A 144,179-nucleotide genomic window follows, 5' to 3' on the forward strand; every position below is an offset into this window, starting at 1 on the left:
CTGTTATAATTTCCATTCTTTTGCATTGGCTGAGGAGTGTTTTACTTCCAATTATGTGGTCAATTTTAGAATAAGTATGATGTGGTGCTGAGAAGAATGTGTATTTTGTTGATTTGTAGTGGAGCATTCTCTAGATGTCTATAAGGTCTGCTCGGTCCAGAGATGAGTTCAAGTCCTGAACATCCTTGTTAATTTTCTGTCTCATTGACCTGTCTAGTATTGACAGTGGGGTGTTAAAGTCTCCCACTATTATTGTGTAGGAATCTAAGTCTCTTTGTAGGTCTTTAAGAACTTGCTTTATGAATCTGGGTGCTCCTTCATTGAGTGCATATATATTTAGGATAGTTAGCTCTTCTTGTTGTGTTGATCCCTTTACCATTACATAATGTCCTTCTTTGTCTTTTTTTTTTTAATCTTTGTTGGTTGAAAGTCTGTTTTATCGGAAACTAGGATTACAACCCCTGCTTTTTCTGGCTTTCCATTTGCTTGGTAAATATTTATCCATCCCTTCATCTTGAGCCTATGTGTATCTTTGCATGTGAGATAGGTCTCCTGAATACAGCACACTGATGGGTCTTGACTATCCAATTTGCCAGTCTGTGTCTTTTAATTGAGACATTTAGCCCATTTACAGTTAGGGTTAATATTGTTACATGTGAATTTGATCCTGTCATTATGATGCTAGCTGGTTATTTTGCCTGTTAGTTGATGCAGTTTCTTCATAGTGTCGATGGTCTTTACAACTTAGTATGTTTTTGCAGTGGCTGGTACCTGTTTTTCCTTTCCATGTTTAGTGCTTCTTTCAGGAGCTCTTGTAAGGCAGGCCTGGCAGTGACAAAATCTCTCAGCATACGCTTGTCTGTAAAGGACTTTGTTTTTCCTTCGCTTATGAAGCTTAGTTTGACTGAGTATAAAATTCTAAGTTGAAAACTCTTTTCTTTAAGAATGTTGAATATTGGCCCCCCACTCTATTCTGGCTTGTAGGGTTTCTGCAGAGAGATCTGCTATTAGTCTGATGGATTTCCCTTTGTGGGTAACCTGACCTTTCTCTCTGGCTGCCCTTAACATTTTTTCCTTCATTTCAACCTTTGTGAATCTGATGAGTATGCGTCTTGGGGTTGCTCTTCTCAAAGAGTATCTTTGTGATGTTCTCTGTATTTTCTGAATTTGAATGTTGGCCTGTCTTGCTAGGTTGGGGACGTTCTCCTGGATAGTATCCTGAAGTGTGTCTTCCAACTTGGTTCCATTCTCCCTGTCACTTTCAGGTACACCAATCAAAAGTAGGTTTGGTCTTTTCACATAGTCCCATGTTTATTGGAGACTTTGTTCATTCCTTTTCATTCTTTTTTCTGTAATCTTGTCTTCACACTTTATTTCATTTAGCTGACCTTCAATCTCTGATATCCTTTCTTCTGCTTGATCGATTCAGCTATTGATAGTTGTGTATGCTTCACAAAGTTCTCATGCTTTGTTTTTCAGCATCATCAGGTCATTTATGTTCTTCTCTAAACTGGTTTTTCTAGTTAGCAATTCCTCTAACCTTTTTTCAAGGTTCTTAGCTTCCTTGCATTGGGTTAGAACATGTTCCTTTAGCTCAGAGGAGTTTGTTATTACCCACCTTCTGAAGCCTACTTCTGTCAATTTGTCAAACTCATTCTCCCCCAGTTTGTCCCCTTGCTGGTGAGTAGTCGTGATACTTCACAGGAAAAGAGGCATTCTGGTTTTTGAATTTTCAGTCGTTTCACAGTTTTTTCCTCATCTTCATGGATTTATCTACCTTTGATCTTTGATGTTGATGATCTTTGGATGGGATTTTGGTGTGGACGTCCTTTTTGTTGATATTGATGCTATTCCTTTCTGTTTGTTAGTTTTCCTTCTAATAGTCAGTCCCCTCTGCTTCGGGTCTGCTGGAGTTTGCTGGAGGTCCATTCCAGATCCTGTTTGCCTGGGTATCACCAGCGGAGGCTGCAGAACAGCAAAGATTGCTGCCTGTTACTTCCTCTGGAAGCTTCGTCCCAGAGGGGCACCCGCCAGATGCCAGCTGGAGTGTCTGTCAACCCCTGCTGGGAGGTATCTCCCAGTCAGGAGGCATGGGGGTCAGGGACCCACTTGAGGAAGCAGTCTGTCCCTTAGCAGACCTCAAGAGCTGTGCCGGGAGATCTGCTGCTCTCTTCAGAGTCAGCAGGTAGGTGTGTTTAATTCTGCTGAAACTGCACCCACAGCCACCCCTTCCCCCAGGTGCTGTGTCCCAGCAAGATGGGAATTTTATCTATAAGCCCCTGACTGGGGCTGCTGCCTATTTTTCAGAGACGCCCTGCCCAGAGAGGAGAAATCTAGAGAGGCAGTCTGGCTACAGTGACTTTGCTGAACTGCGGTGGGCTCTGCCATTCCAACTTCCCCGCAGCTTTGTTTACACCGTGAGGGGAAAACTGCCTACTCAAGCCTCAGTAATGGTAGATGCCCATCTTCTCACCAAGCTCGAGTGTCCCAAGTCGACATCAGACTGCTCTGCTGGCAGCAAGAACTTCAAGCCAGTGGACCTTAGCTTGCTGGGCTCTGTGGGGGTGGGATCTGCTGAGCTAGACCACTTGGCTCCCTGGTTTCAGCCCCCTTTCCAGGGGAGTGAACAGCTCTGTCTCGCTGGCATTCCAGGAGCCACTGGGGTATGAAAAAATAAACACCTGCAGCTTGCTCAGTGTCTGCCCAAATGGCTGCCCAGTTTTGTGCTTGAAACCCAGGGCTCTGATGGTGTAGGCACCCAAGGGAATCTCCTGGTCTGCAGGTTGTGAAGATCATGGGAAAAGCACAGTATCTGGGCTGGAATGCACTGTTCCTCATGGTATGGTCCCCCATGTCTTGCCTTGGCTAGGAGAGGGAATTCCCCAACCCCTTGCACTTCCCATGTGAGACGCCCCGCCCTGCTTCAGCTCACCTTCTATGGGCTGCACTCACTGTCTAACCAGTCCCAATGAGATAAGCCAAGTACCTCAGTTGAAAATGCAGAAATCACCTGCCTTCTGTGTTGATCTTGGTGGAAGCTGCAGACAGGAACTCTTTGTCTTCAGCCATTTTGCCAGCCACAATGCTAGTATGCTTTTATAACATGTTCCTCATTGTCCTCCATATCCACTTATCTAATTTGATTATATAAGTATCCAACATTTTCATAGTCTAATTATGCAAACATGTTCATAACTGAACCTTATAGTATTCTTTAATTAAATTACTTTTCTTTTTTTCCCCCTTCCCTTCCCTTCCCTTCCCTTTCTGCTTTTCCTTGGAGTGACTAATTACCAATTTAAAAAAATTGTTTAAATTTCTATAGAATTGGCCGGGCACGATAGCTCACTCCTGTAATCCCAGCACTTTGGGTGGCCAAGGCCGGTGGATCACCTGAGGTCAGGAGTTCGAGACCAGCCTGGCCAACATAGGGAAACCCTGTCTCTACTAAAAATACACAAATTAGCTGGGTGTGGTGGCGCATGCCTGTAATCCCAACTACTGAGGAGGCTGAGGCAGGAAAATCCCTTGAACCCAGAAGGTGGAAGCTGCAGTGAGCTGAGATCGCACCACAGCACTCCAGGCTGGGCAACAAGAGCAAAACTCCATCTAAATATATATAATTATTCTCAGACTCACTTTCCTATGTATAAATCTCAGACACATTCAGTTCTTCCTCTCGGAGCCTTCTGATTCACTCCAATAGGAAGTGGCTGATCTCTCGGCCTGCTGCAGAGCTGTGACCTTGGTATTTCTGTCCACTATCTCTCTGGGATTCTTGTCTTCTCTTTTAACAAGCTCCTGTTCCTTGGATCCTATGTTTTCTTGAATTGCTCCCTCAGATTGAGAGAATATCTATTCTATTACTTTTCTGAAAAGTTTTGCAAAGTAATGTTTTTGAAACCTTGCTTGTCTAAAAATAATTTCCTTCTACCCACACCCTTAATTGGCTAGGTATGAAATTTAAACCTGGGAAGAATTTCTCTTAGTATTTAGAAACTGTTAACTCCATTTTGTTCCTAAAGCTTGGTATTGCTGTTGCATGAAATCTGTTTTCTCACTCGTTTGGAAGTGTTCTTTTCTTTGTGGTCAGAATTCTGAAACTTTATAATGATTTCTCAATAATTGCTTCAATTATTTAATGACTATTTCATCCATGTACCCTCAATATTCTATATCTCTTGTTTAGACTTTTATTATTTGGATGTTGGCCTTATATTGTGTTTTTATCTATATATTTCATATATTTTTTTCCATTTCTGATTTCTTGTATTTTTATTTAATTTTCTTTTTAAAATAAATTTTACTTAGTTATTGATGGATTATTATGTAAATCTCTTATTGAGTTTTTCATTTTTTTATTCTCCAAATTAGCTTTTTAACATCAGTAAGTATTTCTTCTCTTCTCTCCCTGAAAATATCAAACATTTTTGAAGTTTTCTTCTCCTTGTGAAATCTTTGTTTCTTCTAAGTTACTGTTTTGCCTGTTGGCTTTGTCTTCTAACCTTCAGATTCGTGGCTGAAGGTCAGAAGAAAATCTGGCAGCCCTTAGCTGCCTCTTCATATTTGACTATGGAGCACCAGAAACCTTTCTCAGAAGCTGTGCAGCAAAAATTCACTCTGATGTGATCTGGCTGAGTTGTTTTGTTGATGAAAACCAAAGGTAATTCAGATCTTTTCTCTTGGGAAGATGATCATAGAAGAACATGGTGGGAGACCTTTTAATCTCCTTTCTGATATTTAATTACACAGCTGCCAGAAATCTGAAATTCAAGTAAGGAAATGTGGCTGAGAGTCTCAACATTCAGTAGGTACATTTTACTCAATTCTCCTTGTTTTACTATGCCACCCCTCCCTTCAAGTGACTCTTTGTCTCTTTATTCTGTTTTATTTTCCTTCTAAGCTCTCTGCACTGCATGACCCACTATATTTTCATCTCTTATTCTGTTTATTTTTGTCTTCAATTAGAATGTAAAGTCAATGAAAACAAATTTTATTTTTGTTCACTGTTGTATCCCCAATGTCTGACAACTATGCTTTGCACATAGTAGCTGCTCAATAAAAATGTATGTTATGATTTAGGTTAAATAATATGAAATTTCTGCTATTCATCTGGTTTTGACCTTCAAAATGGAAATCTCATACATTTCAAACTAAATAAAAGAGGATCTGAATGGATAAGGATTATCACCATTTTCCTTGTGATATGAAACTCATCATAGGAGGTATTAATATATTTTATAGTTTATTATATATAATTAATTTAAAAAATAGTAAGTGGAGAAATGCAAACTCAGAGAAGTTAAATATCTCGCTGACTTGCCTAAGATTACACAATATTAGGCAGTACTGGAGTAGAACCAGGACCAGAATTTTGTATGTACCACACACTGTTAGAGATTCTGGGGATAAAACAGTGACTATAATCTACTTCTGGGTATTTCTAGGAGTAAGACAGAAAGAAAAGAAGCAAGTAGCTATAACAGGGTATTGAATGAAATTGTTCTTACTGTCCTGAAACTTTAAAGGCCCCAAACTGAGGACAATATGCAATATGGAACCTCATAAACTAAAGAGAGCAACATGGAGTTGCCAAACACCCCTTGAGGGCCAGACAGATTCTTTAATTTTCATCCCCTACAACTGCATCCAACCTGTATACACAGAAAACTGAAATTCACAGGGATAACGGCACTGATTCACAGTAAGGGGTAGGCCTGGAAGTCAACAATACTGTTGCTTTATTCCAGATCTCTTCATATTCAGGGTAGGGATATGAAGACTTTGGATTGTAAGTGCCTAACCTGTCTGCTTGGACTACATGGTGCAACTATTGCTTCAGAGAGACTTGATGTGGGGGAATTATGAGAAGACATGTAAAGCAAATTCACAAGCAAAACAATAGAAGAAAGCACATGTAATTCCTATTTTCCCTGTAGAGAAGCTATGAGTAAACTTGAGGTGCTGTCTTAGGGATTCACCTGTTTATGATATAACTCAAATTGGAGAGCTCCCAACCATGTATACCTAAACGAAGCCAAGTTAATATCCACAATACACTCACTCACACTTCCAATTCCGGGTACCTATCTTTATATTTAAAGTAAATGAAGAACATCCGTTAGCAGATGGCGGTCTACATAAGGGCCCATGAAATACACCTGTGTCTTGTAGGCCCCAGTTACAAAGGAAACAGCTGTTGACCTGGACCAGCATGTGTTAGTTTTCCATTAGCTCATAGTGTTCATCAGGCCATCTGTAGCATGGAGCTAAGTAAATGGAGTCACTTTTCCATGTTGGCTCATTTCCATAGCTCATTATGTCGGAAGGCTGATAAAGCATTATTGCGCCAAAGCATTAAAAAAAACTCAGGTTCTGGAAAAGTTTCCAGAAAGGTCATCATTAACAGGGCTAGTCAATAAGTTCTCCACCTCCTGTAGATACTGTACTAATCCTGTGATAGCCCATTGGGGAGGAAAGCTCTACTTGAATTGCTGTCAACTGTTGATGAGGAATGGGGCAGAGGCTTAGCATATTCACATTTATTTTCTGAGAGCACACTTCCTGCCCTCTCTACCTTTCTTCCTTTCTTCTTCCAGAAACATTTATTGTCACTGACATGGAGATGAAGTATTTTATAAGGTGTCTGGACCCTCAAGGTGTAAAATTATACTTTCCTTTCATTATCTTCTATTAGGAAGCTCTGTGTCTCTTTCACTCACTGGACTATAAATCACAGGAAAGAAGGAACCATTCTGAGTGTTGGGTTCTCGTTATCTATCATACCATCCAACACATAGTAGGTATTCAATAAATACCCATTGGTTGAAAGTATGAAAATGGAATTTTGATCATGAGCCTAGACAACCAGTCCATACTGGTCTTTAAAAGCACTCCAGATTTATAGGCTGAAATGGGATTAAAACAAGACAAACAGAAGAAAAAAACCTTAAACACAGCAGGATTTATGATCATTACAGAGCTAAAAGTACATTGTATTCTAATACTAAGGCAGTATACCAGGCTGCCTTTGTTATCATTCATATAAACTCCTCTAGCTCACTTTCTGATTTTTTCCTTCCAGTAATTTGCCCTTGATTAACTTTCTTTTTTAAAACTAACATTTATTAAGTACTAATATTGTGCAGAAATGCTGTGCATTTGTTTTCTTCTGTAAATTACATGAAGCAACGATCACCCCAATTTTGGAAATGGGAAAAATTGAAGCTCTCAGAGTTTAAGTTCTTACAGGTAGTAAATAGAATGGCTAGGATTGGAACCCAGGTTTGTGGGCTGCTACAATGCAGTTTGTTAAATATCAAGTGGCTTCTTCAGTGTTCCTTGGCTATACCTCACCCTTTTAAATTCCATTTTGGAAAAAAATTCCTGAGAGCTCTGTTCTTCATTCCTTTATTTGTTTTTCTTTTGCCCATAAATCTGATGACATATAAGTTATACCCATGACCTTCAGTATTTTGCCAGACCTTGGCCAGGGGTGGCTCTTCTAGCCAATGGATATCATGGTGGCTGAACTCAGAAGGCATGAGAACCTGCAGGAGGAGGACTTTGGAAATTTGGAACCCACTGGCCCAGGGAAAGAGCTGAATATTTCTAGGGAGGCCAGACCCACCAGGGACTGCTGCATTGGTCATAAACATAATACCAATGTTACACCTTGAGGGTCCAGACACCTTAGAAAATACTTCATCTCCATGTCAGTGACAATAAATGTTTCTGGAAGAAGAAAGGAAGAAAGGTAGAGAGGGCAGGAAGTGTGCTCTCAGAAAATAAATGTGAATATGCTAAGCCTCTGCCCCATTCCTCATCAACAGTTGACAGCAATTCAAGTAGAGCTTTCCTCCCCAATGGTCTATCACAGGATTAGTACAGTATCTACAGGAGGTTGAGAACTTACCATGGGACTTAGGCAGAGAACAAGTAAGTCTGATCCCAGAGCTGAGGAGTAGCCAGGGGGTTATGGCTATTTCCAGATTGAAATACTGTCCCTGTCTCTACAAAAGCAATACATCTTTCTAGGGGTCCCCACACACCTTCCTGCGAATCCTGCCAAATTTCTGCCTTTCCTAAGGCTGCACCTTGGGAACCACTGTCTTATTTCCTTCATCTTCTGTAACCCTCTTTCCTGGCTTTGTGGATATTTTCAGCAGGAGCCACCATCAATGCTGACTGAAGAGGACATCTTTTGCATCATCATCTAGGAAGATTGGCTCCTGGGTGTCTCTTTCATCAATTTTTACTTAACCCAATGAAAAAGAACTTCACAGATGATAGCACAATGTCCAGGTGCATCTAGGAAAGGACATTACTAATTAGGATATATTAACATCCTCTCTTGAACTGGTTCTCCAATGTTTTTTTTTGTTTGTTTTTTTTTGTTTTTTTTTTTTTTTTTTTTTTGCTTTCTTTCTAATGAAAGAATCCTTAGCGTCTACTTGAATTCAGGCATGCATATTTTTCTGCTATAATACTTTCTCTTCATTTGACAGGCAGGATTGTCTTACAGGGAAAAGCTGAACACTCTGACAGCTGATTACGTTACATGCCTTTTTTATTCTGCTCCACAAGGAGAACTGGATGACAGTGATGATGACCTATGAAAAGCAATTAAGGCCTCAGGATCATTTCTACTTGTGGGCTGGAGATTAGATGACAGAGGGCACCAAGGGATTGTTTATAATGGATAATAGGTTCTTTGTGTAAGGTGCAGGGTAGGACATGAACTATCTTAGATTCTGTAGCAATGTGTTATTTTTCTTTGCCAAAATAGGTAGACAAACCCAACAGAACTCTTTAGTGCTGGTAGATCAACTTAATCTTTTCTGCTGTTGCCAACAATATTTCACAGAGGATGTGTCCATTTGTCTTTTTCAGGAACAGCCAGTTTTCCTGTCACTGAGTAGGACTTTCAGAAAATTGCTTCCTATTCTGGATGCATTGCAGCCCTGTGGACATTTCCATAGGGAATAAAAGCAGCTATCCCTTCAAAGACAGACTTGTGAATAAGTTAACATGTAACAATAGAATCATAATGCTTACACTACCTAAGCAATTTTGTCATCTCTGAGGCTGGTTGTGCCGGACGTGGAGCATTTAATTTCTTTTTTTCTTTTCTTTATTTTTATTTTTATTTTTTTTGTTTCTAAGACAGGGTCTCAATGTGTTGCCCAGACTGGACTGCAGTGGCACAATCACAGCTCATTGCAGCCTCGAGCTCCTGGGGCTCAAGCAATCCTCCCAGCTCAGTCTCCAAAGTAGCTGGGACTACAGGTCCACACCACTATGCCTGGTAAAGTTTTGGTATTTTTTGTAGAGACGGGATCTCACTTATCTACTTGAATTCATTGTTTTTGCTGAAAGACTTGATGTTTTGCCTGTTCTGATTGTGGGCAGCAGTATTTAGTGTTCAGTTTAGCATGTGGAGTTGGTATAAAACATGTGTAAAAACACTAAGATTTGGCACCTTATGTAGAAAACCTGCTACACTTCAAAGTAGAATAATTGCCAGCTACTCAGATACACTTGATGGGGAAAAGATGAGTTTCCATAACACCAAAGCAATGTCTGCCTGAACCATATGTTTTCGAATCCAAACACAGGTTTTGGGATTCAAAACGTTCTCCCTCTTTCTTTATTTTCTTCTTGGTAATATGACAAGTAGAAAAACAGCAGGAAACATTTAGGACCACATAATAGAGGGCCATTTCCAGAAAACAAACAAATTCATTGGGATATTCCAGAAAGAAAACCTTGATATGCCCATGAATATTTGCTCTATTCTGGAACTTCTGACATAAAGGAGATGTAATGGAAAGCCTCCTGGACTGAAATAATTTCTGATTTCCACTCTTCAAGCTCAAGGTGTGAAAGGTAAGGATGACAAACAAGGAGAATACTGTACTACGCACTAGACTCTCTGCGTCAATCTGCACATTCAAGTGCCGATGGGTACAGTAATTATTTGTGTCTGCTCAACATCTTTTGAAAATGCTCTCGTATGTCTTGTAGTTTTCCATCTTTTGAGTTCTGTCTCATCAAAGTATGCTGCAAAAACTGAATCAGAATCTTTTGCTACTTAAGGTACAAGCATGTGACCTAGGTTTCCTCATTCAGATGCACCCCTACCAAAGACCGATGAGAAAGAGACTAGTGTTAGGATGTGGCCACGGAGAGATAGATTTTCTGGTAGTTGTGGTGGAAGAAATGTTCCGGTTCTTCTGGGGTTGTGGCGCTGGAGTTTCTGGCACTCAATCTCGGGTATGATCAGTGCTGAGCAGTGGGTGGTGGTAGCAGGGCTGTTTTCACTAATACAGTTCCCCTCGGGTAGAAGATGGGCATTGTTCCTATATTTCTAGCTACTTAGCATTTTAAGTCCAATTCTCTGACTCTTTGAGATTCTGACACTTTCTCATATATTCAATAAGTCTCATTTTGCTTAAATTAGTTAGAAATCATCCTGTGATTTTCAACCAAGTGTCTTGACCTGAATAATGGATATAAGAAATAGTAACGGAGGGGCAGTTTAACCTCAGTTATGATAGCTAGAAGAGGTGTTGGAAATGGAATATTGGATGTGACCATAGAATAAAAGAATCTGATAGAGATTTTCAGGTGTCTTCAAATATGGAAGTTGTTTTCTTGCTTAAATAAAGGAATGTTTTTTCAACTTCCCCTATAGCTGTACAAGAAATAGCATTAAGGGAAAAAATCTTGAGCATTTTTAAGAGTTTGTTAAATAGCATGAAGAAAATAAGTCCTGAATCATCATCTGGGATAATTTGTTATTTGCTTTTTGGTGTATTTTGTTTTATTTTTTTACTATGCACATGCATTTACTCTTATGAGTTACTATACAGTATAGCTTCATTAAAGACAAATTAAAAATATAAAAAGCACAAAACCAAAGGAAAAGTCTCCTGTGGTGATTAATTTATGTGTCAACTGGCCAGGCTATATAGTTCCTAAAGTGATTTAATAAAACCTAACTTAGGTGTTACTGTGAAGATATTTTGGCAATGTGGTTAACATCTACAATCAGTCGACTTTAAGTAAAGGAGATTACCCTGTATAATGTGGGTTGGCCTTACCCAAGCAGTTGAAGGCCTTGTAAGCAAAAACTGAAGGTTGCCACAGAATAAGAAATTCTGCCTCAAAACAGTATTATAGAAATACTGCCTATGTTTCTAGCCTACTGGCCTATCCTTTGAGTTTTAAACTTGCCAGCCCTCACAATCCTATAAACTAATTACTTAAAATAACTCTTTCTCTCTCTATATATATATATGAGATATATTTATATATATAAAATATATGATATATATGTGTGTGTGTGTGTGTATATATATATCTCCTATTAATTCTGTTTCCTGGAGAACCCTGACTGATACTTCACCCATAAGACCATCACCCTCTAATATCACATGCTAATATCATGGTATCTTTACTCAATTTTTTCTTTTCTTTTCTTTTCTTTCTTTTCTCAGACCTCTCAGGGTGAATTCATATTTTCTCTATATACATATATACAGTCATATAATGCATAACATTTCAGCCAGTAATGGACCACATATACAATAGTGGTCCCATAAGATTAAAATGGAGTTGAAAAATTCCTATTGTACAACAATGTTGTAACTATCCTAATATAGCACAATGCATTGCTGATGTGTTCGTGGTGATGCTAATTAAAGAAAACTACTGTGCTTCCGGTTGTATAAAAGTATAGCACACATAATTATATACAGTACATAATGTTAGATAATGATAATAAAAAACTATGTTACTAGTTTATATATTTACCATACTATAGTTTAAAAAAATTATTTTCATTTATTTTTTATTTTTTCAGACAGAGTCTCACTCTGTCACCCAGGCTGGAGTGCAGTGGTGCAATCTCAGCTTACTACAACCTCTACCTCCTGGGTTCAAGTGATTCTCCTGCCTCAGCCTCCTGAATAGCTGAGAGTATAGGCATGCACCACCATGCCTGGTTAATTTTTATATGCTTACTGGAGACAGAGTTTCACCATGTGGGCCAGGTCGGTCTTGAACTCTTGACCTCAAGTGATCTGCCTGCCTGGCCTCCCGAAGTGCTGGGATTGCAGAAGTTTGCCACCATACCCAGCCCCATACTATACTTTCAATCATTATTTTATAGTGTACTTCTACATATATATAAAAAGAGTTAACTGTAAAACAGCCTCAGGTAGGTCCTTCAGGAGGTATTCCAGAAGAATTTATTATGAGAGGTGACAGCTCCATAAGTGTTACTGCTCCTAAAGTCCTTCCAGTGGGATAAGATGTGGAGGTGGAAGACAGTGATATTAATAATGCTGACTCTGTGTAGGCCTAGGCTGTGTGTGTTTGTGTGTTATTTCTTAACAAGAAAAGTAAAAAGTAAAGCAAAATAAATAAAATAGATAAAAATCTTATAGAATAAGGATACAAAGGAAGAATATATTTTTGTACTGCTGTACAATGTGTGTTTTAAGCCAACTTATTACAAATGAGCCAAATAAAAAAGTCAAACTTTGATTTTTTTAATTAAAATTTTATTTTTTAATTTTTTTAAAAAATTAAATTTATAAAGGAAAAGTCTACAAAAAGCTAAGTTTAATTTATTATAAAAGAAATAAAAATATCTATTTATGAATTTAGTGTAGGCTATTTGTACAGTGTTTATAAAGTCTACAGCAGTGTACAGTAATGTCTTAGGCCCTCACATTCAATCACCACTTGCTCATTCACCCACAGTAACTTCCAGTCCTGAAAGCGCTTTTCATGGTTAGATATACGGGCAAATCATTTTTTTCTCTTTTATACTGCATTTTAACTGTACCTTTTCTATATTTAGATATGTCTAGATATACAAATACTTACCATTGTGTTACAATTCCCTACGGTGTTCAGTATAGTAACATATTCTACAACTTTGTAGCCTAGGAGCAACAGGCTGTACCAGGTAGCCTAGATGTGTAATAGGCTATACCTTCTAGGCTTATGTCAATATACTTCATAATGTTCACACAATGATGAAATTGCCTAACAACATATTTCTTAGACTGTATTCCCATTGTTAAGTGATACATGACTGAATATTTGTACAACTATTTACCCATTTATTTACAAAATAGGATAATACCATTCACACTGTATGTTAGGATGCTTTCTTCCGCCACTCAACAGTGTACCTTGAATACATTTCCAAATCAATGAATGTACTTTTAAAAACATAATTTTTAATTTATTGCTGCATTATTGATAATAATCAAGATCTGTAAACAACTTAAATATTCATCAAACAATGAATGGATAAAGAAAAAAATGTGGTGTATATATATACAATGGAATGTTCTTTAGCCTTAACAAAGAAGGCTATCCTGCCACCTCTGACAATACGGATGAACCTGGGGGACATTATGCTGCGTGAAATAAACCAGACACACAAACACAAATACTGCATGACTTCATTTATATGTGGAATCTAAAATAGTCAAACTTATAGAAGCAGAGAGTGGAATGGTGTTTGCCAGGGAATGGGAAGGGGGAAAGTGGGAAGGAGACATTGGAAGATGTTAGTCAGAAGATATAAAGTTTCAGTTATACAAAATGAATGAATTCTGGAGATCTAATGTACAGTGTGGTGACTACAGTTAACAAATACTGTATCGTATACTTTACATTTTTTAAGCAGATAGATCTTAAATGTTCTCACTGCACCAAAAAAGAGAAAAAAGAAAATAAGAATGGTAAGTACGTGGGGTGATAGATATGTTAATTGGCTTGATTGGGATGATTATTTTACAGTGTATATGTATATCAAAACATCAAGTTGTGCACTTAAATATATAGTTTTTATTTCTCAATTATACCTTGATAAAGCTGAAAATTGTTTGCCAGTTTTATAAGCAAAAAACTAAAGAAACAAATTCATAAACCCCATCATTTTTAGTGCCAGTTTATTATCCCACTGTGTGAATAGTACAATTTCTGAAAATAGCTCTAAAGATATCCTTTAAAAGTCCTAGAATTAGAACTTCTGGATGAATAAAATTCATATTTTTAAAACTTTTGGTACATACTGCCAAACTGCTCTAAAGAAAAAGAATACCAACTTATACTCTTATTTATGAGTGTCCTTTCACCGTACTTTAACCAATTCATTTTATTATCATTCAAATTATTTTCTAGTTTAGAACTTTAAAAAGTTAACATATATTATTTAAAAATTTTATGCTGGTGTATATGTATTTTTGCCTAATTGAGATTAGTGTATGTATATATGTAAGTAAATATATGTATTCTACTTTTAAAAATAGTTATTACAAATAATTTCTTATATTATAAAACTTTCTAATTCATTTTTAGTGACCTAATAATGTTCCACTTCACAGATGTGCCATAATTGATTTATGCATTCTGCAATTAGTTATACGCTCTCATTTTTGCCAAAATTTCTATTTCCTTAGGATATTTTCTCAGAATGGGATTATAGGATCAAAAATTAGGAATGTTTATGAGCTTTCGATACCAGTGAATGTTCTCATTAGTAGAATAAGTCTGTTTCACCATATTCATCGATTTTGAATATTGGCTTAAAAAGTGAGAAAAACGTTATGAATATGGTATGTAAGAGTGAAGCAGGTATTGCATTAAAAATACTAATTTTTAGTATTTTAGGGTTAATTTAGTATTTAGGGTTAATTTTGGCCCTCATCTAGATTCATTTGCTATTTCTCTTTCTTGTTTTATAAATGAGAATGAGGGACTTGAAACAAGTATTTAGTGAATCCATTCACATTGGGAAAACGTTTCCCAGATTTCTACATTAGTATTAACTTACACTGTAGCATAGGAAAAATAGCTAGGGCAACAAAAGTGAAGCTGATGAAGTATATAAATTGTAAATATAAATTTTGATAAATTACAGATATGCACATAATAACATTTTATAATTGCCTGTCTTTCAGGGCCAGAGGATCTACCACCACAGAACCATTCGAGATGTGAGTTCCCAGTGTGAAAGGACTGGGAGTTAACAGAAGAGCCACAGTGAGGTAGAGTTTGCTGTGTTTATATTTGCATTGAAGTTATTTTTAAAATATTATGTTCTCTTTCCTGCACACAACATTTTTGATTCTATAGCATACATAGAATCTATAGGTTTGATTCTATAGCATACATAGAATCTTTATGTTTGATTTGATAGCATAAGTTCATTTCTTCTCAATCAGCCTTTTTGGCCATTTTGTTAAAGATCAGAGGTGTAGCCGCATTAAGGAAAAGCATTCAAATCTGGGTTAGCCCTATCCGTGGTGACAGTTATTACCTGAGTGCCAGCGCCAGGATTGGATAGAGGGGGTATACAGCAGCCTGTCCTGAATGGTGTCTGAACAGGACCATTTCTGGTTCAATGTAGCCTTCCTTGGTTTTAACCTGTATCGCATGGGCTTGCCTAAAAGGAACAATATCCATTAATATTGAAAATTCTCTAACACAGCTATTCTTAAATTATTGTCCACACAACCCCGGGAATCCTGATATCTTTTCAGGGTGTCTGCAAAGCCAGCATGATTTTCGTGATAATCCTGACATAATTTGGCTTTTTCACTTTGTTGATATTTAGATTGATGGTACAAAAGCTATTGGTGGTACCTTAGTTACACCAAACTGTACTAGAAGTCATTTTATGCTTCACCCTTACATACTCATAATTTTTTTAAAAATTCCAGATGCAATTAAAAATACTCTTGGTGAAGCAGTAAAAACTAAATATAGACCCTTGAATATATGCCTTTTATGTTAGCTGATGAAATGTGAAGTTTATATAAAGCACTTTACTGCATGCCAAATTATCAGGCTTTTCTTGAAGAAAAACATTTGTGTAATTGAGTTGCAAACTGAACTAGTTGCTTTTTTCATCGAACATCATTTTTACTTGGAAAAAAGAAAGACTTATGCTTTTTTTAAAAAAAAAACTGTGCTTATTCTGACCTGAGTATTTGGCAGAAATGTTCTTGAAAATGAATAAAATGAGCTTGTCACTTCAAGGAAAACAGCTGATAGTCTTCACTGCTGGTGATGAAGTTTGAGCTTTCAAGTAAAATTAAAGTTTCAGAACACTTGTATCTACTATCATGAGGTTGACGGCTTCTTAATATTTAGAGATTTTATTATGAAATTAGGAATATTAATTAATGTGATTTTTAAAAATATTATATGATTAAATGTGTCAAAATTTGGAACATTTGCTAACACAGTGAATCAATATTGTCCAAATAGCAATGCTTGGGGTTACAAAATTATGCATGGATAAAAACTCTATTCAAAGTTCAAGATAGACCAATGTATTTTAATTTAAGAGAGCCCGAAAAGTTTATTGGTATAGTTTCAGAGTCTACATTGTGTCTTTTAAAAAACAACTTGTTGAATCTTGGTGCAGTATCACAGGAGAATATCCACAACTATGTTCCTTCCTTTTTCAGCTGTATCTTTGTGAAGCTACCTTTTCTGCATATACTTCAACCAAATTTTGTATTGCAGCAGGTTGAATGCTGAAGTAGGTAGCAGAATCCAGCATTCTTCTATTAAGCCAGACACTAAAGAGATTTGCAAAAATATAAAACAATGCAATTCTTCTCATTAACATTATGTTTTGGAAATATAATTATTTTTTCATAAAAATATGTTAATATATAGTGGGTTTAAATATGTTATTTATGTTAATATACAGTGGGTTTATTACTGTAATTTTAGAATTAACTAGTAAGTAGATATTTAATTTTTTCCATTTTTAAATACAGAAAGTTTCAATAGATACAACCCACATAAACAAAAACCTTTTGGGGTCCTCAATAATGTTGAGTGTGAATGGTGTATGAGTCCAAAAACTTTAAGAACTGCTATCGGGCGTGCACCCAAGATGGCCGAATAGGAACAGCTCCAGCCTCCAGCTCCCAGCGTGAGCGGCACAGAAGATGGGTGATTTCTGCGTTTTCAACTGAGGTACTGGGTTCATCTCACTGGGGCATGTCAGACAGTTGGCGCTGGTCCACGGGTGCAGCCTGAACAGCGAGAGCTGAAGCAGGGTGAGGCATCGCCTCACCTGGGAAGCACAAGGGGGAAGGAAATTCCTTTTCCTAGCCAAAGGAAATTGAGACATACAACACCTGGAAAATCAGGTAACTCCCACCCTAATACTGCGCTTTACCAAGGGTCTTAGCAAACAGCACACCAGGAGATTATATATCCCACACCTGGCCCAGGGGTCCCACGCCCACAGAGCCTCCCTCATTGCTAGCACAGCAGTCTGAGATCTAACTGCAAAGCGGCAGCGAGACTGGGGGAGGGGCGCCCGCTATTGCTGAGGCTTAAGTAGGTAAACAAAGCCTCCAGGAAGCTCGAATTGGGTGGAACCCACCACAGCTCAAAGAGGCCGGCCTGCTTCTGTAGACTCCTCCTCTGGGGACAGGGCATAGCTAAACAAAAAGCAGCAGAAACCTCAGCAGAGGTAAATGCCCCTGTCTGACAGCTTTGAAGAGAGCAGTGGATCTCCCAGCACGGAGGTTGAGATCTGAGAACGGACAGACTGCCTGCTTAAGTGGGTTCCTGACCCCTGAGGAGCCTAACTGGGAGACATCCCCCACTAGGTCCAGACTGACACCTCACACCTCACACGGCAGAGTACACCCCTGAGACGAAACTTCCAGAGCAAGAATCAGACAGCAACACTTTCAGTTCAGCAATATTCTATCTTCTGCAGCCTCCTCTGCTGATACCCAGGCAAACAGGGTCTGGAGTGGACCTCAAGCAAACTCCAACAGACCTGCAGCTGAGGATCCTGACTGTTAGAAGGAAAACTAACAAACAGAAAAGACATCCACACCAAAACCCCATCAGTACGTCACCATCATCAAAGACCAAAGGCAGATAAAACCACAAAGATGAGAAAAAGCAGTGCAGAAAAGCTGGAAATCCAAAAAATCAGAGCGCCTCTCCCCCTCCAAAGGAACCCAGTTCATCGCCAGCAATGGAACAAAGCGGAATGGAGAATGACTTTGACGGGTTGAGGGAAGAAGGCTTCAGTCGATCAAACTTCTCAGAGCTAAAGGAGGAGCTATGTAGCCAGCACAAAGAAACTAAAAACCTTGAAAGAAGAATGGATGAATGGATAACTAGAATAATCAATGCAGAGAAGACCTTAAAATAACTGATAGAGATGAAAACCATAACACGAGAACTACGTGACAAATGCACAAGCTTCAGTAACTGACTCGATCAACTGGAAGAAAAAGTATCAGCGATTGAAGATCAAAGGAATGAAATGAAGCAAGAAGAGAAGTGTAGAGAAAAAAAGAATAAAAAGAAATGAACAAAGCCTCCAAGAAATATGGGATTATGTGAAAAGACCAAATCTACGTCTGATTGGTGTGCTTGAAAATGACGGGGAAAATGGAACCAAGTTGGAAAACACTCTGCAGGATATCATCCAGGAGAACTTCTCCAACCTAGTAAGGCAGGCCAACATTCAAATTCAGGAAATACAGAGAACACCACAAAGATACTCCTCGAGAGGAGCAACTCCAAGACACATAATTATCAGATTCACCAAAGTTGAAATGAAGGAAAAAATGTTAAGGGCAGCCAGAGAGAAAGGTTGGGTTACACACAAAGGGAAGCCCATCAGACTAACAGCAGATCTCTCAGCAGAAACTCTCCAAGCCAGAAGAGAGTGGGGGCCAATATTCAACATTCTTAAAGAAAAGAATTTTCAACCCAGAATTTCATATCCAGCCAAACTAAGTTTCATAAGTGAAGGAGAAATAAAATCCTTTACAGACAAGCAAATGCTTAGAGATTTTGTCACCACCAGACCTGCCCTACAAGAGATCCTGAAGGAAGCACTAAACATGGAAGGAACAACAGGTACCAGCCATTGCAAAAACATGTCAAAATGTAAAGTCCATTGATGCTAGGAAAATACTGCATCAACTAGCGAGCAAAATAACCAGCTAATATCATAATGACAGGATCAAGTTCACACATAACAATGTTAACCTTAAATGTAAATGGACTAAATGGTCCAATTAAAAGACACAGAGTGGCAAATTGGAAAAAGAGTCAAGACCCATCAGTTTGCTGTGTTCAGGAGACCCATCTCACATGCAGAGACACACATAGGCTCAAAATAAAGGGATGGAGGAAGATCTCCCAAGCAAATGGAAAACAAACAAACAAAAAAAAGCAGGGGTTGCAATCCTAATCTCTGAAAAAACAGACTTTAAACCATCAAAGATCAAAAGAGACAAAGAAGGTCATTACATAATGGTAAAGGGATCAATTCATCAGGAAGAGCTAACTATCCTAAATATATATGCACCCAATGCAGGAGCACCCAGATTCATAAAGCAAGTCCTTAGAGACTTACAAAGAGGGACTTAGACTCCCATACAATAATAATGGGAGACTTTAACACCCCACTGTCAACATTAGACAGATCAACGAGACAGAAAGTTAACAAAGATATCCAGGAATTGGACTCAACTCTGCACCAAGCAGACCTGATAGACATCTACAGAACTCTCAACCCCAAATCAACAGAATGTACATTCTTCTCAGCACCACATCACACTTATTCCAAAATTGACCACATAGTTGGAAGTAAAGCACTCCTCAGCAAATGTAAAATAACAGAAATTATAACAAACTGTCTCTCAGACTACAGTGCAATCAAACTAGAACTCAGGACTAAGAAACTCAATCAAAACTGCTCAACTACATGGAAACTGAACAACCTGCTCCTGAATGACTACTGGGGACATAACGAAATGAAGGCAGAAATAAGGATGTTCTTTGAAACCAATGAGAACAAAGATACAACATACCAGAATCTCTGGGACACATTTAAAGCAGTGTGTAGAGGGAAATTTATGGCACTAAATGCCCACAAGAGAAAGCAGGAAAGATCTAAAATTGACACTCTAGCATCACAATTAAAAGAACTAGAGAAGCAAGAGCAAACACATTCAAAAGCTAACAGAAGGCAAGAAATAACTAAGATCAGAGCAGAACTGAAGGAGATAGAGACACAAAAAACCCTCCAAAATATCAATGAATCCAGGAGCTGATTTTTTAAAAAGATCAACAAAATTGATAGACCTCTAGCAAGACTAATAAAGAAGAAAAGAGAGAAGAATCAAATAGATGCAATAAAAAATGATAAAGGGGATATCACCACCGACCCCACAGAAATACAAACTACCATCAGAGAATACTATAAACACCTCTACGCAAATAAACTAGAAAGCCTAGAAGAAATGGATAATTTCCTGGACACTTACACTGTCCCAGGACTAAACCAGTAAGAACTTGAATCCATGAATAGACCAATAGCAAACTCTGAAATTGAGGCAATAATTAATAGCAAACCAAAAAAAGTCCAGGACCAGATGGATTCACAACCTAATTCTACCAGAGGAACAAGGAGGAGCTGGTACCATTCCTTCTGAAACTATTCCAATCAGTAGAAAAAGAGGGACTCCTCCCTAACTCGTTTTATGAAGCCAACATCATCCTGATACCAAAGCCTGACAGAGATACAACAAAAAAAGAGAATTTTAGACCAATATCCCTGATGAACATTGATACAAAATTCCTCAATAAAATACTGGCAAACCAAATCTAGCAGCACATCAAAAAGCTTATCCACCATGATCAAGTGGGCTTCATCCCTGGGATGCAAGGCTGGTTCAACATTCGCAAATCAGTAAACATAATCCAGCATGTAAACAGAACCAAAGACAAAAACCACATGATTATCTCAATAGATGCAGAACAGGCCTTTGACACAATTCAACAGCCCTTCATGCTAAAAACTCTCAATAAATTTGGTATTGATGGAACGTGTCTCAAAATAATAAGAGCTATTTATGACAAACCCACAGCCAATATCATACTGAATGGGCAAAAACTGGAAGCATTCCCTTTGAAAACTGGCACAAGGCAGGGATGCCCTCTCTCACCACTCCTATTCAACATAGTGTTGGAAGTTCTGGCTAGGGCAATCAGGCAAGAGAAAGAAATCAAGGGTATTCAGTTAGGAAAAGAAGAAGCCCAATTGTCCCTGTTTGCAGATGACATGATTGTATATTTAGAAAACACCATTGTCTCAGCCCAAAATCTTGTTAAACTGATAAGCAACTTCAGCAAAGTCTCAGGATACAAAATCAGTGTGCAAAAATCACAAGCATTCTTATACACCAGTAACAGACAAACAGAGCCAAATCATGAATGAACTCCCATTCACAATAGCTTCAAAGACAATAAAATACCTAGGAATCTAACTTACAAGGGATGTAAAGGACCTCTTCAAGGAGAACTACAAACCACTGCTCAGTGAAATAAAAGAGGACACAAACAAATGGAAGAACATACCATGCTCAAGGATAGGAAGAATCAATATTGTGAAAATGGCCATAGTGCCCAAGGTAATTTATAGATTAAATGCCATCCTCATTAAGCTCCCAATGACTTTCTTCACAGAATTTGAAAAAACTGCTTTAAAGTTCATATGGAACCAAAAAAGAGCCTGCATTGCCAAGACAATCCTAAGCCAAAAGAACAAAGCTGGAGGCATCACACTACCTGACTTCAAACCATACTACAAGGCTACAGTAACCAAAACAGTATGGTACTGGTACCAAAACAGAGATATAGACCAATGGAACAGAACAGAGCCCTCAGAAATAATACCACACATCTACAGCCATCTGATCTTTGACAAACCTGACAAAAACAAGAAATGGGGAAAGGATTCCCTATGTAATAAATGGTGCTGGGAAAATTGGCTAGCCATAAGTAGAAAGCTGAAACTGGATCCTTTCCTTACTCCTTATACGAAATTAATGCAAGATGGATTAGAGACTTATCTGTTAGACCTAAAACCATAAAAACCCTAGAAGAAAACCTAGGTAATACCATTCAGGACATAGGCATGGGCAAGGACTTCATGTCTAAAACACCAAAAGCAACAGCAACAAAAGCCAAAATTGACAAATGGGATCTAATTAAACTAAAGAGCTTCTGCACAGCAAAATAAACTACCATTAGAGTGAACAGGCAACCTACAGAATGGGAGAAAATTTTTGCAATCTACTCATCTGACAAAGGGCTAATATCCAGAACCTATAAAGAACTCAATCAAATTTACAAGAAAAAAACAAACAACCCCATCAAAAAGTGGGCAAAGGATATGAACATACACTTCTCAAAAGAAGACATTCATACAGCCAACAGACACATGAAAAAATGCTCATCATCACTGGCCATCAGAGAAATGCAAATCAAAACCACAATGAGATACCATCTCACACCAGTTAGATGGCAATCATTAAAAAATCAGGAAACAACAGGTGCTGGAGAGGATATGGAGAAATAGGAACACTTTTACACTGTTGGTGGGACTGTAAACTAGTTTAACCATTGTGGAAAACAGTGTGGTTATTCCTCAAGGATCTAGAACTAGAAATACCATTTGACCCAGCCACCCCACTACTAGGGATATACCCAAAGGATTGTAAGTCATGCTGCTATAAAGACACATGCACACGTATGTTTATTGAGGCACTATTCACAATAGCAAAGACTTGGAATCAACCCAAATGTCCATCAGTGACAGACTGGATTAAGAAAATGTGGCACATATACACCATGGAATACTAGGCAGCCATAAAAAAGGATGAGTTTGTGTCCTTTGTAGGGACGTGGATGCAGCTGGAAACCATCATTCTCAGCAAACTATTGCAAGAACAGAAAACCAAATACCGCATGTTCTCACTCATAGGTGGGAATTGAACAATGAGATCACCTGGACACAGGAAGGGGATCATCAGACACCGGGTCCTATTGTGGGGAGGGGAGAGGGGGAGGGGGAGAGAGGGAGGGATAGCATTAGGAGATACACCTAATGTAAATGACGAGTTAATGGGTGCAGCACACCAACATGGCACATGTATACATATGTAACAAACCTGCACGTTGTGCACATGTACCCTAGAACTTAAAGTATATTCAAAAAAAAAAAAAAGAAGAAGAAGAAGAAGAAAAAGGAAATAAAAAAATTTTAAAAAAAACCTGCTGTCTTCATAAATTATTCTTGGATAATTTTGCATGTGAATATCATGAGGCTCTCCCAAGCAAGGTAATGTGCTCAGCAATAGATTAGGATGACCTCCTGATTTGAATGTAAAATTGGGTGTTATGGTCAATAACAGTCACACAAATAATTAATTAAGAGATGTCAAAAAGAAAAACACAGCTTTCAAAAGCCTCTTGAGTATTTCGCTCATGTGTGCCTGACAGTTGGACGTGGTTACTGAGGTGTGCTGGTGAGTGCAGCTCTTGGTCTCCTAAGGGAGCTGTTTGCTTTGCCTTGTCACACACATGCTCTTTTGATCTCAGATACTAGTCTCTGTCTGGCTTCCTTGTGGTTAATACATCTGACATATGGCTTGTTTCTTTGTCTAGCTTTTATTGTGTTATTTCATCAGGCTACTTTGAAATCAGTATATGCAATAATCGGCAGACTACAATTCAGTTTTAAGTGCATTTTCTTATCAAGATACATAGAGTTATATGGCATTCTTATGATCCAGTGCTTCAACTGATGGCATATAATGTAGCGTTAAATAAAACTATACAGCCTGACATAGTTAAGTGTATTATTACCTGACATCGAACATAAAAACAGAAGAGTGAAAAAGGTGTATGAGGTCTTCATAGATAACTAAGCAGCTGAATGAAAATACAGAAAGACATTTCCCTGCTGCTTTTCTAATATCGCTACTTCACTTTCTCTAAGCTTTGGATTTCTCTCCTCATTTCCTCTTTCTGTAGGATTCTGTTCTCAGCAAGTGTTTGATACCACCTAAGGGTTCTCTCTTAGTGCTCACGCAGTTTATCACACATCTTCACCACGTATTAGCTAAGCGACCTTGATCAGGTGAATTCAGCTGTTTGTGTTACTATTGTATTTCCCTCTCTGTAAAGTGGGGGATGATAATAAGTGTATCCACATCACTGAATGAAGAATAAGTGAAACCATCCATGTACTGGGCTCAGCATCCTGACTACCACCCCCAGTGGATCCTCCCTGGGTATCAGCTATTATTCTTCTCTACTTTTACTCATTGGCACTTTCATCTCATTTGCACAAAGAACTATATTAATTAATTCAACAAACACATATTTAATAGCTATTGCATACCAGGCATTGTGCTAGGATGAGGGATACACGATGAATAAAAACAGTGCCCATGAGAGCAGAGGGCATGTCCACATAGTATTTAACACATTATGCTATTTCTGGCCTCTATCACAGTGTCTGACAGAGAGTAGGTGTTTCATCCATATAAGCAAATAACCAACCCTAAGAGTTAAGTGAAATTTTTATTCCTCTTTTACAGATGAATAAACTGAGACTTAGAAAGGAAGAGTAATCCATTCAGTGACACCCAGGTAGCTAGTCACAAAATCCCTCCCGAGGGATCTAGGAAGAAAATGCTTAACACTGCCAATTCATGCTGCTTGAGAAGGGTTAATCTGACTTCCCAATTTCTAATTTCCAAAGCACATCACGGACCTGCAGATAAACTAAATTCTCAACAACACTTTCCATAAGTACTCATTGATGTCCACCTTGTGGTACAAGACACTGTGCCAATCTTTGGGATATTGCAAGTTAACCTGAGAGACATTAGAGGAGCTTACATTCCATTTGAGGAGACAGTTATGAAACAACAGATTATGTGTGTGGTTGCCTTGTGATAAACACTATGTAGACACATATATCAGACGTTCTGACTTAAGCTGGTATGATGGTCAGAAAGGCTTCCCTGAGGATAGGATTTGTAAACTAAGCTCTGAAAGGTAAGTAGGAAAGAAGTAACTAGAAAAGAAGTGCAGGAAAAGCATTTCTAGCAGAATAGCGTGTTCAAGAACTTGGAGCAGTAGCATACTGGAGGAAGGCCAGTGTGCTATACCCAGAGACTGAGTGGGGCAGGGAGATGACATGGAGCTATGGAAACAGGTTAGGGACAAATTCCCCAGGGCTTCAGACCCATGCTAAGCATTTTGATTTTGTTTTGTTTTGTTTTTAAGATGGAGTCTCACTCTGTCGCCAGGCTGGAGTGCAATGGCACAATCTCGGTTGCCTGCAACTTTCACCTCCCGGGTTCAAGCAATTCTCTGCCTCAGCCTCCTGAGTAGTTGGGACTACAGGCACAGGCCACCACGCCCAGCTAATTTTTTTTGTATTTTTAGTAGAGACGAGATTTCACCATGTTGGCCAGGATGGTCTTGATCTCCTGACCTCGTGATCTGCCTGCCTTGGCCTCCCAAAGTGCTGGGATTACAGGTGTGCATTTTGGTTTTATCCTAAGTACTCTTCAGTGAGTTTTCAAGAAGAGTGATGTGATAAGATACACAATTTAGAAACATCACAGTATGAATGGAGACCAGGGAGCACTCTGTTGCACTAGCGATGTGAAAGAAGATGGCATTGTGGACCAGGATGGTAACACTGAGGACAAGTGGGCAGGCTTGAGAGATACTCAAGATGTTGAGTTCATAGACTTGTGACTTAGATGAGGGAGATAAGCAGGAGGCAGATCTGAGCTTTATGGGGTCTGAAGCTCATGGAACTGGAGAGCTCTTTCAGAAATGGATACTGTATATGGGAAGGTCCTAGGATGACCATCAAGGTCCTAGGCATTTCATACGGGTACAGTGAGATATGTACAAAGAAGAGGAGGTTTCTCTTCTCTGCATCTCTTTTTATTAAGAAGCAGCACTTTTCTCAGAATCCTCTCCAGCATTCCTTTCACGCGTAGGAAATTGGGTAGAAAAATAGGTAATTCTTTCCAATTCTGAGACTCAGTGATTGTGGTGGGAACAAAACATTTTAGGAAGTACAATTTCTCATCAGCAAGCTGAGAAGACAATTCACATATGTGCTCTAGCGACAAGATATAATTATTGTTCAATAAGATACTTTTGATATAATTATGCTGGGACAACAGGGATAAGCGAAAGCTGTCCTTGACAAACTGGAACAATGACCACTCTATCTGTTATGGACATACGTGACTGGGTGAGCTCCCTCTCTTCTTCCCACCTCTGAGCAGTCTTCCCTGCCTGTGTGTCCCTGCTGCTGGGCTATGACTCATCTTCCTCACTGACCACAGTTGGCACCTGTTTTCTGTCAGCTGACTGGCACTGCAGCATTTTCCACTGGGGCAAGGAGAAGGCATGAGCTGTAAGCTCTCAGAAATAATCAGGAGTATGGGGATTGTTAGCCTTGCTTCTGACGGAACCCAGACTCAAGCTAGGAAATTATTGACGGGATGTAGTTGGCTGGGAGATAGTGTCTTTCCAAGTGAGCCGAGAGAACACTGGTCCCTGAATATGCTCCAGGAGAAACAGATTCTGTCTGGACAAATGCTGAAAAATGCACTCCTAAAGAGTCTTAGTGCACATTAGTATATTTAAAAGACTATTGAGAAGTCCTACAGTGAAAAAAATGCAAAAATCAGATTTTGTCCACAACTATGCAAGACCGGGGCATCCTTTCTAAACATACGCACCCCACACCACTGATAAATATCCTGAAGAATAGACTTGAAGAAACTTGTTAAAAAGAAGACACATTAACATCAAGGCAGGAAGGCCAAGGAATGGAGAGACAAATAGAATGGCCCAACATACTAGAATACTCCTAGAGTCAATGTGCTGGTTATTAATATATCTTAGCATCCCTGGGGCTGAGCTACACATGAGTTCATGGGATTAATTCTTCATCCAAATGTTGCTTGAGTTATTGGATTGGTCTGTTGCCTCCTAAGAATTTCGGTTCATTTCAAAATAGGTCAAGGAGTGATGATTGACAAGGACAACTTCTCTCACATTTAAATTTATTGGGGTTTCTAAAATTTGAAGTAAAGAAGTGGTATAAACTCTATCTAAGTGTTCCTGGAAGCAGGAGATTGCTTATTAAGGCACCAGTTTGCAAAATTTGGAAGTAAAGCTAAAAAGTGAAACAGAGTAAAAGAGCAAAAAGATGGGGTTGGATAAACCAGTTTTAAAATTGTGGCTTCACTGTACAACCTTTGGCAAATGATTTAACCTTTCCAAATCTCAGTTTCCATATATGTAAAAATACTTCACTTGTAGGATAATGCAAGCATTAGAAATAACATGTCTTATTCATGAATTATCATTGTGAAAATATAGAAAATGTGTGCTTAATGCAAAGAAAATGTTCAGTTAACAAAAGCTATTCCTATTATTTCAAATAACAGAAAAGAATCTACAGTAGATTCCTATGGTTCAGGAAAGCATACTCTGTTCATGGAGCAGAAGGGGCAGAGTGGATAATTCAAAGTGACATGTATATTAATGCTATTGCCTTGCAAATTACAAGGCAGTTAGGACAACTTCATCTTCCTTCTCATGAGTTTAAATTTGTATTTAAGAACAAACATTTATTCCGTGCTATAAATATCTTCTAAAGTGTCATGTCACCCTTTTTGTCTTGCTAATATGAGGCATAGCTTGGATGCTGGAATTATTGCCAGGTTAAAATCTCAGCTCTACTCCTTGCTATCTGTATGACCTTAAGCAAGCAAATGAAACACATTATCCCTCAGTGCCTCACTTTTCCCATGTTCAAAATAAGGACAATAATATTATTTATCTCAGATTTGTTTTACAATTCTTGTGAGAATTTAATTAAACAATGCACTGTGCTGTGAATATAGTTAAGCAAGAAGCTGTTTTATATTGTTATTATTGGCATCTCTATGCTTTAGAATTTTTTTTGTTTGAAAATTGTTACTCCAATTTCTTTCTGGATGTTAGGAGAAATCCTTACCAACTGGATGTAAGACAAAATTAAACAATGATTTTCTTTATTCAATATCTTCTTTTCCCTCACTTGTTGCCTCTGGCTTTCCTTAGTCCTGGGGAACCGTCTTTTGAGTCTCACTGTCACTTCAAGGACTCCTCGTTGCAGTTCAGTCTACACTGGTGATGATTAACCCATTTCCAATGTGGCTTTAGTAAAGGAAGGTTCACATTGGAATGACAATTCACGAGGCCACATGATCTTAACCAGAGACATTTAACAGTATTTTCATCTTCTTCATAAATTCTTACATTTTCTCCTTTATTAGATTTGCAGATAAGTGCTACAATTTCAAATCTGTTTGGTTCTAAAGTCCATTTTGTTTTCATGACACCACAATAAAAACAACAATCTCACAAATAATAAAAACTAACATTTACTGAATATTTACTTTCTACAGAAACCATACTTTGCCAGGCACGGTGGCTCACACCTGTAATCCCAGCACTTTGTGAGGCCAAGGCGAGCAGATCACTTGAGGCCAGGAGTTTGAGACCAGGCTAGCCAACATGGCGAAACCTCGTCTCAACTAAAAATACAAAAATTAGCTGAGCATGGAGGTGGGCACCTGTAATCCCAGCTACTCAGGAGGCTGAGACAGGAGAATCAGTTGAACCCAGGAAACAGAGGCTGCAGTGAGCCGAGATCACACCGCTGCACTCCAGCCTGGGCAACAGAGCAAAACTCCATCTCAAAAAACAAACAAACAAACAAAAAACTAAATTACTTCTCTGCACTATCTTATTTAATCCTAACAGCAAATGCATAAGAGGTAGACTTAATTATTGTAGATGAGTAAATAAGGCCCAGAGAGGTGAGGTAACCCACTCAATGGCACATAGTTAGAAGGTGGTGAGCCTGGATTCCACACCTCTAGCCTTTAACTTGTTAATACATTTTCAGACATTTTTGGCCCTTTAATGATTAGAATTGTATCATTTACAGCAACTGATTGAGAAAAGCTAAGGCTTGTGCCTTTTTGGTTTCTGTAAGTAAAAATAACATCAGCAGGTTCATGGCCATTCATTCATGTCACAAAAGTTTAGTAAATGCTAGTAAAGAATGACCAGAGCCAAGGGCCTAGATGCTCAGATAAACAAGATGGATTTGATCCACCCCTGAGAGGCCTGATGGGATGGATAGGATCTCGCAGGTGGGCTTTCTTCCTTCTAATTCTCTCTGGCAAGAAAATTGAAACAGCCCATAAATTTCTTTATTATTACAAATCTCTCTTAACATTTTGGGCTCAAAACTTATACTATTCAATAAGCATTTTCTTATCCAAAACAGACTGGCATTAGGCACCCTACCATGGAACACTCAAATGACACTCTTTTCTATGAATGTGACTATGAACTGAAAATTATGCATGATATGTGGGGAGCACTGGACCCTCCCCAAGGATGAGTTTGGGGCTAAGCCCTGGTGGTGCCTGGAATAGGAGACGTGATGATGCAAGAAGTATTGTAAAGTATGTAAGACGGAACTAAGGCCGAAGGCTACTCTCCTCTCACTGAGACATCATCTAGGTTTATAAATCACCTGCCACTGGGGCTACTAGGGACAGGGATATGGGAAATGAAGGTATCAATCATGACAACCCTGCAGGAAGAAATTTGAGGATATTTTCCTCTATCCTCTTCTAAGAACAAGAATTCCTTTTAAGATTGGGGTCCCTGTTCAGACACATATTTAATGAAGATACTCTCAATATGGGGGTGTATAGAGATGGGGTGCATATGGATCTGGAGGAGACAGAAAGTGCTTTATGGCATTCGAGGCAAATTGACTGAAAGTGGCATGCATGGTAGAGAGAACCAGTATAGAAACCAGGAAAGTGGTCTCTGCCTCCCTGGCACATGCCATGAGAATGAAGGGCACATAATGATTTCAGTCACCTCCTTTTACTGACACATTAATGATAGAGTAATGCTTATGAAATATGTACATATAGCAACAACATACAGGCTAGTTAGACTGTTCTCCTCAGGATGGCTCTGCTTCATGCTATGAGTTGGCTGGGCTTGGTTCCAGAATGTGGTTTTGATTTGCATCTGGTTCATATACATCTGTTCTGGAAACCAGGCTTAAGGGGCAGTAGCTCCTGGGGCACACTCTCCTCACAGCGCTGGCCACTGAAAAGCAAGAGCCAACCCAAACTGTGCAAGCACATTTGAGGCTTCTGCTTGCTTCACATTCATTAATATTCCATTGGCCAAAGTAGATTGCATGGTCAACATCAGTGGTCCAGGAAAGTATACTCTGTCCACAGGGGCGGAGGGAACAGAGTGGATAATTCAAACAATCATTTATATGAATACTATAGCCTTGCAAATTACAAGGCAGTTGGAAAGCATTTCTCTTCCTCCTCATGAGTTTAAACTTGTATTTAGGAATTAATGTGTATCCTTTGTACACGTGCATGTATTTGTGTTTGTACTCACAGCATGTACATGCTTAATCCAACAGTTACCAGATGGACATTCAAAAGAAAGTAGAGACCATCTATGGAAATTGTTTTATATACACACAAACACAGACACACACACGACTATTTCTATATATATATATATATATATATATATATATTCCTGTGTATATATATGTATACATATGTGTGTGTGTGTATATATACACACACACACACATATGAAATTCAGCCTTTAAAAGGAGATCTTGCCACTTGCAATAAATGGATGAACCTAGAATATATTACGCTAAGAGAAATAAACCAGACACAGAAAGAAAAATGCTGCATAATGTCACTTATATGTGGAATTTTTAAAAAGTCAAATAGATAGAAACATAGAGTAGAATGGTGGTTGCAGTGGGGTGGGAGAGGTAGGGGGAAATGGGGAGATATAGGTGAAATAGTATAATGTTGTAGTTATGTAGGATAAAAGTCTAGAGATGTGATGTACAGCATGAGGACTATAGTTAATAAAAAATGTATTACATACTGGAAATTTGCTTAAAGAGTTTTCTTAGCGTTTAGGTGCTTTTACCACAGAAGAAAAAAAGGTAACTGAGAGAATGGATATGTTAATTCGCTTGACTGTAATCATCCTTTCACTATGTATTTATATATCACAACATCACATTGTACACCTTAAATATATACAATCAATCAATTAATCGATTAATCAATGAAATGAAAATAGAGATATATCTTCAAATAATCCTGATGGAAAGAAGTCTTTCTGGAATTTCTGAAAGATCATTCTGGTTTGACTGAATGGTTATGACTTAGGACAAATGAATGGATTCTGGGGAAAAACCAGTCCCCAAGGGGAGAAAGGTCAGATTCTGAGATGGTGGGTCAAAATTCTGGGAATGGAAGTTTGAAGCAAGAGAGAGACGTGGGCCTGAAGTTCAGAAATCGAAGTGGGGAATTGGGGCCTGGCACAGCAGCTGATGCCTGTAATCCCAGCACTTTGGGAGGTTGAGGCAGGTGGATCACCTGAGCCCAAAAGTTTGAGACCAGCCTGGGCAACATGATGAAACCTGTCCCTACAAAAAACACAAAAATTAGCTGGGCGTGGCGGTGCACACCTGTAGTCCCAGTTACTAGGGAGACTGAGGTGGAAGGATTGTTTGAGCCTGGGATGTGGAGGCTGCAGTGAGCCATGATCATACCATTGCCCTCTAGTCTGGGCAAAAGAGTGAGACTCTGTAGAAAAAAAAAAGTTAGGGCTTTGAGGGTTCTAATGAGAGAACCTCTGGGAAGAATTTCACATTTAGCTGCTTTCCTCTGGCCTGTAAACTAAGTCGTATTTGGTGAACTGTTGGAAATCATTTCTCTTACAGGTAGTAAGTCCCGTTAGTTTAGTTTAGATAGTTTGTTCATTTCTCAACATTCCAATTAAGGCTCATTCATACAGCTCTGCATGTTGCCAAGAAAGTGAAGGATGGGCTAGAGAGGAAAATAAAACACACCTTGTTCAGGTAGATTCTTAAATTGACTCCTAGAAAGCCCAATTTCCTAAAAAGGAACTAACTCCTTAATGTAAACTTTCAGCTTTTCTTTTGTATAGTCCATTTGGTAAACACAATAAAAGAGGGAGATCTTGTTTGTGGTGGAAACATGAGCTTTTTTCTTTTGACTTAGTGAGAAACAATTTATTTTTCTGATTTATAAGCATATTTTACATATTCTGGTCAATACATCAAATGTATAATGTGGAAGTTCCCTTAAGAATACCAAGACCGCACATGTTAAACTCAGCTACACGTTGTATTAGGCTATTAGACAAATGTCACTTTTAATATCACAACACATACATGTACTTTTTTTCATTGACAGAGGAACATGCCTTTCAAAAATATTTTATTGGATGAAACTTTCTTATTATCAGGAAAACTTTCGGTTCTTTAATATAATTTATTATGCTCTTTAAAATTCTGTTTGATAAAAGCATTGGCATATTATAAATACCTGTAAAGAAAATATAGTTTAAAATTTCAAGGGAAATAGTATATAAGTTTTCTCTTTTACATTTTCACAAAAATCCACACAGGCACTAAGAAAGACTGACAAAACTGTTTTATATCTGAATATTATACTCCAGGTTGGAAACAGTCAATATGATTTTATTTAAATATTAAAGCTTCTTCAGAGTGAACCTTTGGCTACAACCCAATGAATTGGTTGGGGTTTTAACCCAGAAAATATTTTGTTAGGAAGAATCAAAAAGAAAGATTTATACATCTAGCACTAGATTGGGAATGGAAAAGTGATGAGTTTTAATACTAACTCTTTCATTTATTGGTCTCTCCGGGCCAGTCTAAGAATCTTCTGGTCCTTTTTGGTTTTAATACTTTTTGATATGCTCCAATATTGGAAATCATATCTAACACTTTATATCAAACAATATATGAAACTTCCAAGGACAGAGTGATTCTGCAAGTCTTTTAGGAGAACATTCTCTAAGCATTATGGGCATTGCTCTGGAAACACCCTTGTTCTACACAAATTCAAATGTTCTGTAGAAGAGCAGGTGAAAGTTTGTGTTACCAACCATACTTCAAACCAAAGCAAATGACAGACTCTAGTGTTCCTTTCATGAAGCAGTTCAATGCCATGAATGGCCTTATGAAGTTCAAACTTCCACGGAAGAATTGCACACAGCAAACTCAGTGGGAGAAAGCCAGCATTGTAGGTGACTGGAGACTTTGTGAGCATATTGAAAGAAGGAAGCTAGAAGGTTAGTAATAAATGAATTAGTATTAGTGAGCATCCAGGTGAGGTGAGATTACACAAGCAAACTCATTATTATTATTGTACAGATCCTGCCTAACAGAAGATGCGGGTAGTTTGTTTTTTCCTAATGCATTTACACTTTGTACACATTCGCTTAGTGTAGTAGTGGGCAAAATCAAATGCCTATTGGATACTGCCCAGCAAGGAATCAAGTGCCTGTTCTAGGTAGCATGGAGCAGGATGCCATGGAGACCCAGAGCTCATCTAATCAGGCAGCTGCTACTCAGCTCCGGCTAACTGTTGCCATGAGCAAAGATGGGTCCGAGAATCAGGTTTTATGTGAAACATCATATTTTCAATAACCACTCACATTTTAAAAACATTCTGCATACCAAACAAAATCTACCTGAGGGACATTTAAGGTCCATAGGCTGCCAGTTTCTGTCTTTTGATTTGAAGCTTAGGAGCAATTTGATGAGAATTTGGACACTATCAGTGATAGGATTGGAGAAGATCTTTTAGTATCAAGGAATAAACATTCAGTTTCAATGACCTAGGACACCCTGTTCTAATGAACACAGTTGGAAAAGAATAAAAACAAAAACAAAACTTCTCATGGTTTCTCCCTATCATAAGTATTTTTCTGTTATTACATTAGGTCTCCACGTGATGAGTGGTTTCCTGTTATTGTTGAAAAAATTGTGACTAGGAATTTGCCAAGTCCCAAGTGTAAGATTTTTTCTAGGAAAGTAGTATAAATCATTTCTCCCAACATTTATTTTGTGGCTGAGAAAGGAGACAGGTATAGAAAACTTTCAGAAGAAGGAGAAAGAGGAAAGACCAGGCATGCAGCACAAGTCATAGCCGCCTCTGGGTCCACAGACGCCTCTGGCACCACAGACACGGTGCACCAGGCAAAGAAGAATGTTCCAAAATTGCTCAGACCAGAGCATTCAGATTTCAAGGTCTGTTTCTAGATCTAAAAAATCCAGCTTTTGCCCAACATGACCAGATTTTGACTACAGGAATGAGTGACAGTTTGGAATAGAAAGATCTAGGGAATGAGTCTTACAGTGAACTCCTTCATTAGACTTACCAAATACTGTCTTGGCATCAAAATTTGAAGAACCACATGGACAAGACAGGGAACAAGCAACAGAAACAGTTTCTGTCTCCTTCTCCTTCTTTGCAGATTATTTTCAAATTAATTGACATCCCAGGTTTTGCCTTTTCTTTTGAGAATTGAAATGGGCTCTAATGCAGTGTTCTAATGTAGTGTAAGAGCTTTTTGTCAACTGTGACTCCAGAAAGAACAAAACACTTCACTTGTGCAGACAGGAAAGATGTGTTTTGAAATACCTGTGATCAATTCTGGAAGTTGAACTTCCTGCTTGAGCTCATCCCCTTCACATGTACAGTTTAGGGAGAAAAAGAAAAGGTACCACAAAGGATATTATAAGCATAAGAATTCATGACAAAACAACCACTTCAGACACAGGCAAAATTTCAGGGTAAGGAAGAAGCATGAATATTTCCGAATTGGGACCACACACTTGTTTTAATTTTCCTCATTCAGAATGTCCACCAGAGCTTGAAGCAGCCGGTCATCTCTGTGCTTGTAAGGTTTAGTGTTATAAAAAACATCAACATAGTCATTATAGAGACTGTCTTCAGAGTCTTTAAGCTGGGAAGGTTTGTTCAGCTTTTCCAGGGCTTCATAGAAGTTTTCATAAGGGATGTTGAGCTTTGCACTTGGGGACTTCTTTGGTGATTGCTTTGGCGGCGAGTTTTTACTGAAAGCACTTTGTAGGAGTCGCAGCATGGCCTCGGAACGGGCTCCCTCCTCCAACTCATCCCTGTGGCCCCCTATGCTGCTGCTGCTAGGGCTTTTGGACACCAGGGTGTTCTCTTGTGTGGGCTTCTCCTAAAACACAGAATGCCATCCACAAAGGGAAGAAGGTTCATTATTTATGGCCAGGCAAGCTAGGTGCAACCCTAGCACAGGACCACCGCCTGCTGCTTGAGAGACAATGAGGGGAGGGGAGAGAGTTCAAGACTGGGAGCCAGATGGACTTGGGCTTCAACCCTCCTTTGCCTACCCTCTGGAGTACCTTTAGCAACCTTTTAAATCTCCCTCCACTTCACCTGTCAGGTGGAATAAGAGTACCTCAATTTGTGGTGGTTTTGAAGACTGGATGAGAGAGTATAGGTTAAGTACTCAGTACATACTGGTTTTCTTCACTTGTCAGCCTGATGTCATGGAATCCATTTTGGGAAGCAGAGGATATCAAAATACCTAACAAGTCATATAGGAGGCACCCACCAGTTGCGGTACCATGGGAGTGCCTTCCTGGAGGCACCTGCTTTCAAAACTACCCTTTTAGTCACTGAGTTGTAAGAAGTGGTCAGGGGAGAGACTGAGGTGCTTGGCTGGGGAGCAGGAAGCCTGAGAGCTCAGAGAAGCAACCCTTGGTCAACTGCTGTGGAATGGTTTCAATATTATAACAACAGAACAGAAGGGTCCTGTTAATGTTCCTTAAGGAATCTCAGAGGGAGAAACACTCTCAAGGTTAACTTGCTTCGAGACTGTGAAGAAAAGTACTCAGGATGCAGGTCCTGAAGGGAAGCTGCTTTGAAGAATATAGATGGGACTAGAATTCAAGCTGAGGCCTTCACAGTTCATGTATAAGTTTCTTGAATATGTACTTTGTCTCTGTATCTTCCAAAACACCCAGCTCAGAGCTGGACCTATTCAGAGCAGGGCGTTCTGAAAATTCTGAAAACCTACCTGTTACACCTGAGGCACTGTGCTAGATGCTGGGATACAGAGACAAAGAAAATGTGGGGTTTTCCCACCATCTGAGAGAAGGAAGCCAGGAGCCACAGCAGGCTGAGACCCAGGAATGTGAACGACTTACTTTAGCTATCCTCTGCAATTTTTTGAGAAAAAGTGTGATCTATCGCTCCCCTTGGTGTTGCCAAGAAGTGTCAGTTAATGAATTAATAAAAAGAAGCCTACATGATTTGGCCATTTGAGCCTTGTTTTTCTTTCTGCAAAATGGATACACGAATGTTCATCCTTCCTAGGTTATAGGGATTATAAGGTAATGAGACAATGTGGAAAATGCTTAAAAACAAAGTGCAATACAGATGTTAGATATAGTGATTGTGCATAAAGACAACTTTTTTTTTCCATTTGATATCTGTCATAAGCGGGGAAAATTCATGTTAGGAAATTTAATAATTTTGAATTCATTAACTGTGATTTCTAAGTTCTGGATAAAATACCAAATGAAAAAAATACAGTTTTATCCTATGGAAAAAAATAGTTTACCACTGTCACTTCTTTTCCTCCCCATCCATGTTTGACTTATTCCTGCTTGGAAGTTGGGTACAGCTTCACTGACTACATTGTCTGCACCAGTTTAAAAGAGAACATGCCAAGAACAGAGTCAGACAGACCTCCCCTGGATCCACCATCTTCTCCACCCCTCTTCTGTCATTCTGAACGGTGTTGTAGGACGTGTACACACGAGGCTGCTTCATATGCTCTGGCTGAGAAGAGGTCCCATGCAAAATCAGCTTCCAGTTCACAATTCTTCCTTCATTTTGAATTCTTCCAGACTAACAAATAAGCATACCTATATTTAGTATGTGTTTTGGATAATATAAAACGAACTCATTCAAAATAGCTAAAAAGGATTTCATTGTAAAAATCTAATTTTAAGATTCTGTGCATTTCATGTGAAAGAAATCATTGGATTCACTCTTGCTATAAAAACTGACAATTTGTAGGTTCAACAATTTAAAAACTGATTGCTTCACAATCAAACATTTAATTTAAAAATCAGAACTCTCTATGTAAATCTTCTTTTCCATGTTGGATGTTTTCTTGAAAAGCTGACTGTACCTTCTATAAATATAATTATATTTCCCAATTATCAACTTATAGAAACATTCCACTGGGGAAAAATTCAGCCTCTATGGAGTATTATAAACAACCTCCAGCATTAATAAGCCCTTAAAAATTGTGTGGCACATATGCACCATGGAATTCTATGCAGCTATAAAAAAGAGTGAGTTCATGTCCTTTGCAGGGACATGGATAAAGCTGGAAACCATCATTCTCAGCAAAACAACACAGGAACAGAAAACCAAACACTGCATGTTTTCACTCATAAGTGGGAGTTGAACAATGAGAACACATGGGCACAGGGAGGGGAACATCACACAACGAGGCCTGTCAGAGGGTAGGGGGCAAAGGGAGGGATAGCATTAGGAGAAATATCTAATGTAGATGACTGGTTAATGGGTGCAGCAAACGACCATGGCACACATATACCTATGTAACAAACCTGCACATTCTGCACATGTATCCCAGAACTTAAAGTGTGTGTGTGTGTGTGTGTGTGTATATACATGAGGTCTATAAAGTTCAATGACAAAATATACAATAAATAAAAGAGGTATATAAATTCAGTTACAAAAAAATGTATATTTGTGGGAATAGTCATAATTTTCAGAGGTTCAACAATTATAAATGTGTTAAAATCTAAAATATCTTTAAAAATCTAGAAGTATAAGGTCAGATTTTGCAGACTTGACATGAAATAAATCCCACATTGGCAAGTAGATTTTCTTGGTTTTCTGATGGTGAAATTGAGTTGAAGAATAGAGGCCAATTTCAAGAACAGGCCCATATACTAAGAATATATTTTTTTTTTGCTCTATGAGAGCAGGACATTTTACAACTTCCATTTCTAAATCAAAATTTTAGCAGTCTTTAGGAGAAAGCTATCCTCAGAGAAAAAATGTAACAAACGACTATAGAATTTGTATTAATTTAATTGACATCTCCAGGAACTTTAAATAATTTCTTTTCAAAAAGTTATCTAGGCTGGGTGTGGTGACTCACTCCTGTAATCCCAGCACTTTGGGAGGCCAAGGCAGGTAAATCACCTGAGGTGAGGAGCTTGAGACCAGCCTGGCCAACATGGTGAAACCCCATCTCTAGTAAAAATACAAAAATTAGCCAAGTATGGTGGTGGGTGCCTATAATTCCAGCTAGTCAGGAGGCTGAGGCAGGAGAATTACTTGAACCCAGCAGGCGGAGGTTGCAGTGAGCTGAGATTGTACCACAGCACTCCAGCCTGGGTGACAGAGCAAGACTCCGTCTCAAAAAAAAAAAAGAAAAAAAAAAAAACGTTATTTAGGCATATAATTCTACACTGCTGATATTTATTACACCTTTGTCTCAGAATAACTCAGAGCCAAAACATTATTCATTTATATGCTCGCCTACAGAGAATGTTGGAGAAATGATGCAAAAATAAATAATTAAGCTATATTTGGCTTTTTTCTAACTTTTGCTCTGTCCTTTAATTTTTGTGACTGTGTGTTAAAATTACAGAAGGATGTCAAAGAATGTTAGTAAACAGAATGAAAAAGAAATGAGAAATGCTTTTCGGTTTGTTTCATGACTAAAACTGTTTTAAAAAGTCACATTAAATAAGATATCTCTCAAACATTAAGCTACGTCTAAATAGCTACTGCAGAATAATTGTAAGCGTGCCTTTAAGATGTGACCCTGGCAGAATGTCACACCAAAGTTGGTCTGAACATTTAAGCATCTTTGTGAATATGGTTGGTTTTGTTGGCTGAATAGGTCAGATGGCTGGCTGCATACAGACATGGGAACCCCTGGCTTTGTCCCACAGTCTGTCACATTGTTTATATAAGTGTTTTTTCCCCTCTTATAGTATGGCTGGTGCCTAATCTTCCTTTTTGAATATTATCTACACAACCAAGCGGTCAGGGCTTGAAACATCTACTTTTCCCTTACTTCTACTAAGAAGGGGTATAATTCTTCAGGGGCCTAATTAATGATGAAATCACCCTTAAAAGTGCTTCAAAGTGTTTAAAAGTAAGCTTATGTTTTTTCATCCTCTCATTCACACTTACCATATCTGTAATTCGCAAAGTCCAAGTACCTATAGGGTTCTCTCCCCATGTGTGAACAGACATGAAGTCCCAATTCTTAAAGCCATTAGGAGATGTATCACGTTCTCTTTCAGCCAACAGCACAGTGCTAGTTCCTATGAAACAAATACAAGTTTAATGAATGTCCTAATAGTTCTGACAGTAGGATACACTCTAGCATCTGATAACTGAAAATAAAAGCTAAAAAAGATGAGTTCTCCTGCTTTTCTTTCAGTATAAGACCAGGATAGAGACACTCACAAGGAAAAAATATGATGTTTTTATTTATAGTACTTTGCACATTGCCTGGTATATATAATAATGAATAATATTATTTGCCTCAATAAATATTGTGGAAAAATAATGAATGAATGAATACGTTGACTAAGGTTTATTTAAATAAGGAAAACTCAGCAAACTACATTTACACATTGAATTCAAGAAGAGAGTAAAAAGTCTAAAAATATTTTAATGAAACTATCGTTTCTGAAGTGTGAGAGGAAATCTTGAAAATTTAGTAGGTGCCTGACTCCATAATGATTTAGACATAAAAATTATTATTTAATTAATTATACAATCATTAATAATCATAATTATTTAATTAATATATTAATTAATTCCTTAAAGATATATTAATTTAACAATCTCTTATATTAAAACACAAGATTACCTGTAAATTTTCAAGTCCAAATCCTCTCTAGATCAATTAATAATAGTTTTATGTGGAAGGGTTAAATAACTGTAGGTCTATCAGTTTAAAAAGTATACCACCAATATTTCAGGTTAATTCCAATACATCTAGAAAGCATAACTTCAAAATTAACAGAGCCTATTCCAAACCTCTAGCAGTTAACATTCAGGAGGAAGATCGTAGAGATAGCTCATCTTTCCTCACATATCACCCACAGAAACCAAATTTAGTCAGTTGAGTCCTACTAAAACATAAAGGAGTATTGGGACTGCTCCTCCTGGTTAGATTATGGCTTATGGTTCATGAGCCCTTTCCCATCCACTATCTTATCTGAATTAGTGCCCTTGCAGGAAAAAGCAAGCGTTCGTATAGCATATAAAATGGCCTTATTCATTGTACTATGGTAAATTTGTTAATCTTCTGAATCTCCTCCAATGGATCTGAATTCCCAGTTTTCAATGGACTCCTTGTATGTTTCGGATATATCTGTGAGTTTGATTAATTATCAGAGTAACTTTCACTAATTTGTTATCTAAGAGAAAAGTGATAGGTCAGTAAAATGGAAAAGTAAACACAGTTTGAAGATGCATGACGTCAGAAAACTATAATAATTGGCTTTATCTGAATGGGCCTCATTCTCTGCTTATCAAAGGATCAGTGGGAATGGGCAGGGCAGAGGGAGATCTAACACCAAGAAAAAGGAAAAAATAAGCATGTTTTTTAAGACCTGAAAATATCTATTAGGAGACTTTGTTCTAAGAACAAACAAAAGCAATCAGTTATTTGAATTATTCAACTTACACTTAAAAATTTAAATGGCTTAGAACATTTTTCTTTTAATTTACCAGCAGCAGAAGTAAGTGTAACATGAAGGTCTCCTCTTCGGGAATATTCAATTGTTGCTTCAAATTGCACATGCTCCAGGGACTTGATGGCATTTTCTTGTCCTTCACAAGCTTTTGTTGGAATTTCAATGATAACTTCTCCATTAGCTTTCAGGGCTCTAAATACATTAAAGAACGAGCATTGAATAAAGTATATCCAAACTTCCTTGCATTTTATGCATATCAGTACACGTCAATCTTGACTAGATCAACTAAGCTTTTTGTCATTCCCTGTGATGTGTAGAACCCAATTCAGAATTAGGTATACGTGAATTTTAATGCAAAGAAAATGGTAAGGGACACTAATACTTAAATACAATGCTATTTGCTGTGGAGTCAAATTCAGGCAGATTTATTGCAGACCCGTCAAAGAGACCCTCTTAAGAAAAAAATTTTATCTAGAAAGCTTTCTGAAGTATGCCCCAAGTCTCCCATCCTTGGATATTTTGTGTGAGCGGGTCTTCAGTATTATTTTGATTGCCTTGATAGAAATTACAAAACACTCATAGCAGAAATTTCTTCTGTGACAAGATGTGGTGTGCCAGAGGGAGTCTATGTAAGTGTATGATAAAGAATCCTTCATGGAAGAAAACCCATGAATCACACAGTACTGTGGCATGAAGCAAGGTGATTTTGCAAGCAGATTTTGGGTAAAACTGGTTGGCAAGTACTGCATTTCATCAACCCTAAGATGCATTTTAAAAAATAGTTAAACATTGAATTTAGAATGAATCTTAAAGCTGATGGTTGGTTGATCACAGTTTAATTGACAATGAAACAATGATGCATCTTAGACTGGGTGCTGTGTGGTAGGTGGACTACAAGAGGAACATGCAAATGTGTTAACATGGTTTCTAGAGCTTTGGTCTCTCAGTGAATCCCCATGGAGACCCACAGAGAACACTAGAAAACTCCACCTCCATCTACTTCAGAAGGGTAGGTACAAAAAAAACCAGGCAGAATGGCAAACACAGTAATGAAATTGTGCCACGAGCACACATGTGTTTAAAATTCCAGGAGACACTTACCTGGGCTCAAAGTCATTGTCCTTTACAACACACTCTTTCTTCTCAGGCACACTCCTCCAAGTCCTGGGATCAGCTAAATCCACCAGAGCTTTGGCATTTAGCAAGCCAAATCCAAATCGACTATTCACCATCAAGCCTGCTCCATTCTTTTTCCATCCACGGTTATTGGCCAGCGGGTCATACTCAGAGGTCCAGACAACCAGGTGCTGCATATCTCGCCAGGTGAGATTTGGGCTGGAGGGGAAGTGACCCAAAGTGTCTTTCAGAGAAAAATGAAGTTTCCTTGCAAAAGCAAGTGCTAACAATAAGCATCTCCATTCAGGGATTATGAAGTGCATTTTGCTATTGTAGTTATATTATTCTAGGGTCTATTACTGTTCATATATCTTTTCATTCAGAATACAAAATACAGTGCTGAAAACTTCTCCCTGTAACATGTAAGTTATGACTTCCCTCCATAGCATATAAGCTTTTACTATGAGTAAAATTCAGTCCTCAGCAATATAGAAGTATAAAACTTTGTCCTTAGTTTCTAATTACTTCCATTTAACTGAGCAAACATTTTATAATTGTAACACTTTCTTTATGCCCTCCAGCCTCATTCTGTCCATTAAAAGCCTTAGCACTTTCAACATTATGAACCCACAGATGAGGCCTTGACTTCCTTCTTAGGAACAGTGAGATGTTAAAGACAGAGACTGGCTACCTGCTGTAAACATGTATTGCCTTTTTCTTATCAAAAGTGTCAAGAGACTCTTAGCTATTTGCGCTCACTCTTGCACGGCACTGTGCTAATACTGTGGGGATATTCAAGGATGTGGTTCTTGTCTTTAAGAAGTTTACAATCCAGTAAAAATAATTAAGTCTTTTTATAATTCTATCTGGTGAGTGCTATATCCATGGCTTAATGCATTGCGGGAGTATACAGTAGAAAGAATTTCCATGGAATAGAAAGATCTAGGAAAACTATATGGGGGAGAAATATTTGAGGTGGACTTTGACAGCGGGTAGGGTGTTGAGCAGTGGAGATAGAGAAGAAGGCCACTAGAGCAAAGGCACCAAAATGGGACAGTACAGGTGTGGCCAGATGACAGCCTGGTTTGCTGGGGCAGGGGAGAGGCAGTGAGGAGTACTGAGCCAGAGCGATGAGAACCTTGCATGCCAGAAAGGGAGCTTATACTTTATCCTTTGGGCAATGGGAATCAGGGAGAATTTTTGAGCAAGGAAATAGTAAAATCGTAAGTCTTAGTAAGATTAATTTAGAACACTCTAAAGATAAATCAGAGATATAAGGGATTGTTGGATCTATTATACTATAAGGAGGCCTTCCTTGATCAACGTATTTAAAATTTCCACTCTCCTACATGCTCCCAAGCTCTCTTATTCTGCTATATGTGCATGTTCTCCTTCCATTGCAGTTATAGGCTTCTAACATGTGGGAAACTCATTTGTATTGTGTTTTATTAGTATCTGTCTCCCTGGTTCTAATTTAACCATGAGAAGTGGTAAGATCTTTATCTATCTTGTTCTCTGATGTGTAACACCCAGAAGAATGCTGGGCACAGGGTATATACTAAGAAGATATGGTTGGTTCAGAGACCGAACATGCCTAAGTGCTAACTAGCCCCAAATATAATTTTAAAACATATTGCTCCCAGTCATCAGTCAGATTCTGAAACTTTTCCTTGACTTTGAGACCTGTATTGTTCCCTGAAGCCAATCAAGCATTATGTAATAAGTAGATGCCCCAGTTTTTACTGCTCAAGGTTCCTGTCTCAGCACTTGGTTGGAGAACAATCATCAGGGAAGTCTGGCTCACTTTGCTGCCTTCTCCCCAAAGCCCATCATGTACTGGCTTAGTAATCCCCTTTGACAAGAAAGAGGCAGTGGACATTCCTAAACACCGAAGAGTCTGGCTGCTAGTTAAAAATTGTGTGTGATTTTTCAGGCCTGACCATAGGTGATTTCAAAGGTTTTACCTGGCACGACACATGGGGAAGCTGCCCTCCCCACGTAGACACAGTGCACAGCTGGTGGCTCACAGCCTCTGAGAGGAGTTCCCATGAAGGCCACAGGCCCTCTGGCCCCTCATGTTCTTTCCATATTGATATTCCTAGCTGGTGAGAGTCTTTCTAGGTCCCTCGGTCAGGCCTCCTCATGGAGAGAGGAGAGGAAACATCCAGACACTTTCTTCACTCGGACTCAGTGCCTGGTGCTTCTCCACTCTCGTACTCTCTTGGTCCCTCTCTGGCTCACATCTCAGAGTCCATAAAATTGCCAGAGCCTTTTGTTCAGGACTCCCTCAACAGTGAGATGACCCTCATGTCCGTGCTGAGCCACTCAACCAGTATGCCAGGAACAGGGCGAGTCAGTGTTTTCTCCGGTTTCAGACTCTTGCTTATATCATAGCAGTAAGTGACTAAAGGCTCAATGCTTTCATTTTTGGCTTGTTGCATTAATAGGCTACTCCATACCTGACAGCTCAGCTCACCTGAGCTGAGCTCTCGACAAACATACCACTTTACCCCAGAGAGTGACTGACAGAGGCCTTGGAAGGACACCAGTTTTAAGGATCCTCAGTGAGTCCCAGAATGCTTGCCTTATAATCATCTGGTACACTTGTAAATAGAATAGGGCATTTTATTGAAATGCTTGCTTCCTTCCAGTCTTTTAAAAGGAGTTTTAGGTAAAACCTCTTATCAAGGCAGTCAATGGACAGCACACCAGTTTTCCATTTGGATCATCAGTGTGTGCAGGTGCGTGTGTGGAGGCAGGAAGGAGGAAGCATATTGAGGAGGCTTAAGACAAGGTGCTAATGATCATGATTATCACATATAGAACACACGTCCTAGATTTCTGTAGCTTAGCATTTATTTTATATGTAGTTGCAGGTTTTATTGTTTTAAAATTTTCCTTTATCTAGTCTTTGCAAAATATTAAGGAGCTTCATTGTCATGCAATTAGAAAAACCTATTTTTCTAACAAAGTTATTCTTCATTCGTGTGCTTGTATTTCATGAATGGAAAGGAGCTGCTAACAACAGTGCAACTCATTCCTGACAGCCTTCCCTTGTTAATTTGTGCTCAATGACATCCACAATAATTAAATTTTTAAACACTGCATTAAGTTGCTAATCAAAGATATGTTTACAGAAAATAAGGGTATGGAATTAAACACTGAATTAAGCATTCCTTCTCATTAGAAGAGATGTAGATAATGTAATTTGGAGACAAAATTCCAGAGTGAAAAGTCTTCACGTAGCATTGAAAGTCCATTTCTCTTTCTCCAGGCTTTAATAAAACCAGAAGTTTGGCTCATTTGTTCATTTAATATTTCCAAAGGTGTGAAGGGATTCAATGGTTCACTTCAGAATTTTCCTCACCTATTAAAAATTATTCTGGTTCTTTTGATCTCTCCTCAAGAGTCTGAGGCTATTTTCTATCAGCTTTCTTAGGTACACTCACTACATAATAATAATAGTGCCACAAACATTTACACAAATAATTCCTTTCTTTCTTAGTATATTTATCTCCAAGATACACCTACTAACTACCCTAATGGGTTTCTACACAAACACAGGTGGATGAGGTTGTAGGAAAACATAGTGGTAAAAGTAACTCTTTATAGCATTTATTTCTCAAAACTTGGTTAAGGTATTACTAGCATTAAAAAGTGCCTGGGAGATTTGTTAAAAAAGGAATTCCTAGGTTGCATACCAGAAACTTCTAGGCAGATACAAAGTCTGAATAGTTGCCAGCAAAAGGACCTGGGAACCTGCATGTTGAATAAACTCCCCAGGTAGTGATTCTGTGTGCTGGTGCTTGAGAAACGTTGCTTTGGGAAGGAAAGTATTTCTTTGTGCATATTTCAGCCAGCAACCATTCCTTCTCCTTTCCTTTTCTCCTCCCATTCCCCAGCACTCTGGCTATATAACATTGAACACAGCATATTGAGTAGCCTGCTTGTGACAGAAAACTTATGAGAAACTCATAAATGCGTGTTCATTTATCAGCCTCAATCTTCTGAACCCTCCTTTATTTGAGGGGATGATAGGCTGCCATTCAACATTGCCTCTCCCTCCAAGGGCTGTGGGAGGCTACAAGGTGTGGTTGCTGATAGCACAGGCTTTGCAATCAGAGAGATTTGAGTTTGAATTTCTTTGTGGGATCTTGGTTATATATCTCAACCTCTCTAAACCTTATTTTTTTCCATTTATAGGTGAAATTAGTAATTTCTATGTCATAAGAATGTTGTCAGGGTTATAATTAATACTGTATACAAAGAGGCCAGCTGTATCTGGTCTATAGTAAGAACCTAATTAATATTGGATGCCATTATTTTTGATAAGTTTAGGCAAGGGCTTTTCAGTCTCCATAGTTGTTCCTATGGGATGGCACATGATTAAATGATTTTCTCATTCTTGAGTGCCTTGGGATAAAGCTGGGTCACATGTCTAGAAATTCTGGCATTCAGCTTCGGTATAGACAATTGAATAGAGTTCAAAAAAATGTTCAACTGAGAACAGAAATCTTAATAATCTCTGTGTACCTTGGCAGTAAGGATATAAATGTTAAGATAGATCAGTCATATCTATCTTACTGATGAATTGAATCAAAATGAAGGGAATTAAATTCTTATGATATGCACCTGGGAGACCATAGACTCTTAATATCTCTTAAATCATGAACACTGAGGATCTGGTGAAACCTATAAGCCATTCCCCAGAAATATGGCATATACACATTTATAAGCAATTCTGCATTTAGTTGCAAAGAAATTCATGGACCCCTTGGAACCCATCTGAGTGTTTCACAGAAATGAAACCCCTGCTTTAGAGACTGTCCATCAGAGACTGAGATTAATGAGGCTATATCATTCCTAGATCATTTTCTCCTATATAGAAAAAAGAAGGATCAAATTAGTCAGGCGTGGGGGCACATGCCTGTAAACCCAGCTACTTGGGAGGCTGAGGCATGAGAATTTCTTGAAACTGAGAGGTGGAGGTTGCAGTGAGCCGAGATCACGCCACTTCACTCCAGCCTGGGTGATGGAGTGAGACTCTGTCTCCAAAAGAAAAAGAAAGGGAAGGATTATTTTCTGTATAGGATCATTTTCTACTATACAGAAAAAGAAGACTCGAGATTTTAGAAACCAAGGATTGCACTTTTATAACTTCAGCTCTTATATTAAATTGACATTATTGATATTACATCTGTTCAGCAGATGGATATTTCTACTATATTGGTCACTATACAAGGATGGGCCAGGCACGGCTAGTTATATTTACATACATCTGACAGGGGTTGGATAGAGAAAAAAGGCTCTAGACGTAAAATTTTAAGATTGCTTTCTTTTAACAGCTCCCAGGGATTGTAGTCTATATTTTGAAATCTTAAATATAATAAGTCTGTTGCACAGGATCCTATAATCCACAGGAACCTATTTTCTTCCAGTCCAGACCCCTCATCATACCCCAACAATTCACATTGGATTACCTATACAGGCTGACATTTTCCGTCTCAATTCTGAGAATCTTAGGAAGATTAGAAGTTTGTAAAAAATGGTCTGGTTTGACCCCTTCATTTTATAGATGGAAAGACTGAACCCCACAAGTAAATTAACTTGCCTAAGGCCACATAGCTAGTGGTAGAGCTAGAACTCGAAGCCAGGTATTCCTTGCAATTTTCACTGCTTGGACAATTATTTCTCGAAGTTAATTTGGATCTGCTGATTCCAATCTCAGCTTGTATTAATAGATTTTTGGCTTTTGTCCATCTACTTCCTATTATAAGTGAACTTAGATTCTGAACATAGCTTTCCTGGAAAGCCCAATATCTATTTCTAATTGAGCACCTGAATGTACTTCTTCCCTTACCAAACATCTTGCCAGCCCCTCCAGGTAGGTGGACTCTTGGTAAGAGCCTTGCTAGACTTCTCTTGCTTAGCCACCGTGGCCATCTCATAGCCGAAATACCCAGGAATATACCCCATCTCCATATCCGAGAGATAAACGGACTCTCCTGGACAAAGACTCAACAACCTCAGGGCCTTGCCAGTCGTGGCAAAGACCAAGATGTTCCTCCCTTCTGTTATTACGAACTGAGTCTACTGAACATGACATAAGGACACTGCTTTGTTCTCTCTCTAGAGAATATGTAATTTATTCTAGGATAATCTCCTTATTAGGAAGGATAATAGTAATTTACAAGTTTAATCACTTCTTCTAATATGCAACCATAGCACCTGACTTGACATTTCAAGATTCACTGTCACCACGCATCAGAAAGCAGGAATGAGGACACATAAAAAGCTGTGATGTGCAGTGTGAGACAGTTCAATTTTTTCCTTTGTGTTAAGTGTCGGACTATTGGGTAATTATGAGAAAAAAAAAGTTAAATCTTTTTTTAACATCATACACTAAAATAAATTCCAGAGGGATTTAGAATTTAAATATGGTAAAGAAAGCATAATAAAAGATATATAAATAAATGTTTATCTAATTTGGGGTTGTGAAACTTTTTCTGAACATAAAAGCAAAGGAAGAAGCCTTGAAGAAACAGACTGACAAACATAACTACATATATATTAACTACATTTCATTGAAAATTACACAGAAACAAATTAAAAGGTAAATGTGAAACTTATAAAGCATCTAACTTTTGTGAACGAAGGCCATAAAACAAAACTAAGGCCATAAAGAAGCAACCCCAGAAGGCAAAGAGCTGAAGGGTATGAAATATTGAGCTTCATTAGTAATTAAATACAAGCATATTAAAATGAGATACTGTTTTCACCTATCAAAATAGGAAATGTTTTAAAAGATAATAAAAGTAGTTTTAACAAGGGTTTTGGAAACTGGCACTTTCACACATATATTCCTGGAGAGAATATAAAATGGTACAGTCTTTCAAGGCAGCATCTTGTCAATATGTATCAAAATCATTAAAACATGCTTGCCCTTTGACCCAGAAATTCCAATTCTGAGTGTCTATCCTGAGGAAATTATCAAAGATGACAACTAATATTTACTGACAATGGTGTTTAAGCATGATTAGATGACTTTAACAAAATTTACATTTATACAATGGAACACTATGAAAACATAAAAATCCTGCCTTTAAATCTCATGTCTCCTGATGTGGTTATATCAGCTCCAGGACTAGGCTTATATATTCAAAGAAAGGAGTTTTTTAAACATGTTCGTAATACTGCCCACTGGAAACTATTTAAACAAAATCCTGCTGGAAGAGAATAAACAAAAGGCATTGTAGCTGAGTGGGAAGAAGATTTGAGGGACAGCATAAGTTTTAAAGGTCAAAGAATATTGACTTAGACAGGAGAAAGTACATTTAATATATTGTAGAATGGGTTTTAAAAACAGATTACAAGATAATGTCTATATTAAGATCCCAATTTTGTAAGATGTGTGTGTGTTAAATCTACATTGAGATGTTAATTATGGTTAGTGACCTCAAAGTGGCAGGAAAGAGCTTGTCTTCATTTGCAGTATTCCAAAATTTCTTCTGTAACCATGTATTCAGAAAAAAAAAAAGTGTTATTAAAAAGGAGAATCAGCGTTTGTAAAGGTGATTAGAAGCTTTCCAGGCCTTACTTTGCTTCCAGGGCTAAAGCGAAGATGCCAGCAGCCAGAGGTGCAGAGGCAGAGGTGCCCGTGTGCGTCTCCGTGCAGTCATTGTGCAGGTCAGCGCTCGTCTGGATGACGTCAGGAAGGAGAGAAAGACAGGGAGAACACGTGAGGAGTGTGAACCTGTCTTGGGGGTTAACTGTACCAAAGGCTGCATCTGCTATGACCAGGAAACTCAGCTGATTCGATTGCCTACTTTCTCCTCTATACCACAGGCGGATGTTTGCCATCTGCTGATATTTCAGTTCACTCTCCTCTATATGCAACTCCTCTATAATTCTGGCAGCAAGATGCCTTTTCTGGGGATGAAGTACTCCCACTATGAATATTTTCTTTTCTGAGATTCCCAAACGAAATGCTGTCTATAAAAAACAAAGTTTCAAAAATCACTGTGAATCATGCTGGCCCATTAATCATCAGGTCCATTGTGTTTGGTCTGGCATATTTAGAAATTCTGTCTCATACAAAATTCCCTTTTGCCTTCAGATTGACGTTTGGCTGCCTCTTCAGCACAAAGATATGAAGCCATCCTGGTCTTAGCCATTTGAACTACTTGCACAAAAAATGCTTAGTATGTAGTTTGCACTCACTGTTGAACTAGATTTGATACCTGTGAATTGGTGTCCACATTTGCACTTTGAGGAAAATGGTGGGTCTTTAAAATGAAAAGTGTGCTGGACTTAGTTCTGGGTTCAAATTCTCTAACTGCTACTTAATAGATTTGTCCTCGGGCAAGTCATTTGGCTCCCCATTTGTAAAATGTGATTTATATTTTCTGACTCATAGGCAGAGACTTAACCGAAATGTTCTCTGTGAAAATAGTTTTACACAATTTTCTTGCAAGTAAGGAATTACCCCAGCTAACTTTAGGGTAATGAAGAGATTGCTGAGATGAACGGAAGAGACTAAAAAGACTTCCTGTCTGCCATAAGGACCACGGCGCTGCTGGTTGGGCCAAGGGATTACTAACAAGACACCCACCCAGGCTCCAGCACTGAAGTTCTAGCTCGATATTTCGATGTGTGGGAGGGAGGTGTAAAAAAATAATTTGTTCTATTATCACCTCCATTGGCTTCCTGCTTGGAGTTGCTGAATTTCTCAAGTTATGATGGCTCCGCTCTTCAGAGGGCTGCGGAAGCAAGGTTGCCCTTTTTACCTGTTGACGCAAGCAAGCCCCCAGAGATGACTATGCTGAGGAAAAGGTTTGCGTAAGAAAAAGGTTATGTTACTGAGGCTGTCTCAAATAGAATCCACCAGCTGTCTCTCCTAAGGCTGGCTTTCTTACGGAGGGAGTTTTACAAAGATAGAAAATCTTTCTTCTGCTTCAGTGCAGGGTACTCCAGATAAGGAACAGTCTACGAAATGGTGATTCTGAAATGCCTAACAGGCCGTTTTCTAAAGGGAGCTCTGGACACCCGGGGAAATGACAACAACCAGGGACTCTGAAGACAAGTGGGGCAGATGTCTGATATGCCCCTTTCAAAACCTGTAAGATATGCCTGCCATAAAAACCCCTGGGTGGAATGTCACTGTCTATTACTTGAGTAGCTGAAGAGATGCGCATGAGAAGCAGGCCCACACTTCTAAGTTGAGACCACAGCTTTACTGTCTAAACTAGGTTGCAGAAGTGATCCTGTATGAAGAAGATATTCATGCTGACAATTTTGTTGAGATGCCGTTAATAGGAATCTTGCATGCATTCCAAGGTCATTATTATAGGGTTCACCCACCCTCTAATTAGATCATGACCTGCTATTTCATTGAGATAGGTTCTATACACTTTAGCTAGTTGGTGCTTTCTGTGTCAGGAGTTAAATTGGGGGCTTCACATTTTTAAATTAAAAGTGCCTCCCTTTGTTCTCAAAGCCCCTAAATGCCCCTCCATCATCATGCCCTTGAAGGGAAATCCAATAATTGCCCTTGGCCATCTGACTCATGGAAGCAAAGGCACAGGCAAGCGTGGGCTGGAGGAGCTCTCTGAGCATACAACCTCCCTGAGCTGCTTACCAAGATGCTGAGCAGTTCACCTCAGGGGACACTGAAACTGCTATTTTCCTGCGGGTCATCCATTCTTAGGAGACATAGGTGGTGTAGACTCTGTATTTTTATCATCTGCTACAGGCCAAGTCAGACTATATCCCTGCTGTTAAAGGATCAGCAAGTACAAGGGTGATAAGGCCCCTACAACGGTGAAATCTCCTTTAAGACTGTTTCCAAGGAGGCATCAGACAAGCAGAAAAGACATTTGGAGTCTCGGCTGTGTAATGACAGGTTTGGTGGCTTCTCAAGGCTGGGTTTAAAAATGACAGAGGGGAAGATCATCTTGGCAGAAGTGTCATTATCCCTGGAGAGAAAACTTTCTGATGGATGCCAGCCTTTCAAGCACGTAAGTGTGAGTCTCCCCAACTGAGACATCAAGCTTAAGCAAATCAATCGTACCAAAGGTCAGTTAGGGGAATCATTTTGCATGCATGCCACGCTCTCCTACCTAAGCAGAGAGAATTAGACAAAAACAACATACGATTCTCTGGTCGGTGTAATCCCCGCTGCTGTAAGAGGTGGCCAGTGTGGAGGAGCACTTCTCAGCGTACCAGGGGGATAGGCCTTGCTGGGAGGCACTGCTGATGGAGATGGTGTAGATGCTGTCTGTGTAGCCATCACAGTCACAATTATCTCCCTGACGCCCCCCGTTTCCCGAAGCCCAGACGAAGATGGACCCCTTCCCCTGTCTCCCCTAAAGGAAAAGCCAGAATGCATATCATCTGTTATCATCTATTGGGGTCACTGTTATATCCCAATAAAACCCCCAACAACTACGTGTGTGAAATTCTCAGAGGCAGCCTTTTGGGATCTGTTTTCAATTCCAGATCTTTTGGCTTCAATGTTGGAAATCTCACAAGGCTGTATATTATAAGCCACTGGACCCTGGCCCTGCCAGTCTCTGGGCCCTCCTGGGGTAGGGCTGAGCACACGCTTTTCATTCTTATGCAGATTCATAATCTAGCATTTGCACTTGCTCATATTTTTCCACCCTTCTCTTGGTTTGTGTCACTGCACTTGAATCTTTGAACTTCCTCTCTTTCTTTCTGCTTCAATCTTCTGGCTGACTGATAGAATGACAAAATTAGGAATTATTCAGATCTGCCTTGCAGCTGCATTAAAAGGGACTCTTCAATTGAATGGAACTCGTCAAAGCCGCCCTTTCTATGATTTTTCAATTTGTGTTCTCCAGAGTTTCTACTTTTGTTTCATCTTGTGGAGCACAAGGCTTTAGAATCTGTGCAAGAATACAGTAAACCCAAGTGACAGAGCAACCCAACCAAGGCACGGGTATTCAACAGGCACGTGCAGAGCAGAAGGCAGCACGCTTCTATATTTGAAAAGCATTTCCAGAGCACTTGGAAGAAGTCTCGGTATTTTTTTTTACTAGTGTAAAAACCCAAAAGCAGTAGGAAAATGAGTAAGGAGAAAGAAATGTCCAGAAGTACTTTTAAAATAAATATGCTAAAAGTAATACATTTCCATTCAACCTCAGACCCAAATAGGGAAAACTCATTTTACTTATTTATTTTTATTTTTGAGGAAGGGTCTCACTCTGTCACCCAGGCTGGAGAGCAGTGGTGCAATCTCAGCTCACTGCAACCTCCGCCTTCTGGGGTTCAAGCAATTCTTGTGTCTCAGCCTCCCGAGTAGCTGGTGCTATAAGCATCTAAGTTGAGACCATGGTTTTACTGTCTAAACTAGGTTGCAGAAGAGTGCAACCTAGTTACACCTGGCTAATCTTTGTGTTTTTAGTAGAGGTGGGGTTTCTCCATGTTGGCCAGGCTGGTCTCAAATGCCTGGCCTCAAGTGATCTGCCTCCCTTCGCCTCCCAAACTGCTGGGATTATAGGCGTGAGTGACCGTGCCTGGCCACAAATAGGGAAAACTTTCTTAAGCCTTAACTCTCATCCCTCTGAAGAATGATTTGGCTCTCTAACTGCATTTAAAATTGTAAAAGACTTTGTTAAGATATCTACAACAATGTTTTTCCATGTAACCTAAGTGTTCTTTCCTTCTCCCCATATCCAGATGGTCAGGTTTCATTTCATGTGGGTCTATGTTAAGTGTCTTACCTGTTTGACACCATATTCAAAAGCCTTCTGGGCTAGCCGGCCAGGCCCCTCCACAGTTTTCCCATCATCATTAGGGCCCCAGCTTGCACTATAAATATCCACGTGTCCAGGATTGAATCCAATTGAACTGGCCTCAATAGCATCCGTCACAATGCCATCCAGCATTCTTATGCCTGAGAAACAAAATAAACAAACATGCACAAAGGTTGATGTCAGTATGTACATGGACAAAAGCCCAATACTCTTACTATTTATATTTTTAAAGGACTTTAAGAGTCAAGAACCAGGTAACTACTAGATGTCCCCAATTTCTGTAACCCAGCTACTGACACCACAGAAGGAAGGAACATGTCGCTGCCCCCGTAAGCTTTTTTGTCACACTTTGGAGATAATACTATGCACTGTTTAGGCAGCTGTGATTTTTTGAGGGGGGAGCGGGGAGTCCCACTCAAGGCTCTGTTCCCAGCGATACCTCTGGGCATTGAGTCTGAAGTGGAGCAGCATCCTTGGATGAGAGGAAATGGCAGTGATTGTTGCCAATTACAAAATGTTTGCCCTCCCTCCCACCCCAACTAAATGACAGGCCAGCTTTTAGAAAGACCCTCCAAGCAGCCCTCCCGTGATGCACCTGCTCATGGCTGTCCCACAAATGGCTGTGGCCCAGTCTGTGCCACACAAGGACTCTGGACAGGAAACATGTAGCTTCAAAAGATCTAGCCACAACAGGAAACTAACAAATAGGGAAAGAAGCACTTTTGTTTCTAAGCCCTGATTAAAAATAACCCAGAGGCCATCCTTTCATGTGTTTGCTAAGAAACATTTTCAAGGAACATGCTTCCTTTTCTTCTAAATGATCTCAAGGATGAAATCATTGCCATGGATTTCACTCCCAAGGGGGAATCATTTTTCATCAGGACAACGTAGGTGCAGTAGCTCTTCGTGCTTTCCAACAAGCTGTCACCAGTCATCAGACTTATGAATTCAAGAGCCAGGAAGGCAAAAGCAATCTGGACAGATTACAGGCAGCTACCTGGTTATTTCTGGCTTCAGGCTCATAATGCAATAAAGTGCACAGCCTTAGATTTTCACACTTATTTACTATGGAGCAAAGGTAAAATGATAAGTAATTGATATGATCAGTGAAAGTTGTATTTGTGAAAAAGAAATTGCTTAAAAATGCATTTAGGGCCAGGTGCAGTGGCTCATGCCTATAATCCCAACACTTTGGGAGGCCGAGGTGCGTGGATCACTTGGGGCCAGGAGTTCAAGACCAGCCTGGCGAACATGGAGGAACCCCATCTTTACTAAAAATACAAAAATTAACCAGGCATGGTGGTGTACACCTATAATCCCAGCTACTCAGGAAGCTAAGGCACAAGAAATGCTTGAACCCAGGAAGCAGAGGTTGCAGTGAGCTAAGAAAAAGCATGTAGGAAAAATATCCCAGCTCTGCTTCTTACTAGCTGGGGACTCTTGGGCAAGCCACTTAACCCTCTGTACCTCAGTTTCTTCAACTATAAAATAGGGATGATAAAAACAGCTCATGTGCATTCATTATGGGCAGCCACCAAACCACAGGCTTTACATGTATAAACTCATCTAAACCTTGCAACCACCATTTGAGGTGAGTGCTGTAATTCTCCTCACTTTATAAATGGAGAGATTCAGGCCCAGGAGGGATAGTGACTTGCTCAAGGCCACACAGCTTGAAATTGGGGAGCCAAAATTTGAACCCTACAAATCTAGCCCCTAAATCTGTTAACCACCAGGATGCACTGTCTATAGTATGTTGTAGAGTAATTCACTGACATACAATAGGTGCCTAATAAATGAAGATTATTGGTAAAAAATGCATTTGGGGCCAGACCATCAAAGGATGGAGTAATGGAAAACATCAGTAGGCTTGGAATCTTGTGTTTCAGTTCTACACTGCCACAAACTAGCTTTCATTACCTTGAGAAGCTTGCTTCTGATTCTTTCTCTACCAAATGAAGGGATCAGATGATTCTTTCACAAACAATAGCTGTTTAGTTCGTTATGACTTAAAGAGTGAATTCTTTTACTAGCCGATTACATAATTTGTGCTTCTCCCTTCACTTTTTAAAAAAATTAACAGAACACTTTGAAGATGTTAGTATCAAAGGAATCAGGAATGACACTTAAAATTCTAAGAGTGCCCTGTATTCATGAAAGATGCATTACATGTCAGGATGTATATTTATTTGATTTCTAAAAAGGAATGCACAACCAAATGCAAGGTATACTCATGTAGAGTTTATGGGGTTTTATTGTAATTGACATGTTCTACAATAGATTCTTTTTGTGATTATAGTTTTTGAAAACCGAACTAAACTTGAAGCTTATAACATAACCCGAAAGCCTGAGGTAGGGATAGCATAAAGAGGAGAGACAATTTTTATCTTTTCTGTTGGCCCCTGCAGATTCACTTTCCACTCTTCTCCATTAGAACATGGACTGCATCAATGGGCTCTCTCTTTCTAATGGGTTCAGCCAACTGAAGACACCAGCAAGAGGGTGGGAATCAAGAGGAGAATGAGGTGCCTATAACCCTGGGTCCCCTTTGCCTAGAAGTAGCTCTCCTTTGCTTGAATCCCCTTTGCCTACAAGTAGCTCTGTTGTTGTACTCAAGGCCTATCCAGTGGCTCTCTCCTGTGACCACAGCTTTTCCTCTCTATTTCCTACAGGCTTCTCCTTCCCTTTGCTTCTTAAGGCTAAAGGTGGTAACATCTGCCTACCACTTCTTAGCCCCTTGTTGGTATTCTCTAATTCTTGTAAATAGTTTCTTTATTAAAATGTCCACAGTTGCCCTAATGCAATTTACCATGTGTTTCCCCATAAGGACACTGATGAAAACAATTAGAGATTCTACATCCTTGCTATAAAAGATAAAATTTGGCTACTTAATATAATAAGCATGTATTTTTTAAAACTTTGAAGCTGTTCTTTTCTATAAAGTGAAGAACTTCTACAGAATTTAGAGGCAGGAAAAGTCTTTGCCTAAATTTACCTCCTCCTTCTGTTTCCTCAGCAAGCACTCAATAACAAACCATTCTAAATCAGAACATAGAGAAAATTAGATTTGGTTCAAATGCTATTCAGCATTTCCACATTTTTTTTCCTGCAAAGATGTATAGGCTATATTCAACTATCCATTTTCTAGGAATCCATATCTATTGACTTGCTTGCAAATCATATTCAGGTCCTGTAGCAACTTTTGCATGGGGCTAATTTCTTCCTCCAGTTGTTAAAAAGAAAAGCTCCCCTCCGCCATTTACAATGGGTGACATAAGATAGGGACAATCCTCTGTTTTACCTCCAACTTTGGAATTGTATGCAACTCCAACCCCGCATTTGTGATTATTTGCTTGCATGGCAATTTCTCCTGCACATCTGGTCCCATGTCTGAGGATTGAAAAATAAGAATTATAAAACATACAGAAGAACAAACATTTGTTTTGCATATGAATGAATTAATGGGGCATAGATATATTAACTTTTTGTCAACCTGTTACTGCTTTTGTTTTTGTTTTAGATCACTATGAGATAAAACTTATGTTCAAATGAAGGGCACAAGTACTAGAACCAAAGTATGTGGTTTCAAATTCTGGCTTCTGCCATTCACTAAGGGTGTGACCTTGGGTAAGTTACTTGTCCTCAAAGACTTGGTCACATGACAAATTATATGTAAAGCACTTAGAACAGTGGATGGCAGATAGTAAGAACCCAGTAAGTGTTAACTATTGATACAATTATAAGAACTCTGACATTCAGAAACAATTTCAAAGAAATGACTTCTGCTTTGTACTTTTTGGTAGCAAAGTGGCTCCTCACTTCTCTCCCTAGTGACTGACTTGGATTAGATTATCCCTGATCAGCCTTAGTAGGATATGATAGAACAAGTCCCTATTAAGCCCTTCTCCTCTCCTCTAAATATATGCACACTAAAATATCTGAAGATTATCTGGTACCAAGAGGAGCTTGAGATATTTGCAAGACATTCTCAGCTAATTGGAAAGCCAAGATGCTCCTGAAATCCTAACTGGGGCCAGAAGCCTGAACATGATTGGTTTTGCAGTTAAGCAAAGAGAGTAATTTATGATTTCAGAGTATTTGGAAGAAAAATGCATCTTCAAAACACCAAATTCCACCATTAAAGCATCAGTTCTGAAATTCTGAGGATGATAATTGTCTTTTCCCACCACCGTCCTGACTCAGGAGGGTCAGTAAGCCAAAAGCACATTAATGTGAATTCGTTTATTTCATGATTTTGTTCTGTTGTGGAAACAACCTGTGACAGTGTGAAGGCTGTTGGTGGCTTGGAGGAGTCTACCAGATATACCAACATAGAGTGAAAGAGAGGAAGGGTTAGCTCTGAGCAATAATTTTGACCAGTTCCATTTCAGTTCTACTATACTGGCCATCTATTAATTCAGCATAGCATGGAATATAAAATTCCTAAATTGACTGGGCCCTCAAGAAGAGTTGTTTGACTTCTCTTTTTCCTAAAGTAACAAAGATTATTTTCTGGTCTTCTTCCACAAAATAAAATTCCTGCTCCTTCATGTTAATCCTGGCTAGGAATTCTAAGTCAGGACAATATAATTATCTTTAATTCAAGATCTTCCCCGATGCAGCAAACACCTGCTTCTTTTATGTATGCTAGAATTTTCCTTTTTGGGAAACTTACCCTCCTGACTTTTTGTGATTTTTTTTCAATCTTGGGGCTCCTCCTCTCAGACAGCTTTCAAGGACTGATGCAGATTATAGGGAAGAAACCCTACTCTTTCTTGGGAATCATGAGCTTTAAGTTCCATGTGAGTCATATGGGTCTTGCTCTGCCAGGCAGGATTCTATTGAAAGTGACGCCAAGCGGAGGCGAGCAGCACTAGAGATGGAAACAGAGTTCTTGATGTCCTGAGAACATATTGTTTGAGCTCTTGGATCTTGCAACATCAGAAACTAGAACATCACTTGGGTGAATATTTTTTAAATCCCTTTGTTACTTAATGTTTGAGTTAGGATTCTTTCATTTGCAACTGAAGCCGTCCTGACCACACCCATTCTCTGAGAAAAGTGTGCACATCTGAACACACAGAAGGCACCTTATGCTTTGTGGATGGATTAACGCTCTTTGTCTTAGTAGAAGGAGTAATTCAGTTGTCATCTCCGAGAAATGTACTTCCAGAAGTTACCACTGCCTTCTTATATATTTCCATGTATACAGGATGGGAGACAGGGCTCAGGTCAGCAAAAGAATCCAGCTCAAGTCTTCAGCCTGAGCCAACAGAATCAACCTGCTGACAGACATCCCCAGGATTGTGCCTTTGTCCTAAAAAATGATGCAGTGTGACAGCACCTATTATTTATCTCTCCTTGTAGATGGAGGACTATTCTCTAGTGAAAGCTGCAGGAGGATCATGGTACAAATATGTGTTGACATGTTTTCCTCCTCTTACCCTCACATTCCACCTCCAAACATTGAGAGAAAGAGAAGTGTTCCTATGGCATTCTTTATAGGCTGCAGCTCTCTTTCTTTTCTAAGTGAGGTGCTGCAGTAAAAGAACTCTCCATTATCTTAGAACAATGGTAGTAACTGGCATTTAAACAAAATGATTTGTTTAAAAATTATTCCACGAGATAGTTTAAATACTACCCTTATTTTGGTTAAAATATCCTTGTCACACTTGTTATTTAACTAGAAAAACAGTCTGTAATTGGTGTTGAAATACTGAATACAGATTTATGCCAGCTTAATAGTAAGCATTACCTGCACTGTTAAGTTTTTATTATTAATGATTCCTCTTTTGACTTTCAGAGTAGCATTCAAATGCAGCTTCTATTAATCTCATTTACATGGTAATAAAGAACAACAGCAATACAGATAGTTTAAAGAGATAATACTCTTGGAATTGGGATATAATACCTCTCCAATTGCTGTAAAGGCCAAGACAAAATGGGGCCATCCATTTTCCAAACCTAAGGGATTTATGTCTGACAACATGCTAGGAGGCAACTCTACTTTTTATTATACCTTCTGATAAATGATAAGGACGCCACCTTTTCGGTAGATAGTCAAGAGGATCCTGAGAGAGAATTGCTCATTATGTCATTTCCAAATAGCAGATTCTGAATTGGCTCAGAAAATTGACTTGTCTCTGCTGCTCCCATCAGATGATATTATTCTTGTCATGTTGATTTCTCACTGAAAGGAGGTCTACCTCAGTTACTAAATGAATAGCTGTGATCATTATCATCATTATCATCACCACAGCAAACACTTATTTAACTTTTTTATGTACCAGTGTCCAAGCCATATATGTATGTATGCCCAAGCCAAATATCCTTGTCGCACATGTTATTTAAGCCATAGATAGATAGATAGATAGATAGACAGATAGATAGATAGATATACACACACACATACACATATATGGCTTAAATAGCATGTGTGACAAGAATATTTTAACCAGAGTAAGGGTAGTATTTAAACTATCTTGTGGAATAATTTTTAAACAAATCAATTTGTTTAAATGCTAGATAGACAGATATAGAGATAAATAATCTACCTCATTGAGTTAGAGGTTTTAAGTGAGTTTATATATATATATCATTTAATATATATACATATATATCATTTAATATATATACATATAAACTCACTTAAAACCTCTAACTCAATGAAGTATTATATATATTATGTAATACTTATTATGTATAAACTCACTTAATACCTCACTCTCTCTCTCTACACATATATATATATAAAATCAGTTAATACCTCTAACTCAAGGAAATAGATTCTTTTTCAAAAGATGATAAAACTTAAGCACAAAGAAGTTAAATAATTTGCTCAAGATCACCCAACTACTAAGTGGCAGATCTAAAATTTGACCTAAATTTGGCTCCCAAGTCTGCTCTTAACTGTTGGGCTATGCCATGCTTTCTCAATGCTATGTGGAAGGTTCACAGCAGGCTATGATCTGGAAGCTCAGCGCTTTCAGGCACAAAACAAATAGCATTATATGAACTTCTTCCCTGGGGCCTTGGCAGCTCCCTGAGTCAGGGAAATTTTATTTTATTATAATTATTACATTCATATATATAAAACAACTATTATAAATGCTGTGCTGTGAGATCCCCTTTGTTTTGAGGAAGGTCTGAGTGTTCCATCTCCTGACTGGAGAAACTCCAGAGAATATCAGTTCATCAAGAATTCACCCACTATGCAGCCATCACACAAGTTACCACCCACACTGGATCCTGAGGCCAGACTCAGGCTCTGCCTGGAAGGACCGTATACTGCCTAGGAAGGAGCCAGTGCCTCCATCTAAGTCACCTCAGCTGCACTCAAGTGTCTGGGAACAGATTTCCCAAGTACTTTCTTCCAAGTACTTATTACCCATTTCCTCAGGAAGTTCATTTAAGAAACATAGGGAGAAGGTACATCGTCACCCATTTTAGGGGAAGAAAATGGAGTAGAGGCAGAGAGAAGTAGTGATTTCCCCAGGTCACCCTCTCCTCTGGGAATTGGCAAAGCCATAACTACATTACAAGGCTGTGCCCCAAAACAGTAGAAATCCCTACTGGTCCTGCATTATCCTGCTTCAGACATACAGTGAAAAGTTTGTCTGAGGGTCTGCTGTAAGCTCTCGAGACACTCTCACTTTCCTCCAAAGGTACCCCTGCCAGAGGTTCCTATTGTATTTTTACCGGAATGTTTTCACCTCTAAGGGGTATGTGCAGTTAACCCCTTTACTCAACCTCAAAGAAATAAATGGTACTGAAAGAAGTCATATCCCTGAACTATCCACAAGCTTCCCATTCTCCACAAGGAAGAAATAAACACCCAGAAGTTGAGGCCAAGTCCATGTGCCCCAGCCTCCCATCCTGGGCTTTGTTGGCTTTCTGGAGGGAGGACTATCCAAAGAAAGAAATAACTTTAGATCCATATTACTGCACCAGCCGCTTTGGAGTTCTGAGGGAGAATAAGGGAGGGAGGAAGGGAGGAAGGAAGGGAGGGAGTGAGAGAGAGGCAGAGAGAGAGACAGAGACAGACTTGTCTGACTCAAGTTGGGTAACAGTCCAAGAGACAGAGCCATCCAGAGAGAAGAGAGAAGCATTCATGTGACATATACCAAGAGCTATTAGATGCTTGGCTTTTTCCATCCTCACTTGTAGTAGCAAACCCTAATTTTGACCTTGGCTTTGATCATTTTGGTGCAAGTCTCTTCTGTGTAGAGAAAATGAAGAGGAAAATTTGAATGTCTCCTTAATGTCTGTGAGAACATCGGTATGAACAAAGATGGTTTCTCCCATGGGCATGGACACTTTGAGGGTCCACATGCCTAGAGGGTGAAGTTTCTTTGGGACTAGGAGAGAAGTTGAAATTCTCTTGCCTCTGGGTCTTTCTTTCACCTCTCACTTTAGAAGATCATGCTCTTGGCCTCTGTGGCTCTTGGCCTCTCTCACCACAGTGTGGCTTCAAGGGAGAGAGAGTTAATCTGGGAGTCGGGTGCTGTCTCCTCTCTTTCCTATGGCCTTATAGCAGCAGGAACTCTGGAGGAGACTTCCCGCTGGCTCAATGCCCTGGAGACTGTGTTGGATTCAGTGGTCAGAACTCAGAGGCATTTCTCTTGTCTGAAGTCTGGCCATGCTCTTCTGAGAGAACTGGTGAGGGTGACTGTAGCCACCATCGGAAGTTGTGGGCATTGTTCATATCCATTTCTTTACATATATTTATTTTCATGACTAACATAAAGCATGTTGCTAAGAGTAAAAGATTCATAGAGGAATTGATGGGAGGGATGGGCTTAAAGTGTGTACTCTTTATGTCTCAAACATTCTTTCTAAAGCTACAACAATTCAGTAACATTTGAGAGGAGAATTTCATAATGTAAGAAGTTTAATGAAAATATGGTTCTATAAACTAAAGGGAATATAAAAATAGAAACTTTGGTTTCTGTTTTAAAAGCAACAAAATATTGTCGTATGGATGTTGTGCATTAACATTTTCTGAGCGCTGAAATGTGGATGAAATGTATGGTATAATTTTCTCAAACAAGATAAAAGCATTGTAAAGTACTTTATTTCACCCAATTGCACATTTACTCACTTGTTCTCATTTGTGGGATCATATCGGGGAAATGGATCATGGTCATTATCATTAAAATCATAGCTAGCCTCTGGATCCTAAAGAAACAACAAAAAACAACACTGTGACATCATAAAAAAAAAAGCATCACTTCCGAAGGTACCCTATACCTTCCCATCCTGGCTGATAGCTCAAAAGCCTGCATTTTAGTGTTTCTGACCGAGTCACTGAATATTTATTATACCCACAAACCAGGCAGACATGATGAACACAACCAGCATTCCATTCTCAGTGAATGTTACCAAGCCTATGGTTTACAGACACTCATAGGATATTGGAGCTGGAAGGAATTAGTTTACTTAGTTCAGTCACCTCAGTTTTCAGATGAGAAAATTGAGGCCCAGAGAAGTTAAATGACTTCCCTAAGGCCATAAAGCTAGTTAGTGATACTTTAACACTCATCTCTCTTATGAATATAGGTGCAAAGAGGTGGCTGGAGATGGGACTCAGGTCCATGGTGTTCTCCTTCAGCCTCCCAGGCACACTAAATAAACATAATTTAATTCGAGAGAGGGTGTTCGAAATTCAAGACAAGCTTCCAGGTTCCACTCCTTTTTCCAACCCCATAGCTACACTTAAACGCCTTCCACATACAATTACTGTTACTTTTCAATGCTTTCCGTATATTTCAATCATTCCTAATTTCTACTCTGTGCTACTATTTGTCCTTCTCTTTTCCTTAGCTCGTTAGCTTGGCATTATAGCCGGGGAATGTTTGATAGGTGGAAAGGATGAGAGAAAAACAAGGGATAATCTTAAAGATGAAACACCAGCCTCCTGATCTAAAGACCTAAGATATATGATGGTGTTCATATTATATTATAAACTTCGTAAACAATGAAACAAATTGTTTTTTTATTTATTTTCCCATTTCTAGAAAACTTTTCCTTTCTCAGCTTGGCATAGGTGCATTGTGTATTATTCACTTTGGATTTGCATGGAAGAAATCACATTTATATAATTTTACAATGTCAGGGATATAGATTCATAAAAGAGGTGAGAAGGGAAACTGTGGAAATGATCTCAGGCAAGGGGCTTAATTTGATTACTTTAATGCGCCCAAACACTGAGCAACTCAAAGTCATTGGATTTTGGTAACTTAATTGGTATAGGCACTGCCCCTCCTTCTCCCAACACATATACTTTTGAGCAATTTTTGATCCCACTGAATTATTTCAGTGCCTACTGGTACAAAATAAATTCATATAAGCTAGTGGGAAGTAGGAGAAGGGACAAAACCTTGGCCCATAATCCCAGGGACTGACACCACAGCAGCATCCCCTTGAAAAGAAGGAAAGCCCTAACTGTGCGTCTGCACAGACAGCTCCCTAAGTCAGTCATGAGAAGGCACACACTTACATAGTTGGCATAAATGTCCGTGTGATTCCACTCCAAACCATCATCCAGTACGGTGATAACAACTCCTTTGCCTGTAATGCCTTTTTGCCAAACAGGTATCACATGAAGGTCCAGCTTGGGCAGGGCTGCCGTCATCCTGGTATCTTGCTGGTAAAGAAAAACAAAGAAGCATTTGTAAAGTCATAATTAGCTTGCTACAAAATGAGCACTTAAGTTCCAACCTGGAGACCCATCTTTCTTTTTCCTTGGGTCACTCTACTCTTTAGAAGAAGCCAATTCGGTGAAATGAAAAAACAAAGTTGAGAGTAGGGCCAAATGAACCCCCAGAGTGCTGCTCTTCTCCCAATTGTCCCAAATGGACATCACTTGAAAAGATGAATCACCTGTGCTCCTTCTCTTTGAACTACGTGGCTTTGAAGAATTTTATCCCTAAATGTCTTTCATTTATAATAACATGCTCAACCCTTTCATCTACGGAAGGTCTATTTGATAGTCGATGTTTTCATCTCCCCCCAAATCCTGATTCTCCATTGCCACATTGAGCTCTCATTATATTGCCTAGTGCATAGCCACTCATGAATGTTTTAGAATTTTTCATCTAAAAGAAAAAGCAGAACCTGGAATGCTCAGGAGACTTGATTGCCTCAGGAATTGCAATGTAATTGCCTATTTTTAAGTATGAGTGATTCAGGGGGTAAGTATCTGTGAGAGGAGATTCAGGGTTTTCCTTTTCAAATACATTTTCTGATAGTCAGTGTGTGGGACTGTACAGGAGATAAGTTGGGTAGCAAGAGAACACAGATACAAGCACATTTCTAAGCCTGTGAGAGAGAGACAGTAAAAGAATGCCAGGTACCTGGTGAAAGGGTCAATAAGAAATCTATAAATAACCACAATCAAAAGTGTCAGTGAAGGAACTGCCCTCTTGCTGTTGTGCCCTCCTCCCCATAAAGAGGTTGGGGGAGTGGGGTGACAAGCATTTATCAGGCTGGTATGAAGCTGAATCACAGGAGGCTGGAACTGTTTGGCCAACAGACTGTTGGCCAAAGTCAGAGAAGAAGGCCTTTATGTCAGTTGTAGGAGCAATTTTAGACTGTAGTTGTTAAGAGTATAGACTCTGGAGTCATGAATTATGGTCCCACCACTAGCAGCCATGGATTTTGGCAAATTATTCTACTTTCCAATATCTCTGTTTTTCCATCTGTTAAATGAGCATAAGTACTATTTCTACAACACAGATAATCATGAGAACAAAATGAATTAATTCATATCAAACATTTTAGAATAGTGTTCGTCACACAGGAAATGCACAACAAGTGTTAACTGATAAGTCTCTTCTGCTGCAATGAGCAAATACTTAAGATAGTGGCAAGAGGCCGGGTGCGGTGGCTCATGCCTGTAATACCAGCACTATGGGAGGCCGAGGCGGGTGGATCACACGAGGTCAGGAGTTTGAGACCAGCCTGACCAATGTGACAAAACCCTGTCTCTATTTAAAATACAAAAATTAGCTGGGCATGGTGGCGGGCATCTGTAATCCAAGCTACTCCAGAGGCTGAAGTAGGAGAATCGCTTGAAGCCGGGAGGCAGAGGTTGCAGTGAACTGAAATCACGCCATTGCACTCCAGCCTGGGCAACAAGAGCAAAGCTCTGTCCAAAAAAAAAGAAAAAGAAAGAAAGAAAGGGAGGAAGGAAGGAAGGAAGGAAGGAAGGAAGGAAGGAAAGAAGGAAGGAAGGAAGGAAGGAAGGAAGGAGAGAGAAAGAAAAAAGAAAGAAAGAAAGAGAAAGAAAGAAAGAAAGAAAGAAAGAAAGAAAGAAAGAAAGAAAGAAAGAAAGAAAGAAAGAAAGAAAGAAAGAAAGAAAGAGAAAGAAAGAAGATAGTGTCATAAGAAACTGATCCCCTTTTCCATCCATTATGCAACAAAAGTATCTAAGTCTTAGCTTGTGTTTTTCAAGAGAAATAATCTTTTATAACATTCTCACAACAAATCCTTCTACTAGCCTACATTACTACCATACAGACATAACATTAAACAGAAGAGAGGACACCCTGCAGGTAGACAGCAACACTTAACAATTTCTCCACTCAAGGATTTGGTAACTATCTTAAAGGTAGAATGGTTTGCAAGTTCAGACATTTGCAATAGACTTTTCTTGTGTTCCTTCTTTTCACCTCTTTCAGAGATTCTCATCTGTGTCATATAAGAATTGTCATTCAGGGTTGTATATGCCAAATTATGTTCACTACACTCTGTGAGTGCTTTAAATAGTTCTAAAGAATAACTTTAACCAAATGAGATTTTTGCCATAAGTACTGTTTTTGCAACCCCTAACCTGCAAGACATGATTTTTCTGCACTTACCCCAAATAAACTTAAGAAGACAAAAAATACAACCTATTTTTTCACAGCAGCTAAAGGTAACTGTTTCCGACATCCTTACTCAGTAAAACAGAAGAGACAGATCAAGGAGGTCCCATCAGCCCTAATCTCCAGATAAGATAGCTTCCTATGAAATCCTCCATCATAAAAAAAAAAAAAAAAAAAAAAAAAAAAAATTCTTGTTGCAAATGTAACAATATAAAGAAGTCAGGTCCCAGATGCCACCCACACAGTCCTTCTGTATGTACTTACCAAGTACCATTGCTGATTCCACATGGGATCATTGAAGAGATTTTGTGCTGAGTCCTTTATAGCTGAACGTTTGGTTCTTTCTTTTTCATACTGTTGTTCAGCCCATATCACCTACAAGGATTTTTATAGCAGGAAAATAAAAAGTCAAATATCTACCTCTGTATCTTTCCTCTAACTATCTCCAGTACCCTTCCTAGCAGAGTTCAGGCAGCTCTGCAATATTTTCATTTGACTACAGATCAAACTGGCACCTCAGAGAGAAGAAGGGATTGCCCACTGGGGAGATGAACATTTCCTCTATTACAGTAAAGTGCACCTTTAGGGGGAGGAGAAGCAGTCAGTGAAATGATAATTCCCTCAAATTATTTACATTGTGGTTTCAGTGGAAGCAAAAGTTCAGTCTGCTTTCATCAGCAAATGGACCATAATACTCATTTTTATATTGAGGTTTCAGGGCTCCATGGCTGAAAATTTGTCTGCTTTTATGGATTAAGTCAACAAGCCAAGAGACTGCTGTTATAATGCTCTTATAGATTAATTTCTCTTTCTTTACGTACAAAAGGTAGAAATTGCAAATATTTTATAAAGTAAGAATGGCGTTGTATCCATGCAAATGTGCAACTATCCCTCCCCTGTGCTTCGACCTCTGCTTAAAAGTACTTAAAATGAGAAACATATCCTGGGTGATGAATAGCACTACTGACCACGCACACTTACCATTAATTCAGTCTCATGTATTATGCAAAGAGATCTGACAATATGAAAATTACCTGGCCCATATTTACAGCATAATCCTATTATACTTGAAGCCCTAAGAGAGTGAGGGACTGCCTTGTAGTTATATTCATTATAAGATAATTCTATACTCTTATTTTTCTTGGCAACATGACTATTTCATACCCCAAACACATCTTTTCTGCTCAGTGCATGATGACAATTCAGTGTGTGGTGGAATATTGTTAATGTGAGAGTACTCATGAATCAGCTCCAAAAATAAAAACTGAAAAATAATTTGCAACTGAAGGATAAAACCATCCACTAAGACTGCCCTGAATTTTCAATTAAAAATGTACTGCAAACCTATTAAAAATAATGGGAAGAACTTGAAAGCTAGAAATTAGTCACTATGATTTATTTTTAAAGTGCTTGTATTTTCAAGCTTGATTGTTTTGGCTTAAAATACCTCAATGCTTGGAATGCTGCCCATCATCTGAGTTGATCTCTGGAAGCTGACTTCTAGGGCATAAGTACTAATCTTTGAGGTAGAGGGTCACTTACACTTGGAGATTTTATTAATAGACTTGTAAAGATAGACTATTGCTGCATTTCACAGAGCTGATTTGAAAGAATATTATCTTCCATCAAAAAAGAGCAATAAAATGAAAACCAAGAGCAATTTTTTAGAAATGGGATACAAGAGGAAGCACTCTGACATCTGATCAGATAAACATCCAATTGTAGAAAACAGTGTTATGATTAATGTCATTAACTCAGAATCACATATTAATCTCTGGAAGAGCAGGCTGAATGGAATAGAGGAAAATTGGTAGTGTCTTTCTATTATGCATAATAGATATCATGTACTTAATTATAAATAATTTGATCTGGAAAGAGCATTAAAGATCATCTACTTCAACCTTCCAATGCAAGTTTCTATGGTCCTAGACTTCTTCCTAAAATAAAATTATTCTTGGGCTAACTTTTTACAAAGTTATACCTGTGCTGGAGACTAAATTCTTAGCTTTTTTCCATAAATGTCTTGAGATTCCCCGAAAAAATCAGCTATCAAGGGGATGTATAAAGAGTAGAATGGGCCATCTTCATTTTCATGAGATACTTTTAGTAAGAAGAACAGTTAGGTATGCTCTATTCTGTCCAATTTTCTCCTATGAAAATGAGAAGACAGGTCAGTTTGACTTCAATGTGCATTAATGGGCATGCAGTTTGGGCATGCATTTAGGCAAAGAAGGAAATCTCTCTCCTGCTTAGCCGGGAGACTGAGCCTAGCCAGAGTGCTGGAAGTTGTTCTGCTTTTCAGAGCCCACACGCAATGAGCCATCTGCCTTGAAGTGAGTAAGGGAAGACCTCAGTGGACAAGAAACTTCTGTAATAAGGTCCAGGGCCTCTGATTTGGTCTTCCACATCAAGCAATAACTTGACAAGAGCTAGCAATGGGTGTAGATGAGCTATCAGGTCACTGTCCGTGGTCCCTACACAGCATTGTTTGTCAGGATGTGGTTGTTTCTTTTATATTCCAACACTGGTGACCCAGGTCATTCCCATTCCCCACCCTCATAATTTGTCTTTTTCTTCTCCTTTTTAAAATGCTATCCATTTCAGAATGAATAAAACAGCAAATTATCTTACAGGCCCATGAATTCCATCTACTTTCAACAGTTCTATCACCTGTCATATATATATATATATATATTTCTGTCATATATATGTCAAATATATTTATTTATTTCTGCCTCATATATACATAGATATACATATATGTATATATGCATACATATATACATATATATACATATATGTATATACACATACATATATACATATATATACATATATGTATATACACATACATATATACACACATACATACATATATAAGTATATATACACACACATATATTTTTTGCCCCCCCTGGGAAGTTGAAAGCATTTTTTTTTTTTTTTGAGACAAAGTCTCGCTCTATCTCCCAGGCTGGAGTGCAGTGGCCCGATCTCCACTCACTGCAAGCTCCGCCCCCCGGGTTCCCGCCATTCTCCTGCCTCAGCCTCCGGAGTAGCTGGGACTACAGGCGTCCGCCGTCGCGCCCGGCTAATTTTTTGTATTTTTAGTAGAGACGGGGTTTCACCGTTGTCTTGATCTCCTGACCTTGTGATCCGCCCGCCTCGGCCTCCCAAAGTGCTGGGATTACAGGCGTGAGCCACCGCGCCCGGCCGGGAAGTTGAAAGGATGTTTTCAATTCTCTTACCAAGAGGATCTCTCACCATAATTCTCCAGGGTGTCCTAGGTAACAAAAATCATGTACACAGATATCAAGATATCAGTGTAAATTGGAATCAGGATAAATTTCTTCCAGTATGGCATATCCTTGAGAAAAGGCAACACTGTATGAAAATTACAATACTCCCAACATAGTCAACATTGTCTAATATATTTGTTCACCTTGAAAATAGACTTCAAAATCAATAGGTACATTAGCTATGTATTCAAATTGCCTCTACCTTATTTACCTGTATTTATTCTGTACATTTTCTGCTGTTACCTAATCATTGAACCAAGATACAAACTAGGATGAAAAGAGATCAAATGGTTTGGATCCAACAATAGAATATTTATGGAAACATTTGTCTCATGAAGACATGGATTTACAGTTCTCTCATAAACACTAGCTCCTTATACAGCAAAACCAAATAGAAATAACAGACCTTTTTTTTTCAGTTATGCTGAAATGTTATTGAAAGTAAGGCTCATGTATTTCTTTGAGCCCATATTGGTATTAAAATGTTTGGTACATAATAGGTACCTAGTAAAAGGTTGTTGATTGATTGTATTGTCAAACATTTTTATTAGTGCTGCCCCCTCATTTTAAACATTCACTTTCATGCTCTTAGACTGAATTTGTGAGTGTACATATAAAATTAACTTTAGATATATATGTAATTATATAATTAAAGTGCATATATATGTGTAAAATTAACTTTAGCTCAACCAATTCAACCCAATCTTGTTATTATTATGTGCAATTATAATTTTATGGAAAGAAATTAGAAACATTACTGATAAACAATCTTGGTCACAATAAAAAAGAACCACATTTGCAAAATGCTTCTGTTCTTATTAGAAATCATAAAGAAAGCAGGTAAGTTAGAGTATTGGTTTGAAGACAAATGTACAACACTTACACGATCATCATCAGATAATCTCTTAGTGATATGAAAGGCACTCCTTCGAGACCTTCTGGGGTGGTTTTTATGTTTGAATAAGTAGTGATTTTCAAGTGAACCAATCTGTAAAAGGAAAGAAATAAAATAAATATCCACTTTCCCAAACAAGTATATATGGACTAGTTTAAAACTCAGTTAACTTAGAGGTAGGCCACTTTTATTAAGCCCATTCCTTGTATCTGAAGTTAATATTTTTCTTTTCTTTTTTTAACTTTTATTTTAAGTTCAGGGGTACAAGTACAAATTTGTTACATAGGCAAACTTATGTCATGGGTTTTTTTTGTTTGTTTTTTGTTTTTGTACAGATTATTTCATCACCCAGGTATTAAGCCTAATACCCGTTAGTTATTTTTCCTGATCCCTTCCCTTCTCCCACCCTCCACCTGCCAAAAGGCCCCAGTATGTGCTGTTCCCCTCTATGTATTTACGTGTTCTCATCATTTAGCTCTCACTTTTGAGTGAGAACATGCAGTATTTGGTTTTCTGTTCCTGTGTTAGTTTGCCAACAATAATGGCCTCCAGCCTCATCCACATTCTTCATGAAGAAGGCACTGGTAGAGGTCTTAAGATGACCCTCAGAATATTATTGCTTGAGCTCACAGTATACTCACTAGCTCACAGTAGGAGACTAGTGATGCTTCTATTTTACACACATTGGAGGAAATACATGTTTTTTTGTGTGTGACAATATCATATTAAAATGCTCATTTGATCAAATATATCTGTTCAAAGAACAATTATTTGTGGTAAGCAGGCAAACACCTGGGATACTATCTATGGTCAGTGCCACTTTCCACTAAAATAAATTATTGTTTTTATAAAAAGTCGTCATTGAATTCATAGTGATGAATTGTTATTAGCCACTATTAGTGATCATTTGATTTCCCACTAATTCAAGGCTTTCAGAAAAGCATATGCTACATTTAGGGCAGGTGTTCCACTTAAGAGTGTGTATACTTCTCTGGGTAGCTATTGACACCTTTGGTTCATTTAGAACTATATTCATTATCCTTTTGAGCTAGTCTCCCTTTACTCAGCACTAAATATGAAGCTACCAAATCCTCTAGATAACCCTACATTTTAAAAATTAAGAAACAAAAAATTGACAACAGTATATTACTGAAGAAACACGTTCTTTAAATTGGTGATTCTCATCACCTAGAGAATTTTAAAATAGAGAAGCTTAGGCCCTGCTCCAAGCCTGAATCTCAGTGAATCTTCCTGTAAGCTGTGGATGGAATTGGGGAGAGAAATCAGCAGCCATAGGAAAAGATCACCAGTGCTTAGCTCTGTTTATTCTGCTGTCAACTAGTTTTTCTTCTTGTCACTATCTTAATCCAAGCTTTATCCTGAGGCAATAAGGTACCGAATATAGTAATGCTAAATTCATGTAATTTTAGTAATATTAAACAAAAAGAGAAATAAGCAGAACCAGGAACGTGCTATCAGTCTTCTACAAATAATTATTATTCTAATAAAATAATTTTTGTTAAGTTTGTTTTAAAACTTTTGTTAGTAATGCCATTTTAACTAAAAATGGATAGAGGAAAGATAGCATTGTAAATCACATATAAATATGGATGGTTTTTCCCCACTATTTGTTAATGCTTTTGTGACTATGCTATCCCTTACCCAAAGATCCTCCCAAGAATGATGATGTATTGTTTTTTAGTATTAAGATTTCTGTTTATTTGTTTTGAAAAGCAATTTTCACATTGAATGGTCTAGGTTTAGATACATGCCTAGAGCTAACAGGTGGGAAAAAGAAGAGAGATTTCGTTTTTGCTGTCTTCCCCATTCTCCTCCTACACAGTTACCAGTGCTATTTAGCCTTTTGGTAGCTGCTCAAGGAATACACAATTAAATCCCCAGTGTCTACCCCTATAGGACATACATAATTTTTATGATGCCCACAGTATTCACCAGCACAATGTCATCTGCTACTCATGCTCTCTTTGGGTCTCAAAAATTCCTAATAATTGCGTGCGATTCCCAGACTTACTACTAAACTGTATTATGTCTCACTGTTTTCCCACAAGCTGTTTTCCATGCCTAGACTGTCTTCTCCAATCTCATTATGTTCTCCTGGCAATCTCTGACTCCTCTTCCCCGTGCAAATGTTTCCTCCTTTGGGCAGTTTTCATTCACCCCTCTCAAATTCCCTACTACTTTCATTCCTTCAACCAATGAATATTGAGACTTCAAGAACAACTTTTATTATTACACAAATTACAATCAGTTGCAATCATTAATCTCTAAGCTAGCCTCCTCTAGATTCTTGATTACTTGAGAGCGTTTTTTTCCCTCCTCTTATTCCTCAGCCCCTAACACGGAGCCTGGCACGAGGGCAAGGGCTGGCCAAAATCAAAAGACTCATCTGCTGCTGGGACACCAGGAAGCCAATCTGCATAGATTTTCCTGCCGGGCATTTCAAAGACAATTTGGTTTATAAAGTTGAGAATGAAGCCTCCAGCAAGAGCAGGAGAATTCCCCAGCGGGTTCGGTCTACAGAATCGCCAACGCCCCCGCCAATTACTCATCCGTGACCCCAGCGGCGTCTCAACCACCACCTCCAGAAAAAACGCGCCAAAATGTTTTACAACTCCCTCCTCCCACGCTTCAGTGCAGACCAACTTCCCAAGCAGGGGGCTAGGGCTTGATTCTGAGCCAAGGAAAGGACAGCTCTAGCTTAGAAGTCACACTCCCTAGGGTCCCCTCGGAATCGCTCAGCTATTAGCAGTCTCCCACTTAATGTCTTGACGCTCACTCACCTCCAACCAGCTACCTATTGACCAAGCCTTCACTTGGACAGGCAACAATAAGCTGAAATTCCCGGGAAAACGATTACGTACTTAGCTGAAGAACAAGAAATAAATAGATCCCTTTCCCACAGTCAGTTCGGCATCTCGACCCTGCAGTGGGGCTGGTCGGGCAAAGTTATGAAGCTTGGACTTTGTAAGTTCCCAGTGAAAATCCGGAGCTCCCCAGAGGGGTACGGAGATAGATGGTCCCGTGTCTCTCACCCACCATTTCTCCCCCAGCTTCCCAGGCTACTCCGCGGCCTCCCAACCTCCTGGTCGCCAGTCCCAGCAGCTGGCACTCTTCCAATGCCCTGGGCGTGCCCTTACAGGCTGCCAGGGCGGACAGCCCCAAGCCTGCTTAGCCCCTTGCATCAGGACTTGGATCTGATGCTGCCATATTGAAAAGAAGGCAACAGCCGGCTCCTGACGCAGACCGCCTCAGTCCCGGGGGATGGAGCGCACTGATTCTCCCGGGGGCGCTTGGTTGGTAAGAGCTTGAGTGCATCTCAAGTTCTCTGAACAAGCGTGGAGGGATTTTTCTTCCAAACCGCGCGGGAATGGATTTCAATTCTAGAGCGGCCAACAGTAAGCCTAAGCCCTACCCAGCTGCAGTGGCTTCCTTCTGCTTGGCTGCGCCCAGCCCAAACAGTAAATAATGCAAGCTTTCTCTCTCTCCAAGCGCGCCAGGGGCTAGAGCGGGAGCAGCTCCTTGTTCTTTGCTACACTGGGCTCCGGAGAGTGCAACCTGGGGCTCCCACTTGGAAGACCGCGCTCCAGTCCCGCCAGTCCCCTGGGGCCCCAGAAAGTTTCTTGAAAGTGGAAACTCTTACCTGACCCAAAAGGTCATAACCCAGCTCCTCGGCGATGGCCGAGGCTGCTTCCGGGCCCCCGGGGATCTCCGCTGCCCATTCATTAACAAATTGTCTTTTCGCTTTTGCACTGTTCAGTGCACACCAAGCGCAAAAGAGGGCGAAAGCAGTGCACTGCAGAGTCCAGGCTCTTCGCTCCATGGCTCACACACTCGCTTCAACACGAGTGGGAAGGGAGAGGAAAAAGAAGCAAGATAGGAGAAAAGCCAGAGAGACTCCCCCTTCCCACCCTCGGGCTCTGGACCACTCCTGGCTCCTGGTTGCTCTGCGAAGAGCTAGGAGGAGCGCGAGGAGAGGCTGGGCGGCTGCGAGCGCTCAGTGAAGCGCTTCGGTCTCCAGGCTGAGTGGAGCCCCAGCCCTTCCCAGCCAGAATGGAAATGAGTGTTTACACGTCAAATCGACGAAAGCCATCTCTTGACGTCAGATCTACCTGGACTAAGATCTGAATGGTATTCCCGGCGGGGCGGAGAAGCGGCTAAAATAAGCAGCCAGGGATTAGGAAAAGGAAGGAACTGTTTGCTGGGATCAGTTAAGTCTGCTCCTTGTCAGCTCATAAATTTTGTACCGTGAGAAACATCTTCACTTTTCAAAAAGAAGTGCCCCATTTGAATATAACTACCAAGAATAAAAGGCTGGGAGTGCTTTCCCACCCTTCCATCCATTTTCTCTGTATTTATTATCTCATGTGTGTGGCAGGGAGGGGGGAGGCGATAGGATTCTTATAATGGCCTTTTGGGTATCAGCACCTGCTATGAAGAACAAGACTCTTAGGTCTTTCAAATCAGAGAGAGGCTAGGAGGGTAAGGAGAAGAAGGGAAGCTACTACTGCCCAAATTCTGTTCTAAATTGTCTAAGAAAATGAGCATGTCTCCAAGACAATGTTAAAGCAATACTTTTAAAAATGAATTTTTAACCATTCGAACACTTTAGTTTACAGGTTTACTTCCTCCTCCCCTTTGTTTCTCAACCTCAGTAAAACGATATCAATAATTATACTCCCATATTGCAAAGCCAGCACCACTACCACCTTTTATGGTGTTTATCAGTAAAATGATTAATCGTGTGATTTTTAAAAAAACATTTTTAAGAATTTGTCAACAAGGGGATCTAGGGTCCCAAAAGCTGTTGTGTTGATTCAGGGAGGGAAAGAGCAGTTTTTATTTACCTCGACTTTCCATTTTGCCTCAGTAGAGCTCTTCACTTTGGTGCTGAGCTGGAGCTGTGCCATTACTTTCCCATAAAATGCACAATGCCTCTTTGTGGAAAAATGGTTTCCCGTGGGAGGAGAGCAAGCAAACATCTAAATGAATTCTCCACCCCTCACCCTAGGGAAGTGAGTTCAGTCTCCCAAGGTGGAGCCTATTCGAACCCTGAGGGATTGAACCTGGCGGGAGATACCAGTGCCTGGTATTCAGCACCGAGGTCTGGACAGCGACACGCGCAGGACTGCAGCAGGAGCTGCTCTGTCTTCTGACCACCAAAGACGTCCTGTCTTCTGAGCACCAAAGACGTCCACTCTTCTGTAGCTGGCCAGCACCAAGCTGTTTTCCTTTTGATATGTGCCTTTCCCTTTTTTGAACAGCAAAATAGGAAATTGGCCGCAGAGTGGAGTGTGGTTAGGTTCATGATCGTGACAACTTGTGTCCAGCTCTTGGGAACGTGTTGGACTCAGGCCAAAAGTAAAATCGCCAGGCGGTGAAATTGAGAGAGCCTGCTGCCCCTGGGAAGATTTTTTTTTTTTTAAGCTCAACCGCCTGAGGGCGCGATCTATGCTGTAGAAATAGAAGAAAGGGGAGAAGGTTGGAAAGAAAGCATATGAACAAGTGGGGAAAGGATGTAAGAGATGTTCCTTACAAGAAGCAAATGAGACAAGACTTGGTGGAGGATGGGGCTCCGTAGTGCTAATTTTTCATTAGCCTCCACGTTTGCAGAAATATGCACTAGATAATTTATTTAAACATAAAGCATCTTTACAAAAACAAATGCCAATGTTAGTAAGCCATGTGATATGGTGAAGTGTTTTACAACAATGTAACTCACATGAGATGAAATGGAATGGGCTCCGATTGATAGCTTTGTTGTCTGTTCTGTAAATCTACATGTGTGAATGTTGATGGCTGGGTAAGCTGTCTTCTTTTCCCTTCACACCTCAGCCCGAGTTGTGGCCTTGAGCTCTCAAGGGTGTTTCATTCTCACAGCAGACAGATGCTAACTGTGCACTAGCAAGGCAAGAGAAGCCCAGGGCAAATGTTTTATAATGGTAGATGTGTCAGAGGAGGAACATATTTTTGTCCCTTTCTTATTATTGTTCAAGTAAATCAGTTTGGCAGAGTGTTGGCAATAAGGTCAGTGTTTCTCTCATTAATGAGACATTTCTCTTAAATGGAGCACCATATAAGCCTGGAATAAACATTTGGTTTATATACCTAATAGGGCAAAGTAAACTCTCACAAAAAGAAGATAATATCCTCATCAACACAATACATATATCAGTAACTTAATCTGCTATTGTCTGATTTTTATCCTATGAACCTCTTTGCCAGAACTTCTGGCATGCAGAAGAAATAAATTTCTACCAAGACTAGAAGTGCAAGTAGATTTAGAATCCATTTTTAACTTTTTTATCAAGGACTAGTCCTATCCTGATTTGTAGATCATGGTAGTGACCTCCAGGCCCATCAGTATTATACTTCATATTATAAATTGGAAGAGCCAATTATCACCCTTAAGTTGGTTTTAATGGCATTTGATTCATGTGATTAATTCATATAGAAAACCGGATACTCCAGAAACTAAAGAGGATGTGTTTCCATTATAAGTTATCAAGTGAGTGACATGCCTTTCATGATGCTCACAAATGCCCAATGATACAGCTAAGCATTCATTAAGGTTTCTTGGAGAGTAAAAGAAGATACTATGAGCAGGATGTAAGAATATGCTCAAAGGAGATCTATAGATCACCATATCTCTTCAGTCTTAGGAAACAAATGTTTAAAACATTTTGTTATTATGAAATAAAACATATACCCCTGAGCATACTAAACAATGTACTCAATATTTATCACAAAGTGGACACAGTGTAACCTTTTGGGACAAGAAAAAGAGCATTTCTAGACCCACAGAATAACAGAATAATATTCCTAGATTTTCAAGAGATGTTAAAGAATAGATAAGGAAATAACGTAGGTTTAATATTTTCCAGTTGTCATGTAGACTTACCTGTTTGCTGTGGGTAACAGTAAATGCACATTAACTCAAAGGTGTAACGAATTAGTCTGTAATTAAACTAGATTTTTGGTAGCAGAACATATTACACGGGCAAATCTACCTATAGCAGTGTTTTCCAACATAGAAAATAACAACATTTCTGTGGCACACTGAGGTAAACTGGAGGAAATTTGAAGACATCTGTATGGAGCTGGGTGAAGAAATTCATAACATTTTCTTTGTATGCTATAATTATATAACAAAATAAAATATAACATTTTGGGCAATACATTAAATTGCATATTAATAACGTTAAATTGAGAAATCTGAATATGCTTTCACCAATATAAGTTTTTATTTGAAGTTTTATGCTTAAAAGGCTATATATCATTTCTAATTAAAACATTTTAATTACAAATGATCTTTTTATACTCTTAATAGCTGCTGTCAATGAAACTTTTTTGTAAGATTCTATTTTAAATAATGTAACAGTCTTTCTTTTTATTTTCTTGACAAATTTATCATTGGAGCTTTATATGAGAATGCATATAGATTCAGAATCCATCTAAATTTTACAGGTCAAGAATGACAAAATAATATTGAAATTATAAGTTGGAAAATACACACACTTTCTAGAGAAGTTATCGTCTACCAACTTTACCACAAATTGAGAAAAGTATCTAGTATACACAAAAAACTGATATTGGGGTTGTCACTTAAAGATATACCTGCCAGAAGTCCCTGAATTACTTTCTCATGATATCTCCTCCCATGACCAAATTTTGGCGGACGTGCCATGCTAAGTAAGTACTTAGAATATGAACTCCTCCACCAGATCCACAGACACTTTTCACATGATGGAAATAGACATGCTTGCAGCAGGTTGCTGAAGTAAATACAGCATCAAGGTGGTGGACACGGCTTGGTTGAGTTCCAAGAGTTCAGCAACAAGCTACTTACCAGGCCTTCCCAAGTGATGAGAAGACCAAATATCTTGAGGGACATCTCTAACTGTACTGGTTGGGATGCTCTGACCTATAGAAATGGAAGTAAAAGAGTAACAAAGCAAAGTCTATACGCTGCCAAGACTTTGAGGTAGATGAATAATTATGAAGGACTTTTGCTCAATGAACTAGATAAACACAAAATCTTGAATTTAATATTGAATTGAATTATTAAAATTGAAGCAGTGAGTGCCATAAATTCCACTTGCTAGAAATAATTGATCTTTTCTAATGAAAATGGATAATTAAGTGTTGCCATATACAAGTATTTAGGTTCTTTCTTTAACAGGTTCTTTTAAAATATGCATTTACTGAGTTTCAGAGCATCCCTGCTTCTGCTTGCAGGCAATGCTCTTGCTTCCTTTATGCTCTCAAACATTGCCATTTTCGTATTAAAATCTCAGCACGTAACTCCTTTCTCTGCTCCTGAAGTATGTCTTTCTATGAGAATTATAGACTTTAGTGTTGAAAAGTGACCTTGAATATTATACAGCTCCTTGCTTCTCAAAGTCTTCTCCACATATCAGCATTATAGGCATCACTTGGAAGCTTGCTGGAAATGCAGACCCTCAGCCCCCACCCCAGAACTACTGAATCAGAATCTGCATTGTTAATAAGTCCATAGTGATTCATACTCAATTAAAGTTTGAGAAGCACTTAACACACCTGGTATACATGACACTCCTCTGTGATATTTTTTATCAAGTCGTTAGGCAATTCCTGGTCTTCCAAAGCAACCCATTCTCTGGTTTGGATTGGCGCAAATGGTTACAAAGTCCTTCCTTATAATGATACTATAAAACCTTTCCTCATTACTACCTCCAGTCAAACATGCTAATTTTGCCCTCTAATACCACACTGACAAGTCTCAATCTCTTTTATACATGATAGCCATTCATACTTTGAAGGCAGATTGTTATATTTTACCTAACTTTTTTCTGCTCTAGGTTAAACATCCCCAACCTTTTTAAGACTTTGGCATTCTGCTTGCTCTTGTCCAGATAGGATCTTATAACAGAATTTTTAAAATGGGGCACCCAGAATGGAATATAGTATAGTTGGCCAACTAAAAAAAAGATAATTTATATTTCCAACTTTTTATTTTGAGATAACTTTATATTTACAGAAAATTAAGAAAAAACAGTACACAAAGCTTGTGCACACCTTTCATGCGCCTTTCCAAGGGGTTTACATCTTGTGCAACCATAGTACTATTAGTTAAACCAAAACATTAACATTGATACAATATCCTTAACTCATTTATAGACCTTTATATTTTTCCAATTGTTCTATTAATACATCTTTTTTTAAGGTCCAGTATTCAATTAAGACTCCCTATTGCATTTGGTTATTATGTCTCCTCCAAACTGGGATATTTTATCTTTGTCTCTCACAACCTTAAAACTTTTGAAGAGTACTATTCAGTTATTTTATATTATGGTCCTTAATTTTGGTTTGCCTGGTGTTTCCTAATGATTAGGCTGGGATCAAACATTTGTAAGAATAAGTGATGTTATGTCATTTTCATTGGCTTGTATCAGGAGGTACATGGTGTCCATATGTCTAATTACTAGTGATGTTATCTCTGATCAGTTGGTTAAGGTGGTATCACATCAACCAGATTTCTTCACTATAAAGTCACTATTTGAAAAATAATATTTTGGTTCAAAAATGATTGACAAACTCATGATGCAGACAGCCATAATGTAGTAATATTCTCCAAATTTATATTTTTGGAGAAAATGAAAATAATTTTACTTTCATAGACATTTATGTTTGTGATATTCGTAACTTCTCATTCCACATGTCAGGAGATTTTTCTGTGAGATTAAGTGAAATAACCTATTTGAGATACTTAGCAGAAGGGTGAGGACAGAGAAATCGCTTAGTTTGCTACTACTATTAATGCTATTAACCTATCACTTTCCACTTAATATACTGATATACTTCCATGTCAATAACTGTTCACTGGCCTAATTTATAATGGTTGCATAATTTTCCATTAAATGTGTTAAGCATACTTTAACTTATCAAGTAACGGGGGACAATTAGAGTGTGTCTACTTGTTTGGCTACTATACTTCCAGGTAAATTTGGTTGATTAAATATATGTGCCTTATTTTACTTCACACTAAATCCCTTCGAAAGCTACAGAGAAGGGATTTTGTTAAGCACATAAACTCATGAAATGGGGAGAACAGGAGTGGAAGCAATCACAAAAAATTACGAAAACAAAAAAGCAAATAATTTAGCAGACCCAAGAAAATAAAATGTCAATCCAGCAGCAAGGAAAGTCAAGAACTAACCCTTTCTATGCTTCAGAATTCCCCATGACTTAGGAATTTGCAGGCACCAAATAGCTTGACATTAGGATGAAAGTAGGTTGGAAAATAAAAAAAAGATTGCTTTAAAGTCTGTTTCACAAGCAATCTTCCCCAGCTTCCCTCATCACTCTTTATTGCTGAAAACCATCCCTTTGTCACCCAGCAAAGAGACTGAGGGTGTTTTCCCCAGAGACATCAGACACAGTTAAAGGTGGAGGCTTCACACCCCCGAACCAACTGTAAGAGACTGGTCACCTCGGGGTTGCTTGCTAGCAGGTGCTACTGAGGGATAAATAATAATGGACTGACCCTAACTTCCCCTTTGTTTCTCACCTCCCTCCAGTGAACACAAGGATTAATCTGCTTGTCGTTTAAAATAATATAATCTTGAAGCTGTTGTAAACAAGTGGAGGAAAGCAGACCTTCAACAATTGTCTTTAATTATGGTTAGAAGAGGGACCAATCTTGATTTCAGTTATGACAGGCAATTATGACAGGCAAAAGATTTGTACAATCAGTAAAACTGAAAGAGAAAACAAAGCTACTAAAGCAGAGCTGGCCCACAGCACGTTACTTTAAAAGTTCTAAGTAAGCTTCTGATACTGAAACTCAGGAAATGCCTGACAAAAATCTGGTTTTTTGGCTTATCTTTATAAACTAGAAAATGTTAGTCTGGAAACTGTGACCCCTACAATTCTCAGACACTGAGACAAAGTATGAATTTCTGCAATTATGTTTACCCCACCTTTTTTTTCTTCCAATGGAGTTCAGAAATCCTTAACTCTCTAAGGGGAAAATAGCAGAGACAATTGAGGGTTTGTAGCTTTTCTCTTATGTCTGCCTTATTCCATTCAGTTATGGTATCTGCATGCCTCCTGTGAGCATCCGTGTCTCTAGCTCTTTCCTTAGACCCTGCTGTAGACTTGTCCCTCTGCTGTTCAGACCTGGCCACGCTGAAGCTGTAGCTGTTTACTCACAGCAAGAGAGAGAAGCTAAGACCAGCAAGCCTGGTGGGTTCCCCATCTCAAGCAAACATGTATTGGCCAGGTCTGAGTTGTTACATGCCAAGGCGAGAAGCAGGTAGCAAAAGTTTATTCTAAGCCCATGGACTTGAGAAAGTGATGGACTTGTGAGTGGGGGAGGTGGGTAGGATAAATGGCAGCAGGGTGAGGGGGGTCAGTTTAAGGCTACTCAAGTTCTTCTGACTCTCCAGTCAGAATTACTCAGTAATTCAGGGTAGGGCCATACATACACATGGGGGAAATGTCAGGGTTTAGAGTTAAGAAAGCTAGGAAAGAAATAGGTATGGGAAAGTATTTCATGAGTGCAATGGTTGATGATCCACCATTTACTTTCCTAGTGCTCTACAACTGGAAAAAGCAGAGGCAATGGCTTTAATTCTATTTGCAAGGCTAGTTAAGAGTCGATGGAAGAACTGGCACTATTTGATAAACTGTGCCCAAACTCTAGGTGAACACTATTTCAAAAAGCATTAAACACAGATATAAGAGCAGACTCAAAACAGACCACCTGGATTTGATTCTCAGCTCTGCCACTTATTAACTGGGAACATCCAGACACATTTTGAACATGTCTTTGCTTTGGTTTCCTCATTTACAGAATGAGGGTATAATAGTAATTTACCTATTGAGGTTATTATGCATAACATACTTACAACATTGTCTGGTGCAAGTAAATCATAGTTATTATTATTGATTAAATAGCACCCTAGTTACATACTAGTTTGTTACACAAGTTTGTCAAATTCTGGAGTGGGGAGGCATCTTGGACAGATACATGATTTCAAAGTGTAAAACCGACTAGCTCTGGCACTCAATTCTCATCTCTTTCTCCCTTTTTGCCTACTCACTAATTTTTAGTGTGTTACCCTTCTTCTTCTTTTTTTCTTTCTCTCATAATTCTATACATTCCCAATTGGCTTTTCCCATAAGCCCATTGAGAGAGCCAGAGCAGGTTTTATTAACCCCAGTTCACTAAAATGCAGACAAGTGAAGCGGTTTACCATGTCTCACAGAGTGAACTTCACATGTCTGACTTGAGGACCTGATCCTTCCTCTTGGAGCACTTTGCATCTGATTTCTTGGTGGAGTATCAGTAACAATGGGGTTAAGGGCTCTGGGAAGACTAGAAAGTTGCCCTCTCTAAACACGTTTATTGAAAGTGGCACCTTAGGAAAAAAGGGACTATGTAAACTTATTAAGTATGCTGGAAATGTATAAAGTATGAAAGCAGGCATTAGTATGTTTGACATTCAATGTAGTAGAGGTCAGATCACGAGGCACACCAAGAAAACAGTCAAAAGGGGCACTCTTTAATAATGTGCTTGCTTCTCCACCTTGCCTGCCTCCTGATATTAGAAACAATTTTTTCCTGTGATTATGTCTATTGGTGTTTGATTAGTAACACAATGACTTCATTTCATTTCCCAACCTCCTGTGGGAAGGTTTGGATCCAGCCTACAAGAGCCATGATTGTAGGGGTATAATGACAACTGATGTTCATATAGTACTTTACAATTTTCACAAAGATTTCCATGTATTGGCTTCTCACTACACCATTATTACCATTCCCACTTCACAGACAAGTAAACTGAGTCACAGGGAAGCAAAGCTACCAGAGTTTTCATAGATAATCTGGTCACCTCGGGGTTGCTTTCTAGCAGGTGCCACTGAGGGATAAGGCTACCAGAGTTTGCATAGATAATCTCACAGAGCTAACTCAGGTCTGCAGTGCTTCTACCTTCCACTTATGTGGAGTAGTTTGATGTTTAATATTTTAAGCAGGTAAGTATTTGAGTACTGTCTACCCCTTACCAGTACTGTTGCCTGGAATAGCTCCTGAATTTTCAGCTTCCTCATGAAACAGGACATAATACTGCTTACAATTTATAAGATTTGAATGGACTAAATTATGTAAAGCGCTGAGAACATGGCTTAGCCCATAGTAAGTACTCAACAAAATCTAGCTGTCATTATGATTGGTCTGTCTTCTGCCGTTTTCTTTGCTTTGCATTGAAGAGAACTGTCTAAGATTTTAGATTACACTCAGAAGCCCTATGTTTCTAAGTTTATGTTATTCTAAAATATTATTACCATTTGTTGCTTTGGTAAGAGTAGGAACTTGGAAACTAAGTGAGTTAAATGGACAGTATCCCTGGCATTAATGCCCAACGTATTGTAGGACAATCATTTTCAAATGGTTTACTATGCATAATGCTTACGTGGAGTAAGTATCAAGGTAGTTTAAAATGCAGCTTCCTAAGCATTGCTCCTCCCATTCTGATTCTGGAATGGCCTGAGGCCCAGGAATCTACAAACTTCTACAGATACCCTTGGAGGTCATAAGGAGCACTGTGAAAAGCCTTAACTGGCATTGGCCCTTATCCTACCACTGCTGCTGCTGTTGCTGCTGCTTCACTTTCTTCTCCTCCTGTTCTTCCTCCTGATCTACCTCCTGCTTCTTTTTCTCTGTTTCCTCTTCCTTCTTTATTATTGTCATCACCATCATTCTCTTCATTCTCTTTGTATTCCCATCCAATTTCTTCTCATTCTTTTTTCTTCTCCTTTTTGTAACCATTTCAAATAGACTACTTGAGGTTATTTTCCACTATTAAGGTAGCTCTATTTTTATCTCTTCAGAGAAAATGCTGCTGAACCTGGGGAAAAAAAAAACAGAGTAATGACTCAAAGAAAATATGTTTATACATAACTTCCCAGGAGCCAATTAGGAAGATAATAATTAGGTTCAGGTGATCATTTGCTCACACATCACCGTAAGGCTCTGGCCCTCTCACCAAGAGTAAAATAGCCCATTCTTGTTTCCAGAGCTTATTAATGCTGGATTCAAATATAATGCCCTGAAAGTACATTTTAAAGTCTTTCTTATCAAGATGTATAACTAGATACAGGATCATTATTCTTATAATCCAATAAAAATTATGTATGTCAATCTTTTGTTTCAAGCCAGCCAGGCACTCCAAGAACAATGTTAACAGTTTCTACATCCTGTCCCAACACCCAACCTATTGCATCTAAATTCTGGGAACCTAGTCAAGAAAGCCAAGTGCCAGTTATGAAGCTAGTTAAACTAACCAATTGTGATCACCAATTTAGATACCATATCTGTATAGCTTCAAAGAAAGTAGATATTTTGTAATCACCGACTTTAGAAAGTAAGAATGGGCATTGAAGTCACTTTATCAGTGGTTATCAATTATTGCTGCACTTAGTGTCTTGAAAACAGCACTGATGCCCTGGCCCTAAGTCCACAGATTGTTATTTAATTGGTGTGGCATGGGTCACGCCGGGTGATTCTACTGGGCAGATATACATGAATCAAATTTGTTTAACAATTGTCTGCTCTCTATATCCTTCTGCAATTCATGGACAGAGATTAAGCCTAGAAGTAAAACGAAGCAGAGAATTTTAAGATTACTTCAGTCTCAACTACATGCATATTTTAGGGAAAGTGAAATATTAGTCTAGCATTTCTTCTTAACTATCTCAATTCTCTATTTCATGTTGCTAGGGTATACTTGATCTTGTCAAAATATTTCCTGCATCTAATAACATGTAGAACCTCAAGGGCATTCCAAATGAATCACAGCAATATAAGAAACGAAGGTAAAAGCAAATTAAGTTTGGTCAACAATTTCTTTCGGTTGAATCAGAGTTGTCATAAAAGCAGCCACAGGGGTTGAGAGTCCACCCCACCTTGTCCCTTATGGAGCTTGTAAAGACTAACTAGACCAATTCACATAAAGGGGCATTCTTTGCACTAGTCTCTGAGTCTAGGTTATGCCTTCACTTCTCATCGAAAATAGGTGCATTGAGATCATGACTTGCTAATAAGCCTCATGTAACAGATTTTTCACTGTATTGATGATGGAAGTAAGACTCATTTAATTTAGTGTTTGAGAACTTGCTACCTGCCTTGATGTTCTGGTACTTAAAGTTTTACTGTTTTCTATGTTTTGGTGTTGAAAGAACTTTACAAATTGAATTATTCTCTCTTTTTATCTCAAGCTGTACAATCTGCTGGTTTCTATAATTTTAAATATCCTCTTGCCTTCAAATATTACCACCAAATCATGGTCTATAACAGATAAAAATTATCCTTTCTCTTATTTACATTTTTTCTTTATGCCAAAATTTCTGAAATTTTTCTCTCAATTGGAATTATTTTCTCCATCATATTGTTCATTTCTAAAATATCATTTTTATTTTAGAAATGTTCCTTTTAATTTCTTCCTGTTCTTCTCTCATGGTTACAATATCTTCTCATGTCTGATAATATTAATGCTAGGGGGTTTTATTTGTTTGCTTATTTTGTTTTTTATTATTTTTTGCTTTTTTTTGGCAAAAATAAGGAGACCACTATAATGTTTTTTCCTGTATAGTTCAGTCCCTTTTCTCATGGTAAAGACATTCCTCAAATTTCCAGTTATCCATGTTGGTAGATCGCATTTGAGAGCGAGAAAAGAAAAGCTGTAATCATTTAAATGGGAACTGGCAACTGTGAGTTTTGCTGCAGAATGGGCTGGCCAGGTAGAGTTGAGAAAACCTCAATGCCAGAGTCTTTACATGTTTCCTCTTAGGTTAGCTGGATTCCAGAGAGAAGACTCCCTGACCTGCATCTTCAGTAAAAAGGGCCAGCCACCAGAAGAAAAGGACAAGAACCCTGAGGACCGCATTCACTGTGCCTCACTTCGTTCCATGTTTCGGTGTGAAGCCTCCACACTTAACTGTGCCTGGTCTTTGGGGAAAACACCTTCAGTCTCTTTGCTGGGTGACAAAGGGATGGTTTTCTGGCAATAAAAAGTGATGAGAGAAGCTGGGGAAGATTGCTTCTGAAATAGACCTTTAAGCAATCTTTTTTATTTTCCCATCTATTTTCATCCCAATTTCAAGCTATTTGGTGAGCCTGCCAATTCCTAAGTCAGGGGAAATTCTGAGGCATAGATAGGGTTAATTCTTGGCTTTCCCTGCTGCTGGATTAACATTTCATTTTCTTGGGTCTGCTAAATTATTTGCTTTTTTGCTTTCATAATTTTTGTGATTGCTTCCACTCCTGTTCTCCCCATTTCATAAGTTTATGTCCTTAACAAAATCCCTTCTCTGTAGTTTTTGAGGGATTTTAGTGGGGCATGAAAGGAGACACATATATTTAATCAACCAACTTTACCTGAAAGTATAGTAGCCAAACAAATAGATATACTCTAAGTGACTCCCAGTATTTAGTAAGTTAAAGTATATTTAACCCATTTAATGGAAAATTATGCAACCATTATAAATTATGCCAGTGAATAGTTAATGACATGGAAATATATTGATGCATTAAGTGGAAAGTGATAGGTTAATAGCATTAATAATAGTAGCAAACTAAGCAACGTCTCTGTCCTCACCCTTCTGCTAAGTACCTTAAATGGATTATTTCACTTAATCTCACAGAAAAACTCTATAAAGAAGCTACTGTTGTTGTCCATTTTATAGACAGGGAAACTGGAGTTTAGAGATTAAGCAATTTGCCCAAGGTCACATTGTTGTGGCCCAGATTTTAGAAGACTATCACTGGACTCTAAATAAAAGAAATAGAACTTACAGGTAGCAATGAATTCTGTTCATAAGCTGTATCAAGCATCAAACGGGTAAGAGAGCAACATTAACAAGGATGCATTTGACCAAGAACGGGCTCTGTTGTTCTCCTACTTCTTCGCAGGGATGAGATGGCAGTCAGCAGCTTGTGCAAGTGAGATATCTGACAGGTTTTAGAGGCCCATAAGAGTGGTCAGGCTTACCTTCTTTCCTGTTTTTCGGGCTGTTTCATTGCCCAAAGATAACTTATTCTACCATGTAAGGTAATAATTCTCCTAGTCAGTAATTCTGACATCCAGGTCTTTGTCTGGGTTCTGGGTCTGGAGATTCTTATTGTGGCACACTGATGTGATTTAACTTTATTGTGAACCTGAATTTTGGGAATTTTCCATTTATATGCATTTAGTGGTTCTCTACAGACAGGTCTGCCACAGTTTGTTTTGTACATAATAAGCAAAGTTTGAAGAATATCATTCAATTCATGTAAAATAAAAGGAAACATATTTCTGTAACCCATATAAAATTCTTTTTGAAATTTCAAAAAATGTGCCTCCAGCTGTCCTTAGGATATGTGTTAGAGTAGCGGACACTGTTATTGGTTTCACTGTTCTTGAGGTCTGTCCTTTACAGCCTAATATCCACGATGAAAACATTTACGAATGCCCACGAAGGAAGGAAACTCTTCCTTTTCTTTCTAAAGAAGTACCTTGGCCGTTGGTCCCCAAACTGAGCATGTATACAGACTTGCAATGGTAAATTCAAAACATGCAGAGTGAGGTTGGTTGAAGATTAAAAAATAAAGGCAATGTGGTGAAATCCCATCTCTACACAAAATGTGAAATTTAGCTGGGCATGATGGTGTGCACCTGTGGTCCCAGCTACTACACAGGCTGAGGGAGGATGGCATTAAGGCCAGGAGTTCAAGGCAGTAGTGAGCTATGAAAGAAAGTAAAAGAAAGGCTTTATGTAGCAACTTTATCTTCTTGCTATGCAGAAAAGAACTGGATTCATTGCCCAGACACATAATGAGTCGCTTTTGAATGTACTCTAGACCTCCATGGGCTGTCATCTGAAATGGTTCCTATTTTTCTAACTTTACCTGTCTTTTCTTCTTCACGCAGTTTCCTCATATATTTTTTAAAATCTTATCTTTTCTCTCAATGTTCCACTCTTCTATTTCGGGAGCACGCCACTCTGGAATTCTTAAGTTCCCAGTCAGGTCTTGTCCTGTAAATTTCCTCAGTCTTGTGCATTTTTGGCAGATCGCTGGCATTCTCTTTTCTGCCTTTTTTGAGGCTGAGTTCTGAACAAAAAGAAGCCCAATGTCCATCCTATGGTATGTGTGAATCTAGGTAAGGCTGGGGGTAGTGGGGGTGAAGTGTTCTACTTAGAACTGCAAAATAATCTTTTTCTTTTGAGGCAGGGTCTTACTCTGGAGCCCAGGCTGGACTGCAGTGGTGGATATGGGCTCACTGCAGCCTCAACCTCCAGGGCTCAAGCAATCCTCGCACTTCAGCCTGCTGAGTAGCTGGAACCACAGGCATGTGCCACCACTCCTGGCTAATTTTGTTTATTTTTTGTAGAGACAAGGTCTCACTGCGTTGCCCAGGCTGGTCTCAAACTCCTCAGCTCAAGCTCAGACTTCCAAATGATACAGTGACTCTCTTTAAAGTGCTGTGATTACAGGCATGAGCCACCATGCACAGCTGCAAAATAATTTTTAGTGTACAAAAAAAAAAAAAATCAGAGAACTCCATAGATTACCTTTCTGAGAAAACCCCTCATTTGGTCTACATAAGAATCCTATATTCTTATTGTTAATATAACTTGACTTTACTGTGGTACAAGAACTATTTGTTCATAACCCTGTATTACATTGCAAACTGCTCTACCATTAACATGGCTTTAAAGGATATCATGGCCAATTGTGTCTCTGTAATTTTAGGCCTTTTTTCTGTGTTTGCAGAAAGGAGGAACTGGACAGCCCTATCACTCGTATGTTTGTGGCAGGATGATATTTTGAGATATTAACCAGGGTTCCCCAAGCTCCTTTCCTATTCAGTCAGCAGCAGGAATTGCTTCAGACAGGATGCAGGGTTTTAAGCCAAGAACACAAAAAGAAAATAAGCAGTCAGTGCTCAGCTTTTGAATCTCTAAAAATAAAATTTAAACCTCACTGTGGAGACGGAAATCTATAAAGTCAAGGTCATTGATATTCAAGATCCAGTTTCTTTTGAGCAGCAAGAAGCCAAGCCCAAAGGACGTCAGGCATAAGGTTTGTGCCATAAACAATGGAATGGAAAGAGAATAGATGAAGAGTCAGGCTGCCGTATCCTAGAGACTAGATAAAGGTTGCCTGGGCTAGAAAAAAAGAGTTACCTTGAAGAAAAAGCATCTGTGGAAGATGAGTATGCCACTTCAGTTTCTCTCCTCTTCAGACCAACATCTAGAGAAGAAAGAGGGTGACTGAGCTTCCTGTCATTTGGGGGATTTGGGAGGAAAGGTAGGATCCTAAGTACTCAACAAACAGAAAATCACAAGCATTGGCCAATTAGAAGAGGTGCCCAATTAATCCAAATGATTATTCTGGTGCATGTTGGTTAAATTACAGACCTGGAGAGGGCATGAATGCCTGGCTCCCATCGGAGAATTCAGTGTGGCAGCACTCTTGGATAGGTGCTGCACAGCATGGTGGCAAAGCAGGAATTAAACAAAATGAGCCCAGGCGTGAGAAGCCATGAGACACAGCTTTGAGTTTCTCTCAGACTTGCAAGTGATATAGTGACAGCTGAAAGTGCAGGCCCTTGGGGCCTTGGATGTGGCTGAGAGAGCACCAGTGGACTTGAGGAAGCTTAAACCCATGTTAGGACCTCAGGCAGTAGCAGAAGTCGTGGGCATAAGAACTGATTTCCAAAGGCTAGGAAGTTAAATAGCAGCTGGTGCCAGCAGAAGGCACAGAATAGCCACTGACTACATATACCAGCACATACACATGTGCACACACACCCACACACTCATCCACACGCTCACACACCCATCCACACATTCACACACATCCACATACATGCCTGCATGAGCCCTCTGTGGAATTTAAATGTTACTCATGGGCAGAAAATAGACAACGGCAGAACCTTAAAATTGCCTGAGTTTAAAACGAAAATGACTGAGGAATAATTTGACTGGGTTTACTTGGGAACACTTGGTCAAAGGTTCTGATTTTAGAAGGAAACATGAGTTACAATAAAAATTACATTTATTTATAGAGAAGTAAAGTATACGTTACCCCTTGGATGCCTTCTCAAGCATATAGGAGTTGTGTGTGTGTGAAATATTTTTAATATATGTGATATCAGCTGAGGTGCCCTGCCAGTGACATTCTAATTAAATTGGCTCTAATGCTGTCCACTGTGTGTTGAAATCCCATGTCCGCTCTGATCTTTCTGGAAAACATAAAACAAGAAGTAAAAACCTGCCCTGCTAGAATAACTCTGTCCTACATCAGTGATTTTCAAACATTTTAAGTGCTAGAGACATCATTCTGGATGGAACTCTCATATGTTTAAAAAAAAAAAAAAAGATAAAGCCAGGACCATTCTGGCTGCGCAGAGATGAGGGACAAGAACCAGCTCAGGGCATCTGTCTGGAATATTTTTATGCACTGAAATGCCCTTACAAAGAAAGGCATTTTGAAAGCTACTGCCGTACTCATTGCTGTCCTAGGTGAATTCCAGAAAGCGTATTAACGTGTGTGGGGGCTATAAATCTTAAAGTCTTAGGTTTGACTCCAAATGGAACAGGAAATCTATGCATAGAATGTTTCTAATTATGTCCCTTGGGGTTTTGAGGCTAAGTGTTTGCAATGCTGGATTTAAAGGATAAGTGAAAGCAAGTGACCAAATGTTTTGCTCTGGCGTATGAAGACCATCCTGTCAGCTATCCAAAAACCAACTTGCTGTATTTCATTCATTTATTCACTCAACAAATGTATATTGTGCTTTTATCAAGTAGTAGGCACTGTGCTAGCTGCAATGGAAACAGTTTCCCTGCCCGCTATTGACTGTTATAGCTTTACATGAATTCTTTGAACTATAATGTTTCTGCTACTTGCTGCCTTTTCAGAACAGAGCAAACTGAATGCTTGAATGCATTTCTGCTAGTGTGCAAACTCTTGAAGTTCTTGGTGGGTTTAGTCACTTTCAGGAAGATCAATACAGAAACTCTGAATAGCTAGAGCATGCCCAGGTTTACCATATTCACATAAGGGAGGAGTCCGGTCTAATATACTGGACCATAAATATCGTATCACTGATCAAAAAATGTAGTCAAGCAGAGCTCTTCAAAGGCATTTCTATTTGCTACCTAACTGGATCATATGCCATTTTTAAAATGCAACCATTCCCCAGACTTAAACTCCCTGGATAAATTGTGAAGAAAAATAGTATCTTTAAAAATACTTAGTGTTTTATTTATTTACTTTATACACCTAGTTAGATCAATTACTTCTGCTAGGCTTATTACGAAAAACAACAATCCTCTGCCCTCCCGTCTGCCCCATTTCCAGCTTCTCCAAGACAATCTTCCCACTTTCATAGCTTTCAGTACTTTGCCTCCATATCTCTAAATAATGCCATTCTCTTTTTTCTTGATAACTTTTAGTTTTAGGCATTATGTAGTCTAAAAGCATCTCTCTCCTTAACCATCAATGCAATCTTGCCATACACAGTAACTTCTTCCACTTCATAGTTATGTCACAACTCTGTATAGACACATACTCAGTGTTCACATCAGGGGTCCCCAACCCCAAGGCCATGGAACAGTAAAGGTCCGTGACCTGTTAGGAACCGGGCTGCACAGCAGCAGGTGAGCCGCCAGTAAGCAAGCATGACCGCCTGAACTCTGCCTCCTACTGTACATGCGAGGAATCTGGGTTTCATGCTCCTACGAGAATCTAATGTCTGATGATCTGAGGTGGAACAATTTCATCCTGAAACCAACCCCCAACCCTGCACACCATCCATGGAAAAACTGTCTTCCATGAAATCAGTCCCTGGTGCCAAAAAGGTTGGGAACCGCTGGTTTACATGATTAGGTATGCAAAGCCTATTCACTCTTGAGGTATATAATCTATTATGATTGCTTTTTTCTTCTAAAATACTTTGCCATGTGTATTTTTGCTTAGTTTTCTATGTATTTCTCACCAATTCATCCCTAAATTCTCACCCATTTGTCCAATCTTCTCTCACTATGTTCAAATGCATTAGGTAATCTATCAATGCCATCTTCCTGGGAACATTTTCCAGAGCCTGCTGGCCTGGACTCTCTGGACAGGACTCTCTTTATGTCTGGTGCACCTTGGTGGGAGAACCCTTCATCATCATCATGGATTCTCTTACCACTCTCTTAAGATGGAGCCAATATTCTGGACCCCATATCTCCTGCCATCTTGGTATTTTCACTTGTTTTTATGCAGTACTGTTTTTAGCAGATTCCTGAGAAACAGTGTATGTCTGAAAATGCCTGAAATATACCCCCATATTTGATTTCTCAAAGAACTAAAAGTAGAATTACCCTTTGATCCAGTAATCCACTACTGGGTATCTCCCCAAAGGAAAATAAATCATTTTTATCAAATGCACTTGTTTGTTCATCACAGAGCTATTTACAACAGCAAAGTCATGGATTCCACCTAAGTGCCCATCAAGAGATGGCGACTGAATTTTAAAAACGTGATATCTATCTATCTATATATCTGTATCTGGAGATAGATATATAGATCATGGAACACTACTCAGCCAAAAAAATAAAATTATGTCTTTTGCAGCAACATACATAGAACTGGACATCACTATTCTTAGTGAAATGGCTCAGAAGCAGAAAGTTCAAAACCTCATGTTCTCACAAGTGGGAACTAAATGATGAGTACACACAGACATACAGAATGAAATGACAGACATCGGGGACTCCAAAAGGTGGGAGAGTGAGAAGGAGGTGAAGGTTGAAGTACTACCTATTGGGTGCAATGTACGTTATTCAGGTGATGGATATTCTAAAAGCCCAGTCTTTGCTACTAGGCAATATATCTATGTAATACAACTGCACTTGTCCCCCTAAACCCATATAAAACCTCATAGTTACTTAAGGGCTCAGCTAGATATACAATTCCACATGAGAAATATAATTTTCCCTGAATAATTGCAAACATTGCTCCAATGTCTTACTGCTGACAATTTTTTTGTTGTTGAGAAGTTCATAACTATCTACTGTATTTTCTTTCTGAAGGTTTTTTAATAATTAAAAAATGCTCCCCTAGCGTTCTGAAATTTCACAATGATGAGCCTCAGCACAGGTCTATTTTCATCCTCTGTGCTGGACATTTAGGGTATCTTTCAATCTAGAAGCTCATTTTTATCTCTGAGTCCCAGGTAGCTAATCTTAGCAGTCACTCAATAAATGATGATTGAATCAGACTAAACCGAGTAAGAGTTCATATAAAGAAAATTCCCTCCTCCTGGGATGCCCTGCTTCTACAGCATCTTCATAAGGTGACATTCTGCCCATCCACCAAGATCTGACCTATGCCCTCTTCGATTCTTCCAGTCTCTGCTTGCAGCACTTAATTGCACCTACCATTTGCTCTTGTGGTATCTGCTTAATTGCTATATTAATTCTATGTAATCTTAGACTGTACACTCCTGGAGGGCAGATACCTAGTCTTATACATCTTTGTGTACTATCTACCACCTCCATACCACCCCCAAGAATCTAACTCAGCACTTAGCACTATGCAGTTCTTAATAAATATCTGTTGAATGAATTAATAAATACATAAGGAATACATAAAAGAAATTAGAAAACTATTGCCTTTCAGAAAAAATCCTGTCACACAAACCTGACAAAAACAAGGAATGAGGAAAGGATTCACTATTTAATAAACGGTGTTGGGAAAACTGGCTAGCCAAATGCAGAAAACTGAAACTGGACCCCTTCCTTACATCTCATACAAAAATTAACTCAAGAAGGATTAAAGACTTAAACTTAAGACCTAAAATCATAAAAACCCTAGGGCAAAGACTTCATGACCAAAACGCCAAAAGCAATGGCAACAAAAGCCAAAATTGACAAATGGGATCTAATTCAACTAAAGAGCTTCTGCACAGGAAAAGAAACTACCATCAGAGTGAACAGGTAACATACAGAATGGGAGAAAAGTATTGCAATCTATCCATTTGACAAAGGGCTAATATCCAGATTCTACAAAGAATTTAAACAAATTTACAAGATAAAAGCAACAACCCCATCAAAAAGTGGGCAAAGGATGTAAACAGACACTTCTCAAAAGAAGACATTTATGCGGCCAACAAACATACGAAAAAAGACTCATCATCACTGGTCATTAGAGAAATACAAATCAAACCCACAATGAGATACCATCTCATACCAGTTAGGATGACGATCATCAAAAAGTCAGGAAACAACAGATGCTGGAGAGGATGTGGAGAAATAGGAACGCTTTTACACTGTTGGTGGGAGTGTAAATTAGTTCAACCATTGTGGAGACAGTGTGGTGATTCCTCAAGGATCTAGAACCAGAAATACCATTTGACACAGCAATCTCATTACTGAGTATGTACCCAAAAGATTATAAATCATTCTACTATAATGACATTATGCACATGGATGTTTATTGCAGCACTGTTCACAATAGCAGAGACTTGGAATCAACCCACATGTCCATCAATGATAGATAGGATAAAGAAAATGTGGCACATATACACCATGAAATACTATGCAGCCATTAAAGAGGATAAGTTCATGTCCTTTTCACGGACATGGATGAAGCTGGAAACCATCATTCTCAGCAAACTAACACAGGAACAGAAAACCAAACACTGCATGTTCTCACTCATAACTGGGAGTTAAACGATGAGAACACATAGACACAAGGAGGGGAATATCACACACCAGGGCCTGTTGGGGGGTGGGAGGCTAGAGGAGGGATAGCATTAGGAGAAATACCTAATGTAGATGACATGTTGATGGGTGCAGCAAAGCACCATGGCAAGTGTATACCTAGGTAACAAACTTGCACGTTCTGCACATGTATCCAACAGCTTAAAGTATAATAAAGAGAAGAAAGAAAAGAAAAAATCCTGCCACAGAAATTCCGAGTAACTAAGGAATGACTTCAGCTAATGAACAAACATGATCCCTACAGTTAAAAAGAAAAAAGAAATCTGTTTATTTCAATTAAGGAAGAATGTTTATACAAAAATGGACCTGCAAGGTGTGATGAAAAGTAAATCCTCGAGTCATGTTTCTGAGTCTCAAAACACAGCAGAAACAGCTACTTGAAAATGCCAATTGAATACTTGTTTTTCTGTTAATTTTCACCACTGTATGTATAATGCAGTGAATTTTGAACTCTATTGGCATTGACTTAGGCAGAGTTATTAATGTTATTTAAGGAAAGTATGTAAGCAATAAGATTTACAACTGGTCCACAAAATTATTTTCCAGATTAACTTTATTTCACCTGTGTGTAGTGAAATTTAATATAATACTTCTAGAGAAGACTGTAAGTATTGCAAACTGAATCTTAAGGCAATAAAATTTCTTTACAAAATCGAGAGTGGACTAATATAAAAAAGAAATGTGCAGTCTTGAGTATATCACAATAATGTGTCACTGTAGCTACAGGCAGTGTGTCAGGCATCACCATCAAGCACTGATAGAAGAAATCTAGTGTAGTTTTCCTATTGACCTATCAATTGACCGTGACTGCTGCACTACTCTCAGTGGCAATGTTTAGCTCAGCTCAGTCTGTGTGCCATAACTGTTTCCAAAGCATGCATGGAATATAATTCATTGACTTTTTCAGGTAACTAGACTCAATAAAAAATGTTGACATATTGATCTAGTCATAATGAATGCTTTGGCATTCTAAAAGTAATTCTAAATCTAAAAGTAATTCTCCAATATACAAAACATCCTTAAGACAAAGATAGAAAAAGTAGCGTATTTGTCGCTCCATATTAAATCTCTAGTCACATTGGAAGAAAAAAAAAAGAGAAGAATTTAGAAAATGATCTACATGCATCAAGATTAAAACAAACAACAATAGAAACTGGCCTTGGTTAGTTCCATTGTGCAGGATTTTTGACCTGCAAGACCTGCATAATTTCCTCAGGATTTATTTCTAACTTATATCCATAGATAAGAATTTTTTGTTTTGACTCATTCTCCAAATATATCTTTTTCTTTTTCAACTGTTTTATAAGACGAGATCTTAGAGCTATTGTAGCCTGTCTATGTGTTGTTCTTAAAACTAGCTCCAAATTAATGAACCCTACTACGTGGCAGCCATATAATCTATGTTACCTCATTAATTCTGATAACATTCCTTTGAAAGGTGTCATCAGACCCATACTACAGACAAGAAAACTGAAGCCAAAGAGATAAAATAACCAGTCCAAGGTCTGAAATTAATGAGTTCCTAAGCCTATATTTGAACCCCTTTAAAATGCTCATTGCTACTTTTATGTTATTATAACACAAAAGAGGTGCTGGTATTGACTGGCAATAGTCCCAGCCCTATGATTTTATTTTCCAGCTGTTCAGTCATCTCATGGCGCCCTAATATTTGCAATAAAAATAAACACTTTTGTGGCTGTCTGCTAGAGGCAGGGGTGCAGTCTTGGCCACACACATCAAGGCAATTGCTGAGTGTCTGTCCTGTACCCGGTCCTGTGCTGAGTCTAGCGGGAGCTACACAACACTGGAAGACCCAGTTCCCTTCCTTGGTAAATTAAGCTGAACAGAGATTGTTTCTTTTTAAAATTCCTGCATTTCTCAAGTATTTCACTAGTGGCAATTGGAATGATTTTCGGTGACTCATTGATCTCTGAATTAAGTAATATTGAATCTCAAAGAGAGATGTATTCTCTTTTCCATCCTTCCAACAACCATCAAGGATAATGACTCAGTTTGGTGCTAATACGCTTTTAAAACTACTGCTAATCTCTTTTGCCAATAAAATGAAAGCAGTCATTTGGCTCAGAGCCTTTGGCAAGCAACAGAGAATTTATTTTATTGGCGTTTCTATTTATGACAATTGATGCTAATTTTCTATTTGTGATAGTGTTAAAATTTTCCTTTCTAAATGAATTTAGGATAAAAGTGAGTCAATTAAAATAAAGGTATTTTAAAAATAATAACACAGGCATATGCAATATGGACAAGGATATGGCAAGAAAGTTCACTCTGTAAGATGAAAGACTGCAACACAACCCAAAGGGAGTAGGTAGGGTCTTAGGAAGCCTAGCCTGCAGCCCCTCTTGTGACTGGGCTCATCCCAGCTCAATTGTAGAGAAAGGCTGTCTCCAGCTTCTGTGAAGAATGAAAAGTAAAAAATTCTTTTCAATAGAAGAGAAATTGTGCACTAAAAACTATTCATGTAAGCTTGTTCTCAGTAACTAGATGCTATCCTAAATAAGCAGAGTGACCAACAGATGACTTTTATTCCAGGCAAACTCTAAATGCCTTCTGGAAATAAGAGTTGTTTATACAACATACAGATAATAAACCTTGGCAACATGGTTCCAGTAATGAAAAAGAGTTTCATTTGAAGAGCTCAAACCAGAATAAGCAGGAAATCCATTTGCTACTTAGTTGCAACAGCTAAGGAAGGTCTTACCTCTTGTTTAACCTTTCTGCTTTAATGAGCATATCTACAACCTTTCTCCTCTCATGAGTGTGTCAACAATGCCAAGCTCTGTCCATTCAGGACCTCAGTCCTGCCGTTCCCTCAGCTCCGAACCCTCTCCTTCCTGGCTTTTCACCTAGCTTAGTGGTCGCCTCCTCACAGAGGCGTTGAACAACTTAATTCCATCTTGCCTCCATATTTTTTCTCTTTTGCTGCATATTGTTTTTCTTCATAGCTTTTACCATAGCTTGGAATTATTTATGCGTTCATTTTTCTTTTTTTCTGTCTCTTCTTTCATACTTTAAGGTCTCTGATGGCAAACACTGCATCTATTTAGAGATGGTCATATCTCCAGCACCTGGCCCAGAAGGCCTTCAACATGTGTTGCTGAAACAAAGAGGGGATGAGGCACGGAGCTCCTGAAGTTGGAGGAAGCAGAGGCCACGTGGGGAGGAAAATGACAGCAAATACGAAGCACTCACTCCAGAGATACAGGGGCAACAAAAAAATCCCTCTGGGTCCAAAACAGAAAATGAAAGTGAGGAAGAGGGCTGCGAATAACATGACAGAATAAACTTCCCCTCATTCTCGATATTTGTAAGACAATAGGGAATAGTGGGGATATCTAATGACCTGAAGAAAGGATGACCTGAGCCCCCTAAAGACAGTGAATGGAACTTAGCTCCGTCTAATATTTCTGAGGAAGAAAGAAGAGGCCAATAGGACTAGACCTTGATTTCTTCAAGAAAAGCTAGAAATCCAAATGTTTTTGTGAATTCTGCTTATTTTTAATGCTGGAAACTAAATCAAAGTGTTTAAAACTTTGTAGTGGCCAATATTTAATGAGCTAAACATACATATCTGGGCTGCCACTTTGTGACCCATGTATCATGAAAACCTCTATTGCCTTTGCAGATTTTCCTAGTGGCAAAATCTCTTACAAGTATACAGTTACAGTAATATAGAACTACTTCTCAGCACCCACTCCCACCATTTGGAAATCTAGATGGTTTAACATTCAACTTTTCCAAGAACACAAGAATATCAAGACTAGTGTTCTGAATTCCCTTGCAAATCCATGTTGGTTCAATAATCTCCCTTTAACATGCCCAACTTATTTCATTCATTAATTTACTTAAACAATTGAGTGTCTACCCTGTACCAGGAACTGGCATAAAATTGTAAGTAATGTGGACATGTTCTTGGCTTCCTTGGGCTTCTGTCTCATGAGGGATCTAGAGAGGTAGTTATAGAGTCTCGCTGTGTCCCCACCCAAATCTCATCTTGAATTGTAGTTCCCATAATCCCCACTTGTGGGAGGGGGCAGGTAGAGATAATTGAATCATGGGGGAAGTTTCCCCATCCTGTTCTCATAATAGTGAGTTCTCATGAGATCTGATGGTTTTATAAGGGGCATTTGCCCCTTTTGCTTTGCATTTCTCTTTCCTACCATTGTGTGAAGAAGTATGTGTTTGCTTCCCCTTCTGCCATGATTGTAAGTTTCCTGAGGCCATCCCAACCCTGTGGAACTGTGAGTCAATTAAATCTCTTTCCTTTATAAATTACCGAGTCTTGGGTATGTCTTTATTAGCAGCGTGAGAACCGACTAATGCAGGTAGACAGCAGTTATATTGCTACCACCCAGAGGTTATTAGCATACTCCCTGATTTCTCCTTCTCCATCATTCCTCACACCAAATCAATCCTCACATCTGACTGATTCTTAGTTCTCTCAAAGCTCCCCATTCCTCTTTGCTTCAGACCCATTTCTGCTGCTCTAGCCCACGTCAACATCGTTCTCATTTAAACTACTAAAACAACACTTTAATTCACCTCTCTCTCTTTCTACCCTTTGACCATCTGCCATGGTCTGCCCTCAACACAACAGCTGGCATAATCCTCTTTAAAAAGGAGCTAAATCATGTAATCCTTGTATTCAAAACTCTCCAATAACTTTCCATGTCACTCGGAGTAAAGCTCTTAGATTGACAAACACGGCCCTGGATATGGCTACATTCCTTCCTCATCTCCTCCCATGCTACACCTCACCTATGTTGCTCCAGCCACCCTGGCTGCCTTCTCAAATATACTAAACTCACTCCTACTCCAGTGCCTTCACCCTTGCTCTTCTCTCTACCTGGCATAGTCTTCTTCCCACCTGCACACTTCGCACAAGCAAATCTCTTGGCATTCTTGACTCTCTTTCCTCTTCCAATTTGAATTACATTTTTTGAAGGAGTCCAGATGGTCTGTCATCTTCCTCAATCCAGATTGAACCGTCACTGTCCTCCACTTGGAAGCCACCACACCCAACAAAAGGATGGTGCGGGAACACACACCTGACCAAGGCCACATAGGAAGGCAGCTGTCATTTTTCCCTATTAGGGGTTTATAAGTCATTTGTGCAGCTTGTAATTGGATTTTAAAATTTAACTCATTTTATCATTTTTACATTCCTGATTTTGCTTTGGAAAGTTAATGAAGGATGATGTATATTTACATAACGGGAAATTGTCAGGATAAGTCTTACTGCTCTCTGATTTCATGGGTTAACAGCTCGCCCAGTCTGTTCTCATATAGAGCAGAGATTGGGAAACTATGGCCCCAGGGTCAAATCTGTCCAGTCACCTATTTTTGTATAGCCAGAAAGTTAAGAATGGTGGTTACTTTTTTAAATAGTTGAAAAAAGTTGAGACTAATAGTAATATTTTGTAAGACAGGAAAATGTTATAAAATTCAAATTTCAATGTTCATAATGAAATTTTATTGGAATGCAGCCACACTCATTTGTTTATATGTTGTCTATGGCCGCTTTTACACTATGCTGGCAGAGTCAAACAGTTGCAAAAGATACCGTATGGCTTGCAAAGCCTAAAATACTTACTATCTGGCTCTTTACAGAAACTTAGATCTAGAGAAGTCATTATTACACTTTGAGATTTCATGAATCAGTAAAATTTAAGGATGGAGGAGGAGGGTAAACACATAGTTGCCAACTTTCAGGTTTTTGCCAAGGAAAGACACAAACAAATCTTGCTATCTGTCATCACCCACCACAATTTAATAAAAGAAAGAATAGCACAAAAAAGTAAGAATGGATATAATTTCAGAAGAAAGGGGAATCTTACACAGTTACAAGCTCAGGCCTTTAGCATTAATTCTACCTACTTTGAGCCCAGGGTCCAGTTTTCTCCCTGTGTGGGAAATGGGCCTCATTGTGTAAGCCTTTTAATCTTTAATGTCCTTGATTTAAACTTTCAAGGGATGTCATAAGAATTTTCAAAATTAATTATTTGTTAGTATTATTAATTACTTCAATAAACTGACAAGATTCTAGGTTCCCCAACTCTCCCATATCATGTTTATCCAGCTCACACCCTCAGATCTCACCCTATTAAAATTGCCCATAACATGGGAATGTATGACAGTTTTTGGCATTCAGCATATATTGCTTTTAATTATTTATTACCTTTTTTTATGCGTTCTAGGTACCAAATTAGTTTAATGTCCTTGAAGGTGGTTTGCAGGTGGAGACTAAATGTGTAAACTCTTTCATGTTTTGGTACCTAATGTGATGCCAAGAATAAAGTGAGTGCTTCTATACTGGATACAGTTTGTCCCCAGGATTGAGGAATATCCTGGCTCCCAACACTGTCCCTTCTGCTTAATCCATGGAAAATACTAAGGGTGAGAAATGAATAAAATCATCAGTTGTTTCTCCTTACCAGAAATAAATGTCTGCTTTCCAGAGCTGGTTAGGGTGCTCCAGTCTTGGCAATACAAACCTGACAGAAGGTCTCCTTGCGTTAAGGAGATGACCACCCTTTTTATATCATTCATTTCTCTTGTGGTTGTATATTGTAATGTAGATCTCAAACTCAGGAGCATTTTGTGTGCCAACCATGTGGCACAAAGTTAGGTAAAGTCCCTGTCAAAAATGGGGCACTGGGTTAATAAAGCCTGTGATCCTCCAGAAATAACATCAACAGGAAAATTAATATAGCAGTTGAAATGTACAATTTGCTGACTTAGAAAAAAGTGGGCCATGATGGCTTAAAAAAAATTAAGTATAATAATTACAGGATTCAGCTGCTTAAACTTTAATTCGACAGAGGACCAGAGAGCCCTCAGAATTCCCATGGAGTTTTCTCTCTTTCTCTCTGCTGGAGCCAACCCTGCAGAATAATTAAGAAATAATTTCTGAGTAGCCACACATGTAGGCAATCAGACCCAATATAGGAAACACCTGCTTTTACTTAATTCTGGACTGCTTACTAATAGAACATATTTATCTTGGGACATTGTGTTTGCTTGTGTAATTATGCATAGCACATTTTCGGATTTTACTGCAGATTGGCCCTGAAATCAGTTTTGAGTGTGTCTAGGTAAGCAAGACACAAAAAGCCTCCCTCATCTTCTGTACAAACAGACGTAAGCAGAACAAGGCTCTACCTTCCCTTCTGCCCACACTATGCGGTGCAAACAGGAAGCAGTGAACAGCTTTGATCTTTCCAGGCTTAGCAACCAGTGTTCTTTAGTTGACAGTTCTAGACCCATCCAGCCAAAAGGGGTAGAAAATACACAGGTCAACAGCTAGACAAATAGTGCTGGCAAGTAGCCCTGACGCCACTGAAGTAGAAGAGGCTTCGATCTGGTGGGATGATCCTCTTCAAGTGGTTGGAGTTTCAATGTCCTGCATATTAGCTGCACTTTGACAAGGGTTTTCATGACATAACCCAGAAGAAGGCTATTATGAGAGTCACAAAAGAATGAGAAGAGTCACTTGAGAACATGGAGAACATGGGCACAGAGAGAAGAATTGTAAGGAGAATATGATTAGAAAAGAAATAAAACTCAAATACTGGGAGGGGAACATGACACACTGGGGCCTTTCAGGGGGTTCAAGGGGCAAAAGGGAGAGAGTATTAGGACAAACACCTAATGCACGTGGGTCTTAAAACCTAGATGACAGGTTGATAGGTGCAGCAAACCACCATGCACATGTATACCTATGCAACAAACCTGTACGTTCTGCACATGCGTCCCAGAACTTAAAGTAAAATAAATAAATAAATTCTAAGTACAAAAAATACCCCTCAAATACAAAGAATCAGGTTAGAATTAAAAGTGGCATTCGATAGCTCTGTTTGCATATGTAAATTGAAATGAGAACAGAGACAATGGAGTGGAAAAAGTCATGCTCGCATAAAGTAGCTGCACTTTTACGGTAAAAGTATTTTTAGGCTTCAATTATCTCAGATTTTCCTCAATTTTATACTTGTTTGGGGTGGACAGAAATATGTGAACATATTAAACATAGTCACGATTTCTGTATAAACTATATGTCCGTCCATAGACCACAAGTTTTTGGATAATAGCTTTATTGAGGTATAAGTCACATACTACAAAATTCACCCTTTTAAAGTGTATTATTTGGTCGGCTAGTTGCATTGTGTGCAACTATCACACACTACCTAATTTTAGAACATTCGTCTCCCTCCCACAAAACCCCATACCCATTAGCAATCAATCACTCTCCATTGCCTCCTCCTCCAGCTTCTGGCAATACCAGTCTGCTTTCTGCTAGAGACACTGGAGATACTCTACATAAATGGAATCACACAGTATATGGCATTTTGTGTCTAGCTTCTTTCACTTAATGCAATGTTTTCAAGATTCCTCCATGCTGTAGCATATTTCATTACTTCATTCCTTGTTATGACTGAATAATTTCCATTTTATGGATTTTTTTGCCCATTCATCAGCTGATGAACATTTGAATTGTTTCCACTTTTTGTCTATTACAAATAATGCTACTATGAACATGTGTAAACAAGTTTTTATCTGGACATCTTTTTGGTTATCTTGGGTATATAACAGTAGAATTGTTGGATCATATAGTACCTCTATATTTAACTTTTTGAGGAATTTCCTAGAACTGTTTCCAAAGCAGTTGCACGATTTTTCATTCGCATCAGGAAGATAGGAAGGTTCTAATATCTCCACATCCTCACTTACACTGGTTGTGGACCATCTTTTTAATGATAGCCATCCTAGTGAAGTGGTTAGATTAGATAGAATGATTCTGAATGAATCCTCGAGAATGGCCTATCAAGGTAAAACATGCCTTGGTCTCTCATTTTGTTTTATCATCTGATCCGTGTTATCTGAGGGTTCCAGACTAAATTTATTAAATTAATTATATATTTTTGGTCTTAATTTGAGGGTAGTTTTCCCTTCTCAACCATTAGTCAGTGAACATCACAGGTCATGTTTTAATACTTATCGTAGGTACAGGTCATGTTTTAGTCATTATTATAGGCACAATACAAGCATGCTTTTATTTGAGAAGTCAAGTTTTGTGCTAAGTGCTGATGTGCATCAAGTGATTAAATCCCAGCTTGAAGTAGATAAGTGCTCCATTTGCCTGAGCATTACCAACACTGACTATAACTGTTCACTAACTAAACAGAGCCGCACAGGTGGACAGCGCTAATAATGGCTGATTACGCCTTTTCCCTATGGAAGTCCAATGAAGCAGTATAGCATGGGGTCTTGAAAAGAGCCCTGGCCTAGGAATCAAGGGATCTGGACACCAGTTCTGTGAATGAACTGTACCCAACCCTGTTCCCCAGCACTGACTCTTCCCAACCAGGTTAGATATATCTGCTGCTTGCTTACCATAGTCTTCCTTTACTTACCCTAACAGTTCACATTTTTATATTATTGCTTTCTTAATTGATTGCTTTTGACCCCTAGATTTTACGCTCCATGAGGCCTGGGAACCATTTATGTTTTGTCTACCATTGCTCCTTTGGCACTTTAGCCCAGCACTTGACATCAAGTAGCTAGTCATTAAATATTGTGGAGATCTTGTACAAGCCACTAAACTACAATTTCAACTGAATATTAGTACAATAGGTTATCATTTATGTAAATAGTACCTCTCCCCTACAAATAAAGATTCTTATCTACAAAATGTAAAATAGGCATATTAGTAGTACATACTTCCTTGGGTTGTTATAAGGACCTTATTAAATATAAACTAATACACTTAAGTTGGTGACATACAGTAAATAATCAATAAATATTCATCATCATTATTATTTTGACTCTCATTCCCAAGTATCCACTTCTCAATAAAAATTTAAAAGGGTTAAATAAGAATCTCCCTAACATGTCTTTCTGCACCAACATTCTGATACATTTGCTAGCAAAATGATATGGTTTGGCTCTGTGTCCCCACCCAAATCTCATCTCGAATTGTAATCCCCAGGTATCAAGGAAGAAACCTGGTGGGAGGTGATTGGATCATGGGGTCGGTTTCCCCGATACTGTTCTCATGATAGTGAGGGAGTTCTCACAAGATCTGATGGTTTTATAAGTGCTTGGCGGTTCCTCTTTCCCTGTCTTTCTCTTCCCTGCTGCCTTATGAAGAAGGTCCTTGCTTCTCCTTTGCCTTCCATCATGATTATAAGTTTCCTGAGGCTTCTCCAGCCATGTGGAACTGTGAGTCAATTAAATCTCTTTCCTTTATAAATTTCCGAGTCTTGGGTATTTCTTTATAGCAGCATGAAAATGGACTGATACACATGATAATGTGTATCTAAGATATTTATCATTATTTCATCACTGGGGCAAGTGGTAAGGTGTCCCAGGTAGACATATGTATATAGCAGCTTGACAACAATGTAAGTGTCAAATTTTATTCTTGGAGACAAAATTACATTTGATGGAAGCTATTTTTCTCTAAATCATTTGTAATTTGACACTTAGCTTCATTTCTCTCTTATGTAATACATTGATGGTGCACAGTGAATTAGGGTGGGTTTGGAAAAGTTCCAGTAAATGTCAACTGTTCTTTCCAGTGAAATCAAATCCTGTGTGTTGGTTGTTTTTCGATTTACAAAAGGACATTATCATGGAGCATTTCAGATTCTCAAAGTTAACTTTCAGAGCACACAGCTTCTTGGGGAAACCACACTGAAGGGAAAATACAGGTCCTTCCTGGTTTTCCAACTATGCTCTGCAACTCTAAGCTTAATTTCCTGATCTCATCCAGGATGTAAACACAATATTAATTCCTGCTATTCTGAAAGTATTTTCTTAAAAATAATAAACCTCCATTTAGAGAAAATGGCTGTTTCACAGATTCAGTCTATTCTGACTGATATAAATCTGTGTTAAAGGACTATTTGTCAGTCATATTTGGATTAAGGGGATATAGAAGGTGGTACCCCAATTAAACCCCATGGATCGATTTCACTCCCCTCCATCTGTCTTTGTGCTTCTCCTTCTTCTCTGCCTTCCCTACCCATAACTAAACTCTCCTTCTCTTCCCCTTTATCTTTCTTTCTTTCACCACCTGTGTTCATTTGACTTTCATTTTATCTTCACCTCTTATTCTTTTTATGAACCTCTTGCATCTTTAACTTCTCTATTTTGACATGAAGACACAGAAACCAATAAAGTGAATCAGAAGTAAAAAGTAGAAGATGGAGAAGAAAATTCTGGAGGAGGATGTAGAAGAAAAGAAGATGATTATGATTGAGGGTGAAGTGAAAGAGAAAACAGGCTACCAAAATACTTTAAGAAACATGTGTGATAGATTCTCTGGGAAGACTAGGTCTAAAGGTTTTGTTTTGGTTTGGTTTGGTTTTTGTTTAAGATACCCAGGCTAGATGTGAACACACTTTTACTGACATTGAGGAAAAAAAACTACAAAAATGTTCTGGTAAAAGAAACATGCTATTTAGCTTTTTAATAAATGTATCTTCTTTTTGAAATAGACTATTATAAACTGTTTCTCTATGTTATTTTTCTCTATTAGTTAGGAACTCTTTTGTTCAGTCAAAAATGACAGTATTTACTGTCTGTGACATATTGAAATAAGGCCTCATATAAAGGGTAGTTACCTAATTGAATTCAAGGTCCAGGCCCAAGAAACATATGCAAAAGATATTTTAATAAAAGTCCTGGGTTTTACATAGTTCATTCTTACATGATATTGTCAGTATACTTGGGATTTTTCTCAGCTAGTTCTACTCAGGTCAAGGAGCATTTAGCCAAAATACCACTGAGCAAATCGCATATTACATGGCTTTGAGCCATATGCAGCCCAAACATTTAATACCCACAAACCAATCTTGGTTGAAATGACAGAAAGAAGCATTTTTAATTTCCTTTTTCAAATGGCCCTTTTATTGTGAAATGTAATAAAATAAAAGTTGTCTATTCTTCCAAAAAAGTGCATAAGCATAAATGTATAACCTAATGTATATGTTAAACACCTGCGCAGTCATTACATAGCTCAAGAAATACAACATTGTTAGCTGCAGATTTGTAATGGCCTTGAAATCCAATATAGCAAGTGCTCCCAACTTGTTCTTTGGGAGTATTGTAATTCTTCTTCACTCCTTGTCATTCCACTTAAATTTCAGGCACAGATTTTCAAGTTCCTAATAAAAATCCTGCTGGGATTTTGATTTCGACTGCATTGGATTTATAGATCAATATGGCAAGAGTTTACTTCTTTATAGTATTGAGTCTTCTAATCTATGAACACAGTAGATGTATCAATTATTTATTTAGGTCTGTTTTTTCTTATAAATTTGTATAATCAACTCTGCATAAGTCTGGTATATCCTTTGACAGATTTTTTCTAAGCATTTGATATTTTATAATCGTGTAAATGTTCTCTTTATTTAAATTTTATTCTTTTTATATTTTGTCATTTAGAAATAAAATTGAGTTTTGTATTTCTGTATATTTTTTATCCTGCAAATTTGCTCAGCTATCTTTTCAATTATAATAAAGAAACTGTGGATTCTTTAGATTTTTTGATATACATAATCATGCATGTACAAATAACGATAATTTTGGCTATTTATTTTTTATTCTTACACCTTTTTTTTCTTGCCTTCCAGCACCAGGTAGGGCTTCCAGCACAATGTGAGATGGAAGTGTTGATGGAAGACATCTTGTCTAGAAAGGGAAACTTTCAATATTTCTTTTTTATTCACCAAATTCTTTTTTAACTTTCTTTTCATTAATACATAATAGATGTGCACATTTTCAAAGTACATGTGATAATTTAATGCACTCACATAATTTGTAAAGATCAAATCAGCATAACTGGGATTTTCACCACCTTAAACGTTTGTCTTTTCTACTTTCAATATTTTGACGACTGAGCAGAATGCATGTTGTAGGTGTTTCGAGATATTCTTTGTCCAATTTAGGATGTTTATTTTATTTATTTATTTATTTATTTATTTATTTATTTATTTATTGAGACGGAGTCTCTCTCTGTCACCCAGGCTGGAGTGCAGTGGTGCGATCTCGGCTCACTGTAAGCTCCGCCTCCCGGGTTCACGCCATTCTCCTGCCTCAGCCTCTCAAGTAGCTGGGACTACAGGCGTCCGCCACCATGCTCGGCTAATTTTTTGTATTTTTAGTAAAGACGGAGTTTCACCGAGTTAGCCAGGATGGTCTCGATCTCCTGACCTTGTGATCCGCCCGCCTTGGCCTCCCAAAGGGCTGGGATTACAGGCGTGAGCCACTACGCCCTGCCTAGGATGTTTATTTTATCCTTAGGTTACCATGAGTGTTTTTAGAAATCATGATGGATATGGAATTTCTCAAGATCTGGAACTAAGTTGCTCATTATTACTGGATTCTCACTGATTCTAACCTTTTCAGTGAACAGATCTAGGAATGGGTATAGCTATACATGTATATAGATCTATATCTGCATCTATTCATCTGTATGTGTATATCCATGAGTTTATAACTGATACCTCCAATTCCAGTCCAACACCACAGAATTCCTTATAGTCTTCATCCTTTACTTCTTTGCAATTCCTTTCTCCAACAAGACTTCTGGACCACATTAGCCACAATATATATACTTGTTTTCTCAGTCATAGAGTACACATAAAGCAATTTTAAAATTTCTAACACATACACCTATGCAAAATAAATTCATTAACTAGAGTACTCTCTGTATAGTTCATTTTGTCCTTAGCCTTAGAGTTATTATGAAAATATTATTTTACAAAGTTACTTAGCTTTGTCCTTCTCTCCCCTCCCACCTCCTTTACTGGTATTATATTGTTGATGAGTATTTTAGTTAGGTACATTTGTTCATGTTTTTATTCTCTTTGGGGTTGCTTCCACATCTGAGATGAATTAAATTTTTCAAAACTGGAAGTACAATAAGATTTTGAAATAAAATGAGTGTGAAACATGACTATGGTTCCACAAGTCAGAACTGTATTAAAGAGCACACTCAGAGCAGAGCCACTAGTCACCTTCTGTCCTACCGCAGTCCCTCATGCTTGCCACGCTATTCCCACCCACACTTTGCACTCATTATTTTCTGTTTTATTCTTCCTGGGTTGTTTTTTGTTTTGTTTTGTTTTCATAAACAGGTAGATAAGATAGCTTACCATAGATATGCTTTCATACTTTGCTTTTTATATGCATAATGATATCCTGGAAACCACTTTCTATCAATTCATAAATATATTCCTCATTAATTGTATTACTTCTGTATAGTACTCCATATACTCCATAATTTATCCAACTACTCTTCTTTATGTAGAAACTTATAATACCTCTAAAATTTTGCAATGCATACAATGCAGTAATGAATAACCTTGTGAATGTGTATTTATATTGCTGGAGGTATAGGTTTCTAGAATTGGGAGCTTTGCTAGAAATGATCAACTTCTCTTAGAATGGTCATACCAGTTTGCATTTGAACCAACAATTTAAAATACTATTTCCCTACATCTTTGCAAAAGAATGTGTTGTCATACATTTTAACAAATGTTGATCTGATTGGCAAGAAATGTAATCTCAATGTTTTAATATTTATTTATCTAATTATTATTGATTTTGAACATCTTTTTATACGCATAAGAGCTATTTTCATACCGTTTTTTTTCTGTGAATTGTCTTTCCTGTCTTTTCCCCATTTTCTATTGGTGTTTGGCCCTTTGTTCCTCAAGTATTAAGAGTTCTTTGTACATTAGGGATGTTAGTCCTTGGTCTGTGATATATGTTGAAAATATGTTCTATTAGTATATAAGTTATCTTTCGACTTTGATGTGTTTTTTGCCATTCAGTATTCATTGTTATTGTTGCTATCAAGTTTTTTAAAATTATTTCTTTTATTCCTTCTGTATTTTGAAAAAGTTAGAAAGACTTCCCCTATACTGAGATTAAAAAGAAAATTACCCATGTTTTTCTTCTAGTATTTGTATGGTTTTAGTTTTTACATTTTGATCCCTAATCCTCTTGGAGTTCCTTCTTATGTAGGGATCTAATTTCATATTTTTTGGGCTACCCAGTTTTCTTGGTATCATTTATTTAAAAGTCCATCCATCTAATTGCAGCACGTTACTCTGGATTGGATTCTGGATTTGATGTCTGAAACTCCATATCCTCCTTGGTAATATGTGATAATATCTTTTTAAAAAATCTGTGTGCCCTTACTCAAGTAGGAATGGTCATCATTAAAAAGTCAAAAAAACAATAGCTGTTGGTGTGGGTGTGGTAACAAAAAGAAACACTAAAGCACTGCTACTGGGAATGTAAATTAGTACAACCTCTATAAAAGAACAGTATGGAGATTTCTCAAGGAACTAAAAGTAGATCTACCGTTCAATCCAGCAATCTCACTACTGGGTATGTACCCAAAGGAAAAAAAAGTCATTATATTAAAAAGACACCTACATGCCTATGTTTATTGCAGCACAATTCATAATTGCAAAGATATGGAACCAACCTAAGTGCACATAAACTGATGAGTGGATAGAGAAAAGGTGGTATATATATGCACCATGGAATAATACTCAGCAAAAAAAAAGCCTCCAGTGCTATACAAGTTGCTGCAAAAGACATTGTTTTATGGCTAAGTGAAGTAACTCAAGAATGAAAAACCAAACACTGTATGTTCTTATTTATAAGTAGGAGTTGAGCTATGGGTACACAAAGGCATTCGGAGTGGCATAATGGACACTGGAGATTCAGAAGTGGGGAGTGTGGAGAGGAGTGAGAATAAAAAAACTGCATATATGGTACAATGTATACTACTTGGCTGACAGGTGCACTAAAATCTCAGACTTCACCACTATACAATTCATCCATGTAACCAAAAATCACTTGTGCCCCGAAAGCTACTGAAATTTTTTAAACGTACCAAAATAATTCAGGCGTGCAATTTAAATGACATAACCTATACAACATGGTAGGTCCCTAATAAACGTTAGTGGGACCACAGCCCAAGAAGCATTAGTCTTAGGTGTGCCTATCTCATTCAATCCCATTGTAATGGCTACAAATATGCAAAGATTATAACCCAGGTAGAGCCATAAATCACCATATTCATAAAACAATTTTACATCAGTTACAGAGCAGTATGTCAGATAAAAATGCTGAAGATTTCAAAACTCAAACGACAATTACAGTTGATTTTAGCTAATTTGAACATGCAGTTTTTGAGGCGGATCATAAAGAAAATTAGGAGTGAGAATGTAAGAGGAGCAGTTGTGTTTGTGCATTTGGTTGCTCTTGGGTATGTTACTAAGCTGCTCAAACCAACACATCTTCCCCTATTCCCTGACAACATGGAGAGAAAAGGTGGAAAAATGTATCTTTCTACTGGCCTTCCACAGCTGGTTGGGGAAAATAAAAGATAAAGGAGATCTTGTCTAGAATAGTTGCCTTTGAGCTTTAGTTAAACTAAAAATAATATGCACTTGGCTTATGCATAAACTTAAATTTTGTGCTGGCCCAGCTACTGACTTAAAAAAATAGATTCTTGGCTAAAAACACATTTAATGTTTATAACTATTGTAGAAGAACACTGTCTCTATGTCTTGCTCCAATGCTGAAATAGACAGCAGGTGACAGGGAGACTGTAGCTATGATTCATTCACGAGTATTGAGTATTGTGTCTAAAAGTAATTCTTGTGGCAACTCAACCACGGAGTGATTTCACATTTCTAAATAGATGGTAAAGTACATCAGCGTGATTAAACGCACTCCCACAAGAACAAGTGTTTGTTCTCAATATCATCATGTAGCCTATACAACTCTAATTTGAGAGTCTAGATGTTCAAAAACACCTGTCACAATACATTGAATATGATTATGTTTTGTTCAGTGGGATGGTTTGTGAAAAGCTCAGGCTCTTGACTGAAGAATAAAATATGGAGTGGCCTCCTTTCTCCAATAGGAATCTGACTGCCAAGGTGATGTTTTTTTCCTATTGGCTAGGAATTTTTAAAGATTAGAAACCAATAGTTTGCATTTTTAGAAAACTTGATTATTTTATTCCTGTTGGATTATTCCTCAGGTTGTTGACTTTGAGGGTCAATTTCAAACTGACATGAGAATTCCCCTTTTCTCTTACCAATGGAGAAAATAGAATGCATTGAAAGAGAACTGTCCAAATGATGTACAGATAATGCACACATATGTATATGCATATATACATATGATTTACATCAAATACTGTTTTCTAGTTGGATGATGCAATGTGGTCTTTTGAAAAGCATCTCTGTAAAGGAGCATCCCATGCATAATAGAAAGAGAGAAGAGAGAGAGAAGAAGAGAGACGGAGAGAGAGAGAGAGAAATGTGTATATATATAAACATATATATATATATTTCATGTTTGTATAAATTGTCCAAGGAAGATACATGCTTAAGGGACACCAAAATTATCACAAACGTGATGTAAATTAAAATGCAAAATGCAAGCATTACATTTTAAAAATAAATTAATGTTATATCTACATATCTACATCATTCTTTCATTATATTTCAGACTTTTTTAGTGTGGTCCTTTTTGGCAGGACCCAAGATCCCAGGCTCAACTTCCTCACTCATTTCCTGCTTCCTAGATGAAAAATTAACTAGGTGAAAAGAAAAAAAACTATCACTAATAAATAAATGCTCACACACACACACACACACACACACACAGAAAACTCTGATTTTTAAAATGGTAGAATGGATGACTCATATTGAAACCACAGTTATATGTCTTTTATTTTAAAAAATATATAAAGGCTAGTCATTTCAAAAATTATGGAATTATGGCCAACAATATTACCAATCCACATATGGATCATCATGCACTGCAGCAGTAACAAAACTACCCCAATAAATAAACAGATAATGATAAAGGTAAAATAATAATATATTGGAATGGAGAGGAAAGAGGACCAGAATCTGAAAATCGCATATATTTTAAGACAACACTGGTGCTGTATCAATACCAGATTTCTGGTATTCAAATTATGAATATGCCTGAAACATTTCAGAGCACTATGTGTCAACTGGTCTTCACAGTAGAATACTGAATTTAAGTCCTCGGTATGCTTAATGTGCTAATTTATTTTAGGAATAGCATATGTGAATAACTCTAATAGCTTACCCATTGATTTAGTCATAAATAGCCTTTGATTCTATGTAAAAGTAAAAATTTATAGATTTGCATATCCTTTACAGGGACTTGCCTTTTGAGAGAGTTGTGAAGTGTATTAGTAGTCTGCTTAGGACCTCCAGCTCACCTTAAGAGTCATTGGTGTACATGATCAAAAGGAAAGTACATAATAATAGATAATATTTTTAAGTGCTATAGCTATAAATCTAATATACACAGATGTTGCAAATTGTTGAGATTCAGTGCTTTAGTAAACTGGTAAAAATGACCTTAGAGCCTCTTCTCACAAAAGCACATTCCAGAGTTGAGAAGGGCTTTGAGGTCATGGAGACAGGACATTTCTTACAATAGTCCTGCAGCCAGATTAAACAGTCTTGGAGATCTTTGTAACTGTGTAGGATCACAATAACTCCAAGCAACTTGACTGATAGTCACAAACCAGATTGAAGACAGGTCAAATTTGCACAGTTCTATAATTTCCAAACAATGAATCAATAGCTCCCAGAGTCATGTTCTTCTGCTATCAGGTGACAGAGAATAAAATATTTACTAAAATGTTTACCAGAAAATTCACACTGAAGCCATACCTTACCTAAAACCTAAGTGGCCCCACTGAGATTACCATAATGTTCCTGGATTTCCTCAATCTCCAGCCAAAATTACATTCTCTCTCATCCTTTTACAATTGAATTGCAATTAAAAAATTAATTTTGCTTGAACTAGCTACAATATTCACGCAATCGTGGTCAGAGGAGGTTGTATAACGTGAATTGAGATGCCTGGCATTTTTATGCAAAAAAGACTGCTATACACAAACTGAAGGATTTAGAGTTGTCACAGACACTGAAAACTGTATTAATCTGGAAAGCTGGTTTGCTGCACAGCATTTGCTTCCAGTCCGTTCCTGATTCTTACCAAATTTTAAAACTGGTTGAGATCAAAAGAGTACTTTAAGTGACACACAGAAAATCATTCAAGACCTTAGTCTTATTTCAAACAAAAACAAGATCTCAATTATCCTGTATTTTGACTGTTTAATTGCCTTTTAATGATTAAGAAGTTATTCTTTCAAATGGAGTCTGTGTGTGTGTGTGATTTGTATCTGCATATTGGACTGAATAAGCTTTTAAATTTAGCTTACATTTTTTTCCTACCACTTCTCAGAAGTGCAGCTAAAGACACATTCAGCCTCATGCCAGCCTTTATCTGGACAACTATCCACGGCTATTATTTTAGAGTTATGTCCAACTTCTAGCTTTTACTCTCTAACACAAAATGAAATTATTTGCTTCAAGGCTGTATACTCTGAATTTGCGACTCTGATTTAGGCAGAAGAATGTCCTTAACTCGACCTGAACTTCAGCAGTGTTTGGTACAGCAATGAAACACTCAGCCCAGCTCCTCTAACTGGGGTCTACAACTCCCATGCCTTTTGAACACCAAAAGTAGAAACACCTCTGAGCAGAGGTGAGTGGAGCAAATTGTTTACATGAGCTCCAAAGATGAGATACACACAATTGTAGAACTGCCTGAAAATCTGATGCTATGACTAGATTTAATCTGGAAGGATGGCAAATATATAGTAAGATGCCTCAATTCCTCCCTCCCATGTTTATGGAAGACATCTATAATCCATCACACCATTCTTTCCAGTGTCAGCTCTATGGGGGCAAGTATTGATTGATTGATTGGTTAACTGATTTTGCTCTTGTGTGTGTTGCTATATTCCCAGGACCTAAAATAGCACCTTGAATATCACACCGTGGGCACTCAATAAATAATTGTTGAATAAATGGAATGAAAGACTCAAAAGTCGTTTCAGAATTCTTTGCAACACAACACTCTAGGCAAGCAAGATACAGTGTATTGGCCCTCCTTGAATAAGCCAGCCTCATTGTGAGGAGACAGAGCATGAAGACAGCCAATTGTTTCCTCACAAAGTGGGCTCAATATATTTTCCAGCTCTGATCTACCCCATGTAATGGCTTTAGGTCTGACTTGCTCTGAGGAAAATATTAATACTAAGGTTGGTACCTCTAATGTAAGAAGGAATGGTACAAATCTGAACAATGTAGGCATGATCACTATTTTAGATTCCTAGGGTTGCCATAACAAATTACCAAGTGGGTCTGACTTAAAACAATAGAAGTATATGCTGTCTTGGTTCTTGAGGCTAGAAGTCTGATACGAAGTGTTAGCAGTATCACGCTCCCTCTAGGAGAGAAGGCTTCCTTGCCCTTTTCAATACATAGTAGCCCCAAGCATTCCTTGGCTTGTGGAAGCATAACTCCAATCTCTGCTGCCACAGCCACCTGGCCTTCCCTGTATGGGTCTCTGTGTCCAGTCTCCCTCTGCTTTCCCTTGTACAGACACATTGGACTAGAGGCCACCTTATCTGAGCATGACTTTATCTTAACTTGATTACATCTGCAAAGACTCTATTTCCAAATAAGGTCACATTCAGAGGTACCAGGGGTTAGGATGGGAACATATCTTTTTGGAGGACACCCATTCCAGTCACTGTCCTCATGGATCTTACAACTGAGGGTGACAATACAGATGAGTAAACAGGAAATTACAACTGAGTGATAATGTGTTTTCATAGGGGAAGTAAAAGATGCTGTGAGAAAAATAAAAGGAGCGCCTAATCAGATTGCCTGAGGGGCTCAGAATTGCACTGGATGGCAGACAACAGAAATCTGACAATAAATTATATCACATTACATAACAAGAAATTGGAAGCAGGCAGTTTATGTCTGGTGCGACTGTTCCAGGAAGTCATTGAGAATCCAGGCTCCCCCGATTTCCTTCTCCTCCAGCGTGGCTCTTGTTCTCATGGCCACAGAATGTCTGCCAACACCAGACATCAGTTCTGCATTACAGATAAGAAGGAAAGGAACGGGGAAAGACACATGTGAACGGAGACTGACTTTACATAGGGAAACCAATAGCGTCCTGCGGGCCACACCTGGTAGGCTTCTCCTTACAGGTCATTGGCCAGGACTGAGTCTTATGGCCATTCAGTCTCTCCTAGATTCAGAGAGACCTAAGAGGAGAGTAAAACTGACTGGGCGCATGACTGGTCTGTACAAAACTGGAGTTCTGTTAGTAAAGCAAAAGGGAAGAGGGGATGTAGGTGGGTAACTAGCAGATTCTGCTATGGAAACTGTCCCAATGATGGTGATACAAAAACTGAAACTCAGAGGAAGAGTCAGCGTCCTCCCAGTGCAGAGGGTTTTTCAGACAAAGGGCAGAGTATTTAGAGAGACTGAGAGGTAAGAAAGAGCAAAGTAAGAAAAGACTTCCAATATAGCTGAACTGCAGCATGCTACTGGGAAGTTAGGCTGAGATGAAGCAGGGGAGGAAAGGGGCGAAATCCTAAAAGACCCTGTAAGCCATGTGGATCAGTTAGGGCTTTTAGATGCAATTAGGAGCAAACTTTGGCCATTTTAAGCAGAAAATGAGAGTATTAAAATGTTCTTGGGCAGCTCACAGAATTTTCTAGGACTGCCAAGAACGAGGTCCAAATTATGATGCAGAACTGAGACAATGAGGCTGCTGTTGCCACCACAGCTAAGCACCGACCCCGCTTGCACCACACACAGAACACCACTGCCACCAAAACCCCAGCCTCTGAGGGCCCAGGAACTTTCCTGCCCTAGAACTTCCTTGTCATCCACAGAAGCTTGTATCATCTCCAAATTCAAAGTCTGAGCAACAGTGTCTGATGGTGGTGGCTGGGGGTGGGTTGGGGGGTGTGGTGGGTGGGCCTGTTGTGTGCCTAAATTCTAGCCACAAGGAAGTGTGAATATTTGGCATTTATTACTTCTGACATAAAGTGTGGCTCTCCTTCTCATCAAGAAATTCCTCCAAACATGGGAAGAGGCCTCACCTGCTGAGCAGCCAGAGGATGACAATGGGCAGGTTTATTCTGAGGGCAGTGGGGTGTCCAGGAAGAGCTCAGAAACTTCCAGGTCCCCTGCTTGTCACATGAGTAACCAGCATTCTTGTAGGGGAGTAACCAGCATTCTGGACAGATCCTTCTGGCTGCATGGTAAAAAATAGATACATAGGAAGAAAGTGGAACAGCCGGAACAGCCAAGGTACTCTATAAGATATGATCTTGGTTATCTCAAGGGTCTTATTCTCAGGGAATGCCTTTGAAGAATGAGATGGTGTCAACACTGGGACCAGAAACTAAGTCTGGATTATATCAGACTGCCTTGTGGAAAGAGACAAATAACTATGCTATTTAGCCTTTCTGTGCTGATTAATATAATAATAATAAGTAAAACTGTGTTGTTGACTGAGAAGAAGGGAAAAGGAGGCAGGGCCTCTCCTGTTCTCTTGCCCTTTGGTTGGTGCTACTGGGCCAAAAGCAGCAGGCATGCCATACCTATGGCAAAGCAGTTAGTCAGTTTCTCCTCGTTCCTCCCTGCCCCCAGAGTGAGCCATGAGTGCAGCTGGCCAGTGGAGGTTCTGTCAGAGAAGCCCCTGATCCCAGTCTGGGGAAAAATGAAGCACCAGGACTGAGTGAGTAACTGGGGACACACCTGAGATCATGCCTTCCTGGCTTTGCCTCCCATGGTAGCATCTTCATCGAAAATGAATTAATAAGGATTTATTACCATGGTACTTTCCTCCCTCAGCACCTGAGAAACTAAAGTCTCTAAATCCCACTAAGATTAAGCCCCAGCTCTGGTTTCAAAGAGACATAAATAATGACAATCTCTGAATGTTGTTTTCAGCCTTGCACCAAACCATGAGAAAGAAACCTGGGTATTGACTTTTTACCAGCTTTCAAGCCCAGCAGCTTTTCCTGTGAAATGGTACAGTGACAGAAAAATGCAAAACAGGCCAGATGCACTGAGCACCCTGGTGTTGTCAGGTAGAAGAGCCTCTGTGTAGAGGTTTGCAGCAGTATGGGGTTGCCCTATTAAGCACACAGATTATTCTGGCGAAATCACTCAGTCCATGTGTAACAAGCAGGGGGCCTGGAAGTTTCCATGCCCTTCAGTGAAGAGATGTGAATTGGCAACGGTTTGGGGATGGAATAAGAGGCTGCTACAAAAGAGATTACAAAAGAGGGGACCTGTGACTGGAACTTCAGATCTGAGGGTAGGTGGCAGCTCACCTTCTCAAATTGCAAGAGTGACTCATTGCAGTTCAAGGGTCACCAGTGCAGGCAAAGGGTAGACCAGCCATATCACAGAAGAGAAAAGTGGGGAGCCAGGGGGCAGTCAGTGGATCTAAGACTCCAGTTGCCCTGCCATAGAAATGCAGATAGTCTCACTTCATATACCAGGACTCCATTGCTCTATCTTGAGCAGGAAAAGAAAGCCATCCAAAAGAGGCCATTTAGGCCCTTCTTTACTCGCTATTGAACATTCAGAAACAAGGCATTTTAAACTAGAAGAAACTGAAAAGCTACTGACCAGCAAATCTTTTCCCTGCTAGCAGGGACCTCTTAAGTAAAATCACGTCAGTCACTGAAAATAAAGAAGCTGCTGTTTTAGTGCAAATTGGAGACTAGAGAAAGTAAACTTACTATGAAACTACATTTTCCATTAGAATTATTTTTATTGATTTTTTTCATATTTAAGACTTTCTGTTTATTTTTAGATTATACCAAATTTATTTTCTCCATTTTTATGCTTGTTTGCATGACTTTATTATTTCATGACAACATTCATTTGAAAAAGTGTCATGGTCATATGATGCCAAGTTCACCACTTATCTGCCCTCCCAGCAATATTTCTAAAATGATACTAGGGATTATCCAAAATATTTAGGCAGAATTATGGACAGGAATTCCTTAAAAAGCTAGAACAGAACAACATCACTCTTTGCCTTGGCCTTTCTTGTTCTTTGCTTTTACACCCAAACACATGAAACATTCTTAAATGTAAGCTGCAAGGAAAATTATAAGCACGTTTCAGAAACACCTAGTCCCTTGGCTAGCTACTTCTCTATACTTAGCTTGAAAGAGTAGCCATATCATATTCCTTAAGACAGTCCTCGTGCTCTTGGCAAAGTATCTTAACTTTCAATACACAGGAAGATAATTATGAAATTTGAGACCTTTCTTTTCTCTCATCCTCCCAAACACATACATGCACACAAACACTCTTAAAACATCTCCCTGCACATGCACTTCACAGTCATCTCTACATGAGTTGATGGTTCTTGTCTTAGTACAGCAGGAAATACTTTCAACACCAGTCATGATGTGGATGGCGCGCGCACACACACACACACACACACACACACACACAACTACAACCCTATTATCAGGGCCCTTTTAATTAAGTCCAAAGATCTCAGCTAGACATCAATTTTCTGTTTCCTTCAGAGTTGTTGATCTACCTAGTAACTAACTGGTAGATCAATGTGCCAAAAACAAACAAACAAACAAAAACACACACACACAAACACACACAAATTATCACAGTCTTAGCAAATCCAAAACACTACTTTTAATGTTTCATAAGGCAGAGATAGAGTCTGCTGATAACTTGCAGGTCTTCCTTGGTCTAGGTAGGATGCTTATTATACCAGTTTAATGAGATTTCATCAGGCAATATATAGAAAGATGCACAGGTAGAGAGAAGTAGAGATATATGCACACACACACACACACACACAGCTGGGGCATTTCTGGCCTCTTGTGTGTGTGTGTGTGTTGCCATCCAGTTTTTCTTTTATTTTCCTAATTGATCCATCAGCCTTGGTTAACTAGTGACTCTGTTAAGCTTTCTTACACAACAGTTACTTCTAGGGCTAATTCAGCAACCACTTTCACAATTTGCTTTAACAAGACATTGTTATCAGCAATCACTCTTGCCATAGTCAACATGAGTATTTTGACCCACAGTGCTTCAACATTCAGTAACAATGTCCAGTGCTCCTAGGACACTATATTTGCTCTCAATGTGACTCCTCGGATATTTTAAGACATGTTAACACAAAAATCCACGTCCTTTTTCTCTACTCATCATTATCCCATCATTTCTTTTGCAGGTGAGAATATTCATTTTCTCTCACCAATTTGACTCAATTATTCAGGTTGCAAGTGCCGTGTTGGAACATATAATCAAGGGTTCTAAAAAGAGGATCAAGGGAATCAGAGAGGATCAGAGAGCAGGAGCTTAAACAGGCTTGTTGATTTTCCTCATCAAGCAAATCTTGGTAAGAAGACACCTTCAGATATAGAGACTGGAAGATGATAACTAGGCCAGGGGCAGTGCCATTAACAAATGCATGCTACCCAGAGACACAAACCAAATGTTCAAATATCCATTTTCATGCCCCTGATTCACATGGCTAATTTAAGCATTTCCTTTTAAGCAGAGATATATTTCTGGAAAATTGTTTACTTAAAATCCTTATGTATCTTGCTCTTTTTTAAAATAGTTAGATGAATATTTTCTAAAAGCTTGCAATTTTCATGATTTATTACGATTTGTTTTGTCAAAATCAAGCATTAATCCTTTTCTCATACCTTTAAATAAATAAGTATATTATCTATCCTAAGACAGTCCCAATCGGGAGTGATAGTATCTGCAAGTAGTAAACATGTTTATTTAATTCTTACAGTGAAAAACTTATAGAATTAAAAATAAGTGCATTTCATGCCTCATTTTACCTCACATTAAATTTGTGTGTCTGAAATATTCCATTGACATTGTATGATGAACATTTGATGCAGAATTCACATTGACCAAATTATAGGATTCATATGTAAAGTGAAAAGTACCCAATTATTTGTTTCCAGCCTCCTTGTCACACTCCATTCTTGTTTTTCTGTGCTGTCACTTCTCTGGAAGGTCAACAGTCCTTACCATTGGTTAAGGTAAAGCCTCACACCCTTTCATTCTTTGCTCTTTCTGTTGGTTAATTATTTGGCTGTGGGTGCAGGTGGTGCTTAATACACCTACACACAGTCTTTAAGAAATCACATTAAATGGATTAACATAAAGTAGAAAGACCATTCTCTCTTGTTTTGAACATCTGAATTTCTTTACTGACATTTACCTAATGGGAAGTATTTACCACATGGCCTGAGCATGACAGGTGACAGTGATGCGTAGGAAGGATCTGCACCCCCCCAGGAACCATAAAATGGGCACTGACGTTGGAGCTCAAAGCTCAACTTGGCCACTGCATATCTATATAATTAAAAACTAGTCTTAATCTCTTCACTACTACATAGGGAGAGCACTGGCCAGGTCACAGGATAGCTGATAGACTCAATTGAACACATGAAGTTGTGCATAGGGCAGGAGGTGAGAAGAGAAATAAAGTGCTAATTGGGTGTAACTGGGAAGGAGAACAATAACAGTAATTAAAGCAGTAGAAGGTGAGCACTGAGGAGGAGCCACATAAAGTAGGAGAGCAGCTGGCAGAGCCCAAATCAGGTCTGCCAGTCATCCAGGAATAGAGGGCATTTGGAAGCCTACATGCTGACACCTGCTTAGTGCAGGCTCTTCCCATGGCACTTGGACACTCATCTCTGTCAGGTCCACTGAAAGCTCAGAGGTCAATGTTGACACAAGGACTCATATCACTGGTAGCTGCTTCTGGATCTGATTATTTAATGTAATTAGTGGGCAATCAACTTTTTGACACTAGCCCAACAGAGCTCCTTGAAAGTAGAAACATGCATAGTGAGGATGTTTTGGGATAAAGTCGCTGTGAAGTTAGACTTTGAAATATATTCAATTATTAAAAAAATATCTAGTGAGTAACTACCATTGGCCTGGCGCTCTTTTTATTATTGTTATTTATTATTATTATCATTATTATTATTATTTTGAGAGTGAGTCTCTCTCTGTCGCCAGTCTGGAGTGCAGTGGCTCAATCTCAGCTCACTGCAACCTCTGCCTCCCAGGTTCAAGCTATTCTCCTGCCTCGACCTCCCCAGTAGTTGGAACTATAGGCCTGCACCACCATGCCCAGCTAATTTTTGTATTTTGAGTAGAGACAGGGTTTCACCATGTTGGCCAGGATTGTCTTGATCTGTTGGCCTCGTGATCTGCCCTCCTTGGCCTCCCAAAGTGCTGGGATTACAGGCGTGAGCCACGGCACCCGCTGGCACTCTTAAAGGGTAGATAATGTCCCTTGCCTCCATGGGCATTACAGTTTATGGAGTGGGGTGGGAATTGTAGTAAATTATAAGAGGAAAAATACAGCTGAGCCCTAAAGAAGAGTAAGATTTTAACAGGCAAAGGAGGGTGGCAAGAGCATTCCAGGCAGCAGGAGCAGCACACGAAGATCCTCTAAGTTGAGGGAAAGCTGAGCCCTTTGGAAGATGTGTGGGGAGAGGTGATTCTCGGTTTATCAAGAAAAGAAGCTGGAGAATTAAAAAGAGACCAGAACAAGCAGGCAATTTTAAGTCATGTTACAGAATTTGCATTTAATCCTAAGAGCTTTGGAAAAACATTAACCATTTCTGTGGGGAAAATAAAATGATCAAATTTACAGTAAAGAAAGATGATTCTGTCTGTAGGATGGAGCATAAATACAGGGAAATAAGGCAGGTTAGAACAATTAGGATGCTATTGGGGAAGTTCAGGCAGGGAAATTTGGTGTTCAGGATTATGGTAATACAATGGAAATAGGAAGAATAGAATTGAATACAGAAAATAAGTGCAATGTAGAGGCATTCAGGGGAATAATAGTAGTATGTTTTGAATTATTATGAATAAGGAACATAAGGTGTGTTTGGATGACTGACTTGGGAAAGAGGATGTACTTGATTCTAGCAGATTGATTTTATAGTCCCTGCCACATATTGAAGTAGATATGTCTTATAGACCATTGTCTCAATGGGTCTGTTCCTCCCATGAATAGGCTAAACTGGAGATAGAGAAAGGAAAATTACTGACACTTAATAGAAACTGAAGTTATGGGGATGAATGACATCACCAGGAAAACTGAGAAAATGGCCTAGAAATGAACCCTGAGCAAGAACTACATGTAAGAAACTAGCAGAGGACAAGAATTCCATCGAGAAGACAAAGAAAGAGTGCTTTAAAAGGTTGGAGGAAACCCAGATATTGTGGTACCATAGAAACGAAGAGAAGAAAGTGCTTTAGGAAGAACAGGGTGGTCTATACTATCAAGTTTTATAGAGAAGCGACCAGTGACCTTTTGAAGCAGTTTCAGTGAAACGCAACAGGCATAAGCCAAATTAGGAAGAGAATGGATTAGAGAGGATGGGGAGCAAATGGAGATAGTAGGAATAATTCAAGTATTTTGGACATAAAAGTGAAGAAAGAATTAGGGCAGTAGTTATGGAGGGGACAGATTACAGACCACAGACAGCCAACCAAAAATCCAGATTGTCACTGAAGCTAAAGTTATTGGAGCTAATGGATACCTTTCACAGTCTTCTCAGGACATAGGCTTACAGCCAAATTGGCATGTGGAGAGAAAAGCTCTCAATCAGAGTTTTTGTTTGTTTGTTTGTTTTTAAGGAGTGCCTCATTAGAAGAAATAATCACTAACAGTCACTGATCATAACACTGTCTTGTGTCCAGACGGTCTTGATGTCCATTTATCATGTGTCACACTGCACAACTGCTTCTGTCTTTGCATACTGACTGTGAATCTACTAAAAAAAAAAATCCACAAATAGCCATGTCACAGGTAACTCTTGAGATAAGAGCCTCCTTTTAGATCCTGTAAATACAGTTTTGATAGTATTTTCCAGCATTTTAAATAAATATGTTGATATCTAATTTGTAACACAAGAAAGCGAATTTTAAAATTCATTATTGCCTGCCCACTCTAAGAGACAATTTGAGCTGAATCACTGAAGAGCTGGATTGTTGCTTGTTTGTGGTCCAATAAGAAACAGATGTATCCTAAGTGAGAATATATTCATTTACAAAGCAAGCCATGTTTCAGTCTAGTCATAGCCATAACACTTCAGGAACTATCTTTAACATGATCCCTCCCTGGGAGCAAAGCATCTTTTCTCATGAGAAAATCTATGTAAGACATTTGGTTTCAAAATGGACTCAAACAATTTTCTCATCTGGAGAACACATGAAAAGGGAAATAAGGGGGAAAATGCTTTTGAAAACTTCCAATAAAGACATATATCTTCTGGTAGTCACAGAAAAGATTAAGTTGGTGGTGTTTAATAACTAATGGCAAGACCCTATTGGTTAAAAATTGCCTACTCATGTCTGCAGGGGAAGTAATAAAGTATTATACCAATAAAAAGTAATAATCACAATCACTGTGGATCTATAAAACATTATTAAGTATCCCTTGACAACTTAAAAAAAACTCTAAGTAATTATGAAGCCTCGTTTTAAATTAAAACCTGGCCTTGGTGCTCCACGTCACTCTTGCATGAGCATGGTAATGAAGGAGATTTATGATGCCTTTGTGTATATTGCTGCAGAGTTAGCTGGCTGGCCACCCTTATGATATAATCTCTTTTCTCTGCAATTTAATTAAAACAGTGAAGGATCTGGCCTTTGCTGGAGATTTTCTTATCCATAGCACTAAAAATATCCCCTGGAAGCAATCTGTCAATATGATCTTTCAAACACAATCCTGCTTGTGCTGGGGAAGAAGAAAAAGACAATGAGAAATATCAGAATCCAAAAGGTTAGCACAGGTTAGTACATGGTTAGTTGCCGTGAAACTGGAGTCACAAGGCTGCCCATAAAAAGGGTAAAAAATGAATTTAAGCCACCTAATTATGTGAAGCAATGAATGAAAATTCCCCATCTAGTATCCAGCTTATAATAAGGACACAATAATGAAAATTGTCTCTCATTCCCCCAGCTCTCTTAGAGGAATTATCCTCATGTCTATTTTGCTTTGTATGGTGCTTATAGGCATTAGTGCTTTGATGTATAGATAACCATGGGAGTCTTACCTGTTCTCATAATGGCCAGAATTCTATGTATTCTGTACTAAAATATTTTGCAGTGAAGAAAAAAACTCCTTTTTATTGACGATAACAGATCACTACCAACTCTGATCTGGTGGTTGACATGTTCTTGTCTGGTCATAGGATAACTGTCATTTATCTTCATAGCAATGGTGAGAGAGGAAAGTTCCTCCTTTTCACCGTGTGAATGTGGCCTTCCAATCTGAACTACAATCTAATGGATGGATGAAACTCCAAGCTCTACCATGGATGGATGAAGAATGGAACTACTAAAGAGAAGTAGAGTATAACCAAAGGAAAATGGAGCCCATGATGGAGAAAAAATCCTGTTAAACATTCACTAGGAAACGGTTAAAGGTCCAAATTTGAGGTCAGACCTGGGATCAATTCCTCCACCACATCCTAGTCACTATTCCTTGGAAAATACATCAATCACTTCTGAGCTCTTGGTTCAGCCTCCAAAATAATAATAGTATTATTTATTTTGTAAACATGTCAAGATAATAGGAATAAGTTTTCTATATTATACATTTTATCATTTGATGTTTAATAACAAGTAGAAGAAAATATCAATGGTCAGGGCAAGAAAAAAACAGCACTAAAGAAACTATGGGTCAAGCTAGTAAGTCGTACATTTCCATTGAAACATAAATGTAAGTTAGAGTCTATGAACCTCAGGTGTGGGCAAAGGCTGTGAGAAACTATGTTGCATTAACCCTATTATCTAGAGATGATAGTCAAAATCTTTAACAAGCAGTATGGAACAAACATCAACAAATAAGAATGGGTGCTGACCATAGACAAGTAAAATAGCGGTGCCCATGTATACTGGATGTGTATCAGTTGTGCACTTTTCCATGCCAACACTGCACTTTGTACCTAGCAAGTTCTCAATTAATATCTATTGAAGTAAATTCACACTGTATTAACCTGGCCATCTCACAAAAGTGAGGTTAATTACAAAAAAAATCACAAAATTAACAATGATTTATATACATCATTAATAATAATGATTAATAAGGATTTATAAAAGAATTATCCTGACTTTTTGTTTCCAGGGAAATTTTACAATTTTCATGGATGAGCTTGGTTGTAAGTTATCTGCCTTAAATCTGATCTTTCATTTTTTCCCTTTAATTAAATAACAATTTGGATACTTTACATGATAGGCTTTTTCTTGATTGATTATTAAAATCCATTTGTATCTTGACTCATTCTACAACAATATAAAATAGTTCTATCTTGATTTATAGTTTATGAAAAATTTTATTGGGATTCTTGTGACAACCCTTCAAAAATAAGAAGACAAGCTCAGAGAAGTTTAATGATTTTCCAAAATCAGACAACCAGTGAAGTGCTGAGTCAAGACTCACACCCTAATCCTACGTTTCAAGTTCAGTGTTCTGTTCCCTCTACACCACACAGCCTCTTGACTGCCTATGTGAACTTCCCACAAGGCCTTATTTGGGGCAGATTCAAGCCTTACTAACAATTAATTATACTTAGTGCTGTGTCTACCTTCTTGTACTCCAAGCTTCAGAACCTAGGACAGCGCCTGCATAGCAACATGTTTAATAAATTCTGTAGCTGTAATTTTGAGCATGATTTTGAGGACTCCTGCCAACCTTTTTTACATTGCCACAACTCTCTGCTTCTGATGAGGAGACTGAATTTCTCTAGCCTACTCCTCTCTTATACCCAAGGTTGCCATTACCAATGACTGTGCCTGCCATCACCAATGGCTGTGCCTGCCATCATGACTAAGTTTCCCCAATACACTCCAGTTATCACTCTTAAGGACACTTTCAGCACAACTAATGCTTTCATATGAATAGATTAGAGTTGTCAGAAAAGTAAAAGCCGACACAATTTTAATTGTGATTAAACATGTATACTTTGCCCTTCTACATCTGTTTTTAAATCAAGTACAAACTTTAATAATACACTCAGCAGAGGCATCTGGAAGATGTGTTGATCCTAGTTGGCAGCAGACACCAGATGGGTTAGTCAATTTGCAACAGATGGTAAATTGATATTAATTAATTATAAGCCTGGACATTTCCACCATTCATGATTCTCAGTTTCTACTAATGTTTACCATTTTTAGTTAATCTCAGTTTTCTAAATTTCTCTTTCTAACCTGTGTGATTGCAAGAGAAAAATAGGAGAAATTTTCTCTCTCATTAGAGAATATCTTGAGCTCTTGAAACACTCTGGGGTTGAACAATGAACTCCAATGAGCTTATAACACCATGGTAGAGCTTGGAGGATCATCATTAGCATGATCACAGACCTAGGATTTTTCTATTCCTGCTCTGCCAATTAATGCTACTCTCTTCCCACAATTCTCCTACCCTACTCTGTACTGTCAATAAAATTACCTGTGAAAACTCTATGCAAAGAACAATAACCAAGTGAGTGTAAAGTACACTCCCATCAATAGCGACACACATATCCACTATTCAAACGTAGAGCTCTCTGGAAGACAAACGTTGAAGTAAACAATTAAGAATTAAGTTCTGAGTAGAACTTCTACCACTTCTTAAATTGTAATCTTGGGCTAAATGCATGGAGTAACAAAATTGACAGAAGGAAGGAGTGAGCTTTCAGGTTTTGTGGAGCAGCTTCTGATTCATGTTGAGAGAAATGGTCACAAGGTCACAGAGGATAGGCCACGGCCCCACTAAGTCTCATGGATTGAAAAGTGAGTGTTGGATTAGGGAGTGCTTTCTTACCTGCAGGAACAACACAAACACTCACAAGTCAGTGTTGCCCAAGTTGACCAGCCAGATCATCAACTCCTCTTCTTTGAAGTGTGGAAAGAAAGATAGTAAGTCCTCACATGGAGTGATGTTCAGAGTTCTAGAAAGTTATTACCATCTTTAAAATTCTTATTCAACTCCCTGATGCCTAAGATTCTGCTAACATAATCAACTTGCAATTTTATTTTAAATATTTTTGTTAAAATTAAAAAGTAAAGCTAAAAGTAAAACATCATAGAGCTGATTTGGTGGCCGAAAGGAGAGTAACACGGCAGTGGGTACTAAAAGTGGAAGAAAGGATAGAAGGGAGAGAAGAGACACCCAAATATGAATAGTTCGAACCTGGGACCATTGACGAAAAACATGTTTTGCCTCAGACTGGCCTTAGAAATCAGAGAAGATATGCCAGAATCCTCTTGGTAATAGTCATATCAGCTGTTCAATTTCTTTGTTGCCTACCCAAAGTGTACTTGTTCAAGGGAGGAAGGGAGAGAGCTGAGAGAATACGTAATTCTTCAGTTTCACCGCAGTCAAAAGTTTTTCTTTCTGTTTTGAAAATAGACCACTCAGGACTCATGGAAGCATCCTTATTTATGAACCATTCACCTTACAATTACTGGGGGTATACAAAGACACACTGCAACTAAAAGTTAAGGTTTTCTTTTGATCTCTTAGAGTTTGTTGTATTTTTCCCTTTTATTGTACCTAGAGACAACTACAGAAGTTAGATTTGTGGTCCCTGAGACCACAGCGGAGTGCCTCTGGACTTCTAGAGAAGTCCAAATAAATACAATTTGCCTTTACTAAGTTAAACAGCAAAATTAATACAGAGTAGATCACGACAACTACATTAAAAACTCACCTAATAATAGACAATGTCTTCAAAGGTAGGAGAGAGATAACGAAAAATACTGCTGTATCTAGTCAGCAGTGAGCCAGGTGTGGGGATGTGCACTTGAGCACCAAAGGGAATTTAGGATAGTAGGATGGCAATGTATAGCCCCAGAAGCATGATCCCAGGAAGGGAGGAGTAATCCTTCCCAGCGCAGGAGTAACCTCATGCTTCTGAGGAAAACGTAGCCAGGTCTGAATTCCCAGATCTAGAAACAGTTGTCATCTGCCATTGGAAGCTCCTGAGCACACACTCCAGACAGAGACACACCATTTTACTAGGTAGAGTTTTGGCCTCAAATCCATGTGTGATTGTCTACCTTAATAAGCAGAAACAACCAAACCCTGCATGAGCCTAGATCAGAATTTTAAAAATTGTTATCCTTAGAACACTAAGGTTTCACATAGTTATCTCAAGGGTGACTGCTGAGGAAGTTGAGCAGACAGAATGTTTCCCTCCAGCTGTCTCCTACCCTCCACTCCATCAGCATTTCTACCAAAGCACTTCACTCTTGTCTGAAGATTACACTGGAGTTCTATGTAGGATCTTTTGGATTGGGGGGGCAGATTCTGCCAGTAAAAAATGTACCAAGATGCACTTACATTGATAACACAGACTCTTAGAGCCTGCTCCTTGATTCTTCTCCATGGACTCTATCCTGATCCCCAGGTAGCCTCCTGAGAGACGTCCCTGGTCATCATATCTTACCTATGACATGGATCTGTAAGAGATTATCTAAAGAAAGAGACGCACAAGGCCAAATAATCTAAAGAAAAAAAGCCAATCAAAAATTGTGCATGCTGTGTAAAAGGAAAAGGTTTTATAATTTCTTGACTCTTTCCACCTGAGGCCCACCTGTGGACCTCACCTAGGAGTAGACTCCTTCCCCCTATGAGGCAGTGAAGAGTATGTGAGGGCGCTTTTGGTGTTGTAAAGATTGGGGAGCATCACTGTCATCTGTAGTAGGGGCCAGAAAAGGAAAACATCCTGTAATATGTGGGGCAGTTTTGCATAATGAGATTGGACCTCCCCATCCACCACCAGAATGCCCATACCATATGTATTTAAAAATACAACAGAGCCATGGCTTATTCTGCAACATAGTAAAATCATGGGTAATATTCCCAACTCCCTCGAGGTTAGCCAATGCAGATATGTGTATTTTATATGAATGAGCACATCATACTATCATAGCATAATAACATTTAACATACAGTAAAATCACTATTTCTGAATCCCGTGCTTTCTGAGTATCACTTGGATGCCCATGTGGATCTTCTGATGCCTTTTCCATTTCCCATATCAGTTATAGTCTCATCATAAATTAATATATAAGCCATCTGATATTTAGACATTGGTCTCTGATGAGCTTGGGTTAAAGTGATTTGGTCCATGAGACAAATCTATTCTCAGACGCTAGCTGAATCAGGCATTAATGCCTGTGGAACAAGACTCCTAGACCAAGAATAAGGATAACTCGAGTTTAAGCAACTTCAGAGGGCTTTGGATAGCCCACTGGCCTCTTCTTGTGACATTCCTGCCATTAATTTGAAACTTCTTTAAGCCATAATATAAATATTCCTCTTGAAGAAAGTACTTAGATAAGGGCAGATTCAAAATTTTATTCTGGAGTGTGACTTCTGAAAGCATGTGAATGAAACTGAATTTCTATCCTGTCATTGCTGTAAATCAGGGTGGCATCACGAAAGGGCACCAAACACATAATGTTAAGCAGAGGACTGGGGTACATGCCATTATACATTAGGAAAAAAATGCAGACATTTTTATGTAAGATGTTTCCCCAGCATTCCACTAACCATTAATAACCTCCTCCCATTGCTTTTATGTAACTTTACTCATGGGAATTTTATACCATATGAGTAACTCATAAAATTTTAATAGAATTGGACATATGACTAAAAATATTATCTGTTACTGTAATTATTAAGCAACTTTATGCTTCAGAATAGAATCAAGTGAGGTTGGGAAAAACAAGTCCTTAGAGAAAAGTTATTTGCGGCTGGGCGGGTGGCTCACGCCCGTAATCCCAGTACTTCGGGAGGCCGAGGCGGGAAGATCACAAGGTCAGGAGATCGAGACCTTCCTGGCTAACACAGTGAAACCCCGTCTCTATTAAAAATACAAAAAATTAGCCGGGTGCGGTAGCAGGCGCCTGTAGTCCCAGCTACTCTGGAGGCTGAGGCAGGAGAATGGCGTGAACCCGGGAGGCGGAGCTTGCAGTAAGCAGAGATGGTGCCATTGCACTCCAGCCTGGGCGACAGAGCGAGACTCCGTCTCAAAAAAAAAAAAAAGAAAGAAAAGTTATTTGTTTGCTAATTCAACGTGTATGGAGAGAGTTGTCCTTAACTCAATAGTCTAACACAGGTTTGAAGTAAGCATAAAAGACTTAGAGAATTTTAGTCCGTTTTCCTGGGGATTTAGTGTTCTGTGACAAATAGAACTCATATACTTCTTGAATGGTAGAAAGTCACCACTAGCATTTAATGATATCCAGAATTTTTAAAAAGAAACAGCTAAGGAAAACCTAAGTATTTGCAAAATATACATTGATGAACCTTCACTTCCCTTATTTTACTATTTGTTTCATCTTTATTTTCAATGTCAAAAATGCAAAACCTCAAAATAGTGACAGCTTAATAATAACTGCCATTTCTTTAATGTTTAACAAGGCACATTGCCAAATACTTTACATATTGTAGTGTAGCTGGCGAGATGTAATTTTTTTCAGTCTTGAGAAGCTTCCAGATAGTTGTGTCTAAATGGAGGCAGCAGATCCCTTAGAGTAGATCTTCACTGGAGAGGACTCCGTTTCCTTTCTTGGATTTTTGAAGGTATGGAAATGCACCACGAGTAAGTGGTAATCATTGTCTTGGAGGAAGGATGTAACAGAATCTTCTACAACTGAACAAAGTCTTCTCTTCCCAATGTTCTGGCATTAAGAAAAGTTTAGTAAATTTACTCAGAAAATTAAAAATGCTCATTTGGGGAGAAATAAGAACAAGATCCAAACTCTCTCTTTTTGAGGCTCAACTCTACTAAAATTTCAATGATAAATGCAAATGGCACAAACCAAGATATTTATGTAGGAAATGATACCAAGGACCACAAAGGGCAACTTGGCTTTAAGGAAGAGGGGACAGAATGGAGACCTGGATTCAACACCAGATCTAACCACTTTTGTACAAACTTGACTTCAGAAGAACCTGTTACTAATCATTGGATTCAGAAAACTCCTGGAAAACCCCTTTAGTTTACATGGCACATGCTCAGCCATCCAGCTCTTTGGACAGACTAAGGAAAAGAGAGGTTTGAAGAGAATAATTACAAACTCTTGTCTTGCCTTTGGAAATGTAGATTTAGGTTCCAATAGAGACTCATGACCACAATTATTTCTGTTCTGCTTTTTAAGGCAAATTGAGGCAGAACAAAGGATGACTGAGGAGTAACTTGGGCTAGCATCTTCTTCCATCAGTAAAGAAATTAATAATGGCAGCAGGGATGCATTTATAAATGAGCAAGCTGGGTAATGCACAACCACAGAGAGTGATGTCCTAATTGATTATGAAGGGAATAGCTCTCCTGGTTGATAATTGCATATAATTCTCTACAGTTTCAAAATTATATATATTATATATATGCATACATACACTTACATATGCTACACAAATCCATAATCAGCAGAGGGTAGAGGACCCAGGGACACCCAATATGAGCACATATGAACCCTGGCTCATATTAGATATAAAGTTATGTAGGACTCAATTCTCATGCTTCTCCTCTCCTTCCCGTCTTTCTCCGCATGCCCCTCTCCCCAAGACTATCAAAAACAACAGCTGTCTAGGGAATGCAGGGAATGTAGCCTTCCTATTTGCTGAGAGGCTATAAAGATACTACTTAGACAATAACCCCATGGAGATGCCCTGCTCTCTCCCCACAGCTGGGTTATGAGGCGGCATTCCTGTCACATAGGCCATTAAACTGACTGTGGGTTACTAGTACCACTTAGTGTAAGAACAATGGATTTGAGACTGTGAATAAGAAAGGAGCTATTTTATTTTACATGGACTTGATAACCTCTAGATGTCACTTCCATGTAATTTTAAATAGTAATGAAGAGGATAATGCAGCTGTAGACTGGACTTTGTAAGAAATGACATCTGGACATATGTGCTTTCTGGGTTTTTTACAAAGCAGAATTCTAGTTTCACAAAGCCAACCACTGGCAAGGGCCGTGTAAGTATGATCAGCAATTGTCAACACTCCCCTGCTTCTCTCTGTTCTTGGAACAAAGTTCAAAATACCTAACGTACTCTTTTGTGCCCTGCCTTATTTAGGCCCACTTACCTTTCCAGGCTCCTCTGTCTGCAGTTGCCCACCTGCCATACACAGAGAACCCCAACTGGCCGCTAACCAAGTGATCCAAATACTCAATACAATCCCAACCCAAATTTCAGCAGAGGGGTGTTGTGTGTGTACGTGTGTGTGTGTGTGTGTCTGTGCGTGTGTGTGTGTATGTAAACAGACAAATTGATAAAGTAATCCAAAATGCATGTGAAATGCAAAGGACTAGGCATAGCAAGTCATAGTCATTCTAGAGGAAGAACTGCAAAATTGGAAGAGGAGTTCTATCCACTATGAAGGCAAATTATAAACCTAGAGCAACAGTGTAGTATTGGCATAATCATATACAAGTAGGCTAACAGAATAGAATAGGGAGTCTAGAAGCAGACCCACATATATAAGAATACAAATGACAAAAATCATATAGCAGAGCAGTGGAGATTAGTCATCACAACAAATTATGTTAAATTAATTGCATACCTATATAGGAAAAACATAAATCTGAACCTCCTACCTGATACTGTTAAAAAAAATCAACTCCAGATAAATTGTAGATATAAATATGAAGTGCAAAACAGTAAGGCTTTTAGAGGAAAACATGAGAGATTACTTTGGAATAAATGAAAGTTTATTAAATAGGATACAGAAGGTACCAGAAATTTTAAAAATAAAAATGAAAACAGTTGTGTTTATCAAAAAAAAAAAAAACTGTGATAATGAAAAGGCAAGTCATTCAGTGGGAAATGGTATTTGCAACACAAATGTGCGACAAATGGCTCATATTTATCAAGAATATATAACTCTTATAATCAATAAGGAAAAGACACACAAACCAACAGAAAAAAAATAGGCAAAAGAGGCACTTCACAAAAGAGAATATCAAAAGATGAAAAAAGTATTCAACCTCCTTAGCCATCAGAAATATGCAAATTAAAAGTACAATATGATATATCTGTACACTCACCAGAATGACATAAATTTAAAGACCGACAATATCATATCCTGATGAGGTTATGTACCGCAGGTGGCAATGTAAATAGAAACGACCATGTTAGAAAACTGGCAGTATTTATTTAAGCTGATTATATTCCTATGACACAGTAATTCCATTCCTAGATATATGCCCAACAGGAATGTAAATAGGAATATGTGCATAGGAACAGTCATAGTAGCAGCATTTGTAATAACCCCAAATTAAAAACAATCCAAATGTCTATCAACAGTAGAATGATAAATAAATTGTGCCATATCCCTAGAATGGTGCACTATATGCAATGAAGATGAATGAACTAAAACTACAATGAATCTCTCAAACATAATGTGGCAAGAAAGTTGCCAGATGCAACCTTGTACATAGTATACAATTCAATCACTTCCATAAAGTTCTAAAACAGGCAAAACTAATGTATTGGGACAGAGCCAGTAAAACATTTGTCTCCAGAGGAGCTAATAACTAGAAGAAGGCACAGGGGGACTCTGGGATGCTGGTAATATTCTGTTTGTTGACCTAGGAGTTAGTTACAAAGAAACACGTAGTTAATAAAGGATCCTTGAGCTATACATTTTACTTGTGTGTTTGTCTTTATGTATGTATGCTTAAATAAAATAATTCACCTTTAAAAAAAGCATTTTGTAGGAATCTTCAAGGCTGCCACTTACCCTTGTTTGAGGGAGGCTTTGATTCCCTTAAAGCTTGACCAGTTGAAGTTGCAGGGAAGTCCTATTTAGAAGATAAAAAATTAGGAGATCCCTGGAAAGTGACAATTGCTTAAGCTGGGTCTTCAGTATATGCAATTACTTTCCATTGTCTCAATATGTTAGTCTCTCTAGTTTTGTATGTTTTACATTTTCTATAATAAAAGCATTTTCTTTTCCTGAAAATCTATGGAAGGTTTGCATCCAACTCATATCAACCACTGGGGTTTATTTCTATTCTATCTAGTATGTTACTCCCCTAAGAAAACATTGTCATCAAAGCTTTTCCCTTACATAGGAAAGCTCTTCTCCTAGTTATTTGAATCTTTGGAAAATTATTTCTTGTGTATTCTGATCTCTTTTTCTTCTTCTTAAAAATAAATATGATCGTGATTTCCTCTTGATCAAGACACCTACCAGCCAATTACCTTTCTTACCACCCTCCTGTCATCGTGTAATGAATGACCAAAGGACAAAAATAAACTCCAATGGAGAGCACACATAGAAGTAGATAAAACTAAAAAATATGAGCTAAGAAGAGGAGACATCTATGTCTGGCTAAAGAGAGGCCCCATGCCAGATTAACTGAAAAGGAAATGATTAATTACAGCAATGTAGCAATAGAGATGCCCCAAGCGTTTCAGTGAAATCAAATGACGCAGGTTAGAGTCCAAAATAACAGGACGATTGACTTGGGAGTGGTGAAAACACTTTTAAAAGTGTGTATGTCACATAAAGATGGCCCCATTTTTACAGAAACAAAAAAAATTTAAAAGATCAATACAGTAAAGCTACAGATAAAAGCTACAGATAATTTTATTTTCTACATACCAAATGTTCTTCCTAAATTGGAGGATAGAAACAGTGCTTTATAAGTCACTGAATTATTTTTTTAAACCATGGAGAAAGTGGTTACCATTCAGGAAGTCACAGATTCCTACATGTAAAAATATCTAACTCTGATCTATTTTTATTTTGGAATTACCATTTTTATATACTGTTTCATAACATTTTTATACCATTTTCTCTTCTTTTTAAGGTTGAACTTTTGTTCATTTTTTTTTCTCCTCTTCAGCCTAGATAAAGTGCTGTGCCCTCCCAGGTAAGGAATAGAGTGAAGAGTCCCTTTGTCCTGCAATCTAGTTCTACCGCCATCTTGCCTCTTCACAGAGAGAGAATAAGGGAAAATGGCTCAGCTTTTTCACTAATTAAATTGCAACTCCCCAGTTGGAAGTTGGGCAGGCTGCAAAAATAAACCTCACTGTAGCTCAGTCCCTTGGAAATTCTAAACCAGTACGTATCCCCACCGACCCAAGCATCATGCTGGGTGTACTATGAGACTCCAGGTTTGAATCTCAGCAGGAAGGAGGCTTAATGGTGTTACACAGGAAGTAGTTCAGAGTCCATGTTTCTTTGCAATGAAGAAATTCATTGAAATTAACCAAGTAAAGCATCAAAATATAAAACATGCCTGCTCTTTCTCTTCAGCAGTGCCCAAACTTATTCTAGTCCAGGAACAGTGTCTCATGCCTGTAGTCCCAGCACTTTGGGAGGACAAGGCAGATCACCTGAGGTCAGGAGTTCGAGACCAGGCTGGCCAACATGGCAAACCCTGTTTCTACTAAAAATACAAAAATTAGCCGCATGTGGTGGTGCACACCTGTAATCCCAGTTACTTGGGAGGCTGAGGCAGGAGAATGGCTTGAACCTGGGAGGCGGAGGCTGCAGTGAGTGAGATCATGCCCTTGCACTCCAGCCTGGGCAGCAAAGCAAGACTCTGTCTCAAACTAACTAACTAACTAAATAAATAAACAAACTTATTCTAATCCCTCGTTGAATGGAGGTAAAGGACAGAGAAGAGTTAGGGATAGCCCAACAAAAGCAATTCTAAGCAAACAGAGGCTGAATCATTCCCCAGATAACAAGAAAAGAACCTCAAGTTTCTCAGAGACGATGAACTACCTTGTAGCAATACAGTATAAAAGTAATGGTAACTTGTGGTGGGTAGCTTTCAGTATGTATGAAAGACCCCTATTTATCCATAACTTTAAAAATAGCCAGAATTTAAAATAAGAGTTATCACTTAAGCTGAGGTTGAGATTTACTTTTTCCTCTGAGTGATAGTAAAAGTTTTGCTATAAGGACATGGTGGCAAGGAGAGCATGGAATAGTAAGAACAGAATCAGACACTGAGGAATACTATTGGCTGTATGAAAGAACCCACATGACAGGCTAAGAATATTGTACATAAAGACTTGCTATTCTTGCTATTCTTTAGCAAATCCCTAAAAATGAAGCATATAAAAAGTATACAGAACGGATTACAAGTGACAAGCTGGCTATGGCTATGGAACTGAATATTAAAGAACTAGACCAACTTCAAGGTGGCCCAAGAGAAGAGCGATTCTTCAGGCTGCAAATGAACTAAGTCCGGCAAGAAAAATAATGCAGTGGAAACGATGGGAACTGTTATTAAAAGAGTTCCCACTGATCAGTGGGAATGACCCACACAATCATTAAATGATTTTAGCGGGTTGATGGGAAACTGATGTAACTAAATATTCTGTTATATTAAAAGTGTGTTGGCTGGGCACAGTGGCTCACGCCTGTAATCCCAGTACTTTGGGAGGGGAAGGCGGGCAGATCACGAGGTCAGGAGATCGAGACCATCCTGGCTAATACAGTGAAACCCCATCTCTACCAAAAATACAAAAAAATTAGCTGGGCCTCGTGGCGGGCGCCTGTAGTCCTAGCTGCTCGTGAGGCTGAGGCAGGAGAATGGCGTGAACCCAGGAGGCAGAACTTGCAGTGAGCCGGGATAACGCCACTGCACTCCAACCCGGGTGACAGAGTGAGACTCTGTCTCAAAAAAAAAAAAAAAAAAAGTGTGTCCATGTTATCGATATATTGTAATTAAGAAAACTCATACAGAAAAGATTTAGGAGACTTGTTAAAATAAGTGAGTGTTGTAATACTGTTTTGTAGATCAACTTTTTTTTTTTTACTTTAAATTCTGGGATACATGTGCAGAACATGCAGTTACATGTGCCATGGCGGTCTGCTGCACCTATCAACCCATCATCTCGGTTTTAAGCCCTGCATGCATTAGGTAGTTGTCCTAATGCTCTCCCTCCTCTTTCCCTCCACCCCCCACCAATAGGCCCTGATGTGTGATGTTCCCCTCCCTGTGTCCATGTGTTCTCATTGTTCAACTCCACTTATGAGTGCGAACATGAGGTGTTTGGTTTTCTGTTCCTGTGTTAGTTTGCTGAGAATGATGGTTTCCAGCTTCATCCATGTCCTTGCAAAGAACATGAACTCATTCTTTTTTAAGGCTGCATAGTATTCCATAGTGTATATGTGTCACATTTTCTTTATCCAGTCTATGACTGATGGGCATTTGGGTTGGTTCCAAGTCTTTGCTATTACAAATATGCTGCAGTAAACATAAGCGTGCATGTGTCTTTATAGTAGAATTGTCTTGGGGATCAATTTTTGATTTGTATTCACAAAAATTATTTCAAGATAATATTTATTTGAACAAAGAGACTGTGGGAAGACTTGAAAATTAATGAAAATAATTCCTACAGATCTTCAATGCAGAGGCCATAATCAAGAAGTGAAGCTTCTTTAGCAGTATCTTCAACATCTTTTAATTTTTTTGTTGTCCTGAAAAAGAAAAGGTCCTTAATTATTATTGTCTAAATAAATTTATAGTTCACTGTTTGAAGTAAAGTAGTAAGAGTGAATATTTTCATGTGTGATAAAAAAGTACAAGTGGCTGGTCATAAAATTTGAAATTAACCTCCTTGACTGTAATCTTATATCTATAAAGTAAAATTTAAATATATAATTGTGAGCTGTTTACAAAATCCATAATAAATGTCATTTTATTTTAGTCTTTATTTGAATTATTATTCCATTTACTCTGTTTTCATATAGTCTTAATTTTATCATATTTTGTTGTTACTCTATTATTTTTGAAAATCTTCAAATTATAAATGATTGTACAGTTGAAGAAATTGGTACCTGAAAGAAATATTTCTTATTGCACAGAGGTAGTTGGAAAAACTTTTCTTTTTGTTGCATTTAAGGAAATTAGCTTTCTGGCCTCATGGTTTCTAATTTTCTTGATCAACCCTGTTACATCAAGATAGAGGTGGAATTTCTGTAAAAGAAGAGACATTAACAGTTCCTGAAGTTTTTCTGACATATAGATAGGCTTATACTCAAAACATTTTGGTCATATGGCTGCAAATTCAAAGCGGAATCACTAAGTAGTTTTTACTAAGTTTCTAATATGATTGTAAGTGGCTATCAAAATAAGACAAATGCTGTCCAAGGAAAGAAAACATTGGCAAGCTTAGGATTAAACAAAAATAAAATGAAAAAAAAAAACTTTAAAAAAAGAACAGAATCAAACCAGAAATAGTCCTCTTCACCACATGTGCTAAACATTTTTTAACTAGTTCCCTAGTGTGGAAGAATTGGGTAAAATATATAAATGAACATCAATCCTTTTCTGGACATTATACTTTTCTTTATACAAGCATACCTCAGAGATTTTCTGGGTTTGGCTCCAGACCACTGCAATAAACAACTGCAATAAAGCAAGTCACAAGAACTTTTGTTTCCCAGTGCATATAAACTTATATTTGCACTATACTGTAGTCTACTAGGTGTGCAATAGCATTTTGTCTTAAAAAAATATGCATGTCTTCATTTTAAGACTACTTTATGCTAAAAAGATGCTAACAATCATCTGAGCCTTCCGTGAGTTGTCATCTTTTTGCTGGTGGAGGGTCTTGCCTCTACATTGATGTCCACTGACTGATCAGGGTGGTGGTTGCTGAAGACTGAGGTGGCTGTGGCAATTTTTAAAAATAAGACAACAATGAAGTTTGTCTTATTGATTGACTCTTCCTTTTGTGAAAGATTTGTCTGTACTATGTGACGCTGTTGGATAGCATTTACCCATAGTATAATTTCTTGCAAAATTGGAGTCAATCCTCTCAAACCCTGCTGCTGCTTTATCAACTACATTTATGTACCCTTCTAAATCCTTTGTTGCCATTTCAACAACTTGGCTAACTGGTGCAAGAGGCCTAGCTTTCAGCCTATCTCAGCTTTCAACATGACTTTCCCCACTAAGCTTAATCATTTCTAGCTTTTGATTCACTTGAACACTTAGAGATCCCTGTTAAGATATTAACTGGCCTAATTTTGATATTGTGTGCCTCAGGTAATAGAGAGACCAGAGGAGAGGGGTGGGTCCTTGGAGCAGTCAGAACACACACAACATTTATCAGTTAAGTTCGCTGCCTCATATGGGAGAATATTGCCCCCCCAAAAAGTTATAATTTTTTGTAGCCCCCCCAAAATTACAACAGTAACATCAAAGATCGCTGATCATAGATCACTATGACAGATAAAATAATGATGAAAATGTTTTACAATGTTTTGAAAATTAGCAAAATGTTACACAAAGTAAACAAGTGCTGTTGAAAAAGTGTGCCTATAGGCTTATTCAGTGCAGTTGCCGTAAACCTTCAATTTGTAAAAAAACGCAATATCTGCAAAGCACAGTAAAGAGAAGCACAATAAAACAAGGTATGCCTGTATAATAACATATTTATAAACAGTTCCACTCTATAGTGGCGGCTCACATATTCTAAGCTACTTTGTTTTGTGCTGTAGGTAGAGGAATGTTTGTCTGTAATTGTTGCCAACAACATTTGGATCTAGTTGTATGGGTTCTAGGACTGACATCAATAATCTAGGCTTTTCCACCTTTCTGCTCTTCACCGTATTGATTTTCATCTTCAAGCTTGTTCACTTATGGTCACAGATGGTGGTCTCAGTTTCAGATATTGCATTTTGTGCAATCACCACCAAACACAGGAAGGCTAATTTCTCTCCTTGTGTGTCCGTTTGTCTCAGAGAAAAACTTTTCTGAGAATCTCCCAGTGTCTTTGTCTTACATAACATTAGCCAGAGCAAAGTCATGTGCCTAAATGTATAACTACTCACTGTCTTGGGAAATGGGATCATAGCTGTTAAATGTGTAACTATGAAGTGCTAAGAACGTAAATATGGGTTGTGATTCTAGTTGTGAAAACAGATAATGGCAAACAGATATATTTTAAAGAACAATGTCAGGTCATGTTTACTACAAAAGTCAGGAATGAAGATGAATCCAATGGCTAGAGCTTAGATGACAAGAAATGCCTGACTACTCCTCCCAGAGAAGTGGTGGCCCCAGGGACTGGAGTTGGAGTGGGCTGAAGAGTGTGACACCAAATGCAAATAAAAATAAAGTTAACAAAGGTAAAGTGCCTGGCTGAGGCGTCAACCTGAAAACTTCAGCAGAGAGGCCATATCTAGATTAAAAAGTTACGGGTCAGATGCCAGAGGCATCAGACAAGGAAAGAGGTTATTGAATGAAAAGGCCTGAGACAACTATAAAATATTAAATAACGCAGGACAAAATAAACTTAACTATGTCAGTAACACAATAAATGTACATGGGCTAAACTCTTCATTTAAAGATTAGAAGTATAGATTTTTAAAAACTCTTATCTATAAACAATTAGTCAGAGACATACCTAAAAAATAATACAGGCGTAATCATCTCATACTAGTTAAGTATCAGTGAAAAAAACCTTGTGGAACAACATTAATATCTGACAAAATTTACTTTAAGATAAAAAGCATTACTAGGGATAGAAATGGTAATCATACAGTCATAATAGGATAATTTCACCAGAAAGTTATAAAAATTATTAATTTATGATAGCTGCAAAAATACAAAATGCAAAAATTGACCAGAGAAAAATTTGTTTTGTTTCTATATACACCAAATAAATCCCATTTTTTCTAAAGTAGAAGAAACAGAGACAAATAATGCAATGAACCCATCACACAATTTAAGTAATATTCAAAAGGAAATTGACAAATCCACCATTAGAATGGGAAATGTTAAAACACCTCTTTTGGTATAGTCATGTGCCACATAAGAGTTCAGTCAAGGACAGACCACATATGCAACGGTGGTCCCATAAGATTATGAGGGAACTGAAAAATTCTTATTGCCTAGTGAATTGTTACAATTGTCTACAATATTCAGTACAGTAACATGCTTTGTAGCATATTGTGTGTATGTATGTTGTAGGCTATATTATCTAGGTTTGTATAAGAGCTGCACACCTATGACATACATACAACAACAAAGTCATCTAACAACACATTTCCCAGAACATGTCTCTGTTATTAAGTACACAGGACTTTATTTTTTTCACTTAAAAAATAGTCAGCAAAAATTTGGAACATCTGAAAAAACACAATTGGCAAGATTGATCTGATAGTTTCACCCTGTAGATTTAACCTTTTTTCTCTCACAGTACCCGTAACACAAATACTGTACTTCAAATCTCTGACTACCTTCTCTTCCACCAAATAAAAATAACACATAATTCTACCCTCTTGCCTTGGCCCACACTGTTGTCCAGCCTCTAAAGGCAAAGAATATCTTGACATGTATTGTCATTTGTTTTTCTCTGGTTGCTTTTGTTTATATTATTATTTGAACTAGGTTGTAAGCTGTTTGATAGCAGAAACAGGATCTCAGTACAGGACTGAGTTCATAGCAGCATTTCTTTTTTAATTAAAGAAATTTAATTTTAAAAAATTCTTTAATTTTAATTTTTTATTTCTTAAAATTAAAGATTAATTAAAGACATTGTTTAAAAAACAATCATGTTCATTGTCACAAATGAACAATTCAAAGATGTATAAAAAAATTAATGCTTTTCCCCCATCCTATTCCGTTAAGATAATAAAGATTAGCTAGTTACCTAGTCTTACTCTTTCTTTCTTTCTTTCTTTCTTTCTTTCTTTCTTTCTTTCTTTCTTTCTTTCTTTCTTTCTTTCTTTCTTTCTTTCTTTCTTCTTTCTTTCTTTCTTTTTCTCTCTCTCTCTCTCTTTCTTTTTCTTTCTTTCTCTCTGCTATCCATCTAAACATTGACCTCTATATGCTTTTCGGGTGGGTTGGTAGTTTGTTTTTTACTAAATATTAGATCTACTATATCTATTACTTAGAAACATTTGCAAACATAAAAGACTATGGGAATTTTTGCCAGATTAATCAGTATGACTCCAACTCACTTCTCTAAATATCTACATGGCACTCTGTAATATGGATGCCCCATAATTCTTCATCCTTCTTTGATTCATGATTCGTGGCTTTTGGTTGTTTCCAGTTTTTCTGCCATCCAGCAAGTTGGTGCTTTTCATTTCTGTGAGGTTAATTGCAAAGACGATGACTTGGGGGTCTTTTCTGATTTCTTTTTAAGACTTAAAAAGCTAGTTGTTGGTTGCCTTACTAAAAGGCTACTGTAATTTACATTCCCACAAGCAATATATGGAAGGCCTGCTCCTTGTCTTCAGAGTACTGTAATACCTTTCAATCTTTTCCAATTAGAAATGTAAAAACTGGCATCTCATGTTTGCTTTCGTTTGTATTTCACTAGTTACCAGGAGTCTCAAGCCTTTTCCTACATTGATTTTCACTTATATGTCCTTACCCAGGAATTGTTTGTTTTTATTTTTGGCTCATTTTCCTCCTTTTTGCCTCAGAAGTACTTGTTCACAATATGTTATCCTATGTAAGGTGGAGGTTAAAGGGGATGGCCAGCACAAATCCTCTTTGGCCTGAATTATTTGAACTCTGCCTTAAACCTCCCTTTTTCCTTTGGCTGTGAAGAACGTGATTCCATTTCTCTGGGAAATTGAATGCCCCCGTTAAAAAGAAAAAGAAAAAGAAAAGAGAAGAAAGAGGGAAAGAAAGCTCTTCCCCACCTCACATAATCCTCTTTGCTATCCACAAAGGCTGCTGCTGCTACACAATTCCCGTGGGATTTCTATTCCAGCAACCAAAG

The 144,179-nt window shown here is 38.5% G+C and overlaps 1 protein-coding gene across 2 annotated transcripts; it reads right to left on the reverse strand.

The window, feature by feature from the left end:
- Positions 1-32,073: 32,073 nt before the first annotated feature.
- On the reverse strand, positions 32,074-75,553 carry PCSK1 (proprotein convertase subtilisin/kexin type 1). 2 transcript variants are annotated; one of them, XM_025387925.1, is made up of 15 exons: positions 75,476-75,553; positions 74,272-74,465; positions 70,599-70,703; positions 66,681-66,791; positions 64,049-64,195; positions 62,651-62,727; positions 56,852-56,940; positions 53,518-53,690; positions 51,925-52,137; positions 49,371-49,471; positions 41,759-41,992; positions 40,692-40,849; positions 39,138-39,271; positions 36,639-36,800; positions 33,306-35,100 (listed from the first exon to the last, which is right to left on the reverse strand). In XM_025387925.1, exons 2-15 carry the CDS (start codon positions 74,449-74,451, stop codon positions 34,735-34,737), a joined length of 2,250 nt encoding a protein of 749 aa, XP_025243710.1. In that variant the 5' UTR covers positions 74,452-74,465; positions 75,476-75,553; the 3' UTR covers positions 33,306-34,734. The 2 variants fall into 2 exon arrangements, with proteins under 2 accessions (XP_025243709.1, XP_025243710.1); XM_025387924.1 differs by lacking the exon at positions 75,476-75,553 and having other exon boundaries at positions 32,074-35,100; positions 74,272-74,689.
- Between the last annotated feature and the right edge of the window lie 68,626 nt (positions 75,554-144,179).

Source organism: Theropithecus gelada, chromosome 6, assembly GCF_003255815.1.
Source record: "Theropithecus gelada isolate Dixy chromosome 6, Tgel_1.0, whole genome shotgun sequence".
In the NCBI taxonomy this organism is placed as follows: domain Eukaryota; kingdom Metazoa; phylum Chordata; class Mammalia; order Primates; family Cercopithecidae; genus Theropithecus; species Theropithecus gelada.

Bases quoted from the DNA above. Each gene is read 5' to 3' on its own strand.
- PCSK1 (XM_025387924.1), bottom strand. From the start codon at position 74,451: ATGGAGCGAAGAGCCTGGACTCTGCAGTGCACTGCTTTCGCCCTCTTT. The intron at 53,691-56,851 runs GTAAAACAGAGG...TTTGTTTCTCAG, and splicing joins ATACAATTCCAAAGTTGGAG to GCATAAGAATGCTGGATGGC. The intron at 41,993-49,370 runs GTAAGGCCTGGA...CTTCCCCTCCAG, and splicing joins GCTTTAGCCCTGGAAGCAAA to CCCAAATCTCACCTGGCGAG.